This window comes from Miniopterus schreibersii (assembly GCF_964146895.1).
Source record: "Miniopterus schreibersii genome assembly, chromosome: 10".
NCBI lineage: Eukaryota > Metazoa > Chordata > Mammalia > Chiroptera > Miniopteridae > Miniopterus > Miniopterus schreibersii.
The window spans coordinates 3,372,659-3,514,724 of record NC_138110.1 but is presented as its reverse complement, the minus strand read 5'-3'; the positions used below and the strand labels follow the sequence as shown (position 1 = coordinate 3,514,724).

Here is a 142,066-nt window from a genome sequence, read left to right as displayed (position 1 = left end):
GGGCCCTTGGTGCTGAGAGGAATTGAAGGCTTCCCACCCCCGAGTGCACAGTTCCTCCTGCAGAAAATAGAGTTGGGGACAGGGCTGGACTGGGTGGGGCTCCGGCCTCGGTGCTCAGCGGCTCTGCGTGTCGCCCCCGCCTGCATTCCCCGCAAACACAGCAGGCCCCGCAGGGAGGCCGTGGGAGGAGTGGGGTCGTGGTCTTGGCAGGGGCGGCCCCATCTAGGGGCCGTGGGTGCCCTAAGGTTAATCTCATGAGCACCCACACCGTCAGGAGCCGGCAAGCAGGTGGTATGGCCAGGGGCCTGGCTTTGTCCTTGTCAGTCACATGGGAGCTCCCTTGTCACCATCTCTTGGGCAGTGGATGTAGGACAAGAACACTGTGTGTGACTTTCTAGGAGTCACTAGGAGCCCTGAGAGGTCACAGAGCCTGCCACACCTCCTCGAACCCCTCATTCCACTCAGAGCGGGACTCCAGAGCCACAGGCAGAGGGGAGCCCGGTGCTCCATGAGGGGCACGCTGGATGGATGATGGATGGACGGATGGATGGACAGATGGACGGATGGGTGGACGAAGGGACGGATAGACGGATGAATGGACAGATGGACGGATGGATGGACAGACGGATGAATGGATGGATGGACGGACAGATGGAGGAATAGATGCATGAATGGGTGGATGGATGGATGGATGGACGGATGGATGATGGACAGGTGGAGGGAGGGAGGGAGGGAAGAATGGACGAATGGACGGATAAGCAGGTGGGTGGATGGATGGACGGACGGATGAATGGATGGGTGGATAGACGGATGGATGGATGGATGGATGGATGGATGGATGGATGGATGGATGGATGGATGGATGGACGGACCGACGGACAGACAGATGGACAGATGGAAGAATGGATAGATGGACATATGGATGGATGGATGGATGGATGGACGGAGAAATGGGTTTTTCATGGGACAGAACTCAGGAGAAGGTAAGAAGCAGATCAAGATAATGTGGACTATTTCCCCAGTTCACATACACGATGCAGCCTATTTTCAGGAAGATGGATATTCCTGGACTAGTTAGTGTGTCCCCCCAAAGAGCAGATGTGCAGGTGTACTGTACAAAATCCCAATTTTGGAAGGCCTTTATTTGAGATGACTTTTGGAAATCTTATTTGCAAATCAACCATCCGCTTCTTATATAGTATCTAACCGAACCTCTGGGTTTTAAATCATCTGTTGGAAGTCCTACTTTACCCCCGCCCCATCCGAACAATGCCTATGAAGTGGAATTCTCTCCGATGCAAGCATTTTTTAATTAGATTGAGACCTTGGAACCTGCTAACTATATTTCTTCCCTGAGTGCCGTCTGGGTGATTACAAGAAGATGAGATGGAGAAATATCCGAAAGAAGATTGGCAGAGAAGGAGGAATGAAATGACACTTGGCCTGTCCCAGGTTCTCAATTGCCTGCCCAACCTGAGCTCCCGACGTGAAGAGGCACTCAGACACCCTCGGTGCTCACGGAGTAACAAATTGGCATCCGGCTCCTTGGCAAAGTCTGGGAGACACAACCACTTAATGAGATTTGAATGTATTTCTGTACTTATAGTTCTCCATGGGTAATCTGTAAAGGAAGGAGCAATTTTCTTTTTGTCTTCATTATTTTTCTAAAGATCATTGAGTCTATGTTCTGTTAATGCTTCTTTCAAATTATATGGAATGACTAAGATGTTGGATATGATTTCAGGGTCAAGAGAAGGGCTTTTTTTAAAAAAAGTGGAGAGGATGCTGGGAACTGCTTCAGAACCCTGACCGCCGACGTGCCTGGGGCACCCTGACCAGTCCGCTCGTGGTGCTGGGAGTACTTTACGGAGACGCCTGGGTGCAGCCCATGCTTCCTTCTTTTCCGGCCTCAGCTTCCCCATCTGTACAGTGGGAGTGCTGGCGTCTGATTGAACCCGATTGAACGCTGTGAGCAGGGCAGGCGGGCAGCGTGTGGGGATCCGAGTGTGCACAGCGGGAGGGGCACTGTTCTTCCCGTCTCCTGCTCTCTTCATTGTAATTTGCCTTCTAGAGCAAGCTGCACCAGCTCTTCCCCTTGAGGCAAACCTGGGTGAGCTGGGGGCCTGATTCTCCTCAGACGTGGCAGTGGGGGTCGTCCGCCCCTATAACAAGATGCCCCAGGTGTCGGGCAGATCATTTCCAAGGCCCTGCAGTCCTCAGTGCAGCGCTGCGCCGCTGAAGGGGCAGAGGCCTAGGGACCCCAGCTCCCCCACCTGAGGACACGGTCAGCATTCGCCAAAGGTCAGCATTCGTTCCCCTGCATAGTCCAGGGTGTGCAGGTGGCTTGGCTTACCTTTGCAGAGAGCAGGAGGCAGCCCGAGACAGAGAAAATATTGAAAGATCATGTGACTGACGCGAAAGCCACAGTATCTGTGCCAGACCTCGGCAATTGCTTTTCTCCACTGGAGATGCAGCAAATAAATCAGCCAGATGCCAAGGATGAGAGAGTAGAAATGCATGTGCTGCCCTGTACCCCTGAGGACAGCCACCAAATACAGCTGAAGTTCAGGGCAAAAGGTGTGAGACCAATGTCCCTGACCATCAGGGGCCAGATTGGCACCTCAGTCCTTGGGCCCAGAGGCTGCTGGGGTTTGGGGAGGCTGGGGAATTGGGTTCATTGGTTGGTTTTTGCTTTAGTGCTTTTACATAGCACCCCGGTAGCCCAGAAATTCGTTACAGCCATTGTGTGTGAGTAAATTGGATAAATACAACACCAGGTTTGTTACGGACGGTCCGGAGAGAAGGTGGAGCCGAATCCTTCAACCACAAGGTGCTGAGCGTTGCGGTTCCCTGGCCTCTCGGGATGGGGCGTTTCAGAGAAGGGGAGTCAGAGGGCAGAGCCCACTGGGGAGACAGCGGATCAACGCAGTGAAAACTCGCTGGGCACCGGGGAGGGTCCTACAAACCAGCTCCCTATTTTGAAAAAATCAAGCATTATCCTGCCTTGTTTCTCTTTTCTTTTTTCTTTAAATAAGGGCTGCATCTCAGGGAAATTGAAAAGTTGATGAGAGAGTGCTTCTCTTCATGGAAATCTTTCAGCTGATGAAGGAGACGCAATAGAACCAGAATATCACCATTTGAAATAAACCTGGGGGGTGCAGTCAGCCAGACAGACGGGAAAACTCCACGGGATTGGCCAGGTTCCCTCAGTAAACTGCAGCGACAGAAAGAGAATCTACAGACGAAGAGCTGGGAAGACACATCACCCAAGTAACCAATTACCGTGTGTGGACTTATTTGGATCCTGAATTAAACAATTTTCCTTTTAAAGTTATGAGCCAATCAGGAACATCTGGGCACAGATTGGATATTTGATTCGAGGAATTGTTCCCTTTCTTAGATGTGAAAGTGGCGTTGTTTTTATGTCTTTTAAAGAGCGTGTATCTTTTAGAAATATGCACAGATATACTCATGAAGTTGGGCATTTCCTTCCAGATAACCCGCGGGCCGGGGAGAGGGCGAGCAGACAGGTGAAACCGAGACCTGCCCTGCGCGGGGGATCGCTGGAGGTGGTGGGGGACGCCTGGAGGTTGTGGTGCTGTTCTCTCTACTTTTGTATATGTTTAGAATTTCCCCTGTTAAAAACAAACAAACAAAAAAAGCAACAATATAGTATATGTAGGGGCGTCACCTCAAGTGCAAACTTGTCAAGTCCGTAGTTGAGGAAACACTGAAAAGCTCTCCACAGCCTGCTGTCAACAGGTGCTCGAGTGACAGGGTCAGAGGTAGTCCCGGTGGGGCGCCCTGGCAGCCGACTGCAAATGCGGCGGGTCCTCCGGTGCCAGCTCACTGTCACCTCAAGGTCATGAGGGCCGAGGTGGTGAACTGGCTCTGCCAGGCAAAGCCAGCCTGTAATCAGCGCTCCCTGGGACAGAGCCTCATGGCCCGGGGCCGTCTGTCCGGCAGACACTGGAATTCCCACTTGTCCCCTCCATGCTCAGCTCTCCCACGGGGAGGGGTGTGATGATAAAAACGATTTCCCATCCCAACCGCCTGCCCCCTCCCAAGAGGAGGCGTGTGTTTCAGCCTCCACTCTTACGAAGAAGAGGGTCCCCTGCAAGACCAGGCTGTCAGAGGGCCCGAGCCATGTCCCCCGCGTTCCCCAAACCTTTCCTTCTGTTTCTTCCCATCAGAGGCGCTCTCCACAAACACCGAGGCATTGATTTTTCCATCGATCGAGGTGGAGAATGCTTCCTACAGTTACGACTCCTGACAAGCGGGGGATAGAAAGCCGATCATAATGAGTTCATTTACTTTGCTTGATTACATTACTTTATAACACAATACGTACACCCACACACCCTTCCAAGGACGTCCCCCCTCTCCACTGCCAGCTCTTAAGGCTGCCGGCTGACACTAAAATCCATCTTGTCACATGATGTGTGAATTTAAAAATCATCCTCAGTGGGCTTCCTCCTCTCTTTTAGCGCCACGCTCTGGAATCTTCCCTGCCGCTGGAAAGGCCTGATTGATGGAGTAGGGCCACTTGGATTCAGGGACGGGCTTGTGGAGGGTGCTTGTTGATGGGCAATGGGGGGACGCAGTGAAAGCCTAATTGTTGGTTATAAATACGCTGTATTTCCCCTATTGATTATCTGACACTGAAATGAAAAGGATTACCTTATTAGCTCATATTTAGCCATAAGTATGCCCCGTGTGCTTCATCCCGGGGTGCTTGCAGGAGACTAATTCTTCGAGATGAAGAGCGAAGTCTGTTCGGCGCCCCAGACAGCCCCAGCACCGTCCCCCTTCCTATGCGGACGCCCTTGGCCTCGTCCCGCCTTTCATGGCCTCGTAGAGATGCTCTGTCCCGCCAGCCTCCCGCGGCCCAGCAGAGGCCTCCTGTCAGCCCCGCAGCCCGTCGGACTTCTGTTTGAGGAACTGGGGGGCTGGCCCGGCCCTTTCCATATGCTTCTGGGGCAAGGCCTGGAGTTGAGTGGTAGTCAACCAAAGCTGATGCTTCTTAAAATAAAATAAACTGTCTCAGAGTGAAGGCCCAGCCCCGTAGAACTCCCAGGAAGTGAATCATGGGGGCTTGCCCACAGGACTCCGAGGAGAGCAGAGATCTGCCCCCGGGGCACTGCAGAGCCTTGTCATTCAGCTTCTTGATAACTTGTGGGGGTTTTTAAAAAAGATCCTGCCCTTCCCTGCCTCCTTACAGTGTGTATGGAACACAATTAGTTCTTCGGTGATAAATGAGGTTACCCTTCCCTCACCTTCCGGGGCGCAGCCTGATTGGTCACAGGGCTTGTCGCACCACGGTCCGCTTGTCTGTCCCTATGAGAACAAGCTCTAGAGCTGGGCCCACATGGTCTGTCTCTTTCCGTGTGGCTGTGGCTGGGCCACCAGGCCCCCTGCGCCTCACGGTCCTGTTGTGAGAAATGCCCTTCTTGTAGGCAGGGTGAGAATTCGGTGAGCAGATGCAGCGGTCATCTTCGGAGGATGCCAGGGAGCAGGGTTCTGGCCACCCAAGCACTGGCCACTCTTTGTCATCACCACCCCAACTTCTGCTCTGGAGATTTGTGGCCAGCCACCTTTGCTCCATTCACGCTTAGGCAGCGGTGGCCAGGGCCTCCTTTTATTTGCCGTGTAACTCCTTTGTTCCAGGCAGGCCCGGGAATGCTCGGGGAGCTCAAGTGAGGGCACGCACACGCCCCACTCTCTCCTGCCACTGTGGGCGGGTCGCCTCCTCTCGCTTTGTGCTCCTCAGGTGGGACCTGGCAAGGCGAGATGTTCCACCAGCCAAGGGTGACCCTGAGATGGGATCTCATTCCAGCCCTCGTATTCCTTCTCTGAGTGACCTTGGACAAGTATTTCCACCTCTCCGAGCCTCAGTATCCTCATCTGGAAAGTGGGGCTACAACCCTTAAGCTACAAGGTTGCGCCGAAAGACAATCCCTTACAAACTCGCCGCACTTGGAAGAGGCTCCAGGATGGGTAGGAATTAATCTCCCCATTCGCACAGGCAAGGCGCCACCGGGCTTCGATTCTGGCTGCGTTGTTTAATTTTTGCTTCTGTTAACACCCGCCTTTAATGTCACCTCTGTCCTCTCTAAGCAAAACAGTAAAAGTGAATGATAAGCTGCGGCCAGGTTCATTCTCGGTGATACATAACTTGGCCACTAAAGCAATTACTTAATGGAATGTTCCCCAGTAAGGGACGGGGGTGCTGGGATCCCTGAGTGGGCGTCTACTGTGTGCCAGGCCCGGGCCAGGCACCTCCTCTCGCCCAGTCCTCCCTGGCTCCTGGGTCCTGCAGGCTTGCGCTTCCCTCACATGTCCATTTGTCTGTGCCCACTGACCATGGCCATGTTCCACCCCTACCTTCAGACAAGGCCACACCCTGCCATCACATTTCCTCAATGCTCCGAGTCACTTGGCCGGGTCCTTGGGCTGCAGAGAGAGGGTCAAGGTTTTTGGTGAGCTTGGCCAATGGGCAAGTTCTCTTTCTCTGCCACACCAGGGGGGGAGACAGAAATGACTCCAGGGGTACTTGGTGATGTGTCTGTCCCAACTGTGGACCCCAGAAGTGACTCAAGCTGTGGGGATACCCAGGAAGGATCTCTGACAGAAAGACTCCAGGCAGAACTCTGCCCCTCGGTTTCCCCACCTGTAAAAGCGCAGCTGGACCAGAGGCCTTGATTCCTTTTGTAAATCCTCAAGGCGGACTTACAGCTAAACCAGAGGGCCCGGGGGTAGGGTGAGCTTCCCATTGAGAACAGGGTCACCTTTTCAAACTCCCCTCCAGTTCCATCACCCCCGTGGGGCTGGGCAGGCTGAAGCTGAAGAGGAGCAGGCACCGCGGAACAGAGCCCACCTTTATGCGGAGGGTGCGGCCCATTGGAGTTGGCATGTCATCTTGCAGACCAGCGCTGCGCATGCCCAAACGGTGGAGACATGGGATGCAGACGGGCGTGACCTAGAATAGGGCGGGACCCCCCCAGGATGTACAGCAGGCGGGACCCCCCCACCCCAGGATGTACAGCAGGCGTTCATCAAAGAAACCTAAAAAGAAAAGTGCTGCAGTCCAGGTGCCTTACTGTGCTGTTATTCTCTGCCTATGATCGGAGCATTTCAAATTAGGGGGGAAATGGGAGTAAAAATGCACCCACTGGGCCTTTTATAAGAGGTCAATACTGCAGAAGAAGAGTAAAAGCTCCCAAAATCTGACCCTGTGCTCCAGAATATGACAGCACATGGTCCTCGTGAGAGGCCACCGACCTCCTGCAGCGGAAGCCAGTGGCCACAGGAGCCACGAGCATAGTGATGTGTGTTTCCAGGACGCACCACAGACACACTTGAGTTCCATTAACCATTTCTAGAAGCTTCAGAAAACCAGCAGTCAGCTCGTCAGCTGTGTGTCCCAATCATCGTTTCCTTCTCTGAGGGGGAGAGAAAGGCTTTAACTGGCCGCCCCCCGTGATTCCACGGGGTCTAGTTTCTTGTTGAAAACAACATGAAGACCTGCATTTAAGGGGAAATCAGAAAAAAGCACAAAAACTAGGAAGTGGTTGCTTTTCTTGTAAAGAATGCTGTTTTCCAATAACGCCAATCTCTTACAGCAAGGCCTCTCCATCCCCGCACCGGCTCCCTCCCTCTCTGCTCCCTTAGTTGCCGCCTCACCGCCCTCCCTAAGGCAGTTCTCCCATGTTCCAAATGTCTGTTAATAGTCCTGTTTCCCCCTAGACCAGGGTTGCAAACTGCTTCTGGAAAGGGGCGCAGAGTAAATATTTTAGCCTTTGCGGGCAGCATGGTCTGTCACACTGCTCAGCCCCACTCTCGTAGCACAGAAGCACCCACAGCAGCACCCCATGAGCCGGCTGTATCTACAGAAACTGGAGGGGAGGGTGGGGCCCTGAGCCACGGTTTGCTGGCCCTGCTCTAGATGTTGAGTTCAGAGTAGGGGGAGAGACCAATTATTTCTCTTTATCTCTTCAGTGCTTGGCACAGTGCCTAGCGCAGAAAAGGTACCCACTAAATGGCCAGTGACGGGGAGTGAATTAATAAAAACAGACTCACTGCCCAAGAGGAGTTCCGGCTTAACCACTGCCCAAGAGAAGGCCTTCTGCCTTTGGGACTCAATACAGGTGGGGCAAAAGTAGGTTTCCAACTGTTCTTATGAAAGATAATACAATAATTAATAAATAACAATGTAAGAATAAACGTTTTGTGTACTCACAACTATAAACCTACTTCTGCCTCAGCCTGTATTTGGGAAAGATTATAATTTAGTAAAATGAAAGAAACTAGCATGTATTAAGCACTCAGAACATGTCAGGTGCTAAGTGCCCAGCATTTCTGATTTCAGTCCCAGCCATCGAACACATGTGCAATCCCCAAATAAACCAGAGAGATTCTAGGAACCTCTGACACTTCTAACGTCCAGGCTATGCTTTAATTGAAAGTGTAGCCCAGGCCGGGTGGCTCAGTTGGCTGAAGCGTCATCCTGTTCACCAAAAGGGTTGCAGGTTCAATCCCCGGTTGGGGTGCATAAGGAAGGCAACCAATCAATGTTTCTTCTCTAAAAAAAATAAAAATCAATAAACATGTCCTCATTTGAGGATTAAAATAATAATAATAAAAAATTAAAAATCAATAAGAACACATTCAGGTAAGGATTTAAAAGAAAAAAGAAAGAACGAAAGTGCAATGGCAGCCATCAGCCCCACGCTGTCAGAATTGTCGTTGGAATTCTGAGTTTGAGGGTCCAACTAATGTGCACTGGCTCCCAATCTGAAGGCAGGAACAAGGAGGTAGGCAGGGGGGAGCGACAGCCCGGCATCCGACTTCTAGGACAGTCTGAAAAACAAACTGTGAAGAGTGCGTGCTGAGGTTATGTTGAATTGAGGGAATTAAGTCAACAGCCTTGCTGGATTTTTTGTTTTAACAAATCAACTGTTTTCCTGAATTTTTGGCAGGAGTCTCCCACTCACCCTGCACTAGGCGGCTTGCTTTGCCTGCAGGCTCTGAGCCGCATCCTCTCCCCACCGGGTCCTAGGCTAACAACCAAAGGCATTTAAATACAAGCCACTGAGTGCCAGCTTGCTAGGCCGCTTTATCAAAGGCCGTAAGTCACGTCTAAGCCACGACGAAACGTGGGTGTGGGACAGAGCCCAGGACTTGGTCCTGAGGAAAAAGCCCTTCTGGCCCCATGTGCTCTGCACCGCGGGGGCCACCTTTATGCTTTCACCACATTCTTGGGGCACAGTTGACCAGAAATCAAGCTGGAAGAGTGCACTTTCCTTCACCATTTAGATCTTACTTCTTCTGAAGTTTCCAAAACGAAATGTTAAGCTGAAAGGGGGTGGGGGTGGGGGCTCTTCTTTTTATAAAAGTATTCCTTTTCCATTGGATTTTTTCAACAGCAAACTCTCTAGTAGATTTTTAGTAGCGTGTTCATTTGTTATATTGACTGGACAGTGCATGTGCGTAGTTAAAAAATAATTCGAGAGGTATAAAAGGTGTACAACGAGAAGTGACTGTCCCGCTCCCCTCTGCCTCCCTCCCCAGGCACGCCCAGGCCAGGTCTCTTCTGCGTCCCGCAGAGCTGTGCGCTGCACGTGTAAACACGTGTGTGTGTGTGTGTGTGTGTGTGTGCGCGCGTGTGTCCCTTGCACAAACGCAGCGCGCTCTGCGCCCAGTGCCCCGCGCCCCGCTCTCGTCGCGGGCCAGCCTCCCTCGAGCCCGCTCCCTTCAGGGCGAGGACGCGCCTCGCTGTGCTGCCGAGACCCGACCCCGTCCCGCCGGCGGGCACGGGCACTGGCACTGGCACGGGCACTGCTCTGCCCGGTTGCTAAAGCTGGAGCCGGCCGGGCGCTGAGCGGGCTGCGCAGGGCGCTGCTGCGCGAGCGCGGGTGCGGGAGCGCGGGTGCGGGAGCGCGGGTGCGGGAGCGCGGGTGCGGGAGCGCGGGTGCGGGAGCGCGGGTGCGGGAGCGCGGCGGCCTGGGAGCGCCGCCGGGAGGGGTTTCCAAGAGAGAATCGCGGGCCAACGGAGCCGCCCGTCGGCTTCCTTCGCGTTGCTGGGGATACAGCTCACAGGGCACTTAGGCTGGAAATACAGTGGGGCTGGCGCTAGGTTTCCATGGCAACCGAGTCCCCAAACACGGTCAGCCGCCTTTGAAAATCTTCCCCCCTCACACCCTTCTAGGAGTTGATCCGGGGGGCCCAGGAGGCCTCAAAAGAGAATGTTTCTGCCCAAGTTTCGCCCTCGCGCTGCAGCAGGCACCCGCCCTGCCTCACGGGCCCTCGAGCGCATCGGCGCCCGGGGGCGCTTCCCGACTCCCGCGGGACCGGGAGCTCACAGCACCCTTCCCTTCGCCCTCAGAGCTTTCAGCTCCCACTGTGGATACAAACAAAGCTGAGTAAAAGCCAAAAACAAACCATGCGCTGCTGATGAAAAAGAATATTCTATAACCCCTGGGGAGGAAAAGAATCCAGCTGTGGTGTTTGGTGTCATTTGGCGTGAAGCGTGCAGAGTGCTACTCAGTTGGATCTGAAAACCAGATTCAGACCCTAAGAAGACGCAGCCTCTTGCTAATTTCTCTCAGTAAGAAAATGAATCGCTTGGGCAGCACACCATCTTTTAAAATAAGAATTCTGTGTAAGCCCAACAGGTGTGGCTCAGTGGTTGAGCATCAACCCATGAACCAAGAGGCCCCTGGTTCGATTCCCAGGCAGGGCACATGCTCGGGTTGCGGGCTCAATCCCCAGTAGGGGGCGTGCAGGAGGCAGCCAATCAATGTTTCTCCTCGGTGTTTCTCTCTCTCTCTTCCTCTCCCTTCCTCTCTCTAAAATCAATAAAAACATTTAAAAAAATAATTCTGCTAAATACTCTAACATATTAGTGACTCACTCTAAAAATTAGGAAACTTTTAAAAGCCAACTTTCACAGCCAGCATCTTTAGTTAGCCTGCAGGATGGTAACAATGAAAATAAAACAGACCCTTGGGCTCACAGAACTTTGAATAAGCAGCCACTCTGCACGTGAGCTGCTCTGCACTCACCTTGAAGGAGGCCCAGCAAAAGCAAAGCGCCACTTGACCAAGTGCTGGGCCATCTGCAGCAGGAGGCCCCTGTCCGCCCGCTAACCCTGCAGAGACACACGGGGTGCATCCAACTTTCCCCACCAGCTTTGAAAGAACACCTGCAAACAGATGACTCAGCAAATGGGAAGTCTAACTCCCAGCCCCTGAGGAACAGCCTGTCGCTATCAGTAGGACTTCCAAAAAATGCTCCTCGGGCAGCCACGCCTGTCAGATGAGCCCTTCCTTCTAATGGGAATATTATACAGGCCGGTGGTCCCAGAAAGTCTTCATCAGAGTGAGAAGTTGAAGGATGTGCGCCAGCGGGGAGGCAGCAGGCAGCAGGACCTCAGCAGACAGCTCTAGCGAGGCGCACTGCTCCAGGCCTGGGCGCAACCTGGGAGGGCTCACAGAGGAGAGCGCCTTGAGGGTGGAGCAGCAGGCCCAGCTTGGGTCCTACCTGACAAAAGATACCGTCCTCGAGAGGCCCTGCAGCCCTTTCTGTTCATAACTAAATGGTATTTCATTGCAAGGAACCCAGGAGTAGCATTTGAAAGAGAACTCCCAGGGGCTTAGGGCTTAGGTGGGGTGGCTTTGGGCCCACAGAGGTTCTTTGGCAGGTGGGCTCATGTGACCTGAGCAAGCCTAGCACTCTCATTGAGCCATCTGGGACATGTGACTCTTGGTACGAACGCAGACTTGCAGCTGAAATCAAGGGTGCAAGCTGCAGATGAGCTTGTGGGATCTGGTGAAATCCCAAGGGGTGGGTGAGACACCCTGTGGTTTCAAGTCCATGGAATCAAGATCTCAACAGAAGAGGAGGGGTCTGGAAGCAAACTCTTGTTGGTCCCCCCTCCCTGGTCTTGGATACTGACCTTGAAACCTTGGAGCTGCCAGAGGCATCTCCACTGACCTGGAGGCACTGGGCACTTTGCAGAGGAGTCCAGATAGCACAGAACCAACTAGAAAAGCCCCTTTTCCCCACTTGCCTAAAGGCCCAGACCACACCCTTCTCTGGCTCCCGGAACCCTCAGGAGCAGCTCTGTGGGCAGACAGTCCTGGCGAGTCACTGCTCCACCTCCTCTGCAGGTTTCCAAAAAGGAGCCTGGGGGCAGCTCTCCATCTGATTGCCCAGCTGCTCCTGCTCCCAGAAGCCATGATTTCTGGCAGAACTGGGACCTTTTAGCAAATTGGACTGCAGGAGTGACGCCCACCAGCTTTAGAAAGCCAGTCCCTACCCCTCTTCAGACAGCCAAGGGCATGGTTGAGAAATCCAGCAAGGATTTGAAACTGATGAGTGGAGGTGGCTCTAAGGACCACCATTGAATAAGAGACCATGACCGTCCAAAAATACTTCAGGATCCTTCTCCATGATTATAGTGTGTGTGTCTGTAGTTCAGATGCATCCGCATGGAGAGCACTGCAGTGGTGAGAGAAATGGACATGCCCTAGAGCCCCCAGGGTGGTGCCAGCTGCAACAGGAAGGACCAAGGGAGAGTGAGAGTGCCTGCTGCAAAATCTTTTTCCAATAGAAATGTTCGCTGGCTGGAGCCCAAGCTGGTTTTTATATGAGGGGCTAAGCAAGTTTTTGTGAGACTCCAAAGTGAAGTCGGGTCTGTGCCTTTGACTAGGTTGCCTGCAGAAAAGGGAAGCTTGGAGCTTAGAAAGTGTCCTCCTGGAGAGCCTGGAAGCCCCTGGACTGGGGTTCTGTCTTTTGAGCGATCTGGGTGGTAATGAAAGTCCATCTCTCCCTCGCTCTGTCTCTTGTACACACACCATCTCTCCCTACTGTGTGTCAGAACTGCTGGCTTATCTGGAGCAAAGTGTCAAATGTCTAGTTGTAGATGAGGCTCTGGGATCTTACTGACAAATGCAGTGGCCCTGGTGGTGGCTCTCTGGGCCTCCACACCCTGTCTCACTGTGCAAGCCCCTGGGTTTGCCACTGAGAGATGTAGGCCAGGTAGAGGAGGTGTGGTGGCCAGCTGGAGACCTCTCTGCCACCTCTGGCCCTGCCCAATGGCTGGGAGGTAGTGGACTCTTAGAACCATGAGGGGTCAGAGGGGTTCCCCTCAAGGACCCTGCTCATCCCCACCACCCTGGGAACTACTCTTTTCAGTATGGGGCTGTGGCTCAGGTCCCACCCAGAGAATTCTAGATCAAAGTCTTGAAGGACAAAGCCCAGTTCCAGAAGAGCTCTTAACTGACATGGCACCTCCTGGACAATGGACTGTCCTTGGGTCCTGCCCCAAGCTTCTGGGAGTAACCTTGGCTACCTGGGACCACTACCTGTGATTTCTTTGAAAGCTCTCAGGAGCCAACTAGAGGCAGGCTGGAGCATGGGGCCAGGGGCTCCTTCGCCTTGTCCTAAGATTCTGGGATGTCCTGGAGGAATTCTTAACTCAAAATAGGCAAAGAAATGTCCTGTGAAGCTACTGGGGCAAGAGGAAGGCCATCCACAGCCCCTCCCCTCCCCACTGCCTCCCCACATTCTTCCCTCTGAGCCTTCCCTTCGCCTCTGCCAGCATTGCCTCTCCAGGACCTGCTGCTGCAGCAGCAGCCAAGATAAAAATGCATAGACTCTGCAGTGGAAAACAAACGACAACTTTATTGCTTACCCGCAGCCTCCCCAGGACATGAATCACGAGTTTCCATGCTGTCACTGGGGCCAGGAGCGGAAACAGGCTTCTGTTTCCCTCAGAGGCCTTGTTCTCTGGGGTGCAGGAGCCTCAGTGGCCCAGTGCAAGGGCCACTGGGGGGGAGCAGCGGGACATGTCCATCCCTGTCCTGGGTACCTGGTTCTCTCATCACCTGTGTGCACCCACGGAGCACACAGGTGCAGAGTGGAGGGGCTAAGCTGTCCATACACCCCCACGTATTGCAGAGGAGGAATTTGAAGCCCAGAGTGAAGACAGATACACACAGGGTCCCCCAGAACCCCAGGCCCATGCTTTCCCAGCCACCAGGCCTTCCTTACTGTACCCCACTGTACCTGGCCGCCCGGATGGGAAGCTGAAACCGTGGGCTTCGTGGCACTCCCAGGACACCTGAGATGAGGCCTGGAGAGGTGGAAGCCGGCAGGGGGTGCTGTTATCATTAAATTTCTGGTGATGACTTGTGCAAAAGCCATGTGAAACTCCAAGGGACTCGGGTGTCTTGCTTCGGTAGAGTTGTGGTATCTAAAAAGCCTGTTTAAGATCCTGAGTCCCATCTCCATATCTTTTCCTTTCTTCCCATCTGGCTGGTGAACTTAATCTCACCACAAGTGTCCTAGTGGCCCCTTAGCTGCTCTTGATGCCTCAGCCTGGTCCCCTGACTCAGCTGTTCTTCACTGTGCTTGTGGGAGAATCATCCTAGGGGTCTGCATTCTGTTACTCTCCCACCACCACAGCATTGGGGGATTTCCATGGTCTACATGGTGGTGTTTAAACTCCCTGACCACTTGGCCACTTCAGGGTCTCATGGGTTTATCCATTCAGGATCCTGTGATGTGCCACGCATACAGCGATGAACAAAGACAACCCCTGTCTTTGCATCTCGTCTGGTGGCAGAGACCTTGGAGAATCCCCCCCAACACACATACGTGTAAAGTCATGGCTAGGATCAGACGTCAGAGAAGGGGGCTCCTGGGAGGAGGCAAGGGTTAAGCTGAAGGAAGAAATAGTGAGGGCTGAGTGAAGGGCGGAGCAGAAAATGAGCCTAAACAACCCTCTGCAAGGGGGGGTTGAGGAAGGAGGCCAGGCGGCTGGAGCCCCAAAAGCCAAGGGGAGTGATGTGTGCTACACGGCAGGTCTGGGGGTCTTGGAGGCCAAGTGGAGCATATCGGTCTTTATCCTAGGAGCAACGGGGAGCCGTTGAAGGCTTTATGGCAGCTGGGGGAGGTTAGCTTTACTGAAAAGAATGTCTTAGCTGCTCTGTGTAGAAGAGACTAGAGGGCACTAGAGTATGTGGGCACAGTGGGGACAAAGCCGAGGCCTAGGGAGAACTGGGGAACGCGTGCAATGGGTGGGCGGGGAAGTGAAGATGGAAATTTAGGGCAATGCAAGAGCATCTTTATGGTGTTAGATATGGGTTGAGGGTGACGGACAGAACTTGTAGAATTTGGCTGGACAGAAACCATCCACTGAGGCAGGGCATTCAGGAAGGAGACCAGACTGGGGGAGACATCCTGAGTCTGGTTTGGGGCAAGCGAGGTCAGAGGGCCTTGAGGGCATCTAGTTGCTTCCCCCACTGTAGCCGAGGCTCCTTTTCAGCCCAGAGCTACTGGTTTCACACCAGAAGACACACCCTTCGCCCTGGGTGTTCCTGCAGCCTGGAATGAACTTTCTTCCCCTCCCCTCTGCAGAGACCCCAGCCATCCCTCAAGCCAGCTCTTCCTACGGGAGGTCTGCCATGAACTGGCCTTTCCCCAGCGCCCCTCACTGCAGCAGGGAGGGGAGACCCGAGGCACAGCTCCCAGCTGCCAGGCAGAACAGGACGCGCGTCCCTCCCCAGGACGGGCTCTGGCCCGTCACCGCCCCGTGCGGCCTGTTCTCGGCCGGGGGACGCTGAGCTCTGGAAGCCGGACCCCCCCGGGAGGCTCAGCGGCCCCACGGCCCATGGCCCACGGCCCACACCCGGTCTCGCTGGAGCCGCCCCCCGGCCCGAGTGCTGGGGACAGTGTCCCCCAGCCGCGCAGCAGCGCATTTCCAAGCAGGCACGCAGATGCTCGTGAAAACTCATCCCCTGCGCCTGTAAAGGGGCCCCCCGTGCTCCGTGAATGTCAAAAAGGGGCAAACGGGTGATGAACGGCCTCGGGTTGTCAGCAGGCTGGGGAACAAGGGGCTGTGTCTGTCTGCTGGTAAATAAAGTGTGGACACATCCCCTGCGGGCCTGCGCGGGAGGGGCCCTGAAACCTGCTGGACAGGACAGCGCAGCTTCCCGGCCTCACGGCATCGCACAGTAAGGCGCTTACTTGGGTGGAATGTGAAAGGACACACAGGGCCGGGGGTCCCATTCCATCCCGGGGCAGGCCTCAGGTTCATGGCTCTTAGGCACAGAGGAAACTTCTGGGAGGCTGCCTCACGGCCAGGACACGCAGGTGTGATTGGTTTCAGTTTGGGGTTTTATAAAAAACTAATCCAGCAGGTTCTGGTTATGAGCTTCGGTGTCTTGGGCAGCCTTGCGGGACAGGTGTGAGGCAGTTCTTCCCGAGCCTGCCTGAGCCGGGAAGAAATTAGCTGAGTCCATCTGTGTTGTATTAATTCCATCCTCTGTCTCCTCTCCTCCTGGAGCTCTCCCTGAAATGAAAACTGGAACAAGCTCTTGGGAGCCATTATTAATACGCCCTGTGTCCAAAGCACCATGGTGGGCACTGTGGGGAGAGATCAGAGAGCCCCTGAGGCCATTCTGACACCCCAAAGCTGTCACGGAGACATGCATCACTAAGTCCAAAGTGGGGACTCAACACCGAGTCCAAGTCAAGACGGCGCTGGGGTCAAGCAGGGTCGGGATCGAGTCCGGCATTTGCTGCCAGCCACCCCCTTGGCTTCTCTCACTTCAGGGGACAGAGGCAGCTGTGGGCAGGTCTCCCCTTCCATGTATTACAGACCCACGCAGGGGTGCGTTTGGGCCTGGGCATCCAGTGCTGTCACGGGGCCACGCACAGAAGCAGATGCAAGATAAAGGATGGGCCTGTCCCGCCAAGGTGACAGGAGTGTGATCACCTGGAGCGAGTGGCGTGGCAATCATTCACGCACACGAGTTCTTCCAACGTGGACGGCTCCTCATCCGGCCTCGGGAAGCTGGGTTTGTGACCTTGGGCAAGTTACTTGCTTCTGGGGCCCCGAAGCCCCTTGTGCAGATGAGCAGCGCCTGCCAGCCAGCCACCATGCACCTGCGAGCCCTCGCCACGCCTGCCGCTTGGCTACTCCATCCAGGGACTATTCAGCCCGCGAAGCGTGTGCGGGGCAGGGGCGGCAGCCACGGGCAGGTCTCCGGGCCTGCGTCCCCGGCCTCCTGGCTGCTGCACCGGGCTTTCCCCAGGGGTGTGTTTGAACTGAGCTGCGGGCACATTTTCCCAGAGGCTTCCCGCCTCCTCCTGCTAAGGAGGCAGCAGAGCATGTCGTTGTGACGGAGGCTCTGGGGCCCTGGGGCCAGCGCTGCCTGGGCTGGAGTCAGTGTTACCGCCTGATACAGGCACAACCTGAGGGGGTGACACTTTCTCTGCCCCCGTTTCCTCATCTGTAAAACAAGAGTGGCGATAAAGCACTTGCTTCTTCTTGCCGCTGTTAGTATCACGGGGATGTTTAAGTAAGAAGATGCAGACCCTGGGCGGTCAGTCAGAAACAGCGGCGGAAGCATGTTCATGAAACCACGTGAAGAAGTGGCTGAGGGAGCAGAGCAGGGGCCAAGGGCAGGCTCGGGGCTGCCTGCTCTATCGCGAGCATTCAGGACTCTTGGGCTTGTAAATAATACACGTGCATTATTTCAGTAAAAAGGAAGAGAGTCCGACCAGCTTCCTTGATTCACGTAATCAGAGTAAGCAGCTCCGAGATGCGGGGCCAGGGCAGGGATTAGTCAGGTTCATCTGCAGGTTGTGACTTGAATGTGGTGCAGCCGTCAACTGAGTAGTATGCAGCAGGTAAAATGACGCGGTGACTCTGACATCTTGAGGCGGGATGATGTCCTCAGTATGTCACTACCCAGATAAGACAGCAGCAGCTGTGCTTGGGATGACCTCACATGAGGGTACAGGCAGGGAGGAGATACGGGGGCTCCACCTCAGACAGCTGGGGAGGCAGGTGGTATCCAGCAGCCAGACCGTGGACACTTCCCTTCAGCTATTTTCCGTTTCATCCAGGATTTGATTTTTTAAATAATAAGCGTGGATTTCTATTGTAAGCAGAAGAGCTTATGCTATAAAAATATATAAAAATCAATCAATTTAGAAGAAATAAATATAACTTTACTTTTACTAGACCACCCGTTCATGTCTCAGGAAACGGGAGGGTGGAATCTGGGCAGAGGAGGGGAGGGGAGGGTCCATCGCCCTCCCTTGAAGGGGGTCAGCTTGGGAGTAAGGATGGGGCCATGAGAGGGGACATACAGGAGCTGGTCCTTACCTGCAGATAAAATACAGCACACCCAATGACCCTGGAATTTCAGAGAAGCAATGGGTAGTCTTTTAGTATACGTCTGTCCTGTGAAATACATATTTGGGACAGACTTATACTGAGAGAGCAGAGAGCGAGCTTTGCACCTGGCTGGATGCACTGAAGTCAGTGCACAGAGCTTCGGGGCAGCAGGGCTGCTTGCCCTGGGCCTCCTGCCTAGAGCGGGACCGGCCCAGGGGAGGGCTCAGCGCACGGGTGGAATGATTCACTGTTTAACCCGTCCTGAGAGTCTGCCCTTGCTCACGCTGCCCTCAGGATACCCAGATGCTCATCCTTTCGTGAGAAGTGGCCTTTGAAGGTGGTTGCTTTTTAATGCCCTTCCTCGGTAAAATAAAAAGTGGCAATCTCCCCTCTAATTATTTTTACTGGTCTATAAAATCCCCAGTCTGGGGATCGGGTCCTTCAACAAGCACTAAAAACAATCTATCCGTGTGCTAGCCGACTGGAAAGAAAGGCCCCTGTGCGCCTGCAAATGGTTGACATTTACCCATGTCCTTATTTACACACAGGGTTTTCTGACCCAGGGTGTCTGTGGCCTCCATAGCTTTGTAAAACAAGGCAGTGCAAAGTATTTGATATTGATCCCAAGCAAGATACTGAAGAGACCCTCTCTGGCTCCAGCCAACAGATATAAAAAGGCTATTTTTTAAAAAGCTGGACAGTGGTATCTCCAGGTTCAGTGGAGGACTTTGCCCCCTTCCCACTGCACCTGTCGGAGGCTGTGGCACTGGCCTGCTTCTCAGGGAGCCGGCCGAAGGCGTGGGAAGAGAGGACGGAGCAGGAGCACCAGGTCCACGCGGAGACCATCTACCCGAATAAATAGCTGAGGGACAGCAGAAGCTGGGGCGAAGGCCCCCGGGCAGCCCTGAGGGAGTGGAGACGGGCAGAAGGAGAAGCGGGAACAGGCTGCTGAAATTTCATTATGAGGGTCTTGAAAAATCAGCCCGTCAGGATTAGATGCTTGTTCTTTCCAAGTGGTTTTTGAATTTTCAGGGCTCTTTTTAAAAGGAAATAAATAATTCTATAGGTTCTTCTCCCAATCAGTGGCCTGCCTTTGAAATTAACCATTTCTCTGGCTCTCCCTCTGATTGGGATCACGTCCCTCCTCAGTCACTCTGAAGTGCTATTGTGCCGGCTCTTACTCGCTTAGCCACACACAATGTAACTTCGAAATGTGAAGGGGGGAAAATTAGCATTTCCAGTGAACTGGAAAGAATGCATCTGATTTCGAAATGTGTGCTTAAGAAAGAAAAAGCGCACCTAAATTGATTCCACCAACGAGAGGACTTATTCTGCCCAGCCAGATCTGAAACGCATTTTTGCAAAGGGACAACTTCATTTATGATTTTTTAGAGAGGAAGGAAATATGAAGATCCAGGCACAGGGAGAGAAAAAGGCCTCTTGAGAATTTCATATAGCTTGGATTAATCAAGGCGCCTGCTTTTAAACCATGTGCCCCCACAGAGGAGTGAATTAATGAGCAATTTATGCAATGAATATATTTTTTTCTTTAATTATCTAGGTATTTCAGACTAACGTGCTTCTTCTGACTTGAATTCTCCAGATACTTCTCTGAAATTCTAGCTTCACTTTGCATGTATAATTACAGCCTCAAGTTGCTGGCAGAGCAGGTCTCAAGGTGGTGGAAAACTTCCCTGCCCTCCCACCCTCATGCAAATCCAGGGTTGCTCACCACTCAGCCTGCACTCCAGCGGAATCCTTTAGAAAGGAGAATCCATTTCGGAATTATGGATTCCTTAGGCCCCTGTCTCTAAAGTGGGTTTGGAGGAGGGGGCCTTTAATGAGAATATAGACCGTGGACCCCACTTCTGGAGACAGAATTCGCAGGTCCGAGGGCCCGGGAACCTGTAATTGTAAATGTCCATGTAGCAGAGGGGCCAAGCCCTCCCCTCCCCCAACTCACACAGCAGGAAGAAGATGCTCAGGTAGGCAGGTTGGCTGCCCGGCTGCCTTCAAGGGGATCTGTAGCCCGCAGGTGACCCTGACTGCTGGCTCTGTGTGAGCAGTGAGAAGGTGGGGTTTCCCCTCTCACAGAACAACCTCAGTGCAGTTAAGATCCCCAAGAATGTGCGGGAGAGGGCGGCTGGAAAGCACCTGAGCTTGTAGAGCCTGAAGTCCACGCTCCCTAACCACACCAGGCCTAGTGCTTGGCCTCCAGGAAATGGGGCGGGGCTGGCACTAGGTGGTATAATTCTCAGGCCAGGACCTAGAGGGTGTCAAGGTCAGTCTTATCTCCCCCTGCAGCTTTATCAAAATGGACGGCCAGGTAGCAAGAGACCATAGGTGGGGACCGCAAAGAAGACTGGAGCTAGTGACAGCTCTGGGCAGCGGAAGGTTGGTGGAATGTTGTTCCTTCCTCTCTCCAAAACAATCAGGTGATCCTTCCCGAGAGCGGGGAGCACAGCAGCAGGAATCAGAACAGGAGGCCACACGTCACCTCTGTGGCCATGGCCACCAGGGCACTGGGTTTACAGCTCTCGCCTTTCCACTTTGACCCCACTAGGAGTAAAGGAAGGGGACCTGGTTCTGAGACAGTCTAAGATGGACTTCCCAGTGTCTTTCATCTCTCCCACACAAGAACTCCCAGGTTCAGGAAAGTACAAGAGTGGCCGCTTCTTTGGGCCAGCCCTCCACTTTGCACTTTTCCATTAGCACCAAAATCTCGGCCTCCAGAGGCCCCACACTTCCCAGCTGGGGTAGTTATTTCCTCATTAGTTCCATTCACATTTACCTGCGACCTTCATTAGACACTGGTGTATAAAATGGTCATCTCTCCGTACAGGCTGACTGGATCCACAGCCCCGCAGAAGCCTTCCACCCACGCCCACTCCCGCAACATGGAGGGCAGGCAACCAGCTCTGTCTCTCATGCATATAAGGTAAAGCAGTCCCCATAGAGCCCTGGGGAAGGTGGCCTTGCACCCTCCCTGGGACCCCTCCACGTGTCTCCACAATGTAATCGAGCTCACTTGCATTTAAGTAAGCACCCCATAAAGCAGTGTGGTCATCTCCTCATTAATGGTTGCTAGACCACAGATCTTCTGTAGGGTGCGTTATCCCAGGACCCATCTCTGGAACTGTCTGTCTGCAATATCTCTGAGAATGGGCTGCAGGCAAGTGTTGATCCAGCCAAACTCTGAAGCTCATCCGGCCTCCCATATCGGCTTACGGTGTGTGGAACTTTAAAGCATAATTGACATCAGAGAACGGACCATACCTGCTAAAAGGGAACGGAAAATATTCTAAAATGGAATGGAATGGAATGTGGTCTCTGTATGGAGATGCACAAGCCCAGCACAAGAGCGCGGTGTACTTTGGGGAGCCATCCCCCACCCACCTAATTACAGGACACCAGGATTTGCTGCTCGGCAGTCATTGAAAGCTCACTGCAAGTGCCTATTTTTTTCTCTTTTCTTGATCATATTGAGTCAGGGAGCCCAAGAGGCCAGGTGATTGAGAGTAAAGCAGATTTGCTGGGGCGAGGGGGTGATGCTGTGCAGAGCTGTGTGTCCCAGATTTCAGCTGCCAGATTTTCAGCTGGCTCTGTAGTCTTTGCACATCTGCAGGCTTAGCTGTGCTGCTATTTACTTAGCATTGTTTTGCTCTTGCATTAGTTAAATCAATGATTTGAAAAGGAACTTTTACACTACCATAGTGAATGGAAGAATCTGCATCCCTTGCCACAAACAGGAAATATCCAAAAATACAGGTGCATGCTTATCAGCATAATAACCATCCACGTGGGGGCTGAGGGGCCACAAGCTCTGGAATAAGTGTCACCACGACTAGAGAGTGTTAAGGGCCACATTGTAATTTGGAAGACACCAAATTATTCCAGAATATTAGCCAAGCAGAGAATCCTTAGAAAACAACCGCCAAAAGAAAAATTTCGAGATCCAGAGAGGGACCCAGGTCTCCCCAAGGCAACACGCTTGGGTTTGTCTCCTAGGAATTCATCATCCTTCCCCCTTGATGCGTTTTTCATAACAAATTAGCACTGTGTGTGGCTTTTTTCTTAAAAGAAATTTAATTTTACATGTTTATTTCTGAGCACTTATTTCTGGTTCAAAAATCAAAACATACAAAAGGGTGTGCCGGGAGGTGTCCTGTGGCCTCCCGTCCCCTCGTGGGAGGGACCCCTGGGTTTATACAAGCCAGTGCACGTGCTTTTTCCTTTTGCTATAAACACAGATGGCAGCGCGGAATAAACACTGCTCCCACCCCACCGCGCTCCAACAATGCGGCGCCGGTGACGCACCTCTCGCTGTGCAGTGAGCTCCTGGCTGTTTCCGGCGCGGCCGGCCATTCCGTTGCACGGGCGGGCTGGGGCTTATTTAACCAGCTCTCCACGGCGGGTAGCTACGTTGTTCCCAGTGCAATGCAGAAACCTGTGTATCCATCATCGTGGGCCTGTGAGGAGATAGCACAGGGCAAATTCCTGGCCATGCAATTAGCATGTGTCTGAGTGTTGTTTCCAACATGTTTGTCATGTCCCCTTCCCTGTGGGATGGGGATCTGGGCCGGGGAGGTCAAGATCAGAGGACATGAGCTCCAAGGAATTGCCTTTTATTTTCTGCATTTCAAGGAAATGCCTCTCGCAGCCTGAGATTTTGGAAAGAAGGATAATTTGTTTTGAGCTGCACACCCCCCGACTGGGTTATCTATGAATTATGGATTTTTAAAAAGACGGGAAAGGATGTGAGATATTGAATTTCCAGACTGGCTTTATTTTATCTTCTTCAATTTCAAGCTCATCTTCTGCTCCTGACTTAGGCGCTGGTGTGCGAAGTGGCCGCAGCAGCACCTCGCCGCCCGCGGACGGTCCCTGGGGCTACGCGCTCCCAGGCAGCGGGGCCTCCTTTGGCCCCCAGTCGTTTTCTGTAGGAAAACCTCCTGCGACTCGTTTAAAGGACACGGGGTCTAAAGGACCCCTCGAGGGGCTGCCTGGAATGGAGTAGCCACAAGGAAAGACTTGTGAAGACAAAACACATGGGCAGTGACTCAGCAGTAGCGCAAACGCGCCTCCCGCTGCAGGAGCCTGCGCCGTCTCCACGGGGTCCTCCCGTTCAAACGCTGAGCACGTCCCGCCAGGGGTCCTGCGCCAGCCGGGACCTTGACCCGTTTGGCCCTGACTGGAGACATTTTGGGTTGTCACGACGTGAGAGAGGATGGGTGGAGGCCAGGGATGCTGCTAAACATCCTGCGATGCCAGGATGCCCCCCCACCAAAGTAGCAGAAAATCATCCCACCCCAGATGTCAATAATGCCCCGGCTGAGAACGCCAGCTGTAGCCTGGCCTTGAGATGACAAAAAAATGATCTAGGGACGAAATGCTGCCTTTGAAAGAGGGGAGCACCAGACCTCCCACCCCCAGGGAGGCGCGCAGGACCCGCCTGTGTCCCTCGTTGGCACACAGAAGGCCCTCCTGAGCCCGCCTCCTAAATTTCTGCGCAGCGGCCATGTGCACATTGTTGCGGGGGCCTGGGAGGGCCAGCAGCGCCGCGGCACTCGCCACCGCCTTCCCCTCGAAGCCCAGAGCCTTCCCAGGGCCACAGCACCGCACAGTCCTCCCGTGTGACTCGGGGGCTGCTCTCCCACGGGCCAGGTGGCAGGGCCACGGCGGGCCGTTCCCCACAGCCAGTCAGGGGCGGGATCAGAGTCACCGAGTCCTGAAGCCCTTTTTTACTTTCACAAAATCAAAACAGCCCCTTTTTTCTGATTATAAAAACAATACGTGCCCGTTGTTCCTTAAAAAATTCAAACAAAAAAACATAGGGAAGAAAAATAAAAAATTACCCAAATCCTTTCACCAAGAGATAAACAAATGTAGACATTCAGGTGCTTGTCTTTCGGCCCTTTCTCTGCCTTTGAGCACCCACCTATTTTCCCCAGCCATTTACCTAGACCAGGGATTTTCCACCCTGGCACTTCGTGGTCCAGGTGACTCTCTTGTCGGGCATCCTGGGCATTGCAGGACGTTTAGCAGCATCCTTGGTTTCTACCCACTAGTCGCTAATAGTATCTCCTCACCCTTAATCTGTGACAACCAAAAATGTCCCCAGATAGTGTCAAAAGTCCCTTGAGGGGTAAAACTGCCTCTAGTTGAGGACCACCGAAATAAATGGTATCCTGCACCTACTGTCCTGTATATACCCAATGTTTGCAGAGTTGGAGAGAGAGGGGAAAGAGTAAGGCTTCTGACTTTTGTGCCCTTTGGTTTTTAGTGTCAGAGCTGGGGATCAAGGCCCAACTCTGATATTTACAAGGTAAGAGCTTTAGGTAAATTGCTTGATTTTTCTGAGCCTCAGTTTCCCTACTGGCAGACTGGGACAGTGACGGGACATCTGCTCCAGGGATGATCCCGTGGCCTATATGCAGGCTACACCTGATTGGGCGAGCCGTGTGCCTGGCCCGTGCTTCCTGCGGCAGGGACGCCAGACTGGAAGGAGGCTGGCCCTGTGCAGGGGGCGGGGGATTCATTGAAGGCACCCAGGTGAGAGGAGCAGCTGGGGGGCTGGCACAGACTCTGACGTGAGGCTCTGTTTGCGGGCTTTGTTTTTTAATTCAGTTCTTCTGGGAAACAGATAAGCACACGTCTGTTTCAATCTAGTGTCTAGGTTTTATTCTTTTTGTGTAAATTTGACTTCTTTTGAGCTTGAGATATTAAAAAAAAAGACAAATGTGTGAGATCAGTTGGAGGTTTAAGCAAATTGGTTTATTCCATTGCCGGACGAATTGGGGTGGATGTCAATGGAGGCTTGTCAGGATGTCACCAGGCAGTGTATGGTTTTGGTGCTGGTGCAAAGAGGGCTGCAGCCTCTTGCTCCTTGCTGTCCCCACCCCCACCCAAGCCCTGCCTCCATTTCTCTGTGGACTTCCTCTCCCCCACCAGGCCTCTTGGCCCATTTGGACCCAGGTCTGCATGTGGAAGGGACCCTCCCTTCATGGATCCCCAGTGGTCTTGGCTGAACCTCAGCTCTGTAAAAATGATCCCCTGACATGCAGACCAGAGTATGTCCCATCCCCTCCTTAAGAAGTCAGCACACCCTGAGCTCTCAGGACAAGTCCAGTTCCTCCTGTCCTGTCCCCTCCCTGTCCTGGTTGCCGTGGGTGCCCCTGCTCCCCAGGCCTTCTCCCACAGGGCTTGTGCCCACGACGCTTCACCCCTCCTCCTTGGAATCTCAGCCGGCCCTCCAGGGGAAGGGCCCAGCGCACCCCCTTTCCAGCCATTGACCGGGCTTCTGTGATTAACCAATTAATGTCTGTCCCCGTTTGGCTGTAAGTAGCCCAGGGCCGGGGCCGCATCGAATGCTGTTCCCTGTTGTGTCACCAGCATTTCACCAACACCGGCACAGTCGTAGGTGCTTGAAGGAAGGGCGGACGGAGGGAGACCCTTCCATCTTTAAGTGTCATTTCTGTTTACCGTCAATATCCCAACCTTCCACGGCCGAGCGGCACCTGATCTAAGCTCTGCCTCGAGCAGCCCCAGCAGTGGACGGGGACACATCCATTAAGCTACCTGTGAAGCCTCCCGGCCAGCAGCCCCTGGGGAGGAGCGATGACTCAGCGCCCCCCCAGCCGGAGTGGCCGAGCGCGCTCCAGCCTTCCGAGGAGCCATCCTCCGCCTGGAATGGAGAAACTGTGTGAGGCGTAATTTAGAGTAAAAACCAAGTGAACATTAATCTATGAGTCACCCATGCAGAAAGGGCACCGGCAGCTGCGGGCGTGGGCTGTGGTTGGGGGCGCCTAAATGTTTAATCAAAGGGGGGGGCAGACTGCCTGCATGGTGTGGTTCCTGAAGTGTGGGGTGGTGGGCTGGGCGTTTGGTGTCCGAGCCCCTCTTAGCAGCCACAGTCACATATCCATACCATCTAGGGGCTACCAAGCTCAACGGGGACTTGACCAATAGCCTGTCAAGCTCCCGTATGTTACAGATGGGGCCACAAAGACCGGGGAGCCTCGTTGCATGTCTCACCCCAAACAGCCCCTTCTCCGGCCTTGCCCACCCTGCCTATGTCCTAGGTGCCCCCTCTATACAGGCCCTGGCACTTGGCCCAGCCTCCCTGGCTCCCTGGCCCAGGGTTGTCACCTTTCCAGGGGTGACTCCACCAGCCTCCTGCCCTCTTTGTCTCTCCACATTCACTCTGACTTCAACTGACATTCTGGAAGGAACTTTCAAAGATGCAAACTGGATTGTCACTCGTCTATGACTTGCTTCCATGGCTCATCCCTGCCTCTTGGTAAAATCTTTGCCCTCTTGGGGTTGGGGGAGTTGTGCAGGGTCAAGGCCTTTCTAAGAACTGCCCCCCCCCCATGGGCATACTTCCTTTCTGTTTAGTCACCCAGCTATCTCCTCCTCATTCCACTTAGATGCCACCTCCTCCAAGAAGCCCTCCCTGCTTCTCCTGACCAAGCCCGGTCTACATGGCAAGGGTCTCTCTCAAGCATGGGCTCTGAGCTCCACAAGGACAGGCCCGTGTCTTACCTTGTGCTCCTCCGTGTCCCTGGGGCCCAGAATACAGCCTGCCTCACAGTAGGTGCACAGATGTCTCTTCAGATTGTCCACAGGGAGGAATGGTAGTGACTGGCCCCCCAAGCGGCAGAGCGCCGGGGCACCCCTCCTGTTCTTCCTCTTCCCTAGCCTTTCCGGACTCTTCCCAGGGAAGCTGAGGTGGTGCCCTTGCTCCCACCCAGCTGCCCTCCGTGGACCCGACTGCCCCTTCCCAGCCCCTCCAGCCCTTGGCAGCAGGCCGTGTCCTTCAGGCCCAGACATCACAGATGAGAAGGAACAGGCCACAGGTGGCTTCCATTTGCAGTTGGGCACGAGTGCCCAGTACTTGGGCATGTCCTCTTTTTGAGCAAGTGGCATCAATCCCACTCACCTCGGACGACAAGAACATCCTGCCTGTGAGAAAGTGAAGGGGGTCTGGGAGTTGGGGAGGGGTGTGAGGGCGGATGGGCCTCCCTGGATCTCCTTCTGCCAAGAGTGTGCTCTGCTTTTTTCCCCTGTGGAAACCACGCCAGCAGCAGGAGGCTGGGCCACACAGAACCTCTGGGCATGGGGGCAGCTCTAGAACCAGCGCTTCCTGCCTGAACAGGACTGTGCCTTTCCTCTAGGATGTCCCAGGTGCACGTGGTGGCTTCCAGGGCAAAGAGAACCCGCCACCCCTTCCCACGCCCCACCGCAGACCCAGTGCTCCCCTTCTGCCCATCTTTGGTCCCAGGCACACCTCATGGACACTACCTCCCTCCTGCCCGTGGTCACCCCCTTGTAATGGGCAGTGCCCTCTCACCTCTTCTACCTGGATGTTGGCTGGGTGCCAAAGCACCTAGAGTTGGGAGACCCCAAAAGGCAGAGCAGAGCAGAGCCCCACTGTGCAGCCTACTCTGCACTGAAGAGGAACCCCACGCCCTGGAAACACACAAACGTTACGGCAGCGGACAGTGGACGAGCAGTAGGGGGTTGGCATCAGGAGCCGGGGGGGCTGTTCACCACCTGCCTCAGTTCCCCCTGCAGTGCTCATCCCATCCAGCAAGGCCTGGGGCAGCAACTGTTTATATATGAACACCTATCCTGCAAACACACTTTTTACTTCTGACCAGTTTTAGATTTGCAGAAAAGTTGTCAGGTGGCGGTGTTGTGTGTGCAGCTCCTGGTCTCTGTTGTCACACTGCTTGGTGATTCGTCACAGCTCAGGAACCAGATCGATCCATTGTTGTTACCTGGCCTCTGCCCGTTATTTAGATTTCCCGTTTCTCTCCGATGCCCTTTTTCTGTCCCAGGGTCCCACCCAGGCATCCGGTTGTCCCGTCTCCTCGGCCTCCCTGGCTAAGAGTTCCTCAGACGCTCCTTGGTGTTGGTGGCCATTTGACGGTGCTGGCAGGTATTCTGTAGGATGTCCTGGTGAGTTTCATCACATCTGATCAGGGCCCACACTGCCAGCCTGACTCCTTGCCACTGCTGTGAACTTTGTGGCTCAGGCACAGTTCCTGCTTCCCGAGGCAACATTCCTGCATGACGTTGCCCGGCTGACTGCTGGGCAGTTGTGTCCCCTCCCTGAGGGTCTTTTCCATGAATTCTTTGGAATCTCCTGTGTCAGATACTTGTCTCTTCTACCCGTTTGTCTCCTCACTCAGTTGGTGACAGCGGGCTGGTCTCGTGCATATTGATTTTACACACTGGGTTCTAACACTGTACCACCTTATTAGTCCCCTTGTTGGTTGGGGCCATCAGGAGCTCAGTGGCTCCTGTGTCCCCTGCTGTGCCCCACTGGGTTTTTTGAGCACTGCCTCCCTTTTGGCCACTGCACCATGCTCCAGCCTCCTCTTGCAGGCCTGGCTGTGGCCCAGGAACAAGCTCTTTCCACAAGGAGCCTGGTGCCTTGGTTGGAGAATGGTATGAGAAGCCCAAGTCCAAGTGCAGGGAGTGCTTGTTGCTGTGGGGGCATCACTGCTGCAGGCCTCGCAGAGCCCTGGAAGAGCTGGGGGGGGGGGGTGCACACTAGGCCTCGGGAACACCCTGATCTAGGACGCTTTCTTTAGTGATCCACCTCTCTGTCGGTCACCAGGGCCCTTGGAGGGCAGACTTTCTTTACATCGCAGCTTCCCTGGGGGGGTACAGGTCAGGTCAGGTTTAAAGAGGGCAACAGGTGATATGCGAAATCTTTTTCTGCTAAGCATGTCAAGGTAAAATTTGTTAGCAGATTGTGTACCAGTAGTTCTCAGCTGGGGTTGAATTTCCCCCCTGAGGACATTGGGCAATGTCTGGTGACATTTCTGGTCAAAACTTGGGAGGCAGAGGCCAGGGATGCTGCTAAACATCCTACAGTGCCCAGCTCCCCCCCCCCCCCCCCCCCCCCCGAGAATGATCCAGCCCCAAATGTCAGTATCACCCAAGGTGGAGAAACCTTTTTCATGTCATGTCTGCATCTTGCTCTGTCCATCCACCTAGCAATTATCTAAATGCCTGCTCTGGACTAAGTGTGTGGGAAAAAGAGGCTCTGCCCTTTGGGGTTTAGACTGGTGGGGAAGGCAGACATTAAGAGAATAGCCATGCAATTCTGTGCTGTGATAAGGAAAAGAGGAAACCGTATGAGAGAAATGACAGTGGGGACCTGACTGGATCCGGGACGAAGGAGGGAGTGTCAGGCTTTCACAGGACCCCAGAGCAGCAGCCGTGCACTGAAGCCAATGACAGGCAAGGAAGCAAATGCACACGTGTGGAGCTGGGCTCTGAGCAGAATGGACAGACATCCACAACTTGTCCCACACAGATTGATTAGGCACCTACTGTGTGCCATGCATGGAGACGGAAGCCAGACCGCCTGCAGGAGGCAAGGCAGCTCTGGCCCGTGGCCTTGGAGCTCAGTCTAGGAGAGGAGGGCAGCGAACAAGTTGTCCAGCCCCACAGGCCTCCCACTCGTCCTCAGATCCTGGCTGATGGGCAGTGTCAGCCCAGGGTCACTCGTTGGGCATGAAGAAGATGGCCAGAGAAGGGTGCGTGCAGCCAGCGCTGGGAGAGGGAGCCCGAGTTGGCCGGGACAGGCGCAGTGCGGGGCTCGGCGGCCCTCACCCTCCAGGACAGTCCCAGACCTGCCTCAGCCCAGGTCGCTGCCTTCAGTGGGCTCACTTATTAGGCAGCAGTACAAAGGGTCCACCTGCACTGTGGACGTGCTGTTGACTGATTTTTTTTACAACAGATGGCCTGGTATAGCCTGGTGGTTAAATGGTACAGTAAATCCTCATTTCAGGTGGCTCTGGAGGTGTGGCTACTGCCATGAAATAGGCCCTCTTAAAGAAGCCCAGTGGTGAACCCCAAGTTAGCTCCGACAGGTATTCCCAAGAGGCCACCAGGCTGGGCCTCATTCGGAGCCAGACACGACTCAGCTCTAACTGGCATTTGCTGATGACGTGCTAGGGAAGCCCGACCGAACTGGTTCTGGGGGAGGGTGGAGATCAGCCCTTACCTCCCAAGACCTTGTTTATAAACTCTATTTTCTTCGCAAACCTTTCCTTCAGAGAGCAGAGGTTAAGCTTCCATTGAAAAAAGGCTGAAGCATTAGATTTGAGGTCACAGAGGCTGTGTCGATGATCTGAGAGGTGCCACAGAGCAGTGCCACAACTTCCAGGGGACCTGCTACTGCAGGTGCCAAAGACACTGGAAAGCAGAAAGGCTTGGAGTAGAGAGAAAGGGGGGAGGGCAGGGTTAACAGGATAAACAAACACAGCGCACACCCCCCCAGTGTACCAAGGTCATGCTCGGGGCTCTTCCACCTGCTGTCTTTCTTCCAATGGTCAGACAGCCATCAGCGCAACTTATATTTCGGGCAGTCTTTAGGCTGTTGTCTGTTGTTGATTTAGAGAGAAGCAGTCATGGTTTTGAAAATGTGGCGTCTTTACTGATGCAGGAGAGGGGGCTGTTAATGGAAAGGGCTGAGTCGAGATCTTCAAGGCCTTCTATGTGATCTTAGAGTCAACTTCTTCAGGCCCCACCTGGGCAAGGGCAGAGTGCAGACGTCAAGCTCAGAGGCGCCTTTCCTAAGTCCTTCCAGTTGGCCAGAGGAAGGTGGCGGAGCTGTGGCATCCTGTTGATCCTGTAGAGCTGGGACAGGGAGTGAGGGACAGAAGAAATGAGGCAGCTGAATTGACAGAGCTGATGGGAACCCATTATGTCTGTACCCAACTGTATTCCAGGCCCGGTCCAAGAGCAGCTCCAACAGGTGTCTGGGGCCAAAGGGGCGTAGGAAACCCCACCCCAGGGATTCTCCTGAGCAAGGGGCGCTTGAAAGCCCCATTGGCATCGTTACTGCAGCTGCGCCACCTGGTGGTGAGGGGCTGGGGCACTTTGTGCCACGGCTCAGGGGAGACGTCATTCCCCCAGAGAGCAGGACGCAGGGCTGGCTGCAGTGAGGGCTTGGCAAGCCCGAGAGAGCACCCACCTACCTGGCTGACCCCATTGGCTTCCATTTTCATTAGGGGACTGGAGAAGTGGCTTCAGGCACTGACTTCTCTCATGGTTCACTTTCCTCACGTCAGGAAAACAAATACCTAAAACCCCATCACGCTTTGTTGAGAGGGTGAAGATGGCTGATCCCTTCAGAATGCTGAGTGGGAGGCTGGGCCACCACATACACAGTGTGCCCGCCCCAGCGCCACCCGCCCAGTCCTCCCTCCACGGCTGCCAGGCAATGCGTGCTCCAGGCTGGAAGGAGCCAGCTCTGATGCCAGGCCAAGCCCCAAAGGGTTAGGAACACTCCGAAAGTACCAGGGACCCTCCTCTACAGTGTCGAGAAAGAGGCCTTGGAAGGAAAGATCCCAGATTGGACCACCTCAGAAGCAGACGCCCAGGTACCCTAGCTCTGACCCATCCAATCAGCGACTTGTACCCTCTAACACATCACTGGGAGTGCTGGAATCCTCCAGAATATCTCAGACAGACTCCTCCTCACCAGGCTCACCTATGCCAGCTGGTCCCCTGCGGTTCCTCCAGCCTCTGACAGTCCCTCCTCCACTCAGGAGCAGAGAAAATTCTAGAAAACAGGGGTTCAGACCACAGCTTAGAGCTCCCAGTGCTTCCACTGTCCTCCTGGTCCACCCCTCTACTCTCTTTCCTCCACAGCCAGCTCTGCCCACCCCAGGGCCCTTCCACAGCTTGCTATAAGGTGGGCTCCCGACTCAGCCCCAGCATCATAGCATCACCTTGGCCCTCCCAGGAGCCCCTTCACCTCCCAAGGAGCACTCAAGGGCGTAGTCTGGAAAGTGGGTTCTGGAGCCTGACCGACCACCTTAGTTCAAATCCAGACTCTAACACTTTTTAGCTTTGTGGCCTTGGACAAGTTGTTTGAGCTCTCTGTGCCTCTGTTTCCTTGTAAGGCAGGGGTGGTGAACCGTTTTTCTGCCAAGGGCCATTTGGATATTTATAACTTCATTTGCAGGCCATACATAATTATCAACTTAAAAATTAGCTATGAAAAAAGCTCCTAGATTTATTGACTTTCGAGTCCCACCTGTGGTTGCCTTGGCAGGGCCAGACCAAATGATTTCTCCGGCCGTATATGGCCTGTGAGCAGGACACTCCCCACCCCTTCTGTAAGGCAAGATTAAACGAATTCACGTACTCCCCTAATGCCTAGGATATGGCAGGCACCACGAGACACATGCATAAAGAAGGAACGAACAAATGAGGAGGAAGCGTCCTCTGGGCCAAGGCCTAGTTGGGGCAAGCTTGCGTGTGAACCCAGCCCTAGCGTCTCTCCCACGGGCTCTTCAACAGAGGGACCCCCGCAGCCTTCCTGCGGGTGCCCGAGGCCCAGCTGAAGTCACTGCTGCCAGGGTTTTTTCCCTGAGGCCTGGACAAGCAAGACTGAAGTCTGAACTTTGGACAACCAGGAGGAAGTTTGCACTGAAAGCTAACTCAAGGCTGCCTGCCACCAACCAAGAACCCAAGAGAACCCGCAGTGCCTCCTTCCTTCCCCTGTTCAGAGAAGCCACGCCCAGGTTTCAGACCTTCTGGCCTCCTCGGAGCCTTCCCAAGCCCCCACCCCGCAACGGCTGGTAGGCCCAGAGATGCAGAGATGTTGGCATTGCCAAAGTAACTGCCCAAACCCTGTTATGCTTCTGTTCAGGCTACTAAGGGGCCAAAGGGAGGGAAAGGGGCCACTGCGCTAGCTCCTCAGCCTGGCCAAGGCCCCTTGAAAGCGCGTTGCCCCCCTTCCTCGACCTCCTCTCCCCCAGGCCAGGCCCCCAGTGCTCTGAGCCCATGAGCCCATGTCTCCCAGACCAATGTCATAGCAAAGTCAAGGCAGCCCAGCCAGCACCTCAGTGCTAATTCTGATGGCCCTTGTTCCTTCTGAGATAATAATAGCTCCACTTGACTGCAGGGGAGCAAGTGAAAATGCCTACAGAGGCCAGGCCCTGCTCAGGGATGAGTGACAGGCCAGGTGGCCACTGGGCCTTGTGGCAGTGGGTTGCGGCTCGCCGATAGGGGGCAGCCACCCCTCAGCTACGGCTGCCTGTGGGTGGGCAGATGGCAGGCCCCAGGCAACTAGAGGCTCCCAAGGGTCAGGAGAAGTCCCATCTCCAAAACTTTTGGTAAAATCTAATATCTAAATGTTGGCTGCACGACCATTCAGACTTTTAAGGAAGTCCTGTGCTGTCGAAACACAAGCGTCCCTGGGTGGGGTTAGCTTGGCGGGCAGTTCCAACTCCATCCATTACGGCAGCGTTTCACAAATGAACATTTGTTATTAACGACAGCAGCCACCATTTAGGGACGCCTTTCCGAGGGCCAGGTGCTGCTCGTCTGGCTTAATCACCGGGAGCCCTGGTCCCTTCCTCGTAACCGGCAGATCCCGAGCGGCCCGAGCGAGGAGCAGGGCGGAGAGTGGGGGCTGAGGTCGGGGGGCTTTAGTCCCCAACACATCCTCTGGGCTTGGAGGCTGGGCCCACTGACCTCTCAACCTGTCCTTGGCATTTCCACATGTGGCCACAGCTCCTGCCCTGCTGCCTACTCAGGTGACACCCCTCTACCTCCTCACAGGACCTCACGCGCTGGCCTCTCCCAGGTGCTAACCCTACCCAGCTTCCTGACCAGATTAGGCCACGAAAAGCAGTGTCCTCCAGCCCCCTCCCCTCTCCCTCTGCCAACTGAAGCTTCCATTCGGCCTGTGACATTTAAAACTATCCGTCCAGCCATGGCATGTAGAACCCAACACCCCAGCTGTTGACAGAGCACTACCTCATTCGGCCACACATGCCCAAGCTTCCAGTAAAAGCGTAAGCTGACCCTGAGCTCAGGGCCATCCGAACCCTCTATCCCTACCACGCCCACCTCAATCTGGCTCCATCGTCAAGTGTATTGTCAGCTGGAGCCCATTCCTGACCCTACAAGGAGAAGACAGGCGCAGCTCGAGGCTGGGGCGGCAGGGCACAGCGGGGCCATCTGTGTGCCCAAGCAGGAGCACATGCCTGGAGCACATGCCTGGAGCGCGGCGCGAGGTCCGCCTCAGCTGTTCCTCTCCTCCTGGCTCCCCAGCCCCTTGGGCCCCATGTCCCTGCTATTAATATAGCACAGAGGGGCCCAGCAGCTGGCCAGGGCACAACCTTTCCACACGGACGGTGACAACTGACATCATGATCCAGGCTCTGTATGATCCAAACATGTGTTCTTTTAGAAAGCACAGCTGAAAGTTGCCTGGTCGCCGAAAAATGTGTCCACTTTGCTTTGGGTATTGGGGAAACCTCCAACGATCAATTTTGGAGCCTCTAAAAGGGGGCGTTAAAAGATGGGTGGTGCCCTGGATTTGTGCGGCGATCTCGTGGGAGGAGAGCGGAAGCAGGGTGAGGATCCTGACACGCTCTCCTTGGAAGGAAGAGGGCATTCAACTGATGACAAAGGCACTCAGAGGGGGGTGAAATTATATAATTTCTGGGATTGCTTGAAAGCCACTCAAAGGTGAGGGCAGCAGAGGGAACAAGAGTGGCTGGGCTGACGGCTCCGCAGTCATGCTGGGGCCCCGGCCTCCTCGCCACTGCGGTGTGCTCAGATATTTCCATGACAAGTTTAAAAGTATACATGTGAAATAATACTCAACACGTTTGCAGAGGGCCTAGGGTGTGCTAGGAACGCTTCTGGGCACTTCTGGACCTGTGCAGAGGGCAGGAGTGAAGCAGAGGCTGGCGCGGGTCAGCCACAACTCGGCTAGAGACAGGTCCCTTTGGCCTCGGCTCCACAGGTCCACTCCCCAATGCCTGGGCTTGATTCAACTGTCCCAGGTCCTTGACCCACAGAGACAGTCTGAACATATACTTTTAAAATTTAGTATTTAAAAACACAACCAGCCCCTGTAACCCTCCAGCCAATCCAAGAAAGAACACAGCCAGTTAACCAGCTCGTAGTTGCCCTCCCCCTCCCCTCACCCACCTCCACCAGAGGTGACAAAGATATAATCTGGGGTTTATCATGTGCTTGCTGTGGACCTTTTAGTTTTATCACATATATGTGGGCTTTGTTTTGCTTGCTTTTAGACTTTATGAAAGGCCTATCCTACCATTTCTAGATATATATATTTTAGGCACAGGCTCTTTTCTGGCATTTTTTGACATGCAAACAAGAACAGAGAACAGGATGGAAAAAAAGACCTCCCCCCACCCCCCCCCAAAAAAGAGGAAAGGGCTCAGCTGTAAAGGGGTGGGGGGCATTGAGTTGCACCAGCAGGAGGTAAAAGGTGCCTGAGCTCCTGCCCCTGTGGTTGGGGACACAGCTCTACAGAGGCGAAGGGCACAGGTTAAAGCCCAAACGATAAGCCCATTTCTTGGCTGCGTCTGCAAACACAAACATGTGAAGTGACGGCAAATGTCATGGTAAAGGCAGATCAAGACAACTACATCTGTCGATTTATTATTAGAAGGCAAATGTCATGGAAAGAAAATATGCCCTGAGTAATTTAGTCCTGTTGAAATTCAACAGGCTCCAGCTGGTTGGAACCAGAACCGTCCCTGCTGCTCCTCAGCTAAGGTTGCCTTGCTAGAGACAGTCAGAGGAGCCTGCCCCTCTGACGACAGGTGTCTGTGGGCAAACACGACAGACACCCGTCTTGTCACCCCCGAGGGTCCAGACAGCATCTCCTGCGGTGGACAGACTATCTGCCCATAAGTTGGGGAGAAGAGCAGGCTGGACTAGATCAAGGTGGTGGCCAAGATGACTCCCAGGGGACAAGGGCCAATACCGTTCATGTAAAGTGCTACCCATGGATCTTCAAGTGTATTTAAAAATACTTGAGCTAGAAGCCAAGTGATATTGGTATAATTAGCCTTTAAAACGAAATTCATTTACATAAAGAGTACAAGCTGATTTAAACATTTTTATTGAATGTATTGGGGTGGCACTGGTTAATAAAATTATGTGGGTGCCAGGCGTACAATTCTGATAAGCATCTGTGTATTGTATTGTGTTCACCACCCCGAGTCAAGTCTCCTTCCGTCACCGTTTACCCCCATCCCCTTCTACCTGCCCCACCCCCTTTCCCTCTAGTCGTCACCACACTGTTGTCTAAGAGGGTTTTTTTTTTCCCTAAATTCCTTCACCTTTTCCACCAGCCCCACAACCCACCTCCCCTCAGTCAGTCTGTTCTCTGCATCTATGAGTCTGTTTCTATTTTGCTTTACTTTGTTCTTTGAATTCCACATGAGTGAAATCATATGGTCCTTGTCTTTCTCTGACTGGTTTATTTTGCTCAGCAAAATGCTCTCCGGGTCCCTCCACGCTGCCCCAAAGGGTGAGGCTTCCTTCTTCTTTCATGGCCGAGCAGTGTTCCCTGGGGTGAATGCCCACAGCTCTCTTATCCATCAGCTACTGATGGGCACCTGGGCGCTTCCAGATCTTGGTCATTGTGAATAACACTGCTATGGACACAGGGGTGCACAAGTTCTTTCCCATTAGTGTTTCAGGTTTGTTTGGATAATTTGCATTAGTGGAACTGCTGGGTCATAAGGCAGCAAGTTGATTTAAAGAAACTGTTAAGTGCAGTTACAGCATGGGGATATGGCAAAAACTGTGGAGGCGGTGTGGGGCAACTGATGTCTGAGCAAAGATGAGCTCAGTGTTTCTAAGGGACTGTTAAATTTTTCCTAATTTCTAAGGTGCTTTTGAGCTCAGAGTTTTGACTACATTATCTGCCTACAAATGGCCACTCCATGCCCAAGCAAGCAGCCTAACCCGGACGGAGCCCTCTGCTCCAGGCTGAGCTGTGGGCTTGACAATGGCTCTGCCACAAGGGGCTGCCCTGAGCAACCCGGAGTCTCGCCCACAGCCCTGGTCACTGGCCTCCGCGGGCTGGTCAGGACCCCCAACGAGGGCGTCTCTGAGAATGTCCCCGTTTGCCTCCTCCTGAGTTTATTGTTCCTTCTGAGTCTCCATATTGACTTTAGAAACTGCTTCGTCCAGCCTGACAAGGGCTCCATGGGAGACCCTTCTCTCACCCCACAGGGCTCTATTTGAAAACTAGTTGGAGTTAAGAAGTCATTCTTTTAACTGTGCTAAGAATACTAGTAATATTAATTATATTTTTCATTTATTTTATTTATATGTTAGTGTTATAAGGAGCTGGCAGGATGGGAGTTCTACAGTGATCAAGAAAAGAAGGTGAAGCTGTGAGTGGTCTGTTTGGATGCTGACAAAAAATAGATCTGCTACCAAGGGGGTTGACATCTGAGCTCTTGGCTCATGTCCCCTTTCTACATGAAGAGTCTCACTCAGCACGTAGTGGAGAGGGACTGAGCTAGGACTATAAGCAATTATGCCCAAGAGATGGGTTTGCCGCTGACTAGCAGGTCCCAACCCCTCTCTGAGCCTCAGTTTCCTCACTTGTACAATGAAGGGGCTAAGACTTTATTTCCCAAGTCCTTCCAGCTCTGTTACAATTTTTACCCACAATGACTCTGAATGGAACTCAGTGTGGGTTGTTCCTCTCTGTGCCCTCACCACTAGCTTTCCCTGCTTCCCCTGTAGCCCACTGCTGACCTCCAGATGCACAGCATCTTTCCACCTTGTTGAATTTTCCTCATGTGAGGTCCAAAGGCACTTCTAACCCAAACCAAAGACAGGACTCAGTTGCCTCTTGGCCCACCCCAGGCCTCTGTCCACACTTCTCTAGCTTAGTGAGAGGTACTGCCGTCCATCTAGTCCCATCTGGGCGGCACCCTCCGCACAGCCAGTTCCCCACATCCTTTGTTCACCAAGCCTTGTTAGGCGACCTCCTAAATAACTCTCAAGGCCACTCCTGCCACCTGTTTTTATCTATTTCTAGAACCAACCACATCCCTAGACCAGCTACCATCATCTCTAGCTTCCCCTCAAATTCCATCCCCCTACCCTATGGCCAGAGAGGTTCTGGAAGCGGCACCTCCCAGCCATCAGGGCCAGGGCTTCCCATTGTTGCAAGGATGGTCAAGACACAAGACTGCATTTTGTCCTGCCTCCATGGTGGCCCCTGCAGACTCCTATCACTCTGTGCTCCAGTGCCACTGACCTCAGCCAGCTGTCCCAACACGGTCACTCCTTCCAGCAGAGGGCCTGCGAACACCTGATTCCCTCACTGGGAACTCAGCACCCCTGCCAGTGCTCCTCCTTCAGTTCACAGCGCAAGTGTGCCTGGGTCATCTTCTCAGAAAGCATTCCCTGACATGCCCAAGTCTAGGGCAGCTTCCTCCACTGTACAGTCTGAAGAAAACACATTTCTTTCCCAGTGCCCTTAGCTCAGGTTGTAATGAGACCCTACTTAATGTGATGGTTCATTATTTCCAGATCCCCTACTAACTGGGCTGAGTAGAAATGGAGTCTGATTAGCTCACCATCCTATTCCTGGTGCCTGTCAGTGAACAGCCCAGAATGGAGATTTAGCAAAGGTCTGTAGATCAAACTATGGCTTCTAAGACCTTCCATTAAGGGGCCAGTGAGAGAACTGAAAATTCATAGAGACAAAACCCAACTTTACTGGTCTTTCCAATTTTCCATTAGGTCCTTTCTGCCTAGCTGGGCTCCTCCCAGTCCTCACCATCACCTCCTGCCTCTTGCCCTTTACCACCACTACCACCACCGTCACTACCACCAGTACCACCACTACAACCGCCATCACACCATCACCACCTCCACCACCACCATCAGTGACAGCTACAATGACCCCTGAGCCTGTTTGCTTGTTATTGACCATTACTGGGCACTTTTTTTATTTATTTGTTTATTTTTATTTGATCATCTCTACAACGCTGGAAGGCAGTTTTTGGATCCTAGAAGGACCTTATTTTGCACTGAGGAGACAGAAGCCCAGACAGGTGATGCCAGTTGTCAGCGGTGCAACAGGAGGCAGGATGTATGCCCAGGCCCATCTGGTCCCAAACCTGGCTTTTTTTTTTTTTTTTAATATATCTTTATTGATTTCAGAGAGAGGAAAGAAGAGGGAGAGAGATAGAAACATTAATGATGAGAAAGTCATTGATTGAGCCCGCAACCGGGCATGTGCCCTGACCGGGAATAGAACCCCGATCGCCTGGATCCCAGGTCGATGCTCAACCGCTGAGCCACGCCTGGCCAGGCCCAAATCTGGCTTTTCACCTCTCACCCTCCAGCCTTTCTGTAGGGTCCCTCTCACAGGTTACCCCCTTCTTTTGGTTTTGTTTTTAAACCCACCTAAATACTGTCAGAGAGAAGACATTAAAAGATATCTGTTTAAAACGAAACCCAGCCCTGGCCGGGTGGCTCTGTTGGTTGGAGCATTATCCCGTGCACCAAAAGATTGTGGGTTTGGGGTGCATACAGGAGGCAACCTCAATGTTTCTCTCTCTCTCTCTAAAAATCAATTTAATCCTTGGGTGAGGGTTAATAAAAAAAAAAAACATTGAGGGCACCCCATTCCATCCCTCTCATAAAGTAAAGGAGGAAAGAGTCTCCTCCCTCACGCACTTCCAACAAACCTGGCGAGGCACAGAGGAGAGGTGGGGAAACCAGGAAAAGGTACAGGAAGAAATAACCTGAGTGACGTGATGAACAAGAACGCAAAAGAACACATCAAAAATCATCTCAAAATAAAAGAAGTCCTGAGTTACCAAGTATCACGAAACCACAGTCCAAGAGGGCACCAGTGGAAGAGCCTGCTTTTGAGATTTCAGAAGGTGCTATTTCAAAAGAAACATGGGTGCCAACCTGGCTTTGCACATTGGTTCATTTTTTTTAATATGCTAAGTAAAGTCATTTAAAAAAAACAAATAAAAACACTATTTTTTAAAACTCTCTAAAATCTTAAAACAAAACAAAAAACCCAAATTACTATCTATTATCATTTGAAAATAAATGCCACTGAAATAATGAAAGGCAGGAAGCTTCCCTCCCTGGAGGGAGTGCAGCCTGAAGGAAAACCCAGGGCCTCAACTGTATCTTTTCCGTTCTGCTGCACACTGGCCTTTGGCAACTGCAAGGGAGCCCAGCTCTCTCGCTCACTCAGGAATCCCTGCTGCGAAAGCCTCTAGCAAGCGTCTGCTCCAACAGGCCTCTGGGTGCCTCATCCACCAGCCAATTCTCAAAGTAGTCGACTATGAGAAAAATGCACAAAAATCAATAAACACAATAAATAGTCCAAAAGCATGATGAAAACAAGGAGCCTGTTCACAACAGCAACAAAAGCATCAAATACTTGGGAACCAGGACATGAAACTCACATGATGTATTAGAATTACATAATGAAACACACAAGTACGTAATGGAAGAAACAGAAACTCACATAAATGGAGAGATCATACTTCTGGCTTAAGGCTAAATGCAGAAAAGACGACAATATTTCCCAACTTAATTTACAGACAATGCAATTCCAGTAAAAACATCAGCCAGGTCATTACAGAACTTGATAAAAATGGTTCCTAAGTCCTATAGAAAAATAAATGGGCAGAATTCTCAGATTCTGAGATAACATGCAGTGGAAGGCACTTGCCCCAGCAGATCTTAAAATACAGTGTAAATGATGACGGCGAAGGCTGTAGGCCAATCACAGAAGAACTCGGCAAAGATGTCACAGCTTAACAAGTGGAGACGGAATAAACTACTATCGATAAAAACACATGTAACCCACGTTATGCCTCGACAGTCTGAGGACAAATGCTTTTTGAAACACTCATCTCAATTGTAGACAAGAAGTTTTGGTTTCCTTTTTAAAAAACGAATTAAGCAACATCAGAAAATTTCAAAGTGACAAAAGTGAAGATTTCCTGAGTCATTAAAACAACATGCCAGCTCTGTGCGTCCTGTCTTCCTAGGGTCATCTCAGCCCCCTTCCCAGGGTGCTGTAGTCAGACTGCATTTGGAGTTGGTCGATTCCTCTTGTTCCATAATTGAGTGTGAGTATGAGTGAGGGGGGGGCCTCCCGTCTGGGCTCCCTGGCCAGGGCCCCACGCTGCCCCCCCCCCCCCCCCCCCCCCCCGTGTCCTGACGCCCGCATCACCCTAAGGGTGGTTATGACCTGGGGCACCAGTGGCTTCTCTTCCTTCTCTCTCCCGAGTGAAGAGCTGGGGGAAGCAATGGCGGTTTTATGAGGGAATTTCTAAACCAGCAAAGGGGAAAGTCCCAATTCACACGGACTTTTAGCCAAAACAATGAATGGGGAGGGAAGGTCCAGAAGTCCTCACCAGCCTGTGAGTTTTCATTTCTGTTTTTGAAAAGACCTGCTCTTTATTCTCCTGGCCTCGTTGTTAATGTGTGCGTATGGTGCGTGTCTAGCCTGGGGCCCCTGGGTTCTGTCTTGCTTTGGCACTGAAGATGACCTTGTCGATCATCCAGGCCATCGTCTCAGGAGCCTTATGGGCAGGGGAAGAAAAGTGGGAAGAAGAGATGGATGTGAAACCAAGTGCCGGCACCGTGGAAACAGGAGGGTTGGCGGGCACGCGCCCTCCTGCACAGCTGCTGATCACAAGCCAGTGCAGGTCAGTTCCCACGCACCAGTCTGGTTGTCAGCATCTTGCACCTGAGGCAGCCACACGCCCTAACACCAACAGCCTTTTGGAAAAACAAAGCAAGTGCAAAAACAAACAAATACCTTAGAATTCTCTTTTAACTCAAAGCCACGCTTCGGTGATGAAGCTGACTTCCCGTGGTTATCGGGATGGACTGATTACAGAGCCCAGAGTCATCTGCCTGAAGATAATTGCCTCAATTCTCCACTTCACTTTGCACATATAGCAACAGTCCCAATCTACCGGAGCCTCAGTGACTAGACATGTAAAATTGGTCTAATCATATTTTGAAGAGCTGGAGCTGAAAGGATTTCTATGAGCGTGTGCCTGAACCATGACACCACTAAGCCTCCCCCCCCATCGCTGCTCACTCCCCCACCACGTCTGAAGGGGTGAGTCAGAGCCTTAGCAGAGAGAAAAACAACTTTGAGGCCCTCTGTCAGTGCTGGTGACTGGAGGAAAAGGTGGGATGACCAGGAGAGCTGGACAAAAGCTACAACCGTGAGCCGGGGGATTCAACGGTGAGTCATCCTTTGCAGTCAGCGGTGTTTTCACCCGCAGACCTCAGTTACATGAGGAAGCTGGTGTGCAGGACACAGGAGGACATCTAAGACCAGAATCCCCTGGGCTGCAGGCATCTCTGGTCACTGATGTCTTGCTAACCATGGGAATAAACTGGACAAGGTGGAATGTAAGTTGGGGCTAGGCACATGGACAGAACCCAGTGCCCACTTCTGGACAGGACAAAGCCAGGCAAATGGCCAGACTCTAAGAGGGTAAACCAGGGGCCACATGGAAGCAGAGAATGGGAGGCACCATGCCCAAGGAGCACCTGTATGCCCAAGTTTATGCTTTGCCTGAGTGAGGGAGTTTCCAGAAGCTTCCTAGAAATTGCTCCTCCCCTGGCAGAGGGAGGGAGGGAGGTGTTGGATTGGAGGAAGAAACTCGATGGAGCACATGGTGAACGGGAAGGCAAAGCCACTCCTGAGAAGACAACTGCTAACAGCTGTGGACACCGGCATCTGCTCCATTTGTGATCCTGGCTCCCTTTCAAAACAAAGGGCACAGATAGAGAATTGTCATCCCGACAATGTGCCAGACAGAACCCAGTCATGTCAAAAAGACAATTATTTCCCCCATTGTTCGCTTTTGGATCTAGATGGCATTCCCCCAAAATCACAAAATCAGCTCAGGGTTGTCACCGTTTGTACTGGTGAGAGCCTGTCAGTATCAGTGCAGTCTGATTAATGGTAAAGTAGCATCCAAGAAATGAGCCAAATGTGTCTGCATTGTCCCGACCTCCTGGGGCAGCGGGAGGGGCACAGGCAAGTCTCAGTGATGGGGGCCGTTCTGGCTGATTACCAGTCAGGGGTGAGAGCCCCTTAAGCTCCCAAACTCATTCCTGCCCAAAGGAAAGTTTGAAAAGCTCTCCATCTCCACAACGGTCCTTTCCAATGATTGTCCAAAAAATATGCTCAAGAGTGATTAGACCCACTTGGCTGGCAGAGCAGAACCAATCTTTTATCTTGTGTCTCATCTTAGAAAATTCGTTGGTGTCTAGGGGAACCATGACAATGGCTTGGCAAGCCTCTTGAGAACTCATGTGATTCATCCATCTTCCCCAGATTGGCCAGCACAGGGCTTCGCACACGGAAGGCACACGGGACGGGTGGATGGAAAGCAATCCTCCCACGGACTTTTAAAAGAAAAGAAAACCTCCAAATCAGACCAGGTAGAACCCACGCCTTTCAGAACCCACAAGGCGAACTCTCCCCCTGAATGTAGCCACCCTTATTGCCACCATTACCCAACTCCCCTCCTAGGTTTATGTATCTGGCATAGGATATACTATTTGGCACCTGTTGGCAATCCACTTTTGGATATTTGGGGTACTTCACACTGACATGCATGTTATGTTGTTGGATGGCAGTTGTTCCTCTCCATTACCTCAACTCCCCACAATGTCTGGAAGAGTATCTTGGTCACAGAAGTGACTCAAGACGTAACTGCTAAATAGCCAATGTCATTTTAAATTTCTAAGATGACTCTGGGACAGGAAGCAAAGAGGACCAATACAGTGAACAGACAGACTTGACTCATTTCTTTGCTTCAACAAGTGAGTTCTGGTGCAAAGAGCCTCAGAGCCCTACCCTGGTTACGAAAGTTCCACAACATACACCTGTTTGCTCATGTCCTGAAACGCCACCCAAACATTCCTTCCTGTCACTGAGCCACTGCACTTTCCAGAGCTTCTAAAATAGAAGCAGAGTCGAAGAGCCCCCAGCCCCTCTCCCAGGGCCTCCACATGCCTTTCATGGAATGAGAACCTGTGCTGCATCGGGTTCCAACTCTCCCAGCTCATGAGTCCCACGGAAAACATCTCCAATATGTGGTCATCTGTCCTTTGATTTAAGACCAATCCTGACAAAGAGCCAACCACCTCCTGACAGCCATTCCACTGCAGAGCCCTAATTTTAAGAGTATCCTTCCTTGGGCTGGGCTGAAATCTGCCTGTTGTAACTACCACCCACCAGCTGAAATTCTGCCTCTGGACTCACAGAAATACATCTTACTGCCCCTTCCACAGGACAGTCCTTGAAGAGGCTGAACAACATTCTTCAGATTCATCCAAATAAGCACCTTACTGTACGATACTGTAAGGACGGGAAACTGCGCTGTCCTGTCCAACAGGTTTAGGGGCCCCTCCCACACAGGCCTGCAGGTGATATATGTCCACACTTTATTTACCAGCAGACAGACACAGCCCCTTGTTCCTCAGCCTGCTAACAACCTGAGGTCGTTCATCACCCGCTTGCTCCTTTTTGAAATTCACTCTGCAGCAAGCACTTTTAAAGTCATGCACGTAATGCATTTTAAAGAGAATTTCTGCACAGATCCATTTGCTTGGCCTCAGTGCTGAGAGATGGAACAGTATTTCAGTGCAATCCCCCTGCTCCTCCTGGAGCCTGTAGGCTGGACACCAGACGCATCTGTAAATGTGCGAGATGGGGGCTCAAGAATGCAGTATCTGTTCAATGTCCGTTTGCCGATTAAAATCTATCTTGAAAAGAACGTGCATTACTAATGCAAAATCAAGTAAAAAATATATGTATCATGTAATGCACACTTTAAAAAATGCAGGCAGTCTCAGCGTGTCTGTGAGTGGACCAGCTCTGGGCTGCCATCTCCGTTACAGGCATAAAGCACTCCTGAAAAACGAAGTACTTCCTACATGCACTGAAGAACCGTAACCCACCTCGTCGCTGACAGCTGGTGTTTGTCTCCATTCAAAGGGCATCCATCAGCACCCACATGTTCCTGATTGTCCCCCCCAGTGTGCCCTGAAACCCACTTGAACAATGTGTATATGTTCCATACATTGTTAGTGCGGCTGTGCTAAATGAAAGAAATAAAGCAGGTGGGCCATTGTGAGCAGAACCTTTAAAAGGTCCCCCTCACGGCAGAGCGATCAGGATTTAAGATGTATGGCTCCAAATGCCCTGTCCAGTGTCCTATAATAATATCGACACGGTGAGTGGAACCATCCAGGCACTTGTGGTAATAAAAGCCTTTCCGTTTCTCTGGAAAGTGTTAGAGTACAGCACAACTAGAATACAGACATTAGCCTTTTATGGGGTTTAAGACAAATCAATCCCACTTCATTAGACCAATCAGTATTTTAATGCTACAAACTAACTCAAACACAAGATGTAAGATAGACACAGCCACAGTTCAAAAACATTCAAGAATGCCCAAATCCAAGATGCAGAAACAAAACCTCAATACATCCAAAGCAGTGGCTAACGTCTTAACTCTGGGTTTGCTAGTCTTAACGCAGGCATGGTGTTGAAGGTATGAGTGTGAATCCCACCATGCTGAGTAACTCTCCAGCACCACAAAGGAGTACCAGGAGGGCTACCAGGTGGGCCAAAAAGAAAAGCAGAATTCTAGGTTGTGCTTCTTCAAGTGTCCCCCATGTTGACTCAAACACAAAGAAACCATGTGTCCCTAGTGAAGCAGCATTGTCGACACTTCCATGGACTCTAAGAGAAGGTTTGCCTTGAGTTCACCACCTTCGGTCTTATCACTATGGCAGAAGGGGCACTCCATATTCTAGAGGGAGGGCAGGCACAGTCCAGCAGCAGCCAGGTTACAGAGGGATTCCAGAGCTTCCACAGGACATGCTCTCCTGAGCAAGGACCACTCCAGGGCTCCCCTCAAGGACCTGGCACTCATCTGATTTTTCAGAGCCAAATAAGGGCCTTACTAACTTCCTCTAACGTTTCAGCCTTTGGGGTTCAACAACATGCTCCAAGGGTGTTTAGCTGCCCACTAAATCTAATGCTCTGGTTGATCCAGTTGTTTCTCATGTGGAATTCAAGCTGGAGTAAACAGTGGTGGTGGGTAAGGAGACACTCTGAGTGGTTTAATGCTCTCCTTCACAGCAGATGAACCCTAAACATCCTTTCTTAATCTAAGATTTGTTGCTCATCTTTTTATTTTATTTTATTTAACTTTCACTATCTAGAACAGAGCTTGGCAATCAATAAATATTTGTTGAATGAGTTAATTTTGTTGAAAAACTATGAGAGCTTTAAAGGGTATACCCAACCAGGTTTCCTTGCTAGCTGACCACCCTGAATCCCCCCACCCCCACCCTGCCACAGGGGGGAGAATTGGTTGTACCTACTGCTTATCAGTGCAGGAAAGACTGCCGGAAATGGTGGTTCCAGCTGATTCAAGCCTGTCTTCCAGCCCTGTTCTCCGCTAGAGCTCCTGCCGGTCCACCCATGGGCTTGCAGACCTGCAAGCCAGCACAGCTCTGTGAGGACCCTTCCTAGGGAAGAGGCTTATTTGTCCATTAGGTAATTTAGCAGATTGAGACTGTATGGGGGGGGGGGACTGGAAAATTCTCAAATTACAGTCACTATAACAGATCTGCTGAAGGTGGTTTCATGACTGACTGCCTGAGGTTACCATCCTCAAACTATTAAGCCCCTGGAAAATGCCCGGGCTGGATCATGAATACTCACGTACAGACTCTCATTCCCCCCGAATGTTTGCAGTTCTGCGGTTTGGTTTGAGATGCTTCCAGTTTTGTTCATTTTAAGTATAACACCGGAGAAGTTGGGGAGGGGGTACGAACCCCATGGAGAACCCATGCCCAGCTGCCAACCTGTGGCTCAATGGCTTGCTCCCTGGCACCCGCCTGCACCCCCCACCCCCCTCGCTTGCCCAAATCCTTTCAAACAAGGTTCCCTCCTGCCACCTGCCGGCCCACTAGGGTCTGCGCCTAGGAGTCGACGCCGCCGCGCAGCTCGCCGGGAGGAGCCCCCGCCTCCTTACTGCACATGCCCGGCAGAAGTCCGGGCGCGCAACTTTGCAGAACCTCTCCACCCATCTCTCCGCTCCTCAGTCTCCTCTCTCCTCTCGCAGACGAGAGGACCTGCGGAGGCACCTCTCCCGAGTCTTAGACTGCAGAGTCTGAGACATCGAGAGAGGAGCCCGGGAGGAGATAGACTTTTCCTCCCCTTTCTCCATCCCTTCCTTTTGCTCAGAGAGGCGAGCAGAGGCGCGGAGCTTTAGAAAGTTGAGTTGTCAGAACGGTAGGTGCTTCCCTTTTTGCCCTTACACCGAGGCAGGGCTGGGACCTCCGGACCCAGCTTCTCACCTCGTAAGGTGCACCTTTTTCGGCTCTAGCCGCCAATGCGCACCGGAGCCACTCTCTGCAGAGCCAGAGGGTGGGTCGGCTTCTCGGCGTGTGCCTAAGAGAATGGATCGCAGGTCCCGGGCTCACTGGCGCCGAGCTCGCCACAGTTACAACGATCTGTGCCCACCCATTGGCCGCCGGGCAGCTGCCGCGCTCCTCTGGCTCTCCTGCTCCATCGCGCTCCTCCGCGCCCTTGCCACCTCCAACGCCCGCGCCCAGCGCGCAGCTGCCCAGCAGCGCCGGAGCTTTCTTAACGCCCACCACCGCTCCGCAGCCCAGGTGATCCCCGAGCCCTCCGATTCTGACACCGATCAGGAGGAGGCAGACCAAGACCTGTCCCTCCCCGACTGCCCAGAGTACGAGGAGGAGTTCGACTACGAATCCGAGACCGAGACCGAGTCTGATATTGAGTCCGACACCGACTTCGACACCGAGACGGAGACCGCCCCCACCACTGAGCCCGAGACCGAGCCCGAGGACGAGCGCGGCCCCGTGGTGCCCAAGCAGAGCACCTTCAGCCAATCTCTCACCGAGCGTCTCCAAGCTCTGAGGCTGCGGAGCCCCGACGCCTCCCCGAGTCGCGCGCAGTCCAGCACTCAGGAGCCCGGGAGCCCCAGAGAGGGGGAGGAGCCTGAGCCCGAGGACAAGGATCCGAGGGACCCCGAAGAGTCTGAGGAGCCAAAGAAGGAGAAGCTGCAGCAGAGTCGCTGCAAGCCCAGGAAGCCCACCCGCCGCGACCCATCCCCGGAGTCCCCTTCCAAAAGGGGTCCCATCCCCATCCGGCGTCACTAATGGAGGACACGGTCCAGATTCTCCTTGTTTTCTTTGATTCAGGTTGGTTGCCCACCGTGGAACTGGGAAGCCTGGGGTCGGTGTGGGAGCAGCGGGAGGAAGGGAAGGAGAAGGAAGGACAGGTTGGAAAGTCAGGTTAGGAAGAAGGCGGGAAGAGAGTGGGCTCAGCTGGCTAGCCCGGGAAGTGGGAGTCCAGGAGAGCCTTCCAGGGCGCCAGAGGACGCCTGCATGACCAAAGGCTTGTTAGACGGCAGGGGTGCTCCTTGCACCCCGCTGGAGACAGCCTTAAGTCTCCGAGCTGGTGTCCAGGACGCACGACTGAACCCCGGACGCACCCCCAGATTTCTAAATGCACACCCAAAAGGCATGGGTAAGTGACTTGTTTTCTGCATTTTTCCCCTCTTATGGATACTAATCTCAAACCAGTTGACTTTAGCGGGCGCCGGATATGTGGTTCGGAGGCGCGCGCGCCAACTTTCACAAAGCCAGAGCAGCCGCGCTGTAGCGACACTGTTGCAATGTGAGAAAAGTAATCAGACCGGGATTGGGTGAGAACTCCGGAGACAGCCGGCTCCGGGGAAAGTCGCGCACCGCGCTTAAGCCACTCAGAGCCTGGAGCCCAAGTCCCGGCGCTGCCAATTTGGAGCCTCGGGATCCTTGGTGCCAGTGCTCTGTGAGGCTGTGCGCCAGTGCTGGCAGCCACCACTCATCTCCGGGCGCTCGCGGGACTGGAGACCGCCGCAAAGAGCGTGCGCACCTGCCCGCGCCCTAGAACCGACCTCTCAGAGCTGAAGGCGGTTCCCTCCTGAATACCGGTACTTAGAAGGCAGGCAGAAGAGGTATAGGCGCCTCAGGGAATGCCTCTATGGGCCAGCAGGGTTGGTGGCTCGGGCTTGGTCACGTCGGGGTATCGCCAACCTTTTGGCACAGCTGTTCTGGCGACGGAGCTGGGTGCAGCCTGGCTGGAGAGGTCCCAGGCTGTTGCGCAAGGCTTTGGGGATGGAAGAGAGGGCTGAAACCCGCGAGGTGTTCGCCTGCGGAAAGGTAAAGCGGAACAGTTAACGGGGCTGGAGCGGGGTTCATGTTGATCATCAGGACACCCTACAAAGTGTCCCCAGAGAGCGCCGCACCTGCGGAGCTGGGGGAAGGTTGTGGATCCAAGGCTAGTCTTTGGGTCCAGAGGGGGCAGGGGCTGGCGGCTTCGGCAGCCTCGGGGCGGGGAGGCGGCGCACACCGGCCATTTTTTCAGCTCGGGCGGAGCCAAGTTTGGAATCTAACCTGGAGGTGAAACTGCCTTGGTGTCGGAGCACAAAACCGGCCACAGTCCGGTAACGCATTGTTGGTGCGGAAAGTGTGCTTTCTTCGCCAATCCTGGGGGAAAAGACCGATAAGTGAAATGTATTTACAAAACCTCTCCAGATTTGGAAGCTGATCTTTTCTTTGTGCTCGCCTCTTGCTTTATATGCGCCGGTTTAAACTATAATGATGAGAATGATTTGGGGGAAAGGTGAAGCGTTTAGAGGCTGGAAAAGACGGTCGGATCCTTAGACTCCTAAGAAAAGGATGCGGCCAGAAGGAAAACACTTTAAATGGTCTTCCTCCCACGTCTCTTCCCCAGGGAAGGCGGCACAGCGCCCGGAGACTTAGTTATGCGCGGCTGCGGCGCGGGCTAATGACTTCTGGCTGCCTGGATGCGGTTGTGGTTTTCACTAGTAAATACCCGGCGGGCAATTTGTTAGCAAGGGGCTTCCCCGGGCAGCGTGGAAGTGTCTGAAGCCTGGAGGCTGCCGTGGACTTGCAGGAGGGTACCGTGTGCCCTCCCTTGAGGGGGACTTGAAAGTGTGGGATTGCCTGAGTGAGAGGAAGCTCCCCAAAGTTGACATTTCTGCTCAAACCGAGATGCTGGGTTCCTTTCCATGGCATTAAGTGTTCTGTTTTCCCTCTGGTAATGCTTTATAGCCTGAATTCACCAAGTATAAGGTCTTCAGTGACTAGGCAGAAGCAGCCAGGTCCCCTGTTGGCTTTTGGGCATGCTTTTCAGTGTGGAAGCTACTTTCTTTCACAGGTTGGGGCGTTGGGGGCCGGTCTTTCGGCAGAGCTGGGGTTTTCACTAGAGAAATTAGCATGCTGCCTTGTTGAAGGATGAACAAACAGGTTTTTTAAAAAGTTCTCAGTGCCTAGCCCATACCTCCCACCCTAGTCTTGGTCCATTTTTTAAACAGAAACTTACATATGGGGAGGCTGGCTTTAACTGTAAGCAATATACAGGTTCATTATTGGGGGGGTCCCCATGTAGGAACACACAAATAGTTTGCCATCTTTCAGACATGCTTTTCCACAAACTAACTGAAAATCTGTTACCCACCCCCATACCCTCTTCATTCCTCCCCTCCCCCAACTTCCTCCTTCCATCCTGGCTCCAGGGTGGAAAGACCATTAGGGACCACACAAAACAACTAAGGAGTATGCCAAACCCCTAGGAAAGCACCCTGAGGAGAGGGGATTTTGCTACACAGACACTCAAACCCTCTTTCTACCTGAGCCACTTGGGTCCAGCTGCCCTTCTTTTCCAGAGAAGTTTCTGGCAAGTTCTCCAAGCATTCCCAACTCACCAGCCTCCCAGCCAGCCTTTTGTCTCACCCTGCTAAACTGGTTAGCATTTGAATGGGCTCACTTGCCCTTTCAACTTAGGTGGGGCCAGTCTGGTGAGGAAATTCTCCAAAAAAGCAGACCCTATAGTGGACCACACAGGTGAATTACCAGGCAGTCATAATATTTCAAAGGAGGGGGGCGTTGGAGGACAATAAAGTTAATTAAATGTGATGGTATGCTTCAATATTTAGGATATTTTACTACATTAATCATTTGCTTAATGGAAATTTGCTTTTTATTGGACAAAGCTGCTCTTATAACTCAACTTTCCAAGTTGGAAAATCATGTAGCAATGTTCAAATATTGTGTGGTATCAACAATCTGTCGTGGGTTTACTTCTCAGGTTTGGCAAACTTTTCATCTGTGTTTATCAGAATTCAAGAACTGGGTATTTTAAAGTTTGGGATTGCCTAAGATAATGCTTCTTTAATGAATAGAAGTGCCCCCCCAACTGCTTACAGCCCTTTGACTCTCTAGCCCGATTTCAGCAGCTTTGATTGAGGTTTAATGAAAAAAGCTGCAACATCAGTGTTGCTAAGAATGAGGTCTTTTTTAGAGACTCTGCATGTGTTTTACTTAATGTATTTGTATTATCACTGCTTCACGCAGAGGGAAGCTATTGAGAGGAAACTGAGCAGAAAGCATGGTGGTGGGGAAAGCATGTCTCTTAGCAGAAAACAAATCACTAACATCAAATGAAGCTTCCAGAGGCCAGTGACGTCACAGCCCAGCAAAGGGGATGAGTCTCAAATTATGTCTTTAATCCCCATGTTACAGAATGAGAGATGGAATTCCTAGTCCTGCTCTGCAGGGGTTGACATCATGACTCTTTTCTAAATACCCGTGCCCAGAGATGGGCAGTGGGATCTAAGGCCTAAGGACCTTCTGGTCCCAGTCTGCCCAGTGGCCTTGGCTCAGACCCAGTACCCCTCTGCCTTAGTTTCTTCACGTGGAAAATGAAGTCTCTGAAGATGATGTTCCCAGCATCCCTTTCAGCTCCACATGCCCAGAGTTGCCCAGTTTGACTCTCTCAACAATTTTAACACTAATGGAACCTAAAAAATTTTCAACGTTTGATCAAATCAAAACACCAGTTGTGAAGAAATCTGTGTTATGTTGATCTCATTTGAGTTTGTCAAATCTGTTTCTGAATTAGTGGCAAAATCACTTAAGGAGGCAAGTTAGAGAATACAGAATTCCACAGTGTCCTGTGACTAACCTATGAGAAAACTTGGCAGATACGCGGTGTTGGTCTGATGTGTGCTTATTTCCCCCACCTGCTCTCCCTGCTCCTCATGTCTGAGAACAAGCCTTTCAGAGTGGAGGCGGGCGCAGGGCCAGCAGACAGCGGCACTGGCCACAAGTCTTAACTGACCACAAGTGTTGAGCACGTTCTTCGGTAATACCTCTAAGTGTCTGATTAGGCTGGGCCTGAAAACCCAGCTCAGAAGCTGCAGCTAGTTAGGATAAACCAATTTTCCCAACCGTCTTCTTTTTCATTATCACTCCCTCCCAGGAGCTTCTTCAGACGTTTTTTTCTTAATTGCGCCTCTCCCATGAAATTTGAATACAGATATATACATATGCTGTACTGTCTGTTTCTGTACTGCAGGACCTGGTAATGACTAAGATTTTTGCACGGCCCAAAAGCAATTTTGCCTCTATTACAAATGCATGGGATAAGCCAAGCAAATGTTTTAAAAACTGGTTTATGTCAAATTAAATGACTTAACATCTCATTTTTGTTTTCTACCTAACTTTTTTTTTGCCACATATTACAAGGCCATATAGAAGGTGAATTTTACTGATGCTTGTTTTCTCTTTTTAAACCTGTTTTGTTTTTGTGGGTTTTTTTTCCCCTCCAAAGCCCCTAGTACAGATGCTGGAACCTAGTACCTAGTTAATTCACAAGGCAGAGGAGCCAGAGTAAACAGCCTAGTGACTTAGTTCTCCCAAGGCCAAGAACCCACAGTGCAGGGCCACCATCACCTGTTGACAGCACTCAGCTCGTAGAGGCAGGCAGGGCATCCGAGAGGAGTCACGGCACCCACATGCCAGCCCGCCAGCTCCCTATCCCAGGGTAGAATTGGGGAGGCTGCCTTACTGGCTATGTGTGTGGACACGGCCAGTTCTTATTCTACAGGCTTATTTTAGGGTGAGCATGTTACAAGTTAACAGGTGGGCATGGCTCTCAGAAAAGCCAGAGTAAGTAAGAATGGGCTGTGTGGACAGGGTGGGTGGTGGCTGTAATGGGGTAAATTTGAGGATGGCAAAAGGAAAAGGTTTGAGGTTTTGGGGGATTGCAGAAAGAAACTGGAGGATGCAGGGAGACAGGAGCACCAGGGAAGGAACAGGAGATTTGGAGATGGCAGTCACACAGCCCTTAAATGTTGGGCCTCTCCAGAGTAGTCTGGGAAATAACGAGACAGTGAGGGAGAAAAGGGTTAGGGAGATTCCGTGGCAGTCTTCAGAGGAGCAACGTCAGCTCAGCATTCGTGAGGGCATTTTGATAGCCAAGGATGGCAGTGAAAGGCCACTGGCCAAGGGAGATCAGATGTGCTACCCTTCGCCTTGCTTTCCCCAAGTCTCTTACAGACCTGGCCCAGAAATTTCCACTTCTTGGGTGCAGTGGAGTTTCCATACATGCAGTTCAATTGCTTCAACCAAAGATTTAAACCCTAGGAAATCTTGTTTTATAGTTCAAATCTTAAATCTTGGATTTTGTTCGGTTCAGGGAGAGGCCGGCCGGCCTCTCAAGCTTGTGGGGTGTGAGGGGCATAGGGCCAGGGACTGCCAACCAGCTGAAGAAGTTGTTCTCCCCCCAGGCAAGAGCTACTTTCTGAGTGCCTGGCTTATGTCGCTGTCTCAGTCAGATTTCATTAGGAAAATTTGCTCTGGGTAATTGGGGTTCTGTGAGAAGGTGAAATATACCATTCCCCTTACATGCAAATTATGTTTCCCAGAAGCCCCGAGGGTGCCTGGAATTTCCACCATGAATTACCAAAATTTTAAACAGAGCTTCCACTAAAGCCAAATTTATCTTCCGGGATTCCCTCTCACCATCCCAGCCCCCACTTTGCCCGTCTCAGTCTCCTTCCTGTGGGCACTGTTCACCTTTTCTGCAGTGACCACTTCTGCCCTCGAAATTCTCTACAGCATCACCAGCGAGCCTGGAGAGGAACCCACAGACTGGAGACTGCCCGGACCCACCACACAAGCACGGAGGTCAGGTGACAGCCTCCAGCCCTGGGTAGCCCCTCTGAGATGAGGTCTGAGTACAGCCAGGGAGCTGATGAAGGGCTCTGAATTCATGGTGGGGTATCCCGGCCTCTGCCCGCCAGCGTGAAGCCTTTGAATCCGAGCAAGTCAGGTATTCCCCCAAGTCTGGGCTCCACTGGTTTAACACCAGTGCCGCATCCGCTGAGAACCCTCATCCATTCGAGGCGTTTTCCCTTCGGTTGGCGTTTGCCTGAAACAGCCCGGTCATGCAGACCCTCTGCAGACAGCAGTAGGCTGCTGCTGCCTCCACCGGCCAAGGCTGGCAGCGGAGATGCGGGGAGGTAAAAGGAGGGATGCAGCGCATCTCAACTAAACAGTAATTAATCGAACAGCTTCGGGTCTTATTGCTACTCAGTCAGCACTCAGAAAACACGTCACTGGGAGGCTGAGAAACGTCCTAGGTGTCCAAATTCTCTTTCCTAAGTTCTCTCCTTTTGCCATTTCCTCCCATCTGGTGAAGAGACTCTCCTTTTCCTCATTTGAAAGAAACCTACTGACAACTAATGACACAGGACTGGGCTGCAGAGGCTTTTCTGCAGTGCTCTCCCCCCCCCCCCCCCCCCCGCATGCTACAGCTAGGACGAAATACCACTGCCAAAAAAGACGGTGTTCTCTGGTTTCTGCTCCCTTCCCCCCTGCCCACCTCCACTCCCTGTCAAAGGACCCTCTTCCACTTTGCTTTGGCTTTCTTGGATACAGGGATGAACTAAGAAAGTTGACAGGCAGCTACTTAAAATTTGGATGTGCCTTGTGCATTTGGCAATGAGAATCCCCAAATGTAAGTATGTTAACAGCTGTTTGCTGATTATATGTGCTGGCATGGAGGCATCATTATAGTGGTAAGGCTGAGTCTGGGAAGCCCAGGGCCACACGTGGGACCACGTCCTCACAGGTAGCAGTGGTGCTGTTCAGCATCAGCAGTGAAGGGATACCTTCTTTGCATTTGGGTTAGTTATTTACAAGCCAGCTGGTTTGCTACCTGTGGCACCTGGTCCATTCGAGGAGTTTAACGGAGACATGGTAGGGTTTCCCATTCTGTTCCTGGGTCATCAAGTGTAGAAAACTTCTTTTCTAGTAGCTGTAATTCAGGAAACCCTCACCTGGGCTTTGACAGCCAGTTCTTCCTTCTCCACGGCATCTCACTGCAGCCCTTCCCAGGCACGCACTTCCTGGGGACAGGGCCCAGGCCCTGGGACTCAGTTTTAGTCCCTCACCTGGCTCAGCCTGCTCTCAGGAACCCTCACCAGCCTGTCTTGCCATCCAGCTCCTGAACTGTGTGAACCTATTAACTGACTTTCCTTCCTTGTTCCTTCTCATTCTTATGAAATATTTACCTCTTTCCCTGATAGAAACCATCCAGAATTGGAAACCTATACTTCACATACTTTGCTACTATAAAATTACAGTGGCAGATCCTAAAAACTATGACCCAGTGGGATTAGGCCTGGACTAGGCTGCCCACTACCACTCATCACCGGCCACCTCCATCCAAGGCAAGGTCACATTTCTGTCTTAAGCCAACAAAATCACCAGCCCTGAGCAGGCTCATGATAGTCCCACCAATCAGGGTGGCCCCCAGTCAACCCACCAGCTGATCACCCCCAGCTCTTACCATACCAGGTTCCTCAGGTCCCTGTGGCCAGGCCACCCAGCTGCCTTTTGGGTTAGTTAGCTCCTCAAACATCTGGCCACACTTATGGGGTCTTTGGAGTCCCACTGCTGATCTGCAGTGGAGTTTCAGCTCTGAACCCCACTCACCCACATCATTTGGGGTTTTCAGATTCTGGTGGCCAGTCACTACAGAAAAATAAGAATGGACAAAGAGAGACATGTCAGAGTTAAATACTGGTGATTTTTGCTTCCTGGTCCTAATTTACTTTGAAATTAAGGCGATTTCTACTCAAGGCTAAGGGTCCTTTCTCAGCTTACAGCAGTGGTTTCAACCGGGGGCGGGGGGGGGGCAATTTTACCCTCCAGAGGGCATTTGGCAAAGTCTAGAGACTTTTTTTGTTGCTATAACTAAGGGGATGCTACTGGCATCTAGTGGGTAGAGGCTAGGGATGCTGCTAAGCATCGTACAGTGCCCAGGATAGTCACCACAACAAAGTGCCCTGCCCCAAATGTCAACAGTGCAAAGGCTAAGAAAACTCCATCTAGGTTAGCTAAGCGGACCAATTCTTCCTCTTTCCTCTGATGTATGCCACTAGTCCCCTCCTAGCCCCATGCCGTCTCCTTTTCTCCTCTTCAGTACTGCAAGTGTTCAAGATTCTGTCACCAAATGCATCTCCCCCCTTGAGGGCATTATCTGATCACGTGGCTTCAAATCCTAATAAGGATGACCATCACTTTGAATGTGGGGTCTTTACCTTTCTTCTAAACTTCACACCCATCCTCCTAAATAATAGGCTATAAAAATCTCCATCGGGACTACCCATCCTTCATTCAACTCTGCCCTGTCTAAAACCCAATTTGCTTTGCCACCATGCCAACTCCTCCCCAGCCCTCCCTGACTTCCCTTCCCCACCCATGCCCCATGGTCCAGGTGCCAGACTTTGGTTCCACCACCTTTTGTGCCATTCTAGCACCTAAGTTGCTAGAAGGTCCTTTGGGATCCTGTGAGTCCCTTCCTTCAGACTTGCTGCTTCCTTCACGAGCTGTGGATCTCCCTCCCCTAAAGGTCATGACCAGACACAGCCCCTGTATTCTCTACCTCCAGACCATCCTCCATATTGCCTCACCCTTTCTGAAAACAGCCTCAAATCCTACCTTGCAGGACAAAAAAACCGTCAACACCTCCATTTCTTACCAAAATAGCCTCAAAACTGCTTGCCTGATATTCCACCGTGCCCTCAAGAGACCCCATCTAACCTTTCCTCCTCCTCCGAGGCCCGCAGGGCAGCCTCTCCCTCCCCCAGCCCTGCGCCATGTTTCCTACCACCGTTCCTTCACGGTCGCCAACACCTCCCCTCCCCCATCCCCTAATCGTAGTCAAGTAAGCCATCTGTCTCCATGGAAGTCCATTTGAAATGCCATTATCTCCACGGAGACCCTTCAGGGTCGCCCCCGTTGAAGGTCTTTTATGTCTGCTGTTTACCCTTTAGAATGGATTGGTCATCTGCCCAGTCTTTATCCCCCCAAAGCATGTGCTCTCCTGCTATAAAGAACCAAGATCCCAGAAAGAATGTGAAGAGCGGGGTCCCGCAGGCCCTCGAGCGTGTGGAACAAAGGGTCCCGTACCCACTCCTTGATGAACAGTGCTCTGGAAGGGCGAGGCCTAGCGACAGCAACCGTCCCTTTGGGGCCCCACCGTGTGGCCTCCCTGGGGCTCCACCCCCAACACCTACTAACCTTGCACTTCGGCAGAGCTCAGCATCCCTGAGCACCCAACTCCTTATCCCTCTGGGGTTGCTCTTCCGTACCGGGGCACTCAGCCCTCTCCTTCCTCGGGGTCCTGGCCCCCTACCTCCAGGCTCTGGAAACCGTCCTCGCCCCAGCCGCCGGACCCTGTGTTGGGTGTGTTTGCCCACCATCTGTGAGACCAAGGGTTGGCCCCTGAAAGCCCCAACCTCCCCTCCCAGCCTCGTGAGTTTTGGAGTCAGGAAGAGTGACCCCACGATGCCAGGCGACCTCGTGGAGCCCGAGGCCTGGCCGCCATACGCCCGCCCACCGACTGCTTCCAAACACCCCAGCAGCACCACCTCTGAGGGCGTTCCAACGCGGCGCCCCCTGTTGGACCTCCCACTCATATCCGGTTTCCGGTCCGACGCCCCCTGCTCATTCGCCAGGCAACCTTGATTGACGTGACCCCAGCCCAATGGCTGACCCAGCACTGGGGTCGGAGGGGAGCGAGTTGACTGTTGGGACCCAGTTGGCACCTTGAGTGGATGCTCAAGTGGTTGAACCATCGCGTGTGGGCGGAGTTGGCCAAAGTTTGGACCAAAGTTCAGTGTTGGCATTTGGAAGAGTGTAGACCCAAAGAGCTGAGATGACACACCTTTGGGGGCACCCAAACATTACCCAGGGTAGGACTTTGGCAGCTTTCCTCCGCACAGCGCGGCGACGCCGGGTGGCAGGTGCGCGGGCAATGCCGCGCCGTGGCTGTGGTCTTCTCGTTCTAAAAGGGAAGCGTTAGATTTAATGAGATCGGGTTGTGAGTGGTTCGCCAGCCCGCGGCGCGCGGTAAAGCGATCCAAGCGGTGCGCCTCGCTTGCCGCAGTCCGCCCTTTGTTACACACATCCCGCCATTCCATCCCTGTCCGCAGGCCAGGTGACCCACCTGTCCCCTGACCAGCTGCCTTGCACCTAAAGGTGGCTCACAAGCCTTCTCACCCGCTGGCAAGACAGACCTGATGCCCATGCCCCGGGTTTTACGTGATCCGCAAACAGCAAATTTTTTCCCGCGGCTCCCATCTGACCGTCGACCCCGGAGCCGGAGCAGTAGGCACCCGCGCGCGCGGAGCCCCCCAGGCCGGGTGGGCCTCTGCTCTCTCCGGCTCTGAGCCCCCACGCGCCCCGGAAACGGGAGCGCAGCCGGCGGCGGCCGGGTTTATGACCAGGCTTAGTGCCGCCTCGGCAGGCTCCAGCAGTTGGAAAGTAGAGCGGCTACCTGGAGACACCCACAGCAAAAGGAGAGGGGCTGGAGGGGGGCTGGAGAGGAGCCAGAGGAAGGAGCTGAGCGACCGACCCTGCGGCCGCTGCCGCGGTGGGAAGCGGCACACCGGGCAGCTGTTCGCCCGCACGGCGTGGCACGGCGTGTGCCTGTGGGTTCAGCGCGCACAGGGTCGACCAGTCTCTGAAACCACCCTGAATCGGCCATAAGTCCCACCTTAAATCCTCGCTAACCCTTCCCCAGAGCAGTAGGACCCGCGGAAGTCTGAGGCCTGCGCTCTGTGGGGTCCCTGTGCGCGTGCCGCCCCCCCCCCCCGTTTGGTGCCGCCGCAGCTACCGCTTTGAGGGTCTCCGTGGTACTCGCCCGAGACCCCTTTCTTCCCTGAATCATTTGTCCACATAACCAGGGAAGAACCCGGCCCGCGCCGCGCTCAACTACTGCGGGGACCACCGGAGCGTGGTGGGCACGGGGGACACTTAAGTGATTCACGCCAGCCGGCTTCGGCAGGCCGGCGAACGCCAGCTGCAGCGGCGGGGAGAAAGCACCCCAAGGCGTTTTACAAACAAATTGTGTGCACAGACTCGGCAGCCCGTCGCCGTGCGCCGCCCGTGCTCTCCGTCGGTGGGCTCCCGACCACCTGTGGCATCCTCGCGCGCGCTCGCCCCCTTCCCACGCGCCTAAAGCCTTGCGCTCCGGCCTTGGGGCTCAGGATGGAAGGCTGCGGAGGGCTCGGGGCTGTGGCTCTTGGGTTCAGAGGTATTTCGGGGTGATGAACCTCCACGCAGCCGCCCCCTCCCCCAAGGAGAGTCAGTCGTGTCTGAGAGGGAGGGTTTCAGCTCCTGCGCTCCAGCATCCCGGGGCCCACGTCTTGCGTCACGTGTCCCACGGCGCAGGAGAGCTCTGTCGCTGGCCAGGGGAGAAGAGAGGAGAAAGACTCCAAATCAGTCAGGGAGAGGAGCGGAGGAGCCAAAACGTCCCCGCGAGGCCTGCGCTCGTCGCCCCCTTACCCAAGCCCCGGGCTCCTGGCGGCAGAGCCGGCTCCCGCAGCCGCCCGGGCTCGGGCCGGCGTCCTCTGGTGGCAGAGAGGGCGCACTACGAGCGATTTTCGGACCGAATCGACGCGCTCCTCAGATCCAAACAGGCGGGGCTGGCCTGGAGGACACAGAGAGACAGACACAGAGACTGAGGAGGGGGGACAAGGGCAGGTCAAGAGGGGCCCAGGGGCAGCCTGAGGAGGTAAAAAGTGGCCAGGAGGGAGCTAAGGCTCCACCAGCAGCAAGAGAGTTGCTTCTGCCACAGTCCAGGATCTGAACCCCTAGACCTCACAAGGGTTGGAAAGTGAGGTTGGACAACTTTCTAGCTGGTGCTTTGATTTTTGGGGGGGAGGGGAGATATTTTTTTCACCCTAGTTTGGTTGGGTGCTCCATCTCAGGGGGCCCCAAGTTTATTTTAAGAGTCCGCCACCCTGTTATGGGCCTGCGCAACTGCCTCGACGGCAATAATATGTCAGGACAACACAATATCCCCCTTGAATTCGGGGAGCAACCCGAACAACCATCCTTGGAGGCCTCAGGGGCAGCTGCCCCCAGTGCTGGGCCTAGCGCAGCCGAAGAAATGGAGACCCAACCGTCTGGCAGCGAGCCCATCCCCGTCGAGATTGAAGGCGAGGCCTGTGGGCCCCCAGAGCTCTCCAGGCCCAACTTCCAGGGCCTGGGCAAGTCCGTGCAGGAAGCTGGAGCCCGTGGAGCCCACAGCCCACCTCCTGAGGAAGCCATGCCCTTCGAGGTCAAGCAGCCCAGCTTGGGAGGCTTCTGGCCCACCCTGGAGCAGCCGGGAGACACCAGTGGGGCCCATGCAGACCTCCAGGCCTTCAGCCCAGTGCACGTGGAGCCTGGAGCCCTCTGTGAGGTCAGAACAGATCTGGGAAGCTACAGCCCTCCACCCGAAGAAGCCATGCCCTATGAGTGCGAGCAGCCTGCCCGGGGTGGCTGCGGCCAACCTCTCCTGCAGGTCTCAGACCTCGCTCCAGGAGGCCGGGGTGTGGGGGTCTTTAGCGCCCCCCCAGAGGAGCCCCAAGCCCTCAGACCTGCGAACGCAGCCTTCAGAGGAGGCTGCAGCCCTCCCCCTGAGGAGGCTATGCCATTTGAGTTTGATGGAGCAGCCATTGGGGACGACAGCCCACCCCCCGGGCTCCCCCGAGCTAACCTACAAATCGACGACGGTGGCGGCAGCCAGTTCGCGGCAGCGGCGGAGCCGAGCGCGGTCCTCCTCGCTCCCGCCGCGAACGAGCCCCCCCCCCGGGTCCCGGGAGCCATCGGCAGCTCATCTCGAGAGGCTGTCAGACCTCCTCCACACTTCGTGGGCGACAGCCCCCCGATGGAGATCTCCGGACCCCCGCTCGAGATTGGCAGAGCCCCCGTTGGGGTCGACGACGCTCCCGTCAACGTGGACAGCCCCCCAATCGCGCTTGACAGCCCGCCCATCGAGGTCTCCGGAGCCCCAGTTAAGAGAGAGCGAGCAGACGGGGAGAGACCCCCAGCCGAAGGCGAAGCAGCCGCGATGGAAGGAAGCGCGGCCGCCGCAGCTGCGGAGGGAGACCAGGTCCCCGCTCCCGGAGACGGAGCTGCAGCCGCGGGGGCCGCCGATGCCCAGGCCGCTCCGGCCGCCCCAGCCGCCCCTGCCGCCGCCGCCGGGGCCGCCCCGGCCGCCGCCGCCGCCCCAGCCGCCGGGGCCGCCCCTGCCGCGCCCGCCGCCCGCGCCGCCCGCGCCACGCCTGTCGCCTGGGCAGCCCCGGCCGCCGCCGGAGCCCGCCCCAAGCCCCGCTTCCTCAGACCCCCCAGCCCCGAGATCCAGGCTGCCGATCCGCCTACTCCGCAGCCTACTCGCGCGTATGCCTGGCGGGGCAGGTCCGAGCGCGGCCGCGACGACGACGAAGGGTCGGCCAGCAGCAGCGAGGAGTCCGACGATGGGACCTTCGGATGCTCCGGCTGCTGGCAGCCCAGGCGAGACCGCCGCCGCCGAAAGCCGCAGCGCAACTGGCTCCGCAACTTCCTCGTGCGGGCCTTCGGGGGCTGCTTCGGCCGACCTGAGAGCTCCGAGCCCAGAGCCCCGCGCAGCCCCAAGGTCAAGAAGATTCCGCTGGTGGAGACGCGCGGGCAGATGCGCAAGGACGCCCAGGAGCAGCGCGCCCAGAAGCGCGCCCAGAAGAAACGCAGCAAGCTCATCGACAAGCAGCTCCAGGAGGAGAAGATGGGCTACATGTGCACGCACCGCCTGCTGCTTCTAGGTAACGCGGCGGACTCTGCCGGGGAGCAGGGCCGCCGGGCCGGGAGGGGCGGCGGGCTGCCCGCGGGGGCTCGGGCCTGGCGGCGGGAGGCGGGGGCCTGGGCGCAGGCCGGGGGCCTGCTGGGAAGTTCCAGTGCGGGCCCTAACTTTGCCCCGGGAGCGGGAGGGCGTCTCGGGTGGGCTTGGGTGGTCGGAGTATATGCCCTCCAGGGAGAAAAGTGGTGCCGTACAACACTGAGGGTCGTTTCCAGCTGGACAAACCAGCGCCAGCGACCGTAGGACGACCCCGAATCCTGGGGTGGGGGACGGCACGAAAGGCGGGGGCTTCAGGTGAGCCAGGAGCTGCCGGGGAGGGGCCTGGGCCGCGGTGGGAAGGGGTCACTGGGAAGGCGCGCCCCCGCCTCGCCTGGCACGGCTGCTTGGACTCAGACAGCTTGTCGCTGGTGTGTGTCGGTGTCCATATTGTGTCCGCCTGTGCATGATATGCTCCAGTGCCCCCAGTTCCCATCCCCGGCACCCCAACTACCCGCCGACTGTGTACTTGTAGCGGGGAACGGGCTGTCTTGTGTTGTGCGCCATGGCGAGGCCAAACTTTCCTGTCCGCACACTGGCGGAGCCCGCGAGCCGGCGCTGCGGGCGGGCGGCCGGCGTGCGGGAGGAGGCGGGACGTCTCGCGACGCCCGCACCGCGCTCGGAGAGGGGCCGCCCGCGGGCTCCATAACCTTTTTTTCTGTGTGTCTTTCTCTCTTTTTTCCCTTTGCGCTAAGCGTTTCCTCACTTCTCATTCGTTCGCCAAACCCTCCCGCCTTTACGGTTGAAAAACCAGACACTCAGGTATCTGGGGCGCCAGGGCGCACACAGGAGCCGGGACCCGGACGCGCTCGGCTCACCTGGCGGGCGGCGGGCGGGACCCGCCAACCTGCGCGGGGCAAGTCTGGATCCAAACCCCACGGGGCTGGTTCCGCGGGGGTGGGCGTGGCTGTTTTAAAAATGTGAAATAATTTTTTTCCTAGGCACGAGCCCGAGGTAAGCCAATCATTTACACTTTCACACTAGTGCAGTAGGAGGGGCTTGGTTTTAAAAGAGGGGTTGTGCATTGGGTGTGGACTGCTGTCTTGTGTTCGAAATGCAATTAAAATAAAACTTTTTTAAAAATGCTCTGAGTGTATTTTAAGCGTGTGGATAAAAATGTGGTAAAACTGACTGTGACTTCTGAAATCTGTAAATGTCTGCATGTGAATCTTTCCAAGCAGCTTTAGCTGGGGGAAAAGAGGCCCAAAGGTAAGATCCTCTGCAAATGGGCTGGGGGTTAAAAATAAATAAATAAAAAGGTCTTGTGTTAATAATCATATTAGAAGGCTACTTTTGGGGGCCCTCTACATGCCCCCTCTCCTTTCCAGGGCCCCCACCTCCCCCCACAACAAGACCTCCCCCCATCTTCAAGTCCTTCCCTGGCCCCTCCCAGTCTCCACCCCCTTGCCTCCTCAAGACTCCTTTAGCTCAGATCTGGGGTGTTGACTCTGTGCCACAGTTAATCAAAGCAGTAATTAGCAGTGGTCTGAATGTGTGGCTTAAATAAAAATTTCAAAAGTGAAACTCCACAATCTTAATTTATTTCATTCTCTAAGACCTTTCAAGGGATTTGAAGATCACAATTTCTAAGGCTTTGCTAAATATTTGTTAAGTATTTTATAATGTGTCATGGTTTTAATTAGTGACATTATTGACATAGCTGTATGCCTTTGTGATGTGCGTCTCTCACAAATCACAGTGTTAAATGTGATGGTCATTTATGCCCACCCAGGGAGATAATGATATCATCATTTTCCCAACAGCATACAGAAGGGAGGTAGTTTAAGTGCTGGAGGTCCCAACTGCGCTCAAGTCACCAAGCCTCAAATGACAACACGGTTTCCCTGTGAACAACTGGTTTTGCCACGAGTCCCATTTCAATATTCCAAGCATAGCTCTGGGAAACAAGCCTGTGATGGGCAAGGGGAGCACAATTGGGTAGACAGGAGAGTCAGTGACAGTGTGCACTTGCTCCCTCATGGGCAGTGTCCCTGGCTGCTGGGGCTTCAGTTGCCTCATTTGTGAAACTCCTGAGTCCTCTATTCAGGAAGTAGGGGGTGGGGGGGCAGGGGCAGAGCAGGGAGCCCAGTTCACTCAAATCAGCACTGGAGGCTCATACCATAGGTGATGCAAACACTAACCCTGCAGCAAACTGTCTGTGTCTGGGGCAGAGTCTAATGAATATAAGAAGTCTCCCCTGTTTTGTATGGGGTGGGGGGGAGGGTTAATCTTAATAAGAAGAAATTTGCCATTGTCCTGGCTCTGCTCCCAGGGTGGTGGTCCGGGAAACCAACCTCAGGCCACATGTAGCAGGAACCTGAATTCAGGTAGCCTGGCTTACAGCTTCTGACCAGCTTTTCATGTTGCCCAAGTGCCAAGGGCACCCCACCCGGGTCTAAGTTACTCACTGGGGAGGGGGAGAGGAGGAGGCCTTATATTTAGAACAAGACTTTTTACTAACATTCTAGTCCTAACACGTAAAACAAGACATCCATCTCCCTGCCACTGAAAATGCAGACCAAATGACCATCCTTTGATGTGGCTCTGAATTTGTGACGTGCAGATTCATCTGTGGCTTTAAAAGTGTCTGTGTGTTTGTGTATATGTGCCCCCTCTGTTTTTATTGCCCAAACAGCTTAACATTACACAGATTTTTTTTAAAAAGTTATAGTTAACATACAGTATTATATTAGTTCCAGGTGTACAACACAGTGATTCAACATTTATGTACCTTACAAAGTGATCACCACAAGTCTAGTAAACATGTCATCACACAAAGTTATCACAGTATTATTAACTGTCCCCTAAGCTGTACTCAGGGAATCTTAAGGGAAGGTGACAGATAGAGTCAATAACTGGACTAGAATTCTAGAATATCTAAAGAGTTAAAGCCTTTTTCTTACTCAACACTATCCAAATAGACTGTTTCCATGTTTCTGTTGCCCTTTTGGATAATTTCGGTGACTTGAACATTTTTGGAAACCTAATTTGGGTGTGATTCCCCTATGTCTTAAGAATTGAAGGGGCTGCTAGATTAGAATTTCTTAGTAGCTCCTGCATTTATTAAAATTATGCAGACAAACACTCTGTGTAATAATGTCCATTCTGCCATGAGGCTTTATTTCTACAGTTAGTCTCAGTTAATTGTGCAATGACTTATTTATGCCACCAGCCACCAGGTGCAACAGTGTTGCATCGCAGCCATCTTGCAGGAGCACTTTTTTCCCTAATACAACCATTTTTCTGTATTCAAAATGCCCTCACTGAGCTATTCAGTACAGTGGAGAGAATGTAGCCTATGAGGCCACAGCATCGTTAGAATTAAGAGAGACTTTTTATCACTTTCCCTTCTCTGTCGCCCAATAGTATTTTGTGTTTCTCAAAGGCCAAAGTTCTTTCCTGTCTTTTAAAATACAATTTCCCCTAGATTTCTTTTTTAAGAAATGTTTTTTTCTATACAGCTAGGTTAAATTTTATAATTTACTTACATTACATATACCATGAAAAACTGGTGTGACGCTGTTTTGTGTATCCCCTCCTGACCCGAAAGAAGGGGATACACAATGGCCCTGGAGTTCTTAGTAACCAGTAATAGCAATGATTCCGCATAGTGACAACACATTCTTACTGTATTTTTAAAAGCCTTTCGTGGAGTCACATTTGTCCTTTGAAACAGCCTTGGGCAATAAAAACACGATAGGACCCCATTTCATAGGCAAACCAGAGACTGAATGTCAGGGACTTTTGCTCAAGGACTGCAAGGTAAGTGAAGGAATCCATGCTTATCCAAAAACGTGGCAGTCGCTGTATCACATTATTTAAATGTAAAGCATGATTACTGCAATGTACTGTGTGCTCTTAAAATCCCTTGTCAGATGACAGGTGACCAGCAGTCTTCTGCTTCCTGATTTACAGCCAAAGCCTGACAGATTCCTGGTTATAAATGTCCATTGAGTGTACGTGAAATGTGAGCTCCCCCGTTTCTGAGATACCTGTCATTGCTGCGGTGATATCTAGTTTCCACCATTTGCTTTAGCTCACCAGCCAACACTGCAGTCTTAGCTCATTTGTTGGGCTTTTCCCCCCTATTTTCTTTTAAATGCAGGTTTTCTTTAGAGTCTTTTTCAAATCCCCCCGTGGTTTTCTTCAGGGTCTAAAGCTTTCCTCCTGACTTGGATTTCCACTAAAAATAATAATTTTAAAATGCAGTTGTTTTTATGCATTGCTTCCCTCCATTTTTAGTGTTCTGGTGTAATAGACTGTTTAGAAGCCTGCCTTAGGTCTAATGACCCTATTAAAATAACTGTTGCTCAGAATCCTTCATAGTGACTTTTTGAAAGTATTTCTTTTTTTTAGTCAAGGCTAATTCCTGCTTAGTGAGAGCCAATGCACAATCTTAGAAATCACCTTTGATTTTTATGCAGGAAGGTCGGTATTATGCAAGAAAATAAACTTATTTTTAGGAAAATAACCCAATTGACTAGATTTGAAATTCCCCATACTAGCCATACCTCTTCTTTTTAGAATTGATTTCCCCACCAAGTAAAGCACACCCCTCACCTCCAGCAAAATTGTGGCTCTTAAAATGCCTCTATCAGGTAACTTTTAGGAGGCGTGTGACAGCCAATGAAAATTGGCCTCTACGCTTCTTGGTTTCTTTCATCTGTGGCAAAGTGGGGTTCTTCCCAAACTCACCTTGTCCCTCCTGGGGTTCCCAGTGGAGTAGCCATTTTCAAATCAAAGGGCGCAGGGTCTGTTGATATGACAGGGTCCCCACCATCCATGAAAACAGGTAGTGGAAGAGGGAACTAAAAGCATTGGTCAGTCAGTCTAGTTAACCCTCTCCAGCCCTGATGGCCCCCCAGCAATAGGGACTCTGAGACTCTAGCCCTGCTAAAACCAACCTTAACAGATTTCATTGAATTAGACGGAAAGGGTCTTTGTCCCATCAGGGCTCTATTCTGGCCTGTGGTCACCCTGGGCATAAGAACCTGGTTTTTTCAGAGAGTGAAAGAGTGGCCCGAGCCTGCCGCTCTGGGAGTCCTGCTGAGGACAAAATCCGCAAGCCCTCAGAGGCCGTTAGAGAAGTGAGGAGGACGGCGAGAAGGCCCAGCTACAGCTGGCCAGCCAGTCTCTGGACAGGGGAGGGGAGTTTCCAAAAGAATTGGGAGGAGGTGTCAGTTGCCTTCATTCCTCTAGAAAGGCTAGAGACTAGAAGTGAAGAGAGAGCGAGAGGGGCCTCGGGAGAGTGTCCCCAACCCAGGGCCTGGCACGTGGGAGTGAGTGGTGACCATTACTTTTAGAAATTCCCTTCTCCTTTTTGGCTTTCTGCTCCCGGTGAGCTTTTGGTTTTAGATTTGTCCCCTGCGTTCCCCATGAGACTGATTGCTTCCAAGTCCTAGAGTCCAGGGCCCCCTCTCTCTGCCTCTCAGTTTCAGAGTGCGCTCTCTGGACGCTCTTTGTAAACAGAGGTCAACCCAGGCAGTAGACAGCTGACACCTTGCCAGATGGATGACTGTGTGGAGCCACTCAGGTGAGCGGCGTGGCCGAGGGAGGATGACAAAACTTTTTTGACTTGTCCTGAAAAAGTGTCCCCTTTCCCCCTGCCCCCTGCCACCTCTTTATTAGATGCTGTCTATGAATCAACTCAATACTGTGGTCGAGCCGAGGGACCTGAGTGCAGATCGCTCTGTGCTTATTACACATGAAAAAAAAAAGATTGTCTTTAGTTTCCAGTTTCCTTCCTGAAAAGCCGACAGTGAAGAAGGCCAGCCCGTGGGGATGGAAGAGAAGGCCGCCAGGACTAAGGTAGGGACAACTCGGAAAGCAGTGTTGGGCTTAGGAGTGCGGTTGACCATCGCGTGCTCAGTGGAGTCGGCGCTCTGGGCTCCGACGGGCAGGCCGCACGCGGTGCGCACCTTTCCAGTTACAACGACTGGAGCTGTTTCGCACAGGCAGCTCCTGGGGGTTGTAATAAGGGAGGGATGTTAGGTAACTGATCTGTGACAGAGCAGTGACAATTAGGGGAGGGTGGCTCTGTTGTACTCAGAGCGAAAATCCCAAATTGCATTGCAGAGTTAATTTGTTAAACCTCAGGAGAGTTCGTGAGTGTTTTGACTCGTGGAGTTCTGCCCACAGAACTTGAACATTAGCTCTTACTAAATGTTTCTTAATGATTCAATTTGGGGCGAGGAGAGAGGTAAAAAGGCACTCATTGTTATCTGATCCCGAATTTATGATGAGTCAGCCAGCGTTTCCAACGTTGTCACACACATTTCGTGTGTGGGACAGAGTCGGTACCTTAAGCTTCCTGTAACGAGCTGATAATGGGAAGGAAATGTCTTGTGCCCACTGTCTAAGGAGCGCCGCAGTCCCGCCCTCACAGGCTCGCGTCGCCACGAGAGCGGATTCTTAGAAGGAAATCCGAACTTGGGCAGCGAGAGCCTCTCCCGAGTTGAAAGGCCACATCACCTCTCTCCTCTGTCCTATCTGAACACCTCTGCCTCTCATCACACTGACTGCTGATGTGAAAATGACTGTGAAGATTTTTTTTTTCACAGGGCACCTGCATTCAGGTAAGTTTGCAGCTGTGCAATTTCCAAAAACACTAAGGCTTAGGATGACTGATGCACAAAAACTGAAGCCAGGTGCTGTGATGTGGTCCAGGACCAGGAAGGGCCACTGGCCAGGGCTCTGCCACAGGAAACAGCATTTGACCTGTGGGACCACATGCCTGGGCCTCAGCTTCTTTAGCTGTAAAAGTAACTGATGGGTCCAGTTGAAAAACAAGCAAAAACCCACCACCTGTCAAGAATAGACAGTTACTTAGGAAACATAGGTACTTAAATTACTTGACCGCCTGAACACATCCTTTCCAGTGGATGCTGTTTTCTCATCTATGCTTATAGATGCTAACTCCTACGTGGCCCAAGGACTTAAGCAGAAGCCCTGTGGGGTCTAAAAGTCAAAGTTGATTTGTCCTCAGCACCTTGAGTTTTTGCCCTTAGTGGGCTTCTGAAATCTTAGAAAGTGTCCATCTTAATTCCTCGCAGCCGCTCTGTTTAGGTCTCTAGGCCTACAAGATGCTTAAGTAGCTTATCATAAAATCACACCCACCATCCAGGGGTCCTCCAGCCCACCGCCCCCTCGGGCGTACATTTTTTAATGACTGACTCTAGAAGGCCCAGCAGTGGTGAAGATGAGTTGATATTGCAGGTGGCCACTAGATGGTGAGGTGGGATAAGGCAGAGGAGACATGTCACATCCATGTAGGAATGGGGGGGGGGGGGGAGCAAGGCAGGGCAGGTCCCACTTTACTTTCACCCCCACCACCCCAAGGACAAAACCAGGATTTCATAGCCTCAAAGCTTTAGTTAGACATGGCCTTTTTTTAAGCTGTGACTTCTCCCTGTTGGCTCTGTGCTGGGATTTTAGGGGCATTTTGGGGGGCTCTGTATAACAAAGTGGTCCTCCACAGTGGCTCCACAGACATTTTGTCATGGGGGCTGTCCTGTATACTGTAGGACGTTTAGCAGCATCCCTGACCTCTGCCCACCAGATGCCAGTAACACACGCACACACATATACACACATGCACAAACACACATACATGCAAGTGCACACGCATACACACACGTGCATGTGCACACATGTGTACACAGAAGTGCGTATGCACACAGATGTGCATGCACACACATATATGCACACAAACACACACACACAAAAACCACCCCACTACATACACAGTGTGACCACCAAAACTGTCTTTAGTCGTTGCCAGATGTCCCCTGGGGGTCAGAGTCATCTGCAGCTGAGAACTGCTGCCCTGACATTATATCAAATTCTGGGGAAGGAAGTGATCATAAATGTCATACCTCAGACACCTTAAGAAGGAAAGTTATCTTCAGAGGAAAGGTTGTTGATGTCAGTTACAGTAGCCACTATGAAGTGCTAATTCCAGCGTTGGTGATCCTGTGTTCCAGGGTAGAAGTAATTTCCAGAAATCTCAGAAAAGAAGGTGACCCAGCTGACCCAAAATAGGACAGAAAGGAAATTATTCTAGGGAAGCAAATAACGAATCGGTCTGAGATTCTGATTAACTAAGATGGTCCCATAGCTCATCAGTGGGCCCGAACACATCAGGCTGAAATAGGTTTTAACTCTTGCGTGATCGCATCGACCGTTTGGGGCTTTTTCAGAGGGCTTGGCCTGAAGCTGGGGTCCTCACTGTGCGCTAAGTGCGCTCGTCGCAGAGGAGGATGCCAAGGTCGTAAGGACTGGCACCCACTTGGCTGCTGGCGACACATCAGCCCAGCACGGGCCCCACAAACGTCCATGGAGCCTTGCAGCCGCAGCGTGTGCACCCCAGTGCCAAGGGTGTGGCCCCTCGGCTGAGTCGCCTTGGTCCCAGGCCCACAGGGAGCCAGCCCCTGCGTGGAGGCGACCCATAAGCTTGAGCCAGGGATAGGTCAAGCGGAAGTTACCCTGCGGGGGCGGTGGGAGGGGCAGTGGGAGGGAGGCCTGTACTGAGAAAGGCAACATTTGGTCTTTCAGGAGTAAAACAGTTGTGCCAGTAAGAGTGAGGACCCGAGGGCATTTCCTGATCAGGAGTCTTGCGCTTGGTCTTTGATGGGATGTGGGAGCCCCTCCCCCATCGTAGGGCAGGCACTGTTGCCAATGCCTCGGAATAATCCCAACAGGACTGAATCATGACTTTATATATATATATATATATATCTTTATTGATTCCAGAGAGAGGAAAGGAGAGGGAGGGAGAGAGAGAGACAGAAACATCAATGATGAGAGGGTCATCGATCGAGCCCGCAACCCGGGCATGTGCCCTGACCGGGAATCGAACCCCGATCGCCTGGATCCTAGGTCGACGCTCAACCTCTGAGCCACGCCCGGCCGGGCATGACTTTACTTTTAAACAGCGGCCTAGCCCCGCGTGCACCTGCCCAGCCTCTCTCCCAAGTAGCCATTATGAAGAAGACTTGATGGCTGTTTTGTTATATTTTGAGCCTAAAACATTACATTTTTGTCCCCATCTGGTCTTTCCATAGAGCCTTCAGATGTTACAGATTCATCAGAGATGGTGTTTTTTTTCCCTTGGAGAATTTAGAATTTGTGGCCTTTTAGTTAATTGCAAAGTCTAGGGAAAAAACAATAAACAACTATACTCCAGGCAGCTATTATGAATTTAAACACTTTATTAACTTTTACTATTAGGATTACTTTAGGGTAAAGGGTGGAAACCAGTTGGTAGTTTGATAACTTATGTATTGGACATGTGAAATTTAAAATACCATTTTTTAATGTTCCAAGTGCAACTAAGCAAAGTTCCCCCTAACTAATAACTCCTTATTGCAGAATCCTCAAAATTACCAAGGGCATGTTTTCTGAATGTTGATTTCAACATTTTGCCTAGGATCAAGTGCAACATCCTTCCAAGGAAATGTTTAGAAGGCTCCGGGCTGACCCCAAAAACAAATGCCAACCATTAGGGGAAGATTCTTAAAGTTGGATTGTCAGGAAACTACTAGCTGTTTATTATTAAACATTTATGTGACTTCATTTCTTCCCTTTCAGCGGCGAAAGGGGAAGCATAGTAGATCATTTTTGTTTTGCACACCAATGGCCAGGACAGGTTTTAAGATGGACACTTGAAAGAGGGTTCCCCTTTCCAAATGGAAGCCTTTGGAAATTTTCCCGATGGACCCAGGCACTCTGGACCGGTCTTAGGAATCATTTATGTCTGCCGTTTGGCAAGGAGTGAGTTTACAGAGATTATTCCTTGCTGCCTTCCCTTGCTGCAGGGGTGGGGAGGGGAGCGCCAGCTTCTCCGCAGGGTCCTAGGATGGTGGAAAGAGAGCACTGGCTTAGATATTAGAGGGTCCCTTTCCTGGGACCATGGTTGAGTCTAGCCCTCTATTCAAGGATCCCGTGAATTTGCCAAGTGACATCCAGAAAAAGCCAACTGATTCTTAAACATGTTTACGACACTCCATTTTGTGATGATTCTGCCATGGTCAGTGCATTTGAGGGGTTTGTGTTCAGCTTTTTGCATAAAGAGGTGATGACCCCAGGTGAGCGGGTGGGCAGGCTTGAGAAAGGGGATTCTAGACAGACACCTGGACTCGATCGCCCAGACACATGCAGACCTCTTATCCTAACACTTAGGTGGCACAGGCCTCTCTCTTTTTTGGGGGGGGCTTCTAAAACCTTGATTCCCTAGAGGAAGGGTCTGACTTCAGGTATTAATACAGGCTCAAAATTGGGAGCCTAGCTTTTGTTCTGCCAGGAGGAAGGCTCAGGAGGAACCCCATCAACCCGGCTGCCTTTGAGGGAGAAGGGGCCATGCCCAGCCTCCCGGTGGGCTGCCCAGCCCAGACACGGGGAGCAGAAACCCACCTCCTAAGGAATTCCCTAATTTCTTTCTTGCTTTCCCTTTTTTTCTCTATCTTGAGATTTAAAAAACAACAACACAAGATTCTTATTTCAGGGAAGGTTCTGAGCAGGAAACACCTTTTTTTAGGGAAAGAGATGAGAACACCAACTATTTAGGGCTGGGAAGTGAAAACAATAAAATTAGCCAGTCTGCTCAGAGTTGGCTGGCAGATGGCGCTCGGCGACCACTGTTGAGAGCCCGGCTGTTGCACTCAGAGCTGGCGCCTCAGGCTGGCTCCCGTCCCCCTCCCCTAATCCTCTCCCGGGACACAGCCGCCATTCCCCAGGCCCTGGGAGAATGTGAAAGGGTTTTCAGTTGAGCAATTGATCTCTGGGGACAAATCCCATCACTTTGACTAGTGGCTCTGTAGACCTTAGCCAGTAGGACAGCACACAGTGACCTCCAGATCCCAGCCCACACACCCCAGTTCTGCTGGGAACCAGCTCAGGGACCTTGGGCAAATGGCCTTATCTTGTGGGTCCCAGTCTTCTTCATCTGAAAAATGAGAAAGATGTCCTTCTCACTTTAAAACTTCTTTCCTGCGCCTATGAAAAGGTTAACTAGCCCAGGTATGCTGGCCCCCACCCTTGGTTAAAGAAGCCTTCCAAAAACGACAGATTGTACAGGAATTTTGGGCCAATCTTTTGCCCTTTGGTAAATGATTAACAATTTGTGGGTACTTGTCACTGGGGAAATGTTTGCAGGAAGCAGACATGAGTGATGTGACTCTTTTCTACCCCAACAGGGCAAGGAGAGATTCAGAGGTGGGCAAGGAAACCCAGGGAGCCTTCCTGGAGGAGGTAGCATTTGAGACAATATGGGAAGATGCAGGGAGGTGAGGGAGTAGGACTGGGGATGGTTATCAATGCTTCTTTATGGAGAAGGTACTGGATGAATCCTTACTGTTTTCTCACTCCTGAGAGCACCACTGGGTTTTCCAGGTTTCATGTTTTCCCTTCTCAGCATCTCTCTGCTTCTCAGTGCTGCAAACCCACAGCGCGCTGGGGGGCAGTCTTTTTAGTGAAGGATCTTCCCTGGCTAAGAATGGGATCCCCACCCTTCCTCTCAGGCCCAGCCCTACACTTGGGGCAGGTCACTTCTGCCTTCTTTAGGCCAACTTTTCAGTGCAGAGGAAGTTGGAACTGATGGCTGGGCCAAGGTCTTTGGTTCCAGAAAGAACAGGCACCCTTGTCATTTCTTTCCATCCCGCTCCCCTCCCGTCTCTGCGGCAGCTGTAAGATCATCCCATCTGTTCGAGAAGGGCCTTCAAAGTCCTGTAATGGCAACTTTTCCCTCTCCTGTGAAACTTACCCTCCAGATACCATTCTTAGATACCTCTCTCCCGTCTTAGTTGAAAAGTCAAAGAAACCAAATAAAATATGAACTTCAGGCAAAAGCTTCCCCCAGTCCTACTACTGAAACTCATTCCTTTAAGTTGACCAACTTCATCCCCACGGTCTTCTCCTCAGCCTGTGATGCTCCGGGTCCTCTTTAAAGCCTCGCTCTCCTTCCTTCCACCCCTCCCAGTTTGCAGCCCTGAAGCCTGGCCGAGTCCAGTGACCACAGCGCCCCGGCAGCCGTCCCTCTGGCTGTTGGGGTTGCTGGGGAAGCAGGGCAGGTGGGCTCCCCGTTTCTAACGCCTTTTCTGGGCCAGGAGACCTCCTCTCCCACCAGAGGTCAGCAGAGAGCTGAGCCGCTGACAGGAAGTAGGATCCCTTGGAATGCTCTAGATGAAGTGTAGGAAGCCCAAGAGAAAAAAGGCCCATTTTTTGAGGGATGGGGCTTGTATCTTACATCTCAGGTTGAGGTTTCATCCTGCCCTGGGACTTTGAGGAGTTAGCTTTAACACCAATCCTGCTATTCTGTGCTTTGGGGGGAACAGAGAGCTTCACTCTGTTCATTTGGGGGTACCCACCCCCCAGCACACACACCCCTTTTCTTTAGAGGGAATCACACCCCTTAGAACTCAAGGTCTCCCACTTGGGGCCAAACTGCCCACTTTTGCTTGCACGGGACTGTGAATCTACCCCATTCTTCCCCTGGCCCTTTCCCTTTTTCTTCCAGAAGTTGTATTTATTGTTTAAATGATGCTATAATAGTATAGGAAGTCCTCTATCCCACGCTGACAGTGCCATGATTTTATTTCTCTTATCTCCTCTTTACCCAAATGGATGGATATTCCTAAGGCAGGCATTATATGGTGTGCAGACATTTCTGCACTGGCCCCTCCACACACGAGACTCCTTCCAGGTCTGCCGGCGTCCCCCGGTCCAGTCTGTGGCTGGCTCAGCCCTGTCACTGGGGTGGGAAGGGGCAGGGATTTGCATCTCTTTCCTTCTCTGAACTTTTGAAATCCCAGCATCCTTGTGAGCTACTAAGAAGTTACAAACCAACTCCCCTTAGCCGGGTCTTACTCGTCAAAAGAGAGAGAAGGTAGTGCAGAAAAAGGCACATTTGTCTCCCAAGAGATGAATACGGAGACTAAGTATTCAGAAGGAAGGGAGGAAAGAGAGAGAAGCAGAGAGAAAGAAAGAGTGTCTTTGCTAAATTTAGCTCTAAGCAGGCGGGGTCCCTGCCCTCTAGGAACTTCTAGTCTGGAAGGCAGGATCGGGTTGCAAGCCATGGAAGCTGCAGCCCGCGGAGGCTGGAAGGCTGCCAGTGCCAGGCTGAGCGGCGGGCACAGCTGAGAGGCCAGGCTGAGCTTGGCCTGCAGGACTGCAGCCAGGGTGTCATCCCCCCACCCCTGCCCCGTGGGGTCCCTTGTTGGTTCCAGGAGCCCACTGAGTAGGACAGAGCCTGGGAGGCTGGCTGTTTGCTAGGGAAGAGGCCCTGCCTCCCTTCACTGTTTGCTGAGCCCTGACCCTTGGCCTGTCTCCCACAGCTTCCATGAATGTTCCTCTCCTGATCCTAAAATGATCATTCCCTTTTGTGTTTTGTTTAAATTAGTAATAAGCCCCCTTCTTGCACAACCTGATTTCCCAAGTGTTTTCACATGCCTTACCCCACTTAGTAGTTTGGTTTGGTTTTAAGAACTTAGGCACACAGTGGACTTTTTGTCCTTAAAAAAAAAAAAAATCCAATCTCTCATGGTTTTTTTGATTCAATAATGACTTGAAAGAAAACACAGCAATCCTGAAGCTATGAGCAAACGCCTGTACACTGCATGCACGGCTCCCATGTGGGAAGCAGACAGGTTGATGGCCTCCAGAACTTGGCCCCAACCAGATCCAGGACATAGGCATTGTTTTCTTTTTTCTTTCCTTCCTTCCTCCCTTCCTTCCTTTCTTCCTTCCCCCCACTTTGGAAAAACAAGTTTTATTCTCCTGGGCATGTTCATTAGAGAGGGGAGACCATTCTACATTCTATTCAGTGAGGAAGGGAGGGGAAATGGGGAGGGAGATTCTGGGACAACATAGATTATTGCTGCAAGCTTGGGGGGGGGGGGGGCGCTGAGAGTGAACATCGCACCCAGATGCAAATATCTCAGGCTGGAAAAAGCGTGAATAACACACCGGCCAGCCTTCAGTTTCCTGGCGTTGGTGGAGAAAATGTTCCATCAGCTGCCCTGTGTCCTGTGTTGATCTGTTAGCTCCAGTGAAAAAACAAAATCGAAGTCTCATCCTAATTTGTTGTGGTAGGACCCCTTTCTCCCAAGTGTTTGCCTTTTTTAAAAAAAATACAAACCCAAAGACAAAGCATGGCCCACAAAGGCAGAAGTGGTTTGCTAGGTTACTCATGCTTCCATTCGTTCTCAAGGTTTAGCGTCTCTCCTCCAGGAAAAGTTCACTTTCCCAAGCGTCCAGAGTTAGAAATGTGTTACTAATTGATTTGAGCTAAATTTGTAGTGCTCTGAGACTTAGCAGAATGGCTGATTAGGGGCCAGTGGAGTGAGAGGGGAGTAATAGCTGTTCTAATAGTCAAGGAAAGGGACTCACCACAAATAGGTTTATAAAACGGGCCTTCTGTGAGACTTAGGCATCTTTGAGGGGAAAGGGATTGTGGTGGTTCTTCCAAAAAAAAAGAAAGTTTGTTGGGAAGTGTTTAATGGGGATTTAGCATAAAATGGCACACCTAATTGAAGAAAAACGTGCTTCCAAATGAAAACAGTTGTCACGAATTTTTCAAATGTTTGACCATTGGCAGATCCGAGGTTTACCTCATCTGTAGACATGTCCAACTTGGCCAAGTGCATGGGATCCTGCCCAGTCCTGGGTGCACATGCACCCACTTTCCCTTCCTGATAAGTTACTTCCTAATTTGGGGCTTGAAGGAGATGTGGAAGTAGCCTTGTTTCCTTTTTGCCTTTCTAGTAGCACCTCTTAGCTTGCAGCAGCGCTCCTGTGTTTGCGCAGCCTCCCAAGAGGATGAGATCCTGCGGGCTGGTGAGTCTGCCTCCACTGGGGCGTTTTCATTGTTCATTCATTCATTCATTCATTCATTCAATATGAGTGTACTGAGTGCCTAACAGGTGCCCTTTCCCTGGGTAGGACAAAGGGATAAGACATTGCTGCTGCCTCTGATGGTCTTGCAACCCACACAGTCCCAGGTAGTTCACAGCAGGGCAGTGGCCAGGGGCCAGGGCGTGGATGGAGCAGTAGGATGGAGAGATGGCCCAGGTGGACTTGAGTAGTCTTCCAGCACCTCCCCAGCCTAGCTGAGCAGCCAGGAAATTACTGCTGAACCCCGCAAACCCCCACGCCCACGGGCCGACAGGGGCAGGCCCAGCCACGGGGACTTCGGGTCCCCGAGGCTGGGGACCTGCACAGGGCCGTCTGTGGGCCCAGGTGGGCCTTGATGACCAGGTGTCGGTGCTGCTGCCAACGGGGGACCCAAGGGGGGACCCAGGGGTGCACGGGGAACCTTTGGCCCCTCCCTCCCTGGGCTCCTCTGGAGTCAAACACCCTTCAGGGATCTTCTAGGACAGACAGCTGTGAGGGGCGGGCCCTGCGTCTTCAGAGCCTAGGGTCTGTGCGCAGAGGGTGGGACGAGAGGGTTTCCAGTTGAAGCCAGAGGCGGGGACCACTGGGGCGCCGGGCTGGTCCGCGTCCCAGACCCCGACCTGCCCCGGCTCAGCTCCCGCCCTTGCCCCGGACCTGGAGCTCTGGCCTGCTCGCCAGCCCCTCTCGCAAGCAGAGATGCGGGCGAGGCGGCGCGGTTAGTTCCAGCGCCGTGAGCCGAGGCTGGGCCCCAGGGGCCCGGGCGCGCACCTGCCGGGGCTGTGCTCCCCTGGGCGCGGGCGCAGCGCCCGCCAAGGCTGCGACCTTCACAGAGTTTGGGCAACGTGCGCGCGGACAGGGAGGTGGACACTTGTTTGTTTTAGATACAAGGCCGGGAGCCCTGCTGCCTGCGCGCCCTGCGGAGGGACCGGGCTGGCACGTCTGGGCCGGTGGCTCCGGGCGGCTTAAGGCGCTGCCCCCGCCCCTCCCGACGCCCGCGTGGGAGCCCGCGGGCCGCGCCGAGCCGCGCAGGGGGGCGGCGGGCGGGAGGCCGGCTGCGGGCCGGGCGCCCCGGCCCCGGCACAGACCCCCTGGAGACCTGGCCTCGCGCTCGCGCCCGAAAGGCCGCGAAGGCGCGTTTTCCGCCGTGCCTCCCGCTGCCGCAGCCTGTGTCGCTCAGCACAACCTGAAAACCCGGGTTGTCATTGCTGGAGAGATGTCATGCTTCCTCCTGTTGCAGGGCCTTTTATTGCCCCGAAATGTCCCATTCCGGTCACCTCTTGCCCTGAGTTTTTGTCTTCTTGACGCCGAAGCATCCCATCCACCGGGTCAGAGGTCAGGCGCAGGGCGCCCGGCGCTTCGCCCGCGGGTGGCCAGCGGCCCAGCGAGCGAGGGGTCCGCGCCCCCGCCCCCGCCCCTGCCCCCGCCCCCGGGGACAGCGCGCAGGGCGCGCAGGGTGCGCAGGGTCCCGCGGAGCCGGGGCCACCGCCGCGTCCGCCCGGCCTGGCCCCCTCGCGCCGCCGTGAGAAGGGGGGGAGCGCGGCCGCGGGAGGCGAACAGCGGAGGGACTCGGCGTCTTGGAACAGCCCACCCGCGCCCCCACCCACCCTTTCATCCCAGGCCCCAAACCGGGAGGCGGGCGTCCGCCTTCCTGTCTCCTCGGAGGAGCAGCGCGGTCCCTCCGGCTGCAGCCCGCCCGGCTCTCCTCGGGGGGCTCCCCGAGGCGGGAGAGCCCCCCCCCCCCCCCGCCCCGCGCCGGTCACTTCCCTCGCGGGGGGCCGCCCGCGGGGCCGCGTGCAGTGCGCTCGGGCGCGCTCCCCTCCGGGCGCAGCCGCGACCCTTTGGTCCTAGGTAGTCGCACGGCCCTGAGAATGTGCCTCTAGCGCGCACCCCGGGCCGAGGGCTTCAGGGGGAAACTAAACACTGGCGTGACTTCGGCTCGCGCGCCCCGAGGTCGGGCAGCGGCGGCCTCGCGGGATGTCAGGCCTGCGGGTCAGCCCCCGCAAGGACACGCTTGCTTGCTCCCCGGCTGCGTCTCACCCCATTTGGAGATGTGCCGCTTTGCGCGTGTCTTCCGCTCAGGGTCCCTCTGTTCCTTCAGAAACTACAGTTGTTGCGGGTGTCTATTCTTTAGCCCTCCTACCCCCCCCTTTTTTTACAACGTCCCCCTCTCTGCCGTCTGTACCCCAAGTACACCTCACAGATAGGTGGTTAAGCCAGCGCAAGGAAAAGACATTTACCACATTTTAACATGTGCAGGGTAAACAAAATACAAAGGTATTTTCTATCCAAGATTAAAACATTAAGTGCTCTTGGGGATCACACGAGTCAACCATTTGTTTGGGTTTTTTCCTATTTTGCATTCAACTAACTCATGGCAGATCACCAGAATGATGCGTTAGAATCAGTACTGACTTCATTAATGAAAAACCGTTTAAGAAACTCGCTTTTACAGCAGAGGATGACTGAGTTACCCTGCTCCGGGGCACCCCCCTGAGGCAGGGCTAATACCATCATGACAGGAAGCTGAGGTCAGGTTTTTCTTGACCTTGGGATGCTTTTAATGGCTGTGGGTCAGGTCAGTGGAGTGTTCATCAAGCTTGCGGATTAGGTGCTTTGGGTCCCAACTAAGTTTTATACCCACTTCCTTGCACAGCTAGGCTTTTAGAAGCAGCTCCAGGGGGTCTAATTATTAAAAAGTCCTGGAATTCAGAAGGTAGAGATGATCTCAGAATTAGGAGGCAAAAACCTAGCGGTGCTTGAAGGTGGTGGATACCTTCAGCATCGTCTTACTGGAACCAGTCTCCAAAGTGGGGGATCTGGCGGCCGCTGGGACTGGTTCTCTATCCATCAGCCATTTGTCACCATCTTGCCAGAAGATAGGGACCCAGGGCCTTTACAAGCTGGCTGGTGGGATGGACCAAGGAAAGCTTGGTGTAGGACCCATCTTGGCTCCACCAAACAGCCCAGCCTCCTTGGGTCCCTCTGTAAGCCAGGACACCCTGTGGGCCCCAAGCAGTTTGCTTAGGCCAGTCTTTGACCTTTCAGACTTGCCCTGTGACCAGCACGCTGCCGGTCACACCAGAACTCCCCAGGTTTGCTCTAGGGCCCCACTGGCCTTCCTTCACTGGCCCCTCAAACATCACCTGATGTCTCACCCTTGGTCGGACCAGGGACTCAGTCTGACCTTCGCCCTGTGGCCCCATCCCCTAGGTGTTCCTGTCTTGTTTTTGTGAAGGTCTCCTTTCCTAGAGTTTTTAGTTCTTGGTATTAGGTCACTGCAACCTGGATAAAGTAGGTGTAATTACTATGTTACAGATTAGTCTTTGCGTTTCTAGTTTTCTGCCACTTCCTCTAATAAGACCAATTTTGGTGACACCTTTCCTAGAATTCTGGACTTGCTTTGATTACCAAAATCCTCCAAAAGTTGATCATAGGATAGACCTGTTCGTTTCAGAACCTGGAAGGGCTTGGTCCCGATCAGCTATCTCGGCTCCCACTTTCCCTCTCCCCTGCCTTCCCTGGTCTGTCTGGATTTTCTTGTTTTCTGTTCAGGCCTCCATTCTTGTTTTCTGCTCAGCAACCCCCCTCCAGGCTGCCACTGCCGTTTTTTTGTTGATGGCTGAGCACACATGGTCTTCTGTGTGGCAAAAGGCCCTTTCCTGGCTGGCTCCAGAGTCCCCACCAATTAGTCGGTGGGAAAACTTGAGTTAGGCTTTGCAATTTCAACCAAGCTGGGCATACATAAGGCACACCTGTCGCTTGAGCAGGTGTCCAGAATTCAGCCCCGAGGGTCACAGCTGTAGCATTATTTCAGCATGAGCAACTCAGTATTTCATGTTCCTTAGTAAAAGAAGTCATTCCAAGCTGGGAGGGTTTCATAGAAGGCAGAGGGGTGTCCTCCATCACTGGCTGGGTGAGCAGGAATAGCATGCCCTCCCCACCTTGTCTTTTTAAAGACCATTTCTTCCCTAATGGAGAGCACCGTCAGCCTTCGGGTGAGAAGTCAGACTTTCTTTTCATTTCGTGTATATTTTTATCTGCATACTCCAGTGCTGGCTGCTGCTGATCCGCAGCTTCTGTTTCTTTCCTGTTTTCATGCACTGAAAACTGGCCTGCCACCATCAGCAAGCCTTTTGTTGTTGTTGTTGGGGTTTTTCGTTGGGGTTGTTTTTTGGCAAATCTTAATTTACAATTAAGTTCCCGGGGGAAGGAAAGTTCCAGTCCCTAATCATATCTTCTCATTTTATGTAACGGCCCCCGAAGCAACACACCTTTTTAATTTGCCCTCCGGAGAGCCGAGGCCTTCTGTCACCTGGGCCTTAATAAGCGAATCTGCCATCTGCAAGGGGTTCGAGGGTTGAGGTGTCCGCTCCTCAAAGAAGTGGGCTATATTTAGTGTTTAAAGCAAGCCTGCTTTGTGTTCTTTGTAAAGTTAGTGACATTCTTGCCATTTTTTTTAGTGTAATTAGCACAAAAGGAGCCGTAATCTGAGAAGGTAGCAGAGACTAAAGCAACGGAGATACAGGAATGTTCAAGAAAGTGGGCAGAGGCATTTTCCCAGCCCTGGGTGGGTGCAGAGGCCCAGGCGAAGCTGTGGGTAGGGCTGAAGCCTGTAGCTCATAAAAACATCTCCTTTCCCTCTGACCCCAGGCTGGCTGCAAATGCTTGGTGCTTTGGATGAATAAGTTTCTCCTCCTAACTCCCAGAGGTTGGCAAAGACCTCAGAGAGCCACAGTGCCATCTGGCCCTGCTGGTGTTGAGTGGGCTCCTCGCAGGCCAGGGAGCATGCTGTGGGTGTTGCCAAGCCCCCAAGAAAGTGCTGAGGGAGGGAGTGGGGGGCGCAGCCTCTGGGCTCCTCGGCAAACACTGCATTTTGACCAAATAGAGGCCAAATGGAAGTCCACCTGGGAGGAGAGGTGGGCTTGAGTGTAGGTGCCTGGAAAAGAGGAAGCCGCCCTCCTTGTCCTGGAGCCCTGCCTGTGTGCCCCTGGCTTTTCCCCCCAAGATAAAACCAGGGAGACTTCAGGGACACATTTTCTATTTCAATTTAAATGTGTGTGTGGGCAAAACACACACAGATGAAAAGGTACTTACGTTTCTAGATGAATTAAATGTGTGACTAATTGTCACATTAATTGCCTAATTCGGGGTTTACCAACAGCAGATGGAGAGGGGGTTTCAGCTGCAAAGGCAAATGGCACCACAGCCCCTTCACGGTCTCTGTTGTCCCAAACTGAGGCTGTAACTAACTGCCAGGCTGTTTGATCAGCCACTTTGGTTGGTAGGTAAATAAAGTAAAAACCCAAGAAGTAAAATTTGTATGTAGCCGTTGTTTCATTTGTATATATGTATACACAGAGCAGCTCTTAAGGAAAGGAAATTTATTACCTGATTAGGCCACAGTGTTTAACTCTCTGAACTCTTAACTTTATGGGGCTAAATTTGAAGAATTGACTACAATGAAAAAACTAAAATCTTTAAAGTAAGAGCAGTTACAGGGCTTCTTTTATCTAAGGGATCTTGCAGGACTTCGGCCGTCTCTCTATTGCGCCAACTTGCTTTCTGGTTTTTTCCTGTTGTTACTTGTTTAGTAAGATGTTGGATCAAAATGGGATATAAATAAGGCACCTTGTAAATAAAACGAGAAGTTATCTGGCCCGACCTATTTTTAACTGACCCTCCCTGCACATTCCCCATGCCCAAGGCCAAGCTATACGTTCTAAGCAACAGGTGTCTCATGAAGAAAAAAATTTCCCCCCAAGGGAAGTTAAAGACATGCTAGCTATAGTGTGGCAACACTTTCTCAATTTCCCCCTTCAATTAAGATCTCTAGTAAGTGGGTCCTTTGGTCTATGGTTGATGTCATTACCCCCTAATCCAAATTGTCACAAGCTAACGTTTGTGAGCTTCATATTATTTCGGTTTAAGTTTTAAAAGGAATAGAGTAATGCATGTGGTCATTTTTTAAATTGTTTCTCCCTTTTAAGGTAGAGGGTGGCTTTGTTAAAAGTTACTCTCACCCACTCTGGGGCTGGCTCCTGTGGGTGTTGTAAGAAGGGCACTAATGGCCTTGGGAACTGGGCATCCGTGGGGACCAGGAAGCTCCTCTTATAGATGGGGTGCACCTTTCAGGGTCAGGAAAGGTCAGTAAAGATGCACAAAGCCCAGCGGCCTTCATGTTCTGAGCCGTGGTTTTAAGTAGATGCCTCAGCAGCATCTCAAAGCCACTGGCTCAAGAAATCAGGTCCAAACACATCGTGGCCCCACACCCCGTTTAAATTAGAGTACATTCTGAATTTTTAAAATTATTTTAAAACTAGTCGCTAGATATTAAATAAGGAAATTTCATATGGCCATGTAGTTAATTCCTTGGTTTTAAGTCTTCTGAAATGAAGTGTTGCTCACTTAAACATTGTGTTTAGTTTAGAATGCAAGCTTAGGGGTACTTGTGGTTGGAGTTAATAGCCTAGTGAATATGACAAGAAAAGAAGAGCCCTAGGTAATCACTACCGTAAAGTTGGAAGACCTTTATGGTCCTAAGGAATAGAACCTTCTTAACCAAGGTTAACTGGGCCTAGGAAGAAGTTTTTGTTTGTTTCATCTTTTGGGGTTTTTTTTGGTTTAGTTTTGGGGTTTTTTTTACAATATTTGCTTCTGTCATCTACAGCACAGGTTTCAAGTCACATTCATTTGCAAGCCACACTTGCAGTCATTCTAGTTAAATAGGAGTGCAGAAAGTGCTTTAAAGACAAAAAGCACAGTGGAAGCACTAAATAATATTAAAACTTTACAGCTAAGGTTTCTGCTTCACTGGAAACCTATTTATTGTTTCCTATGCTATTAAAATACTATTGTGATAATATTTTTTCTGGGCTCTTACAAAGATCCAAACTAATGGAAAACCAAGAACACTCTTGTCCAAAAACTGAATTACATCATTAAGTGTAATATTTTCAAGATTCTAAGCCATGGCGAGTCTGTTGCTTCTAAAATCAGACAAGGCATTCTCACTCAGACAGGAAGATGCAAAAGAGCCCAGGAACACATCCACCCATAAATATGAAGCTTCCAAGACCACAAAACCCAAACCCCGATGTGTGAATTCATCCATTGTTGTAAAATATGCAGTGTTGGAAAGGATTACTGCTAGGCTGTCCCTCTGTGCAGCATGTGACACCATCTGTTTGACCAGGTTGTATCATTCAGTGACCTAGTGTTTTAGGTTGGGGTGTGTTGTTATCCCAATTTGCTGGCTTTGGCATGAAGCAAGTCACCTGAGCCAGGGACCTGTGCCCTCCCTGGCCATTTCATACCCAGGACATTCTGGCCCTTTGCCCCTCTTTGGAGCCTGAAGTTTCCACCACTTCCATCTCCCCCTGAGCCAAATGAGAGGCCCCTTCCATTGCAAAGGTCTTTACCCTGGACTGTTCCAAGAATTATGCTAATGCATTGTTCTACTCTTAAAGCATAAACCAGGTACTTAAAATGGTAATGACCTAGTAAAATAAATTACTAATTCATATGAAAAGGTCACACATGATGGCCTTCAAATTGGAAAGACTTTTAAAAAAAAAAATTAAAACTTTTAAAGCCTGGGTAGATCAAATGCAAGGCTGCAAACTGTACGAGGAGCGAGCTCACCATGCCACTTAAGTAAAATCTCATCTTTCCCTTTGTGTGGGGTGAAAACAGAAAGCCAAACAGACCACAAATGGGCTTGTGTTCCCGAACTCTTAGTATCACTTGCTTACCTGTAAACCCTGGATCCCACCTGCTGTCATTTATTTACAAAGTTAATGCTTTATTTGTCCACCAGTGGTTGGTCATAATAAAGTATAGGTGAAACCTACATTTTAAGAAAAGGCTTTTTTCAAGGATGGCCTGCTAGGTTAGAAGTTGAAATGACTAAAGCGTGACCTTGCTTTATACGTTTCTAGGACAATAGTCCCGTCCCAATCGCGCTTTGCCTGGAATCTGTGTCATTATGTGACGTAGCACAGACTCACTGCTTTCAAAGTTTAGGTATGATACTCCTTGGGATTTCCAAATAAGGAGCCTGTCCATTACAGTCCTTGTGGTAATGTGTGGCTACTGACAGAAAAATGAAGGTTGTGTTGGTTACTATTTACCTTGTTCCTCTTAAATACAATGTATCTGTGCTTTGACACTTTAGAAGCAGGAAGGAAGATGCTTTTGAACAAATGGAGCATAACAAGAAATTCTGATCTCTTCCTCCTTTTTATAAGTCTTCACCCTTTTTTTTTTTTTTTAAAGACAATCAATTAATGAAATTCAACCAGGAAGTTTTTATTTAGTATACAAAAATATAAAACTCAGATCCTGTCTTCAAGTAGTTTCTGAGCTAGATGAGTGTGAGTCTTGCTCTCAGAGTCACGTCGGTATTGATTGCGAGGCCCTCCTGCCACTTGGTTTCCCAGCACACTCAGGTTCAATATTTTTATCTGCTGTTGTTTATGTTCAAAGCATCACCTAGTCACCTAGAACAGTCGTGCCTTTGAGCTTTTTTTCAAAAGGAGGTGTATTTTTGTGTGGAAGAGAGGCCAAAATCCAAAGTGTGACAAAGTCCTGCTTAGTTTAGTTTGGGTGTGGGGGGAGGACAAGCACAGCTTTGCAACAGAGTTGGAAAAGTCGGAGGAGGCCTGGGGCAGAGCAAGGGCCGCAGGCTATGGGGTCTGTGGCCTGCAGCTTTTGCTTCCTGTTCTGAATCCCAAGTGTTCTTTGGTGACTTAGAATTGTTCTCTGTTGTCCATTCAGACCCAGAAAAAAGAAGCCTTGTCGAATGGCTAGAGCTGTACCTGGAAGAACCAAAAAAAATACAGTGTGACATCCTCATGTCACATCTTTTCTTACTTGGGGTTGAGCAGACAGGGACAAGGGGAGCATTTCAACAGTCTTGTTGAATGGTTAATCGTGTCTTTCTATTTTCAAAGAAAACTTAAAACTATTCACAACAGTTTGCTCCAAGGCCCCTGGAAGGTATCAGACAATCACCTGAGGCCCCTAGGTGTGTTAAGTGTACTTGCGTTTACAGGTGGGCTTCCCTCCTTTCTTTTTTCCCAAACACCCTAAGTTTTACTGACTTGAAGTTTAAAGGTGGGAGAGAGTTTATGATTACTTTGTCCATCTGAGTTCATTGGCAGGTAGGCCTGCTGGGCAGCAAAGGCAGTCATGCCATGTCTTAGCCTGATCACCTGGCTACTCCAGCTCACCTGGGCACAAGGTGGACCACCCGGACCAAATATTATTGAATGAATGAATTGTAGCTAAGCAGACACCGGAGTGGCGGCAAGTGACTCAGCCAAGGTCTCAGGAAAAGTGAGCAGCGCCCCGCGGTTAGAACCTGCCGTCTCTGCTCTTGACCCAGTGCTCTCTGCCACACGCTAGCGAGAGGACAAGAGTGGGTTGGGGACACTTTTAGAGTTTTTAAACAACCTGCAAACAAATTCGTGTTCAATAAACTACTTTTCCCTCTGTTCCAGAGCTGCCCCGCGGCGCCCATGCCGGGCTGGAGAACCGGGCCACCCGGGTCCGCCGCCTCTCCCGCCTGGGAAGACACCGGCTGCACCGAATCCGCGGCCTCCCTCGGCCCGCGCCGCGTGGCTCGCGGGCGCGCCTGCAGCCCGCTGCCGGAGCGGGGCTCGGTCGGCGCCGCGCCGCGCCCGCCCCGAGGCGATCTGCCACCCTGCCCGGGCGTCGAGAGTAGCCGGGGGCCGACACCTACCCCGCGGGCGCGCGCGGCGGGGGGGTGCAGCCCCGCGTGCGCCGAGCGGGAAGCGGGAGGTGAGGAGGCGCGCCGCGGGGGTGAGCGCCGCCGTCGCACACTTTGCACGCCGCCCAGGGCTACACCACTCACCGAAAATTGGGAGGCAGGTCTGGGAGGCGGGGTCCGGCGCCCACCAACTTGGGCGCCCCCGCGCCCCCCGCTGCTGTGCCCCCCACGCCCCCTGCCCACTCCCGCGATGTCCCCACACCGGCTCGCACCCCCGGGGTGCTCGGCGGCCCGTTTGGGCGCGTCCTCGGCGGGCCGATTTTTCGGCTTCCCCTTCGGTTTATAGGGGCCGCCGCTGTGGGTCCGTCCTCTGAAGAGGCCGGGGCGTCATCGGGCTGGTGAGGAGCGCCGGTCGCCGGCCGGGACGCTCAGTCGCGTCGGCGCCGCGGAGCGGGCTGCGTCAGGTGGCCGGCCCTGGGCAGCGCCCGCTGGCTCCGGCTCCCGGTCGGGCTGCGGCGCCGCGGCGGGAGCGAACCCCTGTCCCGCGCGGGCGGCGGGCGGCACTGCCTTGCGTGTGAGTGCACTTCACTCACATGTAAGTCCGGGTGCCCCGTGGCTCCCCGCGAAGTGCGAGTGGCCCGGCGCGGGCAAGAGCCGCCGGGGCCGGGACAGGGTCGGGGCGCCCCGGCGCCGCCGCCCTGCCCTGCGCCTCCTGGGCACCCCCCAATTCTCTCTTTTCTCTTTTCTTCTCTCCATTGGCGCGCCCAAGAGCCAAGCCAAGGAGCGCCTGAGGGTAACAGCAAACTCGTGCCATCGCGCCTCTGCACTTTTCTTTTTTTGAGTTATTTGACATTTCTTGGTGCTTTTTGGTTTTTCGCTCTTGTTGGGTGCTTTTTGGTGTGTTCTCGCCCCTTTTTGTTCGCTCATCCTTTTTGGCGCTAACTCTTAGGCAACTAGCCCAGCAGCCCGAAGCCGGGCGGCCGCGCACCGGGCGTCGCAGCGGAGACCCCGACACGGGGCGCGCGGGGCTCGGCCAGGCCGAGGCGAGGGGCACGCGGGACGCCGGGCCGCGCGGGAGCCGGGCTCCCCGAGGGGCCGCGCGACCATGCTGAAGATGGCCCTGAAGATCAAAGCCCGGGCGCTGGACAGCCAGAAGAAGACGGCCGCGCTGGCGGCCGAGGTGGCTGCCGAAGCGGCGGCGGCTGCAGCGCTGGCCGAGCCCGGAGAGCCGCCCGCGCCGCCGAAGCGCGGGCACCCCAAGACCACCTCGAAGAACCCCAAGAACCCGCCGCGCGAGGTGCCCCCGGAGAAGTTCCTGACGGAGAAGGAGCGGAGGAAGCTGGAGAAGAAGCTGCTGGAGCAGAGGCGGAAGGCGGAGCGGGAGAAGGAGAAGGAGAGGAAGAGGCTGGAGAAGATGCAGAGGAAGCAGGGGCAGGGCAAGGGGTCGGCCCCGGAGGCCGCCCGCGGCCCGGAGGGCGCCGCCGCCGACGCGGGCGCCGCGGAGGGCGCCGGCGGGGCCGGCGAGGGCGCCGGCATCGGGGGCACGAGTAGGGCCTGGGCCGAGTGGGACTCGGACTCGGGCGACGAGGACGACGCCTACTACACGGTGCCCCGCGTGGGGGGCGTCGTGTGGCGGCCGGGGCCTCTGAAGGCGGGCGCGCTGAGCGCCCACCTGCCCCTCGTGGTCTTTCTGGTGTTCTCGGTGCGCAGCCCCTCGTGGGTGCTCAACTTCCTGCTGCAGAAGCGCACGGAGCAGGGCCGCGGCTGCGGCTTCGTGTTCGGGGCGACCTGCTGCTTCAGAATGTTCCTGGGCTGCGCCTTCTTCTCCTACTGGGGCGGCCGCGCCAAGCGCAGAGGCCGCGGGCGCCCCGGGGCCACGGGGGCCTTCGGCTCGGGCCGCGGCGCCCGCCGTCGGGGGCGCGCCGAGAGGCTCATCTAGCGCCCCCGCTCCCGCCCCCCACCAGACACCACCATCGCTGTGCAGTGTGGAGTTTTATTGAGTCTTTGTGCGTGTGTGTGAACACATTTTCCTTTTCGGTTGCTCTGTCCTTTGGTTCGTGCTCGCCTCGCTTTTTCCACACTCCCTGCTCTCTGGCTCTCTCTGTGACTCTCTCTCTTTTCGAAAATTTTCCGAAGTCCGGGCTCGGGCTCGCGCTCCCTCCCCTTCCGCCCACCCCGGCCCCTCGGCGGCGCCCACGGGAGGCGGGGGGCGGCGGCCTCGGGGGCCGCAGGGCTACGCGGCCCGGGGGGTGGAGCGTTGGCGTCGTGCGAGGGGTCGTCACTGGCTCGGAGCCGCCCCCTCTCCCCCCGCGGCCGGCCCGGCTGGGGCCCGAGCCAGGGGGGCGAGGGGGCGGCTCCCCGGCCTGTCCCCGTCCCGTCCCGGGCCGCGCGCGGGCGGCGAGACCCCCCTTCCCGGGCGCCCGGGGGGCGCCTCCCTCCGCCAGCTCCCGCCCTCCCGCCGCGGCCGCCGCGGCCGCTCCTCATCCCTCCTCCTCCTCCTTCCACCCCCCTCGCCGCCGCTGCCTCCTCCTCCCCCCGCTCCCCCCGCCCGCCGGGGCCCTTTTGGGTAGGGGCGGCGGGCCCGGGCCGAGGCAATAAGAGCGGCGGCGGCGGCAGCGGCGGCAGCAGCTCCCGCAGCTCCTGCTCTGGTCCGCCTCGGCCCGGAGCGGCCATCAGCCCCTTCGGCTTCGGCTCGAGGGGCGGGGAGCGGCTCGTTCCCCTCGGCCCGACCGACACCACCCTCCCCGCGCGGCTCGCAGTCCGCCCCGTGCGCTCCTCCCCGAGGAGCAGAGCCCGCGCCCGGCCCGCCCGCCCGGCGCTGCCCCGGCCCTCTCGGCCCACTTGAGGCCGCCCGCGCCCGACCCGCCGCCGCCGCCGCAGCCAGGCCGCGCCCCGCGCCCCGCCGCCGCCGCCATGGGCTGTCTCGGAAACAGTAAGACCGAGGACCAGCGCAACGAGGAGAAGGCGCAGCGCGAGGCCAACAAGAAGATCGAGAAGCAGCTGCAGAAGGACAAGCAGGTCTACCGGGCCACGCACCGCCTGCTGCTGCTGGGTAAGGGCGGGGCGGGGGGCGCCGGCCCCGGCCCGGCTCGGGGGCCCCTCGGGGCGCCCCGCAGGCCGCGCGCGCCGAGCCCGCCCCCCGCCCCGGGCGCGCGCTCCCGAGCCCGCTGCCCGCTCGCGGGCTCTGTCTCTGGGGGGGGCGAGGCCGGAAGGGGGGCCCCGGGGCGCAGTTTTGGCTGGGCTGGGGCTCAAAATGGGGCTGGGGGCCTTGGCGACGCAGGCAAGGGTCCCCCTCCCCTCGCCGGCTCTCCCCCCTGCTCTCTTTCTGTGCCCTCCCCCCTCGCTCTTTTCTCTCTCTTTCCGCGAGGCCTACGCGACGCCAGGGGCTCGGGTACTTGTTGGGGAGGGGGAGGAGAAGCCCCACCGGGCTCGGGAGACTGCGACAAAAAGAGGGTTTCGGGGACAGGAAATGGGGTGGCGGGCAGAGGGAGGGGGGACCCGCCTCCGTGGGGTGTGTGATTTGTTCGGAGAGGGAAAGGGAGAAAGAAAGAGGGGCCAGGAGGGGAGGGGGTGACGTGGGGAGGGGGCGCCGCGGAGGCGAAGGGGGGCCTCGCCAAGGGGAGGCTTTGGCGGGGGAAGTGGCCGGGGGGGGGCGGGTGACATCAGCCCCTCGGAAGAGTCCGGAGTGGTAAAGGTGGTGCAGTGAGGGGGAGGGGGCACGGCGAGTCGTGGCGCCGGAGTGGGGGCTGGGGGAGGAGGGAGCGCGGCCGCCGCTGGGCGCGACTCGGTGCGTTCGGGGCCGGACACATTGTGCGCGCGGAGCAGACGTGTCCCGGGCCGGGCGGCTGGGGAGGGAAGGGAAGGCGAACCAAATAAAACGAGACAAAAAGAAAAAAAAATGGAGTTAGTACGCTAAGTGCCCAGTGAAGCCAAATGACACGTCATTTTTACAGTATGACCTTTTTTCCCCTTCCAGACATGCAGGCTTTTTGAAAAGCAAAGAAGAGCATTAATTGTAGCGGCCGCCCCTACCCCTCGCAGCAGCCCCCCCCAGTAAACCATTCACACACATTTCCCTGTTAGTCGGGCGCCTTGACAGTGCTTTGTGAAAAAAAAGGGGGGGGGGGAGACATTCACAAATCAGAACTGGAAAATGACATTTGTCTGTAAATGGCTTCTTGGTCTGGAAATGGCGTTTTTTGCCCTTTTCAAGGTGGGGGGGAGGGGGTCGAGTGCGCTCTAAGGAGACGACTTTTTTTCCAGGTGGAAGGAGATGAAAAGACGTTAATTAGTTGTTTGTCAAGTGACTTTTGATTGCGGTTTTTACTCTGGTCAAAAAAAAAGGGCGGGTGGAATTTAGGGAGATGACCTTTCCTCCTTTTTACTTAAAGGTGCTGCTTGGGGGCGCGGGGGGGGGGGGCGGTTAAAAGAAAATAAAAGAAATTGTTGAAATGACCAAAAGCATTACACAAGCATTCATTAGTATGGAAGTTATCCACTTCCTCAGTAATTTGGCTGAGTTAATTGGTGAATTTGCTAGGTTAAGACCTAGTTCGTGGTCACACTTCAACAAAACAGCTTAGTTATAAAGAATAAAGTGTAAAGGCTGCGTTTCTTTGTGGTGTTTGCTTGTTTGGATGGGTTATGTCTTTGTTCTGGGTCCAGGTTTATATAAAGCAGAAAATTATTAAGTGAAAATAAGGCTCTTTGGTGTTTATGCATTTGCAGTTTCAGTAATTAAACAATAAATAAGTTGAGGTCTTATCTAACACTTTTAAAGGTAGAATTATACTATGTGAATAATAATATGCATATAATTTGATTTCAAAGTATAAGCCTGGAAAAGTCTAGAATCTTTTTCTTGGAATGCTATCTTGTTAGCTGAATACTAATTTGAAACAAGTGTGATGCTAATCGTACCTTAAATTTCTAACACCTTTGTGCAGTAATCACCAAGTCTGCACTTAATTTGAGACTGTTATTTTGAACACACCTTGCATCACTCTGGGCTAACCTTCCCCAGGTGTCCTAGTGTATGTGGCTACATTTTATCACAATTTATTGATAGCCTCTGGCACAGGTATCTGCAGCTCAAGCCAGTGCGACACATTTTACATTTTGAAACAGTGATTCTCACCGAATAATCCCCCCCCCACAAAAAAGAGGAAGCAAGCCCCAAATCCACTGGTTTTAATCCATCTTAATAGCATAAAATTGAGTGAATTACAGTACCACAAAAGATCTTGCAGTAATTTTTCAGCCCAATTCTCTAATTTCACATATGCGGAAACTGAGGCACAGTTCTGTTTGTGCTTCTAAAAGAGGTATTACGCATCCTAACGCCTCTGAAATAAGAATATTGGAGATTCTGATTAATTTTATGTTTTCTCTTCATGGAACCTCCTAATAGTACCTTTAATATTTTAATTTATGAAAGTGAGGCTCATTAAGATAGAGTGTTTGCTTTGAAATCAATGTTTCTGTGGAAACAAATTTTAACTTTTACAGGTATTGATTACAGCCTTGTGAAAAGGCAAGAGAAGGAGGAATGCTTTGCTCTCTGGGAAGTAAAACAATTAAGAAAATTAAAAGGGGGGGGGAACCAAACTGAGGTTTGTGTGGGAGGTGAGCAAAAAATGGTTCATACAATTATTTGTGGGAGAGCTTGCATTTACAAAAAAGAAAATGAAAAAACAACAATCCTCCTTCTAGCTTGGAAATGGGGTTTTTCACCATTATTTCTTCAAATATAAGGTGATTTAAAATGGAGGCATGCGTCCCTTCTTACTTTTAGTTGGGAAGGGCATGACATCTTTGAAAATGCAGTGGTTTCCAGGTATATTTTTCCTTATGATTAAAGTCTGGTCCTTTTTAACTCTTACAGTTGCTGCATGTTAATGTGGTTCTCAAACACTACATTTGATATTAAAATGTGTTTTTCCAAGAGATGACAAAATTGGTGGTCTTCTACCCCCCTCCCGCATGACATGGTTGTTGAATCCAGAGAGAATTTTCGGGGAAAGGAGGGTGGGGGTAATTGGGTAAAATGCCATGCTGCGGTTTGAGGGGCTGACTTCAGTAGCCCCGGGGGAGAGAAACCTGCCCAGAGAGGAGCTGCATTGGGACAATGTTTGGGAGGCAAGTGCTGCGTCAGAACGTGATCTGCAGACTGCAGTGTATGGGCATTGTTGGTGGATCCTGGGTATTTTAACCATGAAACATCTGACAAACAATGAATTATGTGGCTCTATATACATTCATGCGTGCAATGTACCAGTGAATTCTCAGTTTGAACTTCAATTTTCTCGCCCCCCGCCCGCCAAAAAAAAGACAAAATTGAGTCATTTCTTCTTCTCCCTCTTTGCTTCCCCACCCTGCAAATTTTAAAACAGCCAAAACCAAAACAAAACCTGAAACAGCAAAATGTTTAATTCTTGTTTGTTGTTCTAATGGTGAAATACTGCAGGGACACAGAATCGGACTTTTATTTCATTTCTGATGCGTCGAAATGTCAATGCAAATTGCAAGTCTGTTGTATTTTGTTTGTTTCTCTTGCGTGTTGCTTCTATGGAAAAAACAGCAGTCCTCCGCTGCCCAAAGTGTGTAAAATGCCTCCTTCATAACCTGAGACTTACTTTCATTTTCTAGGTGCTGGAGAGTCTGGTAAAAGCACCATTGTGAAGCAGATGAGGATCCTGCATGTTAATGGGTTTAATGGAGAGTAAGTGTCAAAGCTGCGCCAGGGACAGGAGCACACTTGATACTAACCTTTAGGGAGTTTAGGGAGCTTGGGGGGCTGGGCAGCCAATTTTTACTTAATTTTTCAGTCTGCATATTAGAAAATCCTGGGGAGAATTCTTCAGGGATTTCCCCCCTCCCTCCTTTTAATAGTTGGTGCAGCAACAAATAGTAATAACATTAAAGCACCCGTGTCCTTGAGAAGAAAACATCTCCCCTTCCCCGGGAAAAGAGCGCCTGGTTGGCCCCAGGGGACAGGTCTGTCTCAGGCTTTGGTGCAGTGGGTCCCCAACATGGCTGACAAGGGCGGTGGCCACCCCCTTAGTCATGCGACACTGACCACTGAGAACCCCCCCCCCCCAGCAGATTACAGCGCAATGCACCAAGACAGGATGTTTTAAACTATTAGGGAAACATTCTTTCAATAATATTATCTCACAAAACAAAGTTGGAAGAGGCAGCCCTTGTTAATAATTATTCATAACCCTCCCCCCCCAGTCTTGGAATTAATATTACGGGCAAATCATTGTTTCCCTTTTTAAAAATCTATAGTCATGCCTGAAGAAACAGAAAGGGGACATTTAAATGGTGGAAAGGCTAGGAGTTAGGTCCCTCTGGCAGGATCAAGGGGCACTTTTGCCTTTGAAACGTCCTTCCAGGCATCTTGGTGTGGGACAGTGTGAGGATACCTCAAGAATGAAGGTGAAAAGCATGCGCATATGTGAGGGATGGAAAAGACAGGGTCGCGCTGGCCATGCCGGGGACAGACCGAGGGAGTTTGCCCCCCCCCCCCCAAGACCCCAGCTAAGTTGACCAGCCTTGTTTTCCTGGTGTTGAGGGACTGTTCACCATTACTAGCTGGTTAGCAGTTCCAGTCCCCCTCCTAAACCTGGGTTCTAGTGAAAGATTACTCCGTTGCATTCCCTTTAGTTTCGGAAGGGGAGACTGAGTCATGGTGGCATAGTTTAATTCAGTTACACACCAATACCCCCCCACCCCCCGCCATAAAAAACCCATAAACAGCCCTACTGTCCCCTGAGTACCCGGGAAACAAACAATGAACTTTATCACCTTTCAGAGGTTAAAGAGCTACACTGAAGGCAGTTCTTTATGGAAAACTCTAGAATTCTTAGATCAAACAATGGGGGGGGTAAGAAAAGGATGACATCATATGAATGGACATTTTAGTTTAGGTGCTTTTTAGGCTTGAACCGTGAATTTAAGAAGGATGGGCTATTTCACCAACTTTATAACTGACTCCCCATGAGTTGTCAATATGCCCATACATGCGGTTAATTAAACAAGTCACCCCCGCAGAAACCAGTTCTGAAATTTCTAATTCCATACACACCCTTCAGTAAAGTCCTGCCACCAGAGACGGCCACCGGTCAATAAACAGAAACTGGAGACTGACTTCCAGCTATATGAATTTGTCATTTAAAGAAAACCTCTTGCATAACTTTCCCCCTGCAACTTAACGGGGAGCGCTGCTTCACGAGGCTAGTTAACCAAAACGAACCCGACCCTGGACCCTCTAGATAAATATTTTGGTTGAAACTGGACATGGCTAGCATTTTTAAAGGATGCAGCAGCCACTGTTTACCTTAGTTCGAGTCTGATGGAAAATAGGACATCCTTAAAATAATTTACTTCGAAGTTTTATTACTTATTACCCTAATTTTTTAAAAAAAAATTTTTAGAGAAAGGATTCTCCTCCCTAAGTGGGCCAGTCTGTAATGCAGACCAGGCATTTAAACCAGAACTTCTCTTTTCTTTTTTTTAAAAAAGAGGAAGCGAGGTTCCCAGTTTGCCTGCTTTGTGGAGGAAGCCATAGGTAATCTCCAAGGATGTTAAATTTAGCCTGCGAAAGAGACATACAGGGAATTCTTAGTGTGAGTCTAGAAATTTTATTTTTATCTTGTCCAAGGAGCCTTCTTTTTTCTTTTTCCTCACTGTGGTATTGCAACAAAAACAGTTTCCTCCTTGACCAGGAATTCCCTGTAGAACTGGGACGTCGGGTGTGGGGTCTTTCCCTCCCGTAAATGTCGCTTTGTCAGTGCTGGGCTGAGCTGTTCCACTTGCCTTAACTACTGCAGACTGCGTGCCGGTTACCTGTGTAGAGTAACTTGTAATTCTAATCTGACTTTCAGAAATAGAGGTCAAATTCGGATTTTCCTAACGCACAGCTAACTCTTCCTTACATTGAGTGCCAGAAAAAACAGCACCATTAACACCGGCTGAGCTAATGAGCTAATCGATGATAAAACCACAGATGGCTTAGCCAGGCTCCCCCTCCGACTTTCTGGGTGGGGTGCCCACCGGTCATGAAGACTGGATTTTGAGAGGTGTTTTTTTTTTTGTTTGGTTCTCGAAGTCCAGGTATGGTTTTAACTGATGACAATTTATGGGAAACAATTACTCATAAATAAAAACATTTTATAGGTAGTTTCAGACTGCAGGAAGAGAAGTCTTAGTGTTGCAGCAGATGTCATGGGCAGCAGTTAGCGTGTCCATGCTTCTTGTTCAGATACAACACTGAGGATTGAGGTCTGGGAGCACGAGGACCTCCATAGGTGCTACCGTGTTCTCCAAAGAACAGATAAATCACTGCCTGGCTCCCTGGTGCATGTACATTTAGTGAAAGCACAAGAAAATAATTATCAGTCCCTTCTGTCCCCAACCAGAGTCTCCAGAGGGCTCTGTTAATACTGCAGCCAAGGTGTGGAATTCTCCCCTCCATGGCGCACAGCCCCAGGAGACCTTCCAAGTTCGCCAAAAAGGCAGCGACCTACGGATTAATGGGGTGGTGGCCCTTGGCTGAGGAATGGAGAGAGGCTGGGTGGGGATTTTGTGGAATTGCGGTGCCTTGCAGATTAGGTGAGCTTTCAATCTCTCTTTAAAAGGGGCGGCGAAGAGGACCCGCAGGCTGCCAGGAGCAACAGCGATGGGTAGGCACATTCAAAACAGAAAAACTTTTAACAGACAGACATGAAGATAATACTGGGAAATTGAGGGCAGAGCCCCGGGAAGAAAGCAAAAATTATTTAAGGGCCATCATCCATCTTGGTATACATTTGCAAACAACACAAACAGCTTCATACATCTCACAGCACGTGAACTGCAAAACAGTTTCTGTTGTTTTTTTGGCCATCCATAAAGTGTAATTAGATCCAGCTGGGGGAGCGCTGTAGATTCCAGCTTTAGACGATAGTTTAGGATTTCCAGAACTGCGCTTTTTCCTTACGGTTCCTGTCCAGTCCAGTCCCCCATGCCACCCACCCCCAGCTCTCCATTTGAATCTGCTACTTGTTTTTAAAACTGTCTAATAAATCCCATCACCCAGTGGTTGGTCTGACTTTAAAATTTCAGGCCTCTGAGAAAAATTTTCTGTTTAAATACGTGGTGCCGCACTGTCCTTGAATGGGGACAAAACTCAGCACCTGGGGGGGGTAAGTTATTGTGACGAATGATCTCGAAAAGCCTCTGGTCTGTTAAAAGTTATCAAATTAATTTAATCCGAGGCCCTGTACGTCAGCTAGTGGACAGCACAGGAAATGAGCGATGGCATCCATCTTTTTTCCATTCATTATTGGATTATTTTTTCTTCACTTCCTGCAGCCCCACTGCCATCACACGCCAGCACACATGCATGCATGCCAGGTAACCCGCTCGAGCTGTGCCTGCACATTCAGCATGCTGTCATCGGGCAGCTTTCTCCTGACACCACGCAGGGCCATTGAGGAGCGAGGGCATCTCAAGCAGCTGCTGTGGCCGGGAGGGGCGGGGCAAAGGAGATTGGGGCTGGGACAAAGTGACTGACACATGTTTGTTCATCTGTTTTTTTTAGAATATATTACCCCTAGATGATGGCTACGGTTTCTCTTCATCCCTTCTTCCCGGCTATGCCCCTCACCCTTGCATGCTGGAATTGGCCCATCTTAGGAACTTCTAATAAGAATACTATTCTGTTGTGGGGGGAGGGGGATGGGCCCTACCACCTAACCTCTGAAGATAAAACAAAAAACAAAAAAATTTAAAAATGCCAAAAACAAAAAAGGGGGGGATAAAATCCTTAATTGTTCAAAATGTAGTAGTGACATCCAAAATAGGCATCTACAGAACAAGTGACTGTCAGTTTACTGTACCAAAAGTTGGTGTTTGAGTAGTGACAAGTCCTTACTGAACAACTGTGTGTGAGATGCTAGCCTGACCTTACCCTACTAATCCTGCCTGCTCTTCTCTCTGACTGTTCTGCAGTAAATACAATATTAACATACGTGATAAATAAAACTTCTCTGCATGTCTCAGCAGTCCCTGTCTGTCTTCTGTCTTTCTTCTTATGTCTGTCTTTCCCTATAAAAGCACAAAAATAGAGAACCCCAACCACTTAAGCCTGGGGAGGGTGGTGAAGGGGGGAGCTCTTAGGATTCGAACCAAGCTCCTGCTTTATGCATAGAGGTGGAGGGAGGGGGAGCTACAATGTCCTAAAAGTACTTCCAGCCCCAATTTTGTAGTCTGTCAGAAATTGATAAATACTTTGGCCTTAGAGACACCTGAAGAACTTCTCTCTCAATCTTACAATGAACGTTCATTAAGCAATAGTAAGGGTGATGATGAAACCTGCCAGCCTCCGGTGTAATATCTCCATCTACATAGTAATTGCTTCAATGGCAGCATTTTATGTTGGAGTATTACACACCCGAATTAGATCGGATTCCTATTTTAGCGGTTTTATACTTGATGTACTCCCACATCTACTCACATACGTAGATGAATGCTGAACACGTTCTCAAAATATCCGTATTTAAGACGGGAACTTTTCCAATCATCATACTACTACTTAGACCCAAAGATTGAGCTGAATGAGAGAACCTGTCTCTGGAGAGCACTGTCTCGGGCTGTGTGTGCATTTGGGTACTTAGTCCCCAAACAGTTCATTTTAATTATTGTGGACCTTAAAACCAAAGAAAGGTTCCCGGCTCTTGTTACCATGGAAATGAGACCTGTTTTTAATGAACAGGAGTGGAATTGCCCTGTGGGGTCTTAGATGAGCTTGAATCCCTAAGTAAATATGAGGGGCAATTAAACACGCACATCCTGTAAAAATTCTTATGTCAGCATAACTGATGTCAGACCATAGCCCCGAGTCTGGACACCCTGATTGCAAGGAGGAGCTTCAAGTTGCATAAACGCAGGAGCAGCACAGAGGACTCGGGACTCCCAGTCCCTTCAGTGCAGGGTGGGGACCTTAGGAGTCCGGGGGGGGGGGGGGCAGTGGCAGACTTAAGTTCCTTAAGTTGGTGGCCTGGGCCCCCCCCAGGTGCGCATGCTGCCCCTCCCCTCATCACATCTAGAGTTCCCCAGAGTGCAGCACTCTTGTTCAAATAGCCCTGAGGGGATCCATGGTCCCATTTGTCCTGCCCCACTCCCAAACCAACCCCTCACTGGTTGAGAGCAGCCCTGATAAGGGAGCAGGGTCTCCCAAGGCCGGCGCTGAACAGAAAAAGGGTTGATTCTGGAAAGGGCTCTTTGAGAAGATGAGGGCCCACCCCTCAAATATGCAAATACTCAGGAAATATAATTAGATCAGGAAAGACCAGGTTCTTGGGGGGGGGGGCAGGCTGTTTGCAAGCAAGCATGTGGCCCCATCAGCTCCCTGGCCCAAGGTCCCCGCTCCCTGCTCCCCCAGACTCCCTCCCTCCTCCCTGCAGCACTAACACTCAGGGCAGCCTGTGGCTCCTATTAACCCCTTTGCATTTTCTCTGTATTAATGTTCTGTCTTCTGAGGGGTCTTCACCTCCATCCCCTCACTCTGGTAAAGCATCTAGGTGAAGCCTTCAAAGATGGGGAATCTCAAGAGATTATTTTAAAAATTACAGCAAAGATGAGCTCTGTCCCTTCTCCTTCAGTGACTCAGACTTTCCCTCTGGGCCTCAGTTTCCTCCTTAGTCATGTCCTAGGGCCTAATACACAGCAGGTGTGTTTCTGTTCCATAAGCCCAGAGGCAGGGTTGGGGCAATGGACATAGCATGATTTATGCCCCAAGCTAGGGGTCCTTTACCCTAAAATCACAAACTCCCTGGTCGAAAAGACACAGCATTTCAATTGATGCAAATGGGGGTACAGACATTGTGTGGGGGGGAGGGGACCCAGAAGCCCAAGGGTGTGGCCTTTACCAGTCACTGATGGTGGGTCATTCCACACAGGCCACTCTGTAGTTCCAAGTTAAAAGTATTTTAGCCCAGCTGGGTGTAGCTCAGTGGTTGAGCATTGACCTAGGATCCAGGAGATCGCAGTTCAGTTCCCTGTCAGGGCACATACCTGGGCTGCAGGCTCCATCCCCAGTCAGGGGCGCGCAGGAGGCAGCTAATCAATGACTTATCATTGATGTTTCTATCTCCCTCTCCCTCTCTGAAATCAATAAAGATATATTTAAAATACATGTATTTTTTAAAGCAGCAAAACCTCCAACCTCTACTTAAAGAGGAGGACGCTGCCCCCACCCCCAGTACAAAAGTCTCGGGTCATAAAAGACTTCCGAGGGCAAAATCTCATTTCTGTCCATGCTGAAGGGTCAGTGTGTGCTGATGTCATCAACTAGAAACGTCCATTGCTGCTGGCTGCAGTGACAGACACACAATGACTTCTTAAGTAAACAAGCAAATAACCAGGGCTGCAGGCCCTGAGATCTAATTAACACACCACGTCACTCAGCCCTCTAATCCAGGGGCCCAGTCGGCCCCAGGCGGAGCCATGACACCCTCCTGGGCCTCACAGTGACATCACCCACCCCCAGCAGAGCCGCTGGTAACACCGAGGACGTGTTAGTGTGCAGTGGGGGCTTCAAGCACCTGGGCCCGCAAGCGAGGGAGCGACGGACAGGGTCCAACCTCTGGTACAGTAGGCCTTGGTCACACTCGGGATGCCAATTTGCTGATCGGCCGCCATCAGGCGTGCCCTCCGGCCAGAACTGGGAGGTGGTCATTTAAGACCACCCTCATTCGGGACCCTCCAATCACTCCTTCAAGAACAGAATACTATGCTTAGTTGGAATGTCTTAACTAAAGCCACCCTGTTGGGCAACATGATGCCATATGATTTTCTTTTCTTTTCAATCCCACTGTAGTGAGAAGGCCACCAAAGTGCAGGACATCAAAAACAACCTGAAGGAGGCCATTGAAGTACGTGCTCAGGTTCTCTCTCGTTCTGTTAGCCCCCCCAGGCAGTGCTGCCCCCTGACCGCTTGCTCAATCCCTTTCAGACCATCGTGGCCGCCATGAGCAACCTGGTGCCGCCCGTGGAGCTGGCCAACCCCGAGAACCAGTTCCGCGTGGACTACATTCTGAGCGTGATGAACGTGCCGGACTTTGATTTCCCTCCCGTAAGCGGCGCCCGCGCGCAGCCCGCCCCGCGCCGCGGCTGCGTCACGGGCTCACCTGCGTCCGGGCCACGCCTGTGTCTGGCAAAGCACATCCCCGTGATGCTTAGGAGAAAGTTAATTCCATGAGGGTTCTTAATGTTTAAAACCCCCCAGGAACTAATAATTACTAGGGCATGGCTCAAGATGTATGAGCAAAATTGTCGCCCCTTGTAAATCTTGTACAAGTACACGTCACATTTTAATAATACAGACCACACTTGATAGATGGTAGATTTTTATGAGAGAAAGCCATGAGTTATGGCACCCTTACTATTCCCTTTTTACGCATCTTGTGACAAACGAGAGTATGTTAACATGGCACACAAGCTCCTATGTCCAGTTAATTGAGTGCACCCTAAAACCCCTAGGAATGCAGCACCAGCTCCGAGCTCTGCGTGGGGTGCCCTCATTTGGAAGTGGCCCCTAGACTCCCCCTGGGTGCAGGCCCCGCCTCTAACGTCTCTCTCGGCCCCCCCGCAGGAATTCTACGAGCACGCCAAGGCTCTGTGGGAGGACGAGGGAGTCCGAGCCTGCTACGAGCGCTCCAACGAGTACCAGCTGATTGACTGTGCCCAGTAGTAAGTGGCCTCCCCTCATCACGGGACACGCGCCCTCAAGGAGGGAATGGTCACTACCCAGACCGAGGCGTTTGCAAATGAGTCCTCACGGGCGAGGGTGGCAGCCAGTTATCCCCACCTGCGCTCTGAGCAGTTTCCTCATTCACTTGCTTTTCAAAGCCCTTAAATTGCACTTTTTAGTGTAGTGACATTATTTTATATAAACAATTAATGCCTGTTAGCCAAAATGATAATTACTAGCAATAAGGCGATATTCATAATTAATTAGCTTGAAGTAATTGATTGAATTGACCGCCAGGCATTTAGGGAGACAGGGCAGCTCTCACACTTTGGGTAATGTAAAAATTTTTTATTTTATTACTGTAATTTAACAACATGACAGAAAGCTGCCTCTCCCCTCCCTGGTAGCTAATAATTGCTTTGCTATTGCAAAGAGTTTAATAGACAAGCAACTTTGTATATTTTCACAAGGGACAGAAAAACAATCCCATCTTGGCCAGTCTCTGCGACCCCCACCCCACCCCCAACCCCTTCTTCAACAAAGTCCCTGATTTTCTCAAAAGTTTGAACTAAAAGCTGGAAGTGCTAATTATAGTAACGCAAAACAAATGGAAATCCTGGAATTGTTTGCGTTTGTGTCCTGGATCCAAGTCAGAGGACAGGTACAGGATTCGGAGGCCCGGGAGTGCCCCGGGGGAGGGCGGGGCAGTTTCATTAATAGCAGTTTAGGCTGATTTGGTGTTTTGGCTTTTTTTAAATCTTCCACCATCTGAAAGTTTTTCTTTTTAATGCAACATTAAATTACTCCTGCAGCTTCATCTGAAAGTGGCAGCATCCCCACAGTTTATGGAAAGTTTTAAGAAACTCGGGGAAAAAAGGACATGGCTTGTAAAATGTCTTCCCTGGCCAGAGGATTTCCAGGCCCTGCTGGCACCGACCAGCCTGCTTCTGGCTTCACTGCCTTTATGTTAAAGTTGAGATACTGGTACCTTGCCCATTTCTTAAGCTGCCTATTTTTATTTGTTGAGCTGGGGTTTGGCTGGCCCTGCTCCAGCTGTCTCTCTCACCAGATTTGGTGCTGATGAGCTATTTATAGAACTGTGGTTCTGTTGCCATGGCAACTCGCTGGAGGCCAGGGCGGCTGGGGAGCTATTTCTGGACTGGTGCTGTAATGTAAGACTGATTGGGCAAGTTAGTGTATCCTCCGAGCCAGACTAACTCTAAACTGGTAAAAAGGAAGGGGGAAAAAAACTAACAGAACTTCTTTAAATAGACTTTTCCCCTTTTGGGACTTTTTCTGATTAGCCCACTTAAAGCAATTTTAACCCCTCACCCCCCCCCCCCCCCAGAAAAGCTGGGTTTAACATTAATTTTCTATATTAATCAAATTAATCCAGTCTTTTCAAAAGTTATTTTTCCCAATGGTGTTTCTAGTAAGCAACATAAAAGCAAAAAGTCAAGCTATAGAGAGAGGAGGTGGAAAACTTTTCCATGTATATCTTTCGGCTCATTAATGAGTGTCCCTGGGACCCCAACCCCCCCTCCCCCCATGCTTGCTCCCTGCCACATCAAGACCCATATGCTGGGTTGCCCTGGGGTTTTTTTAAAATTACGAATTTCATATCTGGACTGTTCTATTTCATGGATCAAATATGCCGGAAGGGAACACTGTGTTTGTTTCCTGTTCAGTGTGGTCAGGGAAAAAAAGGCCCCTGTGTGTCAACCTCTTTTGTTCTCTTTAATGAGCGAGGTTCTTAAAAGGTGGAAGGAGGGAATACCCCTTCTGAGTAACTCCAACATCGAATTTTCATTAGTCCCCTGGGGGGATCCAAATTGAGACACGAAAGTATATGATTTTCAAGCTATCTGCCAGTTTAGTCAAAGCCAAACAATTTCATATTTAAATTTTTTTTTATCTTAAATTCTGTTTGCTCTAACTGCTTTAAGGCATAAACTTTGAATCACAAATGTAACCAACACAAGCAGCATTCCTATTGACTTAACTGTGGGGTGACCATTTCTATTAGCTTGACTTGGTAGAGAGGCTGGAATATTGTGCAAATTGGCACACCCCTTCACACCCGTGTGTCTTTCTTTCCCTCCCAGCTTCCTGGACAAGATTGATGTCATCAAGCAGGATGACTATGTCCCCAGCGATCAGGTATGCAAAAGTTCTCAAGCTTGTCAAGAGTTTTGCTCTAGATTGGCGATTTTTAACATTTTGGTAAGATCCACTGACCTTGATTATGTTCTAGGACCTGCTTCGCTGCCGTGTCCTGACTTCTGGAATCTTTGAGACCAAGTTCCAGGTGGACAAAGTCAACTTCCAGTAAGTGAATGGTTCCCTTTCTAAGAGACAGAGATAATGGTGTCTGGATGTTTCCTCTGGCAGTTAGAGTGGTGGATCCATGTTAGCCCTTTGGAGTGACCAGGTGTCCTTTCTCCTGCAGCATGTTTGATGTGGGCGGCCAGCGTGACGAACGCCGCAAATGGATCCAATGCTTCAATGGTATGGAAGCCATGGGCATCTCTCCTGTCTGGGACTTTTTGCTTTTGTAATTGTGAGGTATCATTTTTGCTTCTAACTCTCATTACCTTTGCTTTCTTGTGCTGAAGATGTGACTGCCATCATCTTCGTGGTAGCCAGCAGCAGCTACAACATGGTCATTCGGGAGGACAACCAGACCAACCGCCTGCAGGAGGCTCTGAACCTCTTCAAGAGCATCTGGAATAACAGGTTAGTGGAACAACCCTCAGGTTTTCCCTCCCAGCCACTTGCCCAGAAGGCCTGGGACTGATGTCCAGCCCTTGTATTTGCCCTGTTACAGAATAGAATCTTATCCAAGACCTTGTGCTAGCATCTCAATCCCCCTGTAGAAGAAAAACTCTTTTCCTGAGCTTTAACCCTACTTCCCTTTTTGTTAGATGGCTGCGCACCATCTCTGTGATTCTGTTCCTCAACAAGCAAGACCTGCTCGCTGAGAAAGTCCTTGCTGGAAAATCGAAAATTGAGGACTACTTTCCAGAATTTGCTCGCTACACTACTCCTGAGGATGGTACGTATGACCTTCTGCAGTTAATTGGCACACATTTCAGCTCATTAGTTCTATATACAGTTATGTATATGTTAATTAACAAAATATTTGTATTTTTCCTAGCGACTCCCGAGCCCGGAGAGGACCCACGCGTGACCCGGGCCAAGTACTTCATCCGCGATGAGTTTCTGGTGAGTAGACTGTCTCCTCTCTTTGGTTGCTTTTATTCTCAGGGATAAAAATTGACTTAATTCTACATTTGGGGATTAAACTGTCCAGTACTTCAGTTTCATTTAATTTGTCACCTGTACAAATTTTAGCTTTTGTGCCCCTTTACCTGGTTTTGTTTTAACAAAATGTCAGTAGCTGGTCAAGGGTCCTTTGTGGGGGAAGTTTCTGGAGAGGGGGCGCTGACCCAGTTTCCCTCTCTGTGCCACAGAGAATCAGCACTGCCAGTGGAGATGGGCGTCACTACTGCTACCCCCACTTCACCTGCGCTGTGGACACCGAGAACATCCGCCGTGTGTTCAACGACTGCCGCGACATCATCCAGCGCATGCACCTCCGTCAGTATGAGCTGCTGTAAGAAGGGAACCCCCAAATTTAATTAAAGCCTTAAGCACAATTAATTAAAAGTTCAATGTAATTGTACACGCAGTTAATCACCCACCATAGGGCATGATTGACAAAGCAACCTTTCCTTTCCCCTCCGAATGGTTTTGCGAAACCCCTTTTCCCTTTCAGCTTGCTTAAATATTCCAAATTTAGAAAGCTTAAGGCGGCCTTCAGATAAAGAAAAAGAAAAAAAGGCCAAAATGGTTCCCTCTCTCTTTGAGTAACTAAAATTAACAGCAGCAAACAGAAATAAATGAATTAAATGAATTAAATATTGTCTTGTGCAGCATTAAAAAATCAATAAAAATTAAAAATGAGCAAAGTTTGTGACTCCTTTGACTTATTTGTGGTCTCGAACAAATGCTGTTGTTCTTGGTGTTGATGGTGTGAAAACTTGGGAAGCCCCATATTGACATAACAAGGCCCCAAGGTGTAAAAATCTTGCCACTTTCTTGACCTAATCTTTGGGTTTCTAAGGACAATTTGCAGACAATACAAAATGTCCGCTCTGTCCTGCCAAACTGGTTCCCCACAAAACCACTGGGCCCATCAAGAATTCTGTACTTTGACCTTTACTGCCCTATCCAAAGACTCCACCAACTAACATCCCAGTGTGTCTCTTAACCCAGACTCTGCAAAACAGGCAGTACCAAGAGCTAGAAATGGAATTAAAACAACTGGCTAGCCATTGGGGAAAATTTTAAGTTGGATCCCTACCTCAGTCCATACACAAATGAATCAGTCACGTTTAAATACAAAAAGATACTTTAAAAATGGCTATTTTTACTATTAAAATCTTGGTTTATAGACTATAGCTCTTTAAGCGTGACCTAAGATCCAAAAGCCCTAAGGAGCGGAAGTAGGAGAACTACACAAAAATTAAAATTGCACATAAAATATGAATAGGGGTGGGGACTGGCTAAAGATCTGTAACAAAGGGTTACTTTCCCTAATGAGCAAAGAGCTCTTAAGAATTAATAAGCAAACCCATCACAAAAATGGGTAAAGCACATGAACAAGCAATTTACTTTAAAAAAATACAAACATTGGGGGAAATGTGGAACCTCAGTCATGAAATACAAATAAAACTTGTGCCACTGTTGGGAGGGGGTGGTTCTCTGCACTCATGGGCCCCATGAAGTCATATGGGTTGCTGCTTGGACCTGAGGTCCACTTGGGTTCCCTAGTCCTTCATCCCCAGGGTCATCCCTCAAGCAGGTGGTCACCCATGGTGTGGCTTCCTGGGTGGGTGGGAGCCACAGCATCAAGCATTGCACCTTCTGAAACTGGCCTAATGGGACATTAACCAAGCTGATTCTGCAATTCAGGCCAAAAATCTACTTCCTGTTTCCCAAAGCAAATCAATCCAAGCCAAATTAAACATTGAGCAAAATGAGCCCAACAAGGGCAGAAAAAGTACCAAATGCACCATCCCCATAAACCTTCCTAAAGCTTCCTATGCAGTATTCAGTCCAACATAAAAACTGTGTGCTTGCTGTGTAGACTTAATTACAAAACAACCCTCAAAAGCTCCCCCAAGTTAACATATAATCTACATAAGTGCTTACTATGCAAATACAGCCAGAAGACTAGCCCACAAATTCTCATAATCCCACAAAGTACTCCAAATAAACACAACTAATTAAAACCTGGGACTAGCTATCAAGTGTAACCACAACCATACCAATGCCCATCCAAGGAAAGGCTGCGCTAACAGAAACCAGGCTCAGCACCCCCGCTGGCTCGCTGGCTCGGCAGTTGAGCCGCACCTGTGAGCCAGGTGGCTGTTCTAGTGGGGGTCAGGGCGCATGCTCCCTGGGGCTCCACCCCCAGTAGGGGGCGAGCGGGGGCGGGGGGGGGGGGTGAGGGGGCCGTCAGTGACTCGTCATTGACGTTTCTATCCCTCCCGCTCCCTTCCTCTCTCTGAAATCAATAAAGACATATTTTTTAAAAAGAAACCAGGTTCAACACCAGCCCCATAGCCCCTCTCTCAAGATGGCCGCCTGTCCGCACGGCTATGCAGAGATTCTGGAACCTTCTCCGGACAGCCACATATCCACCAAAATTAGAAAACAAATTCCCAGAGCGAAGGTGATACCCCAGAGCCCCCCTTTGCTGGCTAAAACGCGGCAACTTTGTGAGAACTTGTAGGAGGGACTGGAAGCCGCCTGCGAGGCCACGCTCACCGGGTAAAGTTGCCCCGACGGGACGGGAGGGCTCGCGCGCGCTCTCCCTGTGCGAAATGGCCAACAGGAAAAAAGTCGTCTGCTACGTGCCCTCTGCGCAACGAGCTGGGCCAGCCGTCACCCCCGTGCTGCCAGTGTACCCTGAGGCCTAGCGGGGGCCGCGGCCCTCAGGTTCAGGGAGCCGGGCCCGAACCTGTTCCGGTTCCAGGGGACGCCGGCCGGAAGCGGAGGCCTCCGGTTCCTTCCGGGAGGCAGGTGAGCGCGGGGGGGGGCGGGACCTGCGACCCCGAGGGGGCCCTGCGGGGGTCCCGCGCGGTGCGGGGTCGCTGTGGAGCGGAGGGCTCCCCGCTGCTGCGCCGGCGCGGCCGGGCCTCGGTGCAGCCGCGCCTCCGAAACACCTCGTGCCCGCTTTCACGGGGCTGCTTTACAAATCTAAGTTTTAAGATCTTCCGAAAGTCAAAAAATTAAGAGTTACATCTAAATCTGTGATTACAAGGAGCCATTGGTTTTCATTTTTTTAGCTGAATTTTTATATCTCTTTTCAAATGCAAAACAACATATTTTTCTAAAGGTAACAATTTGTGCCACACTTTATAAAGGGGCACAGGCCAATTATTATAAATAACTATTCATTGATCTTTTAGAGAAACAATTATAATAATAGTACACCCCTAAGTCCCCCGATGAAGCCTAAAACGAGGAGGGCTTAGAATTGGGCAGAATTTTTACCCACCTTCAGTTTTATTTAAGTATGGACAAAATTACATCAGAAGAAATGCCCCTTCTATGCCAAGTGACATTCTTTTACCATAATGTGTGTAGGGTTGTGGTGTGGGTTGTTGTTTTGACATTTTGGTCATCTTATAATTCAGCAAACGTAGAGAGAATACGGAATCTAAGCAGCCGCTGGGCCTTCTGCTTTCATGGGGTTTATACTGTATTGGGGGAGACATGCATTTACCAAATAAATGATCAAAAGAATTACAAACGGAAACGAAATGCCCGAGCTCACAAACAAGGTGGGACGGTGGGGAATGGGAGATACCTGGGGAGGATTACACTTTACCCAGGACAGACAGGAGGGCCTTTTGGAGGCGGTGACTTTTCCTAGGGGAGCCAAGGATGAGGAGCTGGACGCCCAAGCACAAGTCGCTGGCACTGTTTCTGGTTAATATCAATTATTAAAACATTACCGTTAACGTTTATGGAGCACTTTCCCACGAGCCACGGCCCTTGATATGGGTTGTCTCATATATATTTATATTTTTAATCCTTACCCAAGGTTGTTTTTCCATTGCTTTTCAGAGAGTGGAAGGGAGGGGGGGGGAGAGAGAAACATCAATGCAAGAGAGACGCGTCGACTGGTTGCCTCCCCAGCTGGGGCCAGGGATTGAGCTCGCAACCCAGGGACGTGCCCTTGGCCGAAATGGAAGCCACGACCCTTCAGTCCACGGCCTGGCACTCTAACCAGTGAGCCAAACTGGCCAGGCTGGGTTCTCATTTAATCGTTATGAAACCCTTATAATCTATACAAGATGCACCCAATCTGTGCCCCACTGTACAAAAGTGAAAAAGGTAAGTTACATCTAAAACACTGAATAATTCATGCAAATTATTCTTTCAACAGTGATTACACGAAAAGGCCATTGTAATAAGCGATTCGTCCGAGTAGTTGCTACCCAGGTACCTCTTTTGCAGCTGGATAATTTGGTGTCCCTACCATAATTTTCCTGCATTTAAACACTCATATACTATGAGCGAGTAAACTTTTCTGGTTTTACCTCTCTTGTTCTCTGTAGCAGTTAGGAGTAGGTTCATCTGCAGATAACAGAATCTTGACTTGGGGTGGCGCAGAAAAGCAGCCTCTGCCTCACTTACCGAGCATCCTGCGGTGCGCCGTCCCGGTGTGGTCAGCAGCTCGCCTGGGGCAGGCCCTGCGCCCACACGGGTCCCTTGGCTGCTTCCTCAAGGCTGCAGGATGGTATCGTGTCCTTAGCCCACGGCACGCAGGTGAGAAAGCGGACAGATTCTCTCAGTGCCAGGAACGCACATGCTTTGTTGATGCTCTGCCTTCTCGCCACCACCGAGGGCTGTGCGCAGAAACCCAGACGGCAAGAGAAAGACGTAGACGGGCGGGGACACAGCTGGCTAGACAGGCAGAAAAGTGTCTGTTCCGTAGCACTGTTACACACACGCACACGCACACACAGTGATTTATAATTTGGATCTTTTTTTTAAATTATCACCTGAGGATATTTCCATTGCTTTTCAGAGAGAGTGGAAGGGAGGGTGGGAGGGAGGGAGGGAGAGAGAGAGAGAGAGAGAGAGAGAGAGAGAGAGAAAGGGAGAGGGAAAAACATCAATGTGAGAGAGACACATTGATTGGTTGCCTCCCACACGAGCCTGACTGGGGCTGGGGATCAAGTCTGCAACCCAGGTACGTGCCCTTGGTTGGAATCGAACCCAGGACCCTTCATTCCACTGGCCAGTGCTCTAACCACTGAGCCAAACTGGCTAGGGGTATAATTTGGATCTTGATGGAACATCTAGAAAGATATGTGCAGTGCCTGTAGTTTATAAGGATTAGAGAAGATAACACGTAAAAACTTTCCAATCATGAGAGACTAATTGTATAATTCTATGTAAATCAGTTTGAAAGCCTAGATGAAACAGATATTTGTCCAGAAAAATACTGTTTATCAAAATTGAATCCAGTAGAGACAAAAATAATCTTAGCAGACTAGTTATCATAGAAAAAAATGTAGAACATAGTTGGAGAGCATAGTGATAAAATGGCTTGGGGCTATTTTGGAGTGGGAAGCTGGAAAGAGCATAAGGGAGACTCCTGGGGTGCTAGTGTCTGTTTAATCGGCATTTAGATTATGAAATAAATGTACTCCATTTGAGAACATTCACTGAACTATACACCTACGATTTGTGCAGTTTTCAGCATGTATTTTATATTTTAATTTTATTTTTTTAATAAGAAAAGGAAAAAGGCACCAGGCCCATATAGTTTTACAGGGGATTCTACTAAATCTTTAAAGATCAAATAATTCCAATACTACTGAAATTATTCCAGAGTAGAACCAAAGGAAAATTTCAAAATTATTTTTATGAAGCAAGTATATCACTGATTCTAAAACATGTCAAAGGTTGCCTCTTAAAAGTAAAATTACAAACAAACCTCACTTATATCAATATGAAAAATTTTAAATATAAGCAAGCAGAATTCAATATTAGATTTAAAAAATAATATATCATGCCTAGATGAGATTTATTCTATGAATTCAAGGTTGATTCAATATTAGCAAAATTAAATTTTGCCAAAATTTAATACCCATTTACATTTTTAGAAATCCAATAAATAGTAATTAATTAAACTTCCATATAATGACCATGTAACACATATGTACACTATATATAACATACAGGGTGGGGCAAAAGTAGGTTTACAGTTGTTTGTATGGAAAGTAATACCATAATTAATAAATAATAATACAAAAATAAACTCTGTGTTTTGCATACTTACCACTGTAAACCTACTTTTGCCCCACCCTGTATATCTATATAGAATTTGTACAGTACAATGCATATATATATATGTACATAAAATATTTTTTTTCTCTAAAAATTTTACTAAATGAGGAACCTCCAAAAACTTTTCCACTAAGGTCAGCAAGGTCAGAAATAAGAAACAAAAAACACAAGGGTGCCTCATATCACCATACTATTTATCATTGTATTAAACGCATAAGCCAATTCAATTAGACAAAAGAAAGCAATTAGAGGCCTAAGAATTGGAAAGGAAGAAGTAGAACTATCCTTTACTGCAAATGATATCATTTAAATATAACTCCCCCAAAATATTCACACACAAAATAATTACTAAAATATGAGAACTTAGTAAAGAACAGCAGGTTTGTAAGATCAACATGCAAAAATCAATAGCCTTTCAATTATGGATAGAACATCCAGAAAGAAAACCACTAAACAACTGATGAACAATACTACAAACCAAATAGACCTAACAGATAGAAATTTCCACTCAGTAGAAGAATACACATTCTTCTCAAGTGCACGTGAAACATTCTCCAAGATAAATCATGTTAGGCCACAAAACAAGTCTTAACAAATTTAAGAAGATCAAAATCATTCCAAGTACCTTTCCCATCCAACAGAATGACACTAGAAATAAAAAACAGTAAGAAAATTAGAACATTCATGAATACGTGAAAACTCAATAACACATTCTTGAATAACTATTTGTTCAAAGAGGAAATTTAAAACATATCTCGAGACAAACCAAAATGAAACGCGGTATACCAAAACTTACAGGATGCAGCAAAAGCAATACTAAGAGGGATTATCACAATAAACACCTACATTAAAAGAGGAAAGATCTCAAATAAACAACCTAACCTAACTTTACACCTCAAAAACCAAGGAAAAGCCCGGCCGGGCGTGGCTCAGCTGTTGAGCATCTACCTAGGATCCAGGCGATTGGGGTTCGATTCCTGGTCAGGGCACATGCCGGGTTGCGGGCTCAATCAATGACTCTCTCATCATTGATGTTTCTCTCTCTCTCTCTCTCCCTCTCCTTTCCTCTCTCTGAAATCAATAAAGATATATTTTTTAAAAAAAAAACAACAACAAAAAACACCTAGGAAAAAAAAGAACGAACCAAGCCTAAAGTTAGCAAAGGAAAAAAATTAAAGATAGAGTAGAGCCCTAGCTAGTTTGGCTCAATGATTAGAAGAATGTTGACCTGTGAACTGAATGCTTGAAGTTTTGATTCCAGTCAAGGGCACATACCTCGGTTGCAGGTTTGATCCCCGGCTTGGTCGGGGCACATGTGGAAGGCAACCAATTGATGTGTCTCTCTCTCGTTGATGTTTCTTTCTCTCTGTCTCTCTCCCTCTTTCCACTCTCTCTAAAAAAATCAGTGGAAAAAATATCCTCAGGTGAGGATTAACAAACAAAAAAAGAAAAGATAGAACAGAAATAAATTAAATAGAGAATAGAAAAACAATAGAAAAAAAGTAGGAGTTGATTTTTTGAGAACATAAAACAATATCAACAAACCTTAGCTAGTCTAGGGAATAAAAGGAATACTCGAATTCCAAACATCAGAAATGAAAGAGGAGCCATTACAACAGATGACTCAGGGGGAAAAGGGATCATAAGATATTATTATGAACAATTATATGCCAACAAATTGGATAACCTAAAAAAATAGCTAAATTCCTACAAACATACAACTGACTAAAACTGCAAGAAGAAACAGAGCCCTGGCTGGATGGCTCATTGGTTGGAGCGCTGTCCCGTACACCAAAGGACTGAGGGTTCGATTTCTGGTCAGGGCACATACCTAGGTTGCAGGTTCAATCCCAGGTCAGGGCACGTACAGGAGGCAATGGATCAATGCTTCTCTCAAACATCAATGTTTCTCTCTCTACCTCTCCCTTTCTCTCTAAAATCAATAAAAACATATCCTTGGGTGAGAATTGAAAAAAAGAAGAAGAAATAGAAAGCCTGAACCAACCAGTGGCAAATAAGCTGACTGAATTAGTATCCAAAACCCCTCCAACAAAGAGAAGTCCAGGACCAGATGGCTTCGTGGGTGAAATCTACTGAACATTCAAAGATAAACTAATGCCAATCCTACTTAAACTCTTTCAAAATAATAGAAGAGGAAGCACTTCCAAACTTATTGTATGAGGCCAGCATCACTTCAATACCAAAAACAGATAAAGATACCACAGAAAACCATAAGCCAATATTCCTTATGAACACAGATGCAAAACGCCTCAATAAAATACTAACAAACCAAATTTTATAGCACATTAAAAGGGTCTTAAACCATGACCCAGTGGGTTTTGTCCCTGGGATGCAAGCGTGGTTCAACATATGCAAATCAATCAATGTGATATACCCCATTAACAGAATGAAAGATAAAATTCACACGATTATCTCAATGCAGAAAAGCATCTGACAAAGTTTAACATCCACTCGCGATTTAAAAAAAGAACTCTCAACAAAATAGGTATAGAAGGAACTTACCTCAACACAGAAAAGGCCATATGGGAAAAGGCAAAGCTTCCACCATAATCAATGGGGGTAAAACTAAAAGCATTTCTTCTAAGATCCAGTAGGAGGCAAGGATACTCACTCCTGTCACTTTTATTTATCATAGTACTGCCAATTGCAGCCAGAGCAATTAGACAAGAAAAGGCAACACAAGGCATTCAAATTGGAAAGGAAGAAGTAAAATTATCTCTGTTTGCAAATGGCATTGTATATGTAGAAAGCTTTAAAGACTGAACATCAACAAAACAATTTGTTAGAACTAATAAATGAATTCACTAAAGCTGCAGGATAAAAAAAACCAATATATAAAAATCAGTCACATTTCTATACACAAACAACAAACTATCCAAACAAGGAAGGTAAGAAAACAATCCCATTCACATAGTAACAAAAAGAATAAACTACTTAGAAATAAACTAAATCAAAGAGGTGAAAGACTGGTACACTGAAAATGATAAAACATTGATGAAGGAAGTTAAAGATGACTCAAATAAATGGAAAGACATACCATGTTCATGGACTGGAATAATTTATATTGTTAAAATGTTCATACCACCCAAAATGATCTATGGATTCAAAACAACCTCTATCAAAATCCCAAAGGTGTTCTTTACAGAAAAAAATCCTAATATTTATATGGAATGACGAAAAACTCCAAATAGCCCTAGCCAGTTTGCTCAGTGGTTAGAGCATCAGCTCATGGACTAAAGGGTATCAGGCTCAATTCCAGTCAAGGGTACGTGCCTCGGTTGTAGGCTCAATCCCCAGCCCTGGTCAGGGCAAGTGTGGGAGGCAACCAATTGGTGTTTCTCTCTCACATCAATGTCTCTCTCTCCCTTCTGCTCTCTCTGAAAAGCAATGGAAACAATGTCCTCGGGTGAGAATTTTAAAAAAGACTCCAAATAAACAAAGCAATTTTGAACAAGAAGAACGAAGCTGGAGGCATCATACTTTCTGATTTCAAAATATATTACAAAATTTCAATAATCAAAACAGTACAGTATTAGCAAAAATTGACAAGTAGGATTGCATCCAACAAGAAAGCTTCTGCACAACAGACAATCGACAAAACAAAAAGGCAAACTATGGAATGGGAGACTATATGTGCAAACCATACAGCTGATAAGGGATTATTATCCAAAATAGACAGGCAGACCTCAAAGATATTCTGGGTTTAGCTTCAGGCCACTGAAATAAAGTGATTATCACAATAAAGCAAGTCACACAAATTTTTTGGGTTCTTGAGCATATAAAAGTTATGTTATACTAAGCCATAGTCTATTTTTAAAAAATATATCTTTATTGATTTCAGAGAGAGAAAGGGAGAGGGAGAGAGAGAAACAGAAACATCAATGATGAGAGAGTCATTGATCGGCTGCCCCCTGCACGCCCCCTACTGGGGATCGAGCCTGCAACCCGGGCATGTGCCCTGACTGGGAATTGAACTATGATCTGGATCCTAGGTCGATGCTCAACTGCTGAGCCACACCAGCCGGGCGCTATAATCTATTAAGTGTACAATAGCATTATGTCTAAAATAAAACAGTATACATACCTTAATTTAAAAATACTTCATTGCTAAAAATGTTAACCATCATTTGAGCCTTCAGTGAGTTGTAATGTTTTTGCTGGTGGAAGGTCTTGCCTTGATGTCGATGGCAGCTGGCTGATGAGGTGGGTGTGGCAATTTCTTAAAATAAGACAATGAAGTTGGCCACATCAACTGATTCTTCCTTTCACAAATGATTTCTCAAAGATCACTGATCACAGATCACCATAACAACTATAATAATAATGAAAAGTTGGAAGTATTATTGCGAGAATTACCAAAATGTAACAGAAAGACACAAATTGAGCAAATACTGTTGGAAAAATGGTGCTAATAGACTTGCTCAATGCAGATGCCTCAAACCTCCAATTTGCATAAAACACAATATCTATGAAGCAAAATAAAGCAAAACATAATAAAATGATGTATGCCCGTATAAGGAATAGACACAATTCAATAGCCAAAAGATCAGATAACCTGATTATAAGATGTGCAAAGGCCCTGGATAGATATCTCTCAAAAGAAGACATACAGGTCCTGGCCAGGCGGGTCGGCTGATTGGAGCGTCTTCCGAGCACCAAAAGGTCGCGGTTCTGATTCCTGCTCAGGGCACACACCGAGGCTGCAGTTCCATCCCGGGCCTGGGCGAGTATGGAAGGCAACTGATTGACTTTTCTCTCTCTCTTTCTCTCTTCCTCTCTCTAAATATCAAAGAGCATATCCTCGGGTCAGGATTTAAAAATATCAATGAACATATCCTCGGGTAAGGATTTAAAAAACAGACAAGAAGACTTACAAATGGTCAACAGGTACGTGAAAAGATGCTCAGCGTCACTAATCATGAGGAAATGCAGATGAAAACCATAATGAAATACCGCCTCCCGCCTGTTAGAATGGCCGCTATCGAAAAGGCAAGAGATGAGTGGCGGCCAGGGTGTGCACTGCCGGTGGGAGTGCAGACTGGCACGGCCTCTATGGAAAGCAGCATGGGGGTTCCTCAAAAAATTAAAAATGGAAGGGCCATGCGATCCAGCAGTCCCACATCTGGTTATATATCAAAAGGAAATGTAGCCCCGGCTGGTTTGCTCAGTGGTTAGAGCGTCGGCCTGCAGACTGAAGGGTCTCGGGTTTGATTCTGACCAAGGGCATGTACCTCGGTTGCAGGCTCGATCCCCGGCCCCAGTTGGGACATGTGGGGGGGGGCAACCAATCAATGTGTCTCTCACATCGGCGTTTCTCTCCCTCTCCCCACCCCACTCTCTCTGAAAAGCAATGGAAAAAAATATCCTCAGGCAAGGATTAAACAAAAAAGGAAATGTAATCAGGACCTTGCAGAGCTGTCTGCGCTCCTGTGGTCACTGCAGCACTTATTCACAATAGCTAAGACATGGAAATAACCTCAATCTGTCTATAAATAAATGGATTTTTTAAATGCTGCATGTACTTCCAACGGAATATTACTGAGCCCTTAAAAAGATGAAAATCCTGTTGTTTATGATAATGTGGATGAACATGATGACATTGTGCTAAGTGGAATAAGACAGACAGAGAAAGACAAATACTGCACGATCTTCCTTATATGTGGCATCTAAACTAGTCAACCTCGGAGAAACAAAGAGCTACAATGCTGGTTGCCAGAGGCTGGGGTGAGGAGGGAAGGAGAGATGTCATTCAAGAGATAACTGTAGACTTAAAATTTGCTAAGAGAGTAGAACTTAAAGTATTCTCGCCATGTGAGGTGGATGGATTGTGTCAACTAGCCTGACTGTGGTGATAATTTTATAACGTATACATATATCAAAACATCAACTTAAATATATTCATTTTTAAAATTTTCAATTATACCTCAATAAAGATGGGGAAAATCAATAGCCCATGAAAAGTAAACAATAAAACTTTTAGAAGAAAACATAGGAGACACTGGTTGGGTGGGGCCCACATGTTGCATTTGCTTTATGTCTTTTATTTTTTAAAATATGTTTTTATTGGTTTTTAGAGAGAGGAAGGGAGAGGGAGAGGAAGAGAGAGACAGAATCATCGATAAGAAACATCATATTGATCGGCTGCCTCCCGCACAACCCCTGCTGGGGACTGAGGTGGCAACCCAGGCATGTGCCCTGACTGGGAATCGAACTGGTGACCTCTTGGTGCATGGGTCGATGCTCAACCACTGAACCACACCAGCCAGGTCGGTTTATATGTCTTATAAATCTTGTTTAATTTGTATGTTTCTCCTCCTCTAATTTTTAAAATCCCCCTTACATTTTAGTTGTTGAAGGAACTGGGTTGTTTGTCCTGTAGAGCACTTAAATTTTGCTGGTTGCATCCTCTAAAATATAGACTTATTTGTAATTCTGAACAACCAACAATTTAAAAAATTATAAAATTATCAGGGAAATCTGAACAGTAACTGGATATTTGCTAATATTTTTAAAACATTAGTGTTAATATTTTACGTGTGGTTAATGTTAACATTTTATGCATGTTTGGGGAATTATAGTTATATTTTTAAGGACTTCTAATCTTTTAAGTGTACCCACAGAAACAAAATAATGTGATAATCCAAAATAATACAGTGGAGTGGGAGCAGGTTGGCAGGTAATTGCATAAGAGGCTTTCCAGGGAGGAGGAGCCTTGACTTGAATTATTTGCCAATTTCCATGGTGTAAATACTTCTATCATGGTTGATGTCAGACTCCCTGCAGTATGTCACTGAACCTGGCATTGGGAAGAGATGTGTGCAATCAGCTCTCGGCAGAGAAAGCCAGGGCTCCAGCATGTCAATGACGGAGCAGAGGGAAAGAAGGTTGGCTGTGATTTGATACTTGGATGATGGGTCCTTGGGGGTTCAATATACTATTTTCTATAATTTTTAAAAATTGAGATATAATTGACATATAACATTGTATTTGTCTTAGGTGTGCAACATAATGCTTTGATATATGTATATATTGCGAAATGATTACCACAATAAGTTTAGTAACCATCCATCACCATATATAGTCAGAAAAAATTTTCTTTCTTGTGATAAAATCTTTTAAGATCTACTGTCTTAGGGACTTTCAAACATACAATACAGTACTGTTAACTATAGTTACCATGCTGTGCATTACATCATCTAATTTTGTATGTGATTGACATTTTTAACTATACAGTTTAAAAACAAGAAAAAAGGAAAGAAAAAGCCTATATTTCAAGATTAATTTTTTACAAAACTTCCAATGTTATGGGTGGCCATTGCAGATAATTATGAACAGGAGTTACCTATAATTATATCAGAGACTTGCCAAAGTAAAATAATGACAATAGTAAGAGCTACTGTTATTGAGTGCCTACGACCTGCATGAACCTGCTTTGGTTACAGGGGATAACCTGAGGGGCAATTATTATTTTTGCTTTACAAACGAGGAAACCGAGGAATAGAAAGCCGAATATCCTGCTTGGTTTATGACCACACAGCCAGAAGTGGCAGAGTCAGGACTCAAACCCAGGTAGCTGGGCTCCAGAGCCTGTGAATTTAATCTCTGACTCAAGACACTTGATTCAAAAAAACACCCAAAATTGTTAGACTGGAAATAAACTCAGGGCTACTGCTGAGTGATAGCTAACACGCTGTGGAGGGGACACTTTATTCAATCACAAATCTGTTGATCGCCTCCTTTAACCAGTGCTAGGCCAGATGATGGCGGCCAGGACAGACGGGCCCTCTTCCACTGGGAGGCACAGCTCGTTTCCAAAATGTGATTCTGCTTATAGGGGGCTTAGGGGTAGGGTGGTGGGATCAATGATATAAATTTCTGGGTTAGTCTTTTATTGCCAAGGTGTTCTGGTACTTTTTCTGCATAAATCTGTTGAGAGTAATTTTTTTATATTTTAAAAACAAATGTTTTCATTCTCTGTCCTAGCACAGACTATTTTATCCACTCAGCAAATAATTATGGATACTTACTACCCACCAAGACACTAGAGGGACAGCAATGAACAGGGAAGTCGAGATCTTTTCTTCCAAAGGGGAAAGTGAGGCAGCAAATGGTAACCTAATCAGCAGTCTCGGGAATTCAGAGAGTCACGGGTCTATCCAAAGCAACGTGATGCAGTGGTGGTGGCCTCACTTCAGGAGATGTGGTCAGGAACAGCCTCTTTGAGGAGGTGACATGAAAAGGACACTTGAAGAGTGGGAAGAGAGTGGCCTTGGAGCACCTGGGACACCCGGGGGGCTCCGCATCTTTCCAGCCTACATCCTCAGACACAGTGCGTTTTGTAATAAAGGACTTTATGACCTGCTGCATGGGGACCACTGGTCTTGCATCTCAGATCCCTCCCTTTTGGAAGCGAGGTTCTACGAAATACAAACTAAAAACTGAGATTTTGACAGAGAGGAGGTGGGGCTTGGGGGTGGGGTGAGGAAGACAGTAAGCGATGAAAAGACTTGTCAGCATCTGGAATAAAAGGCACTGACCGCAGAGCCCAGAAAGTGGAAAGAACCGCCGGGAGAAACAGGAGGGCGCTGCAATCAACTTCCTCTTGAAATTAAAGAACTCATCGGCATGGCTCTTGATAATGGGTAGGTGAGTGTGGGACCCCCTGGACCCCACCTACCAAGCCCATTTCTACACACACACACGCACACGCACACACACTTTGCTGCTTCAAAAATGAAGTTGAAGTTTGGGAATAACTGAGATCAGCCACCAGAAATAAACCTGAGACAAGAATTGGTTCTTTACCTCTCTAAGAGGAGAGAAATAAGTAAAAAAAATACTGTGGTCCTGTTCTCCAAGGTGGGGGTCCTTCAAAGGAAAGGGCGTTTCCATTCATTTGGGCTTCAGTGAACAAAGACTTTTTGAAATGGGGAAGTGTCCATAGGATTGGGTTTACCAAAATGCCCTGGAGCAAAGCAGGCTTTTGTATCTTCTTATCATTTATTCCCAGATTCTCTGGTCTGTGCTTCAGAGTTTTATGGCCCATTCACGCTGAGGAGCCTTGGGCATTGTGATAACCGGCCAGTGAGGGCATTGGAAACTATGTTCTTTAGGGCTTTGTGATTTAATAGTGTTTGGCAACTATCTGAAGACCCATTAAAAATCACATTGCATTAGGCAAATTTGTGGTTAGTCAACATTTCTCTCTCTGTTTTGTCTTTCTTTCCCCATCATCAAGTAGCCCTTGGTGGCAGCATCCACAGTGACAAAAGCCTTCGGATGGTTCTGCAGACTGAAAGGCCTTGGGCTCCTAAAGTCGGAGGAAATTTTCAGTGCAGTTTCATTTGGGTAGTTGGGTGCTACATTTTTTTTCCTTAACTTCCAAAACCTTTTTAGTACCATATCACGAACAGATTGGCCACAAAAAGCCATAGATCAAGGAAACAAAGGCCCCTAAAGAAAAATGGTGAAAGAGGAGGGAGCAATCATACTGCTGGGACAGAAATAAGTTTTAAGGAAAAACCCCGTTTTCCTGTCCTTCCCAGAAAGAAAATTACTGTCACTGGAACAGCTAGAATAATTGTTATTCGTCTCCAGGAGCAAGACTCCAAGTGGAAGGGATGCATTCCACAAAAGAGAAGAGGTCTTTCCTTAACCCAGAAATCAAAAAATCAGCTGGTAACACAGGTTAAATCCCGAACGACAGTACATGACCACCAAGCATTAACCCTTCAGCCCTGCAATGACGGCTCACGGTGCAGCCAGTTGAGACATTGCCCCAAATAGAATTCCCCGGCTGCTCCCACACACACCGGCAAACTCTGCCGTTACCATGTGGAGAGGGGCTGTTCTAACAGCATCCCCGCGTAAGTGGGAGCTGTCTCCCCAGCTTACCGGTTGCCTCAGACCTTTACTTTTATGAGTAGCAACAGCAGTAGAGAAACCAGAGGAATCCCTGGTGTGTGGCCCGGGGCAGGGTGAGCTCACGCAGCCACGGTTCCCCTCCACAAACCCCTTTTCTATTGGAAGTTGAACCTCAGTCTTGTATTTCTTTCTCTACGAAAAAGAAAGGATTTGTTTCACACTGGCATGGCTCAAATAAAAATTGAACTTACAAGTCACTTACTTTTTTTTTTAATTAGGAGTTTTAAATTTGGACATAGAATTAGCTCACACGCCTGCAGACAAGGGCTTCTGCAGGTATAATTCAGAGCATCTCCTGAAACCCAACCTTCACTGTGAGGATTTAAATTCAAATGAGTTTTGAGAGTCAGTGTCAATCCATGCCTTCAAAATATGCAATTCTGACAAAGTTTCTGTTGTATTTCTTTATTTTTACTTTTTAAATTTGTTAATTGAATGTATGGGGGTGACATTGGTTAATAAGGTTACATAGGCGTCAGGCGTACAATTCTATGGTACACCATCGGTACATGGGATTGTGCTCACCACCCCAACGCTAGCCTCCTTCCGTCACCACTTGTCCCCCTTTCCCCTCTTCTGCCGCCCGCATCCCCTTCCCTCTGGTCGTCACCACACTGTCGTCTGTGGGGCTTTGCCTGCTCTGCCCGGTCCCCCCTGAAAGGCAACGGACACCGCTCGGCCGAAGGCCCAGAGTTACACGAGCGTGTGTGCGCACGTCTGTCTGTGAGTAATTTAAAAATTCCAAATGACAGGTGATTGAAAGAGGGAAGAACATGTGGACAAAATGCAGAGAAGCTGCTGGCCGGTCACAAAAAGGGGCAGCGATGCCATCGGATTTCTTCCCACAGGCATGTGACGGAAGACACTCGGGAGCAGCCGGGTGAGAACGGGCGCTGCAGAGGGATCACGGTGCGGGGCCAAGGCAGGGCACCTGGGGGCACAAGCCGGGCACGGGCAGGAGGCAGCTGACCAGTGACTCTCATCATTGATGTTTCTCTCTCTCCCTCTCCCCTCCTCTCTCTGAAATCAATAAAAACATATTAATATACATGTGTGTACATATACATATATATGCGGAAAAAGACACCGCTCACAACAGCCAAAAAGACTGTGCCTAAGACTAAACCTAACAAGAAAAGCACAGAATTTTATTAGATTAAACACTACAACTTTACATAAATAGACAAAAGATAATTTGAATAAATGAAAAATCACTCCTTGCTCTTGGTTAGGGGGACTCCATATTAAGATGTTGATTCTCTCCAACCCCTACATTTAATGAAACCTCAGACCACCCTGATTTTTTTAATGTGGCAAAATTGTGTTACAGTTCGCCCATAAGAATGAACCACCATATAAAAGAACAGCAAATGAAATTCTGAAAGTGAAAGTTGAAACATAAATAGGCACTGACACACCAGGAAGTCCAGAAACAGGTCCAAGTATATGGAAATGTAATAAACCATCGAAGTGGTCCTTTGAATGCGTCGGTCAGGATTCATTTGGTTACATGTAACCAAAACTCAATGTAAACTATCTTAAGGAAATGGGGACGGTGATGGAAAGATGTCCATGCCTCGGATCTCCCAGCTTCACCATCAAAAGCAGCCTGAGAAATAAGCAACAAACAAACAGCGCAGCCTGGGCGTGCCGGCATTTGCATGGAAGGCCCGGGGCCATACCCTTACCCCCAGCAGGCTGCCCGGGGAGCAGGCATTGCCGGGCACCTCCAGGGAGGGGTTCAAGGCGGAATCTTTACCCCTTCTTGGACACCAGGAGAAGAGAGTTGAGTTCGTTATGTTATCCGGCCCCCGGCCAGGCCTTCGCCAGCCGGTGCGAGCTGCCTCCTGTTTCACCGAAGGACTTATTCCCCTTTAGCTGTATTTCCGTCTCTGCCACTGGCAGCAGTTCCTATATGCTCGACGGTATCTTTTTTCGTGTATGTGTATTTGGAAAAATGTGAAAAAGTATGGGGCACATGATTTTTAACGGACATCAATGGTATTACGCTATAGGTCTCAATCAGTTTCCCCCCCACCCAGCACTGTTTTTTAAGATCTATTCACAAGGCCGTGTATGTGCCTAGTCCATTGCTTCTAATGACTACATGTGGCTGCTGTATCTGTCAGAGAGAGTGGATTATGCCTTAGTAACAAATACTGCCCAGATTATAATGCTTTAAAACCTTTGATGGCCAAAGTACGTCACATGGTTCCACTTAACTTTAAATGACAGGGAAGTTCAGGGCCACCATGCGACTGGGGAAAGAGAAAGAGCTGGAATATATGTGGACAGTCCTAATGACGACCGCTGACCCCCAGGTTGCCTTCAACTGCCTGCTACCCCAAACAACGGTGTGAGGGGCACACCTGTACAGGCCCATGTGACCACTGCTTTCGATACACCCAGGAGTGGGGTCTCTGGGCAATAGGATATGTATCTAATTTCCCTCTGCTGCAAGCATCGGGAAGGTGCGTATATCCCCACATCTTGCCAATGCTTGGCAATAACCGGCTCTTCACATTTTGCCAGTCAAGTAGGTGTAAAATGATAGCTGTTACTGTTCTAACTCATAGTTCTCTGATTTCTGGTGAGTCTATGTATCTCCTCATATGCTTGTTGGCCTTTTAGCAATCCTCTCTAGAAAATGCTTGTTCTTATTTCTTTCTATTAGGATTCCTATAATTTTCTTATTGATTTTCAAGAGTTCCTTGTAGAGATTTTCACAGGATATTAAACAGTATGAATGTATTCATGTTCTCCCAGAAAGGAATATATTATTTTAATGGATTCATCTCATCTCCCAGTTCTTTAGGGAGAAAAAAATCTCAAGAAAGGAAGACAGGTCAGACTTGAATCAGGAGACATTCCTGGGCCAATCAAAAATGACCAGGAAGGTGAGGCCTGGAAAATGACAGCTTCTATTATATCACAAGTCTGGAACAGAAGAAAAAACTTTCCAAATAATTGGTGGGGGGAGATGCAGGGAGAGAGGAATGTTCTTTTTCAGGTCAAAGCAATAGACAGTCCCTGGCTTAGCATCTGGTACAAAAAAATAAGGTCATGTATCCAGCAGAATTATTTGATTGCAAGGGACAGAAACTTAATTGAAACTAATTTTTAAAAAAGGAAATGTAGCCGGCTGGGTGTGGCTCAGCACTTGTGCATCAACCTAGGATCCAGGAGGTCTCAGTTCAATTCCCTGTCAGGGCACATGCCGGGGTTGTGGGCTCGATCCCCAGTAGGGGGCGTACAGGAGGCAGCCAATCAATGACCCTCTCATCATTGATGTTTCTTTCTCTCTCTCCCTCTCCCTTCCTCTCTCTGAAATCAATAAAGATATATTAAAAAAAAAAAAAAAGGACCCTGGCCCGACGTGGCTCAGCGGTTGAGCATCAACCTAAGTTCCAGGCGATCGGGGTTCGATTCCCAGTCAGAGCACATGCCTGGGTTGGGGCCTCGATCCCCAGTTGGGGGTGTGCAGGAGGCAGCCGATCAATGACTCTCTCATCATGGATGTTTCTATCTCTCTCTCTCCCTCTCCCTTCCTCTCTCTGAAATCAATAAAGATATATTTTTTTTAAAAAAAGATTCAATTTAAAAAAAAGGAAATGTATTGGTTAAAGTCATTCTAAAGTCCAGTAGGTAGGAGAGCTGAATCCAGGTTCTCCAATGATGTCATCAGATTTCCCATTTCTCTCTCCATTTCTCCAATAAGCTGTCTGCAATGCGGGCACGGTGGCCTCTGATAGCCAGGCACACACATCACAGTACTTTAACAACTCCAGCTAAAGAAAGTGGCTCTTTCCTAATTATATGATAGAAAAAATCCTGGGAAGGGTTCTGATTGGCCCAACTTAGATCACACATCCCTTCCTGAACCAATCACTGTGGTCAGAGGAATGCAGCCATCTGATTGGTCAGACATGGGTCAAGTATGGGTGGTAAATGGGCTCACCCCACCTGAGACCACAGTAAGAGGGTGCGCCATAGGAAAGAGGGGTGCTTAACCGAAGACTGGAGAAGACATGCTGGTCAGGTGGAGCCCAGAAGTGCCAGGCACGAGCAGATCCCGACCTCAGTCCTCACCTCAGGATGTACCCTACATGGGCAAGGATCTGAAGGGGGAACAAAGGAACCACAAGAGAGCTAGGATAAAATATTGGTGACTGAAAGAATTAGGGGCTTGGCAAGTGACTTTCCAACCATGATACTAAAATCGGACACTGTACAGAAAGAACGTATGAATATTAAACTTCTATAGCACAAAAACACACCGAACAACCAGAATCCTCATAAGCAAGATTAAGAAACTAATGAGCTCAGAGGCAACGAAATAAATTCTTTATCTCCTCATAAAAAAAAAAAAACCCAAAAAATTAATGAGCCCTGGCCGGTGTGGCTCAGTTGGTTGAGCTTTGTCCCGTGAACCGCAAGGCTGCCCGTTCGATTCCCCGGAGGGCACGCACCCGGGTTGCGGGCTCGATCCCCGGTGGGGGGCGCGCAGGAGGCAGCCGATCCACGTTTCCCTCTCCCTTCCTTTCTCTCTAACAATCAAATAAATAAGTAAATAAATAAATGTAAGTCACAAACTCAGATGTACAGAATGTAAGGAAGAACACTGAAGCAAGGTAATTAGGATAAAGTAAAAACTCTTTCATATTCTTAATAGAGCTAACAGACGTTTTGTTCAAAATAGTAACAACAATGTATTTGGTCGTGTGTGCCAATGTATATACATGTGCTCATGTGTGATTATGTACAAATGAAATGAATGACAGCGGTTTACAAGGGACGGGAGGAAGGAATTAGGAATAGTCTCTTATTGCACTACTTGTGGTGTAATGCTATTCGAAAGTGGATTTGGATTAGTTGTAACTGTATATTGCAAACTGTAGGATAACTACTAAAAGCAGTCAAAAAAGATGTTAAGAAAAAAGAAAATGAATCATATAAAATGCTCAATTAAATCAACAAAGGGCAGAAAGAGTGAAAGACAAAAGCAAGAAGTAAAAAGGTAAGAAATGTAGTAAATATTAATCCAACTATGTCAGTAATCACTTTGAACACCAATGGTCGAAGTACTACAATTAAAAACAACAACAGATATTGTCAGAGTGAATAAAAAGCACCTAGCTACAAACTGTCTACAAGAAACCCACTTTAAATTTAAAGATACACAGGGTGGAGAAAAATATGCCACCCTAACACTGATCAAAAGAAAGCAGGAGCAGCTCTATTCATTTCAGACATAGTAGACTTCAAAGTAAGAAAAGTTACCAGGGACAAAGAAGGGCATTACGTAACGATAAAGGGGTCAATTCTCCAGATGACGTAACGATCCTTAGTGTACATGCGCCGAATAACAGTGTCAAACTGTGTGAGGCAAAAACGGACAGAAACTTGCAAAGAGAAATACATGAATCTACTGTCATAGTTGGGGGCTTCCACACCTCTGTATCAGAAGTGGACATATCAGCAGGCAGAAAACCAGAAAGGACAGAGTTGAACTTAACGACACCATCAGTCAACTGGATACAGTTGACACATAGACTCTGTCGCCCAACAACACATTTTTCCCAAGTTCACGTGAAACACTCACTCGTATCGACCACTTTCTGGGCCATAAAACACACCTTCACAAATTTAAAAGAACTGAAATCATACGATGTCTTCTCTCAGAACCCAATGGAATTAGACTAGAAATAAAGAAACAGAAAGATAACTGGAAAACCTCAATAGAGATTAAACAACACACGTTTAAAAAAATTACTGATTGATTCTGAGAGAGAGAGAGAAGCACTGATCTGTCGTTCCTGTTATTTATGCATCATCAGTTGATTGTGACATGAGCCCTGACCGGGAATTAAACCCGCGGCCTTGGTGTATCAGGACGATGCTCTAACCAACTGAGAAACCCAGCCAGGGCCTAAGCAACGCACTTCTAAGTGACACATGGGTCTAAGAAGAAATCTCAAGAAAAATTTATATTTTGAATACATGAAAATGAAAACAACTTTCTGGGATGCAGCAAAAGCAGAGCTCAGTGGGAAATTTACAGCACCAAACGCATATATTAAAAAGAGAAAAGATCTAAAATCCATCATCTTGCTTCCACAGTAGAAAAATAGAAAAGGAAACTAAAGTGAGCAAAAGAAAATAAACAATACAAATATGAGCAGATATCAGTAAAATTGAAAACAGGAAATCATTAGAGAAAATCATTAAACCAATGCTGATTCTTTGAAAAGATCAATAAAATTGATAAGCCTTCCAGGCTAACTAAGAAAAAGAGAGAGAGGACACAAACTACTAATACCAGAAATGAAAGAGGGGCCATCACCACAGACCTTATGGGCATTTAAAGGATAATAAAGGAATAGTATGAACTCTATGCCCAGAAATTGGATAACCTAGGTGAAATGGGTCAATTCCCTGAAAGATATAATCTACCAAAACACACACAAGAAGTAGACTATCTAAATGGGCCAATATACAGGGTGGGGCAAAAGTAGGTTTTTAGTTGTATAGAGTACTCAAAACACAGAGTTTATTCTTATATTCTTATTTATTATTGTATTGTTTTCCATATGAACAACTGTAAACCTACTTTTGCCCCATCCTGTCTATTAAATAAATTGAATCAATAATCAACAACGTTCTGAATCAGAAAGCAACAGCTTGAGATAGGCTCACTGGCAAATCCTACTAAACCTTTAAGATAGAAATTACATTGGTTCTCTACAGTCTACTTCAGAGGACAGAAGCAGAGGAGATATTTCCAAATTCATTCTACAATGCCAGCATTACTCTAATAACAAAATCAAAGACATTACAAAAAAACTACAGACCAGTATTTCTCCTGACATAGATGTAAAAATCTTCAACAAAATATTAGCTCACTGAATCCAACAATGTATAAAAAGAATTACACACCACATCTGGTGGATTTAGCGCAGGTACGCAAAGGAGACTGGTTCATCATTTAAAAATCAATTAATGTGATCCATCACACCAACAGGCTAAAAATGAAAAAATCAAAATCCAGCACTCATACATGATCAAAATCTTAGTAAACTATGAACAGAGGTGAACTTCCTCAACTTACAGAGAATGTTCACAGCCCCGGCCGGCGTGGCTCAGCCGCTGGAGCATCGTCGTGGGCCCTGAAAGGCCGCGGGTTCGGTTCCCGGTCAGGGCACGTACCTAGGTTGCGGGTGTGATCCCCGGTGGGGCATGCACAGGAAGCGACCGATCAGTGTTTCTCTCTCTCTCTTTCTCCCCCCCACCCCGCCTCTCTCTCAAATTAGTAAAACATATCCTTGGTGAGGATTGAAAAATAAGAATATCTACAAAGAACCCACAGCTGACATCAGACATAATGGTGAGGAACTCAAAGCTTTCCCACTGAGACCAGGCACTAGAGAAGGCTGTCCCCTCTCACCACGGCTTTTCTACATTGTCTGTTTGCAGATGACATGATCCTTTATGTAGGAAATCCAAAGAATTGACAACCCCCCCAAAAAACTTCTAGAGCTAAGAAGCGGTTATAACAAGTTTACAAACTACAATTTAAAAATACAAACGTAAATTGTTCATCTGTATGCCAGCAATACAAGTGGAATCTGATTTTAAAAACACAATACCATTTACAATAGTACCCCAACAATGAAATACTTAGGAATGAAATACACAGATCTATTTAAGTGAACGACAAAACTCTGCTGATTGAAACCAAAGAAGAACGAAATAAATGGAGAGAGAGTTCATGTCCATGAATAGGAAGACTCAATATTGTCAGGTGGTCAGTTCCCCCAAATTGATCTACAGACTGACTGCAATCCCAATCAAAGCCTCGGCTGTGATCTTGTTAACAGTATGATTCTAAAGCTTCTAAGGACAGGCAAGAGGCCCCGAATAGCCAACACAGCACTGAAGGAGAGCAGGGTGGAGACTGATGCTGCTCCACTTCAAGGCCGGCCGCAAACCTGCAGCGAGGGAGACAGGGCGGTGTTGGCAGAGACAGGCCGCTAGGTCCAAGGAACAGTGCAGAGAGCTCAGAAATAGGTTCACATACAGTCAGCTAATCTTTGACAAGGGGCAAAGGCAATACAGTGAAGAAAATACAGCCCGTTCGACAAGTGATGCTGGAACACCTGGACACCCACGTGAAGGGAAATGAGTCTAGGTGTGGACCTTGCGTCCTTCACAAAAATGAACTCAAACGGATCTTACACCTCAGTGTAATACACAAATCATAAAACTCCTATGAGATCACAGAGGAGAGAAGCTAGATGACCTTGGGTACGGTGATGCCCTTTCAGAAAAATACCAAAGACATGATCCATAAAAGAAATAATATATAAGCCAGATTTCATTAAAATTAAAAATGTCTGCTCTGTAGAAGACCATGTCAATAGAATGAGATGACAACAGAGGGAAATATTTTCAAAAGACATCTGCTAACTGACTAATCATCCAAAATATACCCCAAAAGCCCCTCTTAATACTTAATAAGAAAACAAACAAACAAACAAAAATGATTAAAAATGGGCCAAAGATCTTAACAGCTAACTCAGCGAAGAAGGTCTACAGATGGCAAATAAGCATAGGAAAAGATACTCCGCTTCCGGTGGCATCAGGGAAATGCAAAACAACAAGAGGGACCGGCGCACGCTGTTAGAAAGGGCAAAACCCACCACACGGGCAGGACCACAGGCTGGGGAGGCCACGGCGCAGCAGGCGCTCTCATCACTGCCCGTGGGAACACAAACTGCGGCAGGCACTTTGGAGGACAGTTTGCCAGTTTCTTCCAAAACAAAACATATTCTTACTATACAACCCACCACTCCTTGCTATTTACCCAAAGGAGTTGAAAACTTATGTCCACACAGATGTTTATGGCAACTTTATACATAACTGACAAATGTTGGAAGCAACTAAGATGCCCTTCAGTAGGTGAATGTGTTGATAAATCATGGTCCATACAGAGAGGGGAAAATTATTTAGGGCTAAAAGAAATGAACCATCAAGACATGAAAAGATGTGGAGGAACCTTAAATATGCAGGGTGTCCCAAAAAAATATATACACATTTTTTTCTGATAGCTCAATTGATGTTTCTTTCTGTTCAGATTTAACCCATTGGAATTAATAATTATTCAAAGTGTGTATACATTTTTATGGGCCACCCTGTATTTTATTCAGTGAAAAGGCTACATACTGCATGATTCCAACTATGTGGCATTCTGGAAAAGGCAAAAATATAGAGACAGTAAAAGACCAGTGGTGGCCAGGCACTGGGGACTGGGGGGATCATTAAGTGGAGCACAGAGGATTTTTAGGGCAGGGAAACTACTCTGTGCGATACCATAATGACGGATGTGTGTCATCCATCTGTCTAAACCTATAGGATGTGCACCACCAAGGGGGAACAGTAATGGCAAGTATGGGCTCTGGGTGAGAATGGCCTGTAGGTGTAGGTTTGCCAGTTGTAAAGAACATACCATCTGGCTGGGGATGACGGTAACTGGGGACAGTGCATGTGGGGGGGGCAGGGAGTCTAAGGAGAACTCTCTGTACCGTCCACTGAGCTTTGCTATGAACCTAAAACTGCTCTAAAAAACATCAAATAAAGATCCAAAACTAAGGTTCCTGGACATAACTTCCAAGTTCCTTTGAGTTTGTGGGTCCCCATCCATGCCCCTTTTTGCTTCCTTGAGACACTTTCTTTCCTCACATCCAGCTCTGCTGCCTGAATGTCTTACATGTCCCTCAGTCCTCTGCATTTCCTGCGAACTTGTGGTCAGCCCTAGAGGCCTCACAGATTCAGGGTTGATTTTGTTGGCAAGATGACCTCATAGGTGGTGCTGTCTTACTTCCATCAGGAAAAACATAGTGTCTTATTTTCTTTCTTTTTGTTAACGGCACGACTGAGGTTCAATGTCTACATTCATTAATTCATCAGTGGTGGAAACGCGGTCAGAAATGAGTAGCATTCCCCTCCACACACCAGCTCACGTGTTCTTTAGGCAGGAACCTCCTCTCGCCTATCATTTGCTTACCCCAACATACAGGGCGCACAGGGCAGGCAAGGCCAATGCCTGCTCCTTCCTTCTTCTTTACTGCTTTTCAAAAGAATTTGCCCTCCTCGAGCATCCTCCCGCTGTGCCCAGCTAAGTTTCTGTTGTTATTATTAATATCATCATCATCATCACCATCAATTCTAACCTACTTAGTATCATATTAACATTTTTCAAAGGAATTACAGACTTTATTTTGCAAGAAGACATCAACTTCTTTCGAGATATTGTCACCTATCCTTGTTCAATGCAGACTGGTCATAGAGGCCGATTCTTTGGTCACTGCCAACTTATGTCTCCTCGGGTAAACAACACTGAGTGGTAACATCTGCCCTGTTTATAAATTGCTGTTGTTCCCAATGTTCTAAATTCTTCAAGCAACAACTCTCAATGTGAGGCTAATATTCTTAAACAGGTGTTTTGTTTTGTTTTCTGGACACATTTATTCAGCTGTTGCAATCAAACACCATTTAATCAGCTTGCCACTTACACACGGCTTTCCTCGGCTAACCCATGAGGCACTTGATAACTTACTCTGGAAGCCAATTCTCTCATTTATTTGTGTGAAGAGCGCCTGTCATAAGATATTGTTTGAAATTTTCTCATTTTTCAGACCCTTACTGTCACTGCCAGGGGCCTCACTGATCACTTGCAGTGCGGTGGGAGGGGCCAGTGGTGTCTTGGTCCAGGGGCCACTGTTACCTGCCAGAAGTAAAGTAGACCTAATCATCATAACAGGCAACAGGACAGGCATGTTTATTTCATTTCACAAAATAATTGTGGGATGCCCAGAGATCTTTAGCTCTGGTTAATTAATTATAGGGTTCTCTGGAATTAATGTGACAAATGACACCCCTCCTTTATAATAAAAGTAAGCTCAGGTCTAATGACAACAGGCACACTTTAAGAAAATCAGCAGAGAGAGCTTTGAGCCTTTGCCTGATCTGCTTCTGGACTCAGGCCTTGGAAAAGCAGACTTTGGTGTGCATCTTGGTCTGGTCCAAATGCACCCAGCCCCAGCAGAGGAGACCACAAGCTGTGGGTTGTTGATAGCTCCAAACAGGTATTCATGGAAAGCCACAAACAGTGTCTGACATTGGCCTGAACCAGAGACTATCCAAAAAGACTGAGAGTCCTAGCAGATCTACCTAATGCATAGAAAAAACCCCAAATAGGCAGCCAAAATGGGAGACAAAAAACAAGCCCCAAATGAAAGAACAAGAGAATTCTCCAGAAGAAGGGCTAAGTGAAATGGAGATAAGCAATCTATCAGATACAGAGTTCAGAATACTGATTGTAAGGATGCTCAACAGCATGAGAAAAGATATGGAAACGATGCAGAAAAATGAAGAATGACATAGCAGAAATAAAGAATGTATTGGAAGGAACAAACAGCAGATTAGAGGAAGCTGAGGAATAGATCAGTGAATTAGAAGACAGGGTAGAAAAAAACCACTCAATCAGAGGTCCTAAAAGAAAAAAGGATTAAAAAACATGGGGACAGTCTAAGGGAGCTGTGGGACAACATGAAATGTAACAATATTTACATCACAGGAGTACCAGAAGAGGTCAAAAGTAAGCAAGGATTAGAGAACCTGTTTGAAGAAATAATGGCAGAAAACTCTCCTAACCTAATGAAGGAAAAAGTCATACAAGTTCAGGAGGCACAGAGTCCCAAGCAAGAAGAATCCAAAGATGCCCAGAAATATCGTAATTAAAGTGCCAAAAATTCAAGACAAAGAGAGAATCCTAAAGGCAGCAAGAGAAAAGCAATCTGTTACCTGCAAAGGAGCTCCCATAAGGCTGTCAGCTGATTCTCATCAGAAACTCTACAGGCCAGAGGGGAATGGCATGAAGTATTCAAGGTAATGAAAAGCAAGGATCTGAAACCAAGAGTACTCTATCCAGCAAGGCTATCATTCGAAATAGATGGTGAAATAAAGAGCTTCCCAGACAAAAAAAGGCTAAAGGAGTTTATCACCACCAAACCAGCATTTCAGGAAATGTTAAAAGGACTGCTGTAATAAGAAGCAGAAATAGAGAGAGAAACATGGGCATAAAGAATTAAAATGGCAATAGATAAGTACCTATCAATAATAACCTTAAATGTAAATGGATTAAATGTTCCAATAAAAAGACAAAGGGTAGCTGAATGGATAAGAACACATTACCCACATATATGCTGTCTACAAAAGACCCACCTAGAACAAAAGACTCACACAGGCTGAGAGTGAAGGGATCGAAAAATTTTCCATGCAAATGGAAATGAAAAAAAAAAAAGCAAAAAAAGCTGGGGTAGCAATACTCATATTGGACAAAATGGACTTCAGAATGAAGACCATAATGAGACAAGAAAGGTCACTACATAATACTAAAGGGATAGATCCAACAAGAGGATACGACCCTGATAAATATATATGCATCCAATATAGGAGCACCTAAATTTGTAAAAACCTTCTGGAGAACTTCAAGGGAGAGATCTACAGCAATACAGTCACAGTAGGGAACTTTACCACTGCACTGCCTTCGCTGGATAGGTCTTCCAGACAAAAAATCAACAAGGAAACAGTGACCCTAACTGGCACACTAGATCAGATGGATTTAATTGACATTTACAGAACATTCCACCCCAAAGCTGCAGAATGTACATTCACCTCAAGTACACATGGGACATTCTCAAAGATAGACCACATGTTAGGACACAAAACAAGTCTCTACAAGTTCAAGATTGAAATTATATCAAGCATCTTCTCGGACCACAATGGCATGAAATTAGAAATCAACTACAATGAAAACACTAAAAAACATTCAAACACGTGGAGGCTAAATAGCATGCTATTAAGCAATGAATGGGTTACCAAAGAGATCAAGGAAGAAATAAAAAAGTTCCTGGAAACAAGTGAAAATGAACACACAACAACCCCAAATCTATGGGACACAATGAAAGCAGTCCTGAGAGGGAAGTTCATAGCACTACAGGCCAACCTCAAAAAACAAGAAAAACTTCTAATAGCCCGGCCGGGCGTGGCTCAGTGGTTGAGCATCGACCTAGGATCCAGGCGATCACGGTTTGATTCCTGGTCAGGGCACATGCCCGGGTTGTGGGCTTGATCAATGACTCTCTCATCATTGATGTTTCTCTCTCTCTCTCTCTCTCTCTCTCCTTTCCTCTCTCTGAAATTCATAAAGGTATATTAAAAAAAAACAAAAAACAAAAAACTTCTAATAGACTCTATAACCCTACAACTTAAAGACTTAGAAAGAGAACAACAAGAAAAGCCCAGAGTAAGTAGAAGGAAGGAAATAATAAAGATCAGAGCAGAAAGAAATGACATAGAGGCTAAAAACAGTACAAAAGATCAATGAAACCAAGAGCTGGTTCTTTGAAAAGATAAACAAGATTGATGAACCTTTAGCCAGACTCATCAAGAAACAAAGAGAGAGGACCCAAATAAACAAAAGCAGAAATGAAAGAGGTGACCCAATAGAAATAGAAAGGATTGTAAGAAAACACTGAGAACAACTATATGCCACCAAGCTGGACAACCTGTGTAAAATGGACAAATTCCTAGAAAAATACAACCTTCCAAAACTCAATCAAGAAGACTCAGAAAACCTAAATAGGCTGCTAATTGCTGATGAAGTGGAAGCAGTAATCAAAGGGCTCCCAGCACACAAAAGCCCTGGCCCGATGGCTTCACCAGGGTGTTTTAGCAAACATTCAAAGAAGAACTAACACCTATCCTCCTCAAACTATTCTAAAAAATCCAAGAGGAGGGAACACTTCCAAGCTCTTTTTCCAAGGCCAGCATTAGCCTAATTCCAAAACCAGATAAAGACACTACAAAGAAAGAGAATTATAGGCCAATATCCCTGATGAACATAGATGCTAAAATCCTCAACCAAATATTAGCAAATCGGATCTAGCAATTAATTAAAAAGATCATACACCATGAAAAAGTGGGATTTATTCCAGGGATGCAAGGCTGGTACAATATTCACAAATCAATAAGTGTGATACATCACATGAACAAAATGAAAGACAAAATCACGTGATCATATCAATAGATGCAGCAAAAGCATTCGACAAAATCCAACACCCATTTTTGATAAAAATTCTCAGCAAAGTGGGGATAGAGGGATCATACCTCAACATAATAAAGGCCATATATGACAGACCTACAGCCAACATCATACTCAATGGGCAAAAACTAAAACCATTTCCCTTAAAAACAGAAACAAGACAGGGGTGTCCACTTTCACCACTCTTATTCAACATGGTACTGGAAGTCCTCGCCACAGCCATCAGACAGGAAGAAAACATCAAAGGCATCCAAATTGGAAAGGAGGAAGTAAAACTCTCATTATTTGCAGATGTCATTGATACTGTACATAGAACACCCTAAACACTCCACCAAAAAACTACTAAGTTTAATAAATGAATTCAGCAAGGTAGCAGGATACAAAATTAATACCCAGAAATTGATGGCATCTTTATGCACAAATAATGTACTCTCAGAAAGAGAAACTAAAAAAACAGTCCCATTTACCACTGCAACAAAAACATTAATGTACTTAGGAATAAACTTAACCAAGGAGGTAAAAGACCTGTACTCGGAAAACCACAGGACGTTGCAAAAAGAGATAGAGGAAGATATAAACAAGAAGAAGAATGTATCATGCTCATGGATTGGAAGAATTAACATCATTAAAATGTCCACACTACCCAAGGCAATCTATAGATTCAATGCAATTCCTATTAAAATACCAAAGGCATATCTCACAGATCTAGAACAAACACTTCAAAAATGTACATGGAACCAGAAAAGGCCCAAGTAGCCACAGCCATTTTGAGAAAGAAGAACAAAGTTGGAGGGATCACAATACCAGATATCAAGTGATACTACAAAGCCACTGAAATCAAAACAGCCTAGTGCTGGCACAAGAACAGACACATAGACCAGTGGAACAGAGCAGAGAACCCCAGAAATCCACCCAAGCCGTTATGCTCAATTAGTATTTGACAAAGGAGGCAAGAGCATACCATGGAGTAAAGGCAGTCTCTTCAATAAATGGTGCTGGGAAAACTGGACAGGTACATGCAAGAAATAAAACTAGCCCACCAACTTACAGCATACACAAGAATAAACTCAAAATGGATAAAAGACTTAAATGTAAGATGTGAAACCATAAAAATCCTAGAGGAAAATGCAGGCAGTAAAATCTCAGACACCTCTCATAGCAATATGTTTGCTGATACATCTCCTAGGGCAAGAGAAACAAAGGAGAAAAGAAACCAATGGGCCTGCATCAAAATAAAAAGCCTCAGCACAGCAAGAGAGACCACCAACAAAAGGAAAAGGGAGCCCACTGTGTGGGAGAACATATTAGCCAATGATACACCTGATAAAGGGTTAATATCCAAAATATATAAGGAAGTTATACAACCTAACAAAAGTAAGACAAACAATCTAATTAAAAATGGGCAAAGGACCTGAATAGACACTTCTCCAAAGAGGACACATAGATGGTCAACAGACATGTGAAAAAATGCTCAGTCACTTATCAGCAGAGAGATGCAAATTAAAACTACAATGAGGTATCGCTTCACACCTATCACCCATCAAACAAATCAACAAACAACAAGTGCTGGTGAAGATGTGGAGAAAGGGGAGCCCTAGTGCCCTGCTGGTGGGAATGCAGACTGGGGCAGCCACTGTGGAAAACAGTGTGGAGTTTCCTCAAAACATTAAAAATGGACCTGCCTTTTGACCCAGTGATCCCACTTCTAGGAATATATCCTAAGAAACCCGAAACACCAATCACAAAGAACTTATGCACCCCGATGTTCATAGCAGCACAATTCACAATAGCTAAGATCTGGGAACAGCCAAGTGCCCTCAGTAGGTGATGGATAAAAAGCTGGGGGACATTCACACCAGGGATACTACGCGGCTGTAAAGAAGAAGGATCTCGTGCCCTTTGGGACAGCCTGGGGGGACCTGGAGAGTGTTATGCTGAGCAAAATGAGCCAGTGAGAGAAAGACAAGGACCACATGACCTCACTCACATGTGGAATCCAAAGAACAAAATCGATCCAGAGACACAGAAGCATGGAGCAGACTGAGGGGTCTCAGAGGGAAGGCGGGGCTGGGGGAGTGGGTGGGGAGAGATTAACCAAAGAATTTAGAGGCATAAATGCATAACCCACGGACACAGACTATAGTATGGGGAAGGCCTGGGGGGGGCAGATGTGGGGTGGAGGGGATCAATGGGGGGAAAAGGGGACACCTTTAGTACTCTCAACAATAAAGATAAATTTAAAAAAAGAAAAGAAAATCAACAAAGTCAAGACACAGAAAGTCAGGCCTTTTATCTAATTCTTCACACTGGGCGGCTCCGTTGATTCCGAGTCTCCAGCCTAGACTAGCATACATGTCACGTAGGCCTGAGATTACCTGAGCACCAGGCAAATAGGTCTTCTTCCTTCATTTCCTTCAGAGAAATGTGCGAGGAGACTGAACATACCCAGATCTTTGGTCTATGGGATGCTCACTCCAAGTTCATGCTCATTATTGGGATCTTAGGGACAGTGATGTCTCCATCATGTGCCACTAGGAGGGAGGACTTCGTGGATCATGAGATAAATGGAGTGATGACCGTTACAATCAGGTACACCTCTGCAAGCCCATCCTGAGGCTATTTTCTGGTAAGTGAAAACAGTTGGGATGGATGTTCTCAGGAGCAGGCAGAACCCCTCACTGCTGACAGGCTCAGAGTTAATGCCACCACAGTTGTCAGGGCCAGGGGAACATGCTGAGCTCTTTCCCTCCAAAACAGCAACCCAAAGCAACGTCGCCTCCTAAGGAAGATATGGATTGCTGTCACCATCAAATAACTGTAAGAGGCCCCATGGTGATTCCTGTGACTCCCTCACGAGGCCACAGTCCACAGGATTGGGCAATCGCCCCAGCCAATTATAATTTCCTATTGGTGGGAACATTTCCAGGGGAAGACACAGAAAAGCCAACTGCAATGGATTTTGCATGAAGGAAACCTGAGTGGCATGAATAGAACACTCCACACAGCAGAAGCAGAGCACATTTTTCAAGTGCACATGGAACATTCACTGAACCAGACCATATTCTGGGAAACAGAGCAAACCTCAACAAACCTGAAAGAATTGGAATGGTGTGAAATATGTTTTCTGACCACAAAGGAATTAAACTAGAAACCAAGGACGAAAGCTACCTGGGAAATCTTCAAACATGTGGAAATGAAACAACGCACTCTAAACAACCCATGGGTCAAGGGAAAGTCACACGGCAGTTAAAGATATTTTGAATTAAATGACAATGAACACACAACCAATCAAAGTTGCAGGATAAAGCTGAAGCAGTACTGTACTGAGAGAGAAAATGATAGCACTAAATATTTACATCAGGAAAGAAGAAAGGTACTGGATCAGTGACCTGCACCCCACTTTCAGGAACTAGGAAAAGAAGAGTACCTTCAACCCAAAGAGAGCAGCAAGAAGCAAACACTAGACATAAAAGCAGAATCCATGGCATTGAAAACAGAAAAATTATAGAGACAGTCAGTTAAACCAGAAAGTGGGTTCTCAGAAAGATCAATACAAGTTATAAACCTCTAGCCTAATTAAGAAAAAACTTCAATACAAGTTATAAATCTCTAGCCTGATTAAGAAAAAACTTAGAAGACATCAGTTACCAGCATAAGAAAGAAGTAAAGATCCTACACTATAGATCTTAGACATCACAAAGGATAAGGTCATAATTTAAACATTATGTCTATAAAAGTGACAAATTAGATGAAATGGACAAATTCTTTGAAAGACATAAACTTCCTAAGCTCACTAAAGAGGAAATAGTAGGCGATCTAGCTTTATACATATAAAAGAAATTGCATTTGTTTAAAACAAAAACAAAAAAGCAAACCAAAGTCCAGGCCTCGATGCTCAGGCGTGAACTGCACCAAACACTAAGGGAGAAATGGTTCAGATTCTCTTAAAGCCCGGAAAGCGGGAGAGAAGAAACTGCCTCCCAACTCATTTTTGTGGCCGTTACCTAATAGCAAAACCTGAAAGAAAGATTATAATAAAAACGATCTTCAGGCCATTATTCCTCCTGAACATAGAGAAAAAAATTATAACCACAAGGGCAGCGACCCGAGGCCGGCAGCGCCTGCACGGAGCGGCACCGGGGCGCGGCGCGGGAGGAAGGGCAGAGCAGGAGCCGGGCAGGACCCGGGGAACCCAGAGGGCACGCGGAGGAGGCAAAGGCGGACAGCCTCCGGCAGGATTCAGCGTCACCTTAGGATAAAACACTTTCCGCAAGCTCGGAACATCAAGGGCAACTGACAACTAACATATTTAACCGCAAAACGCAAGAACAAAACAAAAACATGTATTTTAGCATCTGATAAAGGTTTACTTTCAAAATGTAAATGTACGTCCAGCAGGGCGAGGCTCAGCGGTTGAGCGTCGACCTGCGATCCAGGCGATCGGGGTTCGATTCCCGGTCAGGGCACATGCCCGGGTTGCGGGCTCGATCAATGACTCTCTCATTGATGTTTCTACCTCTCTCTCTCCCCCTCTCCTTTCCTCCTCTGAAATCAATAAAGATATATTTTAAAAAAAAGTAAATGTATCATTTCTCTAAAAATATTAAACACACTCGTGTTACAGAAAGCACAGACCAGTGCAGCCCATTCTTGCTGCTGCTCCTGGACAGCAGCCCCGGGGTCACAACAAGAAAGAAAATCAGGTTCGGGGGTAACAGTAGAAGTCTCCATTCATGGATGACGTGCTTGTCTGCGGAGAAAATACAAAAGATTCTACTCTCAAAAGCTTCTAGAATAAATGCATTCAACAAGGTCAGTTCATCAATTAAATTTCTATACATTAGCAATGAACGATCACAAAATGGGACATTTCCAAGTACCACTGAGAGGGCACTAAAACCGTGGCAGCGGGGGCTGACGTCTAACAAGACCGCTCGCTGCGAAACCCCAACCGCTCGGGAGGGCGCGGCTGGGCCTGAGAAAGCGGGCAGAGAGTCTCTTTCCAGGGTTGGAATACTCAGTATGATTCAGATGTAAATTCCGCCAAGATTGAACTGTATGTTCAGTAAAATACTCACCAAAGTCCTGGAAAGATTTTTGTAGAAGTTACAAGCTGATTCTAAAATTTATTTGACAAGGCAAAAACAAAACAAAACTAAACAAAAAAACCCTCTAAGTGCAAAATGCTGTTTGAAAGAAAAAATGGGCCTCCCGGTGTGCAGTCTGGCCTGGGGGGAGCTCAGAACTTACCACTCCATCCAAACAGGGAAAACTGAACAAACTAAAAATCAGCAACCGTTAGATCGCAGGGCGAACCGTTGCCCCCAAGTTGGACAGTCACAACTGGAGCAGCTGCCTCCGCAGGAACCAGCAGGGCAGACCCCAATCCAATCTCCAAATTGCTGGAGGGTCAGTGCTGACAATCCTGAGGGTTAAAAACTCTGGGGTGACCCGGTGGTAGGAGAACCACCACGCTTTTGTGGTTTGGCTTCCAGGAGCCTTGCTAGATCCTCCAAGAAGTATCCGAGAACAGTAACCTCTGGCTTCCAGGCAGGGCCAGAGGTAGTCACTTTTATGCCTTGTGCCCTCAACTCAACAGGGCCACCCTCAGGAGAAACTTCTTGACGCAGCCGACCCGGCGAGGGTTTAATCGGGCACAGCCTCCTTGGGGCATGGGAAAGACCCAACTCCAAGCGGCTCCAGCCTTCCCCAGGGAGGAGAGGGAAACGCACTCCAGTTCCCCAGCCACCCTCCCACCCAAAGGGCTGGAAGGAACAACAGGAGCGGGAAGCTCCTGGTCCACGGGCACAGGCTCGCCAAAGATGGGCCGCCACCATCGGGCTGGAGAGCCCGGCCCTCCCCCACGGCGCTGCGGCTTTGCAAGAAAGGCTGTTGTCTAGGGTCCCTTTTACCCAGTGCATCCTTCCAACAAAAGTTAGAAGGCACAGCAAAAGGCAAAAAGCACAATTTTGAGAGACAGAGCAAACACTAGAACCAGACTCAGAGATGACAGGGAGGTTGGAATGATCAGACCAGGGGTTTTAAAATTATGATTAATAAGCTAATGACTAAAGTTAAAAAAAAAAAAAAAAGCTAACGGCTTGAATGGAAAAAATAGACAGCATGCAAGAACACAGGGTAATGTAAGCAGAGAGAGAGAAATTCTTAGAAAGACTAAAAGCAACGCTGGAGATTAAAAAACACTGCAACAGAAAGGATGCCTGCGATGGGCTCAGCACAGGCAGACCCTGTGTTACTACATGTCACAGATGTTGGGGCTTTTTACAAACTGAAGGCGAGACCCTCCACCAGCAAGATTACGACTCACTTGCACGGGCCTGGAACCAGACCCGCAACACCTCCGAGCGGTGCCGGGACATTGGACACGGCCGAAGAAAGAATCTCTGAGCTTGGGGATATGACAATAGAAACGTCCAAAACTGAAAAGCAAACACTGGGGAGAAAGAAAACGCTGGGGAAAAATAAATAAATAAAGACCGGAACAGAATAGCCACGAATTGTGAGACAACTGCAAAAGGTGCAACATAACTCGTAATGCGAACACCAGAAGGAAAAGAAAGGAAAAAAGGAACATAAAAAATATTTGAAACAATAACAAAAAATTTCCTCAAATTAATGTGAGACGCCAAATCACAAGTCCAAGAAACTCAGAGAACATCCAACAGGATAAATGCCAGAAAATATACCCAGGCATGTCCTATTCAAACTTAAGAAAATCAAAGATAAAGAAAAAATTTTGAAAGAAGCTGGAGGAATGCAGCCGCCTAACCTGTAAAGGAGCAAAGATAAGAATTTCATCTGCTTCTCAGAAATCATGCCAGCAAAGACAGAGTGAAACAAAATCCTTAAAGTGTTGGGAAGAAAAAAAAACAAAAAACAACCCACCAAGCTACAAAATAGGCCACATTCTGGGCCATAAAACAGACCTTAAAAAATAAAAATCATACAATGTCTTCTCTTAGGCCATGGTGAAATAAAAATAAAAATTATTAACAGAAAGATAGCTGGAAAATCCCCAAGTATACGGAAATTAAACAACATACTTCTAAACAATACATGGGTCA

General features: G+C 49.6%; 3 protein-coding genes across 11 annotated transcripts; 2 read left to right on the top strand and 1 right to left on the bottom strand.

Moving 5' to 3' along the window:
- Positions 1-38,978: 38,978 nt before the first annotated feature.
- On the bottom strand, positions 38,979-57,820 carry LOC308562859 (uncharacterized protein). 4 transcript variants are annotated; one of them, XM_081149287.1, is made up of 7 exons: positions 57,527-57,820; positions 55,791-55,975; positions 49,526-49,618; positions 49,166-49,281; positions 46,436-46,549; positions 40,176-40,335; positions 38,979-39,175 (listed from the first exon to the last, which is right to left on the bottom strand). In XM_081149287.1, the coding sequence occupies exons 1-5, from the start codon at positions 57,549-57,551 to the stop codon at positions 46,513-46,515; spliced, it is 456 nt and encodes a 151-aa protein (XP_081005413.1). In that variant the 5' UTR covers positions 57,552-57,820; the 3' UTR covers positions 38,979-39,175; positions 40,176-40,335; positions 46,436-46,512. The 4 variants fall into 4 exon arrangements, 2 of the variants coding, with proteins under 2 accessions (XP_081005413.1, XP_081005412.1); XM_081149286.1 differs by lacking the exons at positions 38,979-39,175; positions 40,176-40,335; positions 46,436-46,549 and having other exon boundaries at positions 48,316-49,281; XR_013999680.1 differs by lacking the exons at positions 38,979-39,175; positions 46,436-46,549; positions 49,166-49,281; positions 49,526-49,618 and having other exon boundaries at positions 40,114-40,335.
- On the top strand, positions 47,519-48,247 carry LOC308562858 (neuroendocrine secretory protein 55-like; the record flags this gene model as incomplete). Its single annotated transcript, XM_081149285.1, has 1 exon — positions 47,519-48,247. The coding sequence occupies one exon, from the start codon at positions 47,519-47,521 to the stop codon at positions 48,245-48,247; it is 729 nt and encodes a 242-aa protein (XP_081005411.1).
- On the top strand, positions 48,205-105,469 carry GNAS (GNAS complex locus). Of its 6 annotated transcripts, none has more exons than XM_081149284.1 (13): positions 48,205-48,289; positions 93,409-93,481; positions 96,402-96,446; positions 100,625-100,679; positions 100,760-100,879; positions 101,399-101,496; positions 103,603-103,657; positions 103,752-103,825; positions 103,947-104,005; positions 104,113-104,233; positions 104,422-104,552; positions 104,655-104,722; positions 104,971-105,469. In XM_081149284.1, exons 1-13 carry the CDS (start codon positions 48,247-48,249, stop codon positions 105,115-105,117), a joined length of 1,089 nt encoding a protein of 362 aa, XP_081005410.1. In that variant the 5' UTR covers positions 48,205-48,246; the 3' UTR covers positions 105,118-105,469. The 6 variants fall into 6 exon arrangements, with proteins under 6 accessions (XP_081005410.1, XP_081005405.1, XP_081005409.1 ...); XM_081149279.1 differs by lacking the exon at positions 48,205-48,289 and adding an exon at positions 60,243-62,073; XM_081149281.1 differs by lacking the exon at positions 48,205-48,289 and adding an exon at positions 89,354-89,812.
- The last annotated feature ends 36,597 nt before the right edge of the window (positions 105,470-142,066 follow it).

Bases quoted from the DNA above. Each gene is read 5' to 3' on its own strand.
- LOC308562859 (XM_081149286.1), bottom strand. From the start codon at position 57,551: ATGCTGAGCTCTGCCGAAGTGCAAG. The intron at 55,976-57,526 runs GTTAGTAGGTGT...ATTTTTCTGTAG, and splicing joins GAGCTCTGCCGAAGTGCAAG to TGACTGGCCACCAGAATCTG. The intron at 49,619-55,790 runs GTAAGAGCTGGG...CTTTTCCCCCAG, and splicing joins GACCTGAGGAACCTGGTATG to GATTGGCGAAGAAAGCACAC.
- GNAS (XM_081149279.1), top strand. From the start codon at position 60,258: ATGGGCCTGCGCAACTGCCTCGACGGCAATAATATGTCAGGACAACAC. The intron at 93,482-96,401 runs GTAAGTGTCAAA...TCTCTTTAAAAG, and splicing joins GTTAATGGGTTTAATGGAGA to GGGCGGCGAAGAGGACCCGC. The intron at 101,497-103,602 runs GTAAGTGGCCTC...TTTCCCTCCCAG, and splicing joins CTGATTGACTGTGCCCAGTA to CTTCCTGGACAAGATTGATG.